This window comes from Zingiber officinale, chromosome 10A (assembly GCF_018446385.1).
Source record: "Zingiber officinale cultivar Zhangliang chromosome 10A, Zo_v1.1, whole genome shotgun sequence".
NCBI classification, from domain to species: domain Eukaryota; kingdom Viridiplantae; phylum Streptophyta; class Magnoliopsida; order Zingiberales; family Zingiberaceae; genus Zingiber; species Zingiber officinale.
The window spans coordinates 32,919,306-33,063,484 of record NC_056004.1 but is presented as its reverse complement, the minus strand read 5'-3'; the positions used below and the strand labels follow the sequence as shown (position 1 = coordinate 33,063,484).

The window sequence follows — 144,179 nt, the reverse complement described above, 5'->3', positions numbered from 1 at the left end:
AAATGATAATCTCAGTTAACCTCATTGACTATCTCTGGAATGACCAGCCCGACCCCATAAAAATTTTCCATCGTCATCAGAGTAAATCAGGAAGCGCACGTAACGACCAGCCCAAATATCCAATATCTTTTAATTATGTCCCTCATTTAGAAAAAAATTATTACAAATATACTATAGATTATGAGTACTTAGTTGATAATCTAAATATTCTACTACGACACCATGGAGACACTTTAAGTGAGTATCATCACCCAAAATGATAAATTTTGATAATGTCAACCAAATAAAAAATCTTCTTACCATCAAATCCACATCACGAAAATTTTTCATAGACAGTAAATCGGAGAAGTATATATAAAAATCTATCCTGCTTGCCACTATTTTTAAATTCATTATTTACATGACATGAGACTGTAAATAATAGAGGATAGGGCATAACCATCAGACTACCGGGGCAAAATCTTCGGTCTCCCATTTATTCGATATTTACATGACACGGCACATGATAGACATTCCCAAATCAAATCAAGCCATGCGGGCTAAGAACTTCAGGAAGAGAACCCTAGAGCCAGACCCCCTCGTCGATGATCCCGATGACGACGAGGAGGAGCGCCGGTAGCCCTTGCAACCAGCGAAAATCTTTGTCTCGGATGCAACTTTCCACCTTTTCTATTCCTGATGTGGATGGGGATCTTCTGTTGCTTTCAGGTTGGCGTTGGAGGAGGTGAAGCTCCTCCAGAAGCAGCGGGAGAAGAAGGCAGGTATGCCAGCTCTGACCACTGCCCCACAGCACTCACCAACCGGCCACGGTGCCGCCTTCCGTAAGGGCTCCGCGAGCAGCAGTGGGGGAAGTGGCGGTGGCAGCGGCGACAAGGGCGATGGAGATGGCGGCAAGGAGGACCTCGTTCTGCAGGATACCTTTGCCCAGGAGACAGCTGTTACCATCGAGGATCCCAACATGTATGTACTGGTTTTTTAACATCCCTTTCTCAATATTTTTACAAGTCGACCCAGTGGCTCTGATGCTTTGTCTTTGAAGGCTTAAGTACGTGGAGCAAGAACTGGCAAAGAGGCGTGGTAAGAAGATCGATTCAGGTGAGAAGGAGGAGAAGGATCCGATGGATGAATTGTATGTTGTGCCCGAACATCTTAAGGTTAGCGCATATTAATTCTACTCTCGAGTTGCATTGGAAAAAAAAATAGAAACAAAATTGAATTTACCCTTTTGATTGCAGGTAAAGAAGAGAAATTCGGAAGAAAGCTCTACACAGTGGACAACCGGGATAGCTGAAATCCAGCTGCCAATAGAGTAACTAACTACCTTTTCTATTTAATTGTTATTTCTTACTAGGCACTTATTTCTAAATCTCTAGGCGGTGAAATTTAGATGATAGATTAGGAAAAAAGACAGCAAGTTCTGTCTATAAATGTGATTGCAGGACTGCACATGGTGTAACACTAATATGGTACTGAAAATGTGTCATTCCAATTGGAGACCAATAGTGAATGACATTTTAAACTTTGCTCAAAACCTAACTTGAACGAATACAAAAAATTTAAATAATTGTAGATGTTCCATGCTAATTAAATGTACATTTTAATACCATAAAATGGCCACACCCTGACCCTTGTGGAGTAAACTTCTTGGGTGTTTATAGGGAGTATTGTCTCAATGAACATACCCAAAGAAACACCATAAATGACTCACTAAACACAGGGTTCTCTTTAGGGGATTATGAGATAGAAGAGGGTGATCTTCTTGAGTTGTTCCGGAGGGATGTGGTAATATATTAATGTTTAAAGGAAGACAAAGTATGTTTCAGGGGTACCTTATACAACTATTTGAATGCTATGTAACATTTTTCTGAAGTTTTTATTTCCAATTGAAATGCATCAGTTGAATAATGACATTATTTGATAATTTCATCGGCCAGACTTTTACCCATGCTAAAAAGGCTCATAGTAGCATGGTAATGTCGGTGCTTATGTTGACATGCAATGATGCAACTCTATTGAAGAACTACTTTCTTTTTCATTCAATATACCATCCACTTGTTCTATGTCGCTTATTGCAAGTTAGTGAAAGAATATCCTCTAATCTAGTAGATAAATACACTGTTCTTAGTTTTTTTATTCTTATTTCTTATATACACACTTTTTATTAGGATTTTTCTCATCCTACAGATACAAGCTACGGAATATTGAAGAAACTGAGGCGGCCAAAAAGCTATTGCAAGAGAAGAGGCTTGTCAGTAAAACTAAATCAGAATTAAATATTCCTTCAAGTTATAGTGCAGATTACTTCCAACGTGGTCGGGATTATGCTGAAAATCTTCGGAGAGGTTTGTTCTGTATATAAAATATTGTGTGTGTTTTTATTCTCTTTGTGAATTTATCTGTTGCTAAATGTACTTTTAGATATAAATACCATTTGTTTGTATAGTGGATGGTGGTCCAAGAGAAGTAAATCTTGTAGGATTAATGGATATTAGGCAGGATTTGTTAATACATTGAGCATCTTTATGGTGGAATTGAGACTGTTCACTTCTTACAGTTGGTGAATTGAATAGTGACAGTCAATATGGATGCATTAAATTCCAACAGCATTAAATGTACATGGCCTTAAACAGAGGCTCCTAATGTAGGAAAATGATGAAAGTAGAAGGGTGACGAGTATTTGATTAAAAAAATAATTAAGATGGAAGTTTAAGTTATTGTATCATATCATTTTAGGTCAATACGGTATATAGGGAGATAAAACTAGTCAATTTGTAAAGTTGTTGAACTTTCTAAAAAATTTCATTGTTTACATTTTGTCATATGACAGTCAACAGTCCATTTGTATGACAACTGACTATTTAATTTGAAGTATAACTATATAGTATATGTAGCTACATAATATGCATTACATGAAGTAATCAATGAGCTCATGAGAGCTCATCTTAAACACATGATTGAAGTTTTTGGTACTGAGCCTTCCTACTGTTATGGTTTCAGCATATAATACATTGATCAATCAAATCAAAGCTTCAAGATCATTTATATATCATATCATATTCTTGTGTTGCACCTCTTCCAAGTTTGTGAGTTCAACTTTCAATTATCAATCAACATAGATTGATACACATGTGGATAAACTAATTCAAATATCAAAGTACTTGGGAGCAATAATTAATCTGGGTATGAGAAATTAGTGTGATCTGACATGGATGTTGCAAGATTTGATGCCATGAGCCAATGCAAGACATTGTAGTAGTAGACTGACAAATCTCATTAGTAGAGATTCACTGATGAGTAAGGCACGATATATGCTACACATCTTTGGGGGTTTTTTTCTATGAAATTATAATTCAGTTAATTATGAAATTGTTATTCTTGTTTTTGGTAGTAAACAAACCAAATATGAGGGGATTCAAATTGTGAGGCCAGTTCAAACCGAATTAACTTTTGTAATTGCATTGAGGATTTGCCTTGGATGAGACTATCAGTTGAAGACTATGTATACCCAATTTCTATTGATGATTAGTTTGTGTTATATTTCACTTTTAGACTAATCAGGTGCCATTAAGGAAAGAGGAACCATGAGGATGATTGTTATCAGAGGATGCTAAATTTTGATAGCATAACTACAGAATGAAAGTTCTAAACAGGAGACCACCACCAACTCTATTATTTCCTCTAATTCTAAAGAAATTGAGGAGCTGGAGATTGGTTCCTTGCTTAGTATCCCCAAATGAACTCTCATAATATAAAAATTTTATCAATTGGTACCTAGTTAATTTTTAGGTTCTATGTAATCTGAGACACTAAAACCCCATGGCTGGCTTAAATTAAGTCGTTGCAATGTTCAAATCATAATTTTATTTTATATTTTACTTGGTTGAGGATATATTTTTCTTTTATTTCTATTTTGACTATTTTTGGTACACCTGATATTATTTTGTCCAAGTTTTTAATGAGACTAGATAGTAGTAAAGTTTACAGGATAATCCCATTTTATTGTTCTAGTCCAATAAATGATACACAACGGTTTTATACTTTTTTATTATCTTGTGAGATCTTTGGTGGAGGTGTGGAACCATGTGATATTACCTACAAAGGCACAAAGTTTTATCTTTTACTGCATCAAGTGAGGATCTCATAGTCGAACCAAGTAATTCTCAACCTTTTGTGTTTTTGATTGCCATCTTCCTGCATCACTGCACAAAAATAAAACATTATGGCATTGGTGAATTCTATATTCTTGACATGTTGATTTATACCCTGTCCAACATACTAATTCCCCTCGACAACCATTTGACAAGGAGAATAGTCTAAAAACCAATTGAAGTGAAAAAGTGGTAACCGCAACGGTAGATTTGCTGGCATCTATTCTATATATAATTGCAGCCTTATCTGATCTTTTTTGTTAGCTATTTTATTGTAGCAGCTTTTATCACAAGAGACCCCCCTCCCTTATAAAAAAAGTTCACTAGGCTTTAATCAAAAAATTATATCTGTAAGTTCATATGGACTTGAGTAGACAGCCTATCAGTAAGCTATTTGTTGAATTGACAGAAGAATCTTCAACAAACTGATTAGTTAATTCACATCAACCCATCAAGAACATCACTGAACTTCAAGATACATCATGACTCATTATAACACATGTATTGTTGATTAAATGTCTATAAGTGCCTAGAGGTTATAGGTTTGAGTCTCGAAAATAGCCTCTTGCAAAGCAAGGTAAAACTACATACAATAGACTCTTCTCTGACATCCGCATTGGCATGAACTTTGTGCACCTGATTGCCATTTTTAAGCTTATTCATCAAAATCATATTAAATAGTAATACAACTAGAACTGATTTAGATGAACAACTAGTGAGATGAAAAATCATATTAAATAGTAATACAACTAGAACTGATTTAGATGAACAACTAGTGAGATGAAAATGCACAAATTTTTAGATAAAAACGGAGTCATAAGAGGATGTTGATACCCATCTAGATGACATATGGAAGTACATGAGCTTATATTTGTGAATGTAGGATATGACTTGCATGGATTAAAATCTTGAGTCGTTTCGCTCAATACAGGCGAAACATTCAGTGGATTGGCACCGACAAAAACACGCCTTGTGTTGGCCTAGCGATGTGTCCAGATTTGGCGCACAAGCCTAGCGACGTGTTCAGACGCGTCGCGCGGATCATGCGTGCTCGTTGTCATGGTGGCGTGGAACATGAGAACATTTTTAAGTTAGATTAATTAAATAACATTAGGTTAATAATTTTAATTAACTCCTATCTATGATTGATATAATTTAAAAGGGCAGTTTGGTGCACGAAGTTCCCGCTATGCGGGGTCCCAGGGAAGGATCCATTGTACGTAGCCTTACCCTACTTTTTACAAGAGGCTGTTTCTAGGATTCGAACCGACATTTTGGTTACAAAGCAACAACTTTACCGTTGCGCCAAAGCTCCCCTTCTATGATCGATATAATTTGAATAAGCTTAATTAAAGCTTAATAAAATTGTCCCATTAATTTAATATATATATTATTTTTAAAAATTATTTTATTTTATTTAAATTTTTATTTTATTTTTAAATATTTAGATTTTTTTTATTTTTAGTTAATATTTTTTATATTTAAAAAATATTGAAACTATAACGGCATGACACGATTCGATATCGAAAATGTATCGTTCTAGTCCGTGATTGAAACCTTGACACGATTTGAGATTTTAAACTATAATGACTTGTGAAACTATCATAGTGGGTCATAGTTTCATTGATGCATATTCCACATGATTCACTTCATCATCCATATAATGATGCTTGTATGAATCAAGCCTTTTATGAGAGAGGTGCCTGGTGCTAAAGATGACAAGATCATTGTGCCAATTAAATGTGATGCTAAAGATGAGAATATGGTGCAATACTCCTCCAATGAATGTTACTTATGTTAATTATTGACCTTGGTTGACAACCGCTTTGTCACACATGACAAGGAAATATACATATGGCCATATTAAAACAGAACTAAATACACAAACAATAAAGCAAGGCACTCACACTCTTCACTCAAACTTAATTCAAGAACAAGGAAATGCAACTTCAAGTAGTAAAGCTAACTTTCATGTATAGGAGATAACAATTGGAGCGCTCTCCTTTGTCACTCTTGCCCTTAGATCAAAGAAGTTTTGAATTATTCCAAGTTAATTTGAGAAGGAAATGAGAGATGTAGGAGTGACACCAATCTTACTATCCCTTGGAGATAATAAACAAAATTTACACTCATGATTTGCTCGAGATAAAAGGTCCAAAACTAATCTATAGAAGGGCAAGTTCCTTAAAAAATATTCAATGTGTACTAATGTTATTCGAGGTTCCCAATTCCTTTATCTAGGATACTTGATAACTTGCCTGTTGTTAATCTTAACTAGGGTTATAGTTGTCAAATCCTTCACAACTACCATTTAGACTCGGAATGTGGAAGATCAGCTGAACTGAATGAAGAAGAAAAGATGTGAGAGTCACGTATGCTAATTTGTAAATTGTCTAATGACAATTACATTAAGCTATCTAGCTCGTTGATTCATTTGCTGTTGTGAAAACTTGTAGTTCTCACTCTTATTTGTCTGACTTTTCTAGACTTAATAATTAGTCAATTCTTAACAGAAACATATTTTGCCAGATTGGGAAGATACATATCATCAATTCCGAATTGTGTCTAGCAAAACTATAATCCATTTTAATTACAGTTAACTATTTTTGAATGTTTGGTGTATGTTTAGTGTTTCAGTTATTGATAGTTGCTCTGTTTATTGACAAACCAGATTTATTGATAAATTTGCTGAATGAGCATATTCCCTGGTATTCAGTAGTTGACCTTTATATTGCAGAGCATCCAGAGTTGTACAAAGGTCGAGGTGCCCAACTAAATGAAATGGATGGAAAATCAACAGAAACTAATAATTCAGATGCCGCAAGACGGAGGCAAACTGCTACTGATGAATTTATGCTTGAGCGATTTCGGAAACGAGAAAGAAATCGTGTTATGCGAAGATGATGTTATGTGCAAGTGTGACTCATGATCTAAAGTTTTTTTGAGGCATTGATGGATTTGAGTGAAACTTGTCTGAATCTTAGCCATTGAAAACACCTAATTATAATTATTACAACGTAGATCATCCACACTGAAGCTACACATCATTTCATACTGTGGTCTGTATAAGTATAGTTGCTATCAAGTTTCAGCTTTGACTTGTATATTATACCAAATTTTCACAAATTTAAATTACATGATACACGTGGCTAATGTAACGCCTTCTCTAATCTCAAGAAGCATCTAATAACTCATTTGTGATAAATTTTAGTAACTAGATATTCTGTTTCCTGTTCTAAGTTACACTGCAAAAGCTATTAGAAGAGAAATCTTTGATTACAGTCTAACTTGGAGTTTTGACGAAATTTTTTGTTAATGTCTTACTCCCCCAAAAGCTAAATTTATGTTCTGAGAGGAAAAATAACTTGCTATGTTCAAATACCTAAATACCTGATTTTGCAACGATAGAGCTGCCTTATTGTAACTTTCATTTTTATTGCTCATTGTTGTTCACTTCCCTTTTGCGAATTGATTTTGGTGAAAGTGTCATAATAGGAAAGGAAGTCTCGAATTTCTATGTTTGTGCTTTGAATGTTGAAATGTTGCAATTTCAATGGAAATGCATGTTCCTTGATTGAAGTGGTACTAATTAAATATGTAACTAATATTTTTTGTGAAGGACCACAGTCCGTGAATATGTTCTATCTATAAGCATCAATTCAGTTGTGGGGTAGCAGCCTAATGCTTGTACTAGAACTGAATTCACCTGATCATTGTGTAGTGGATAACAAACATGATGAAAATGGGAAGTGAAGTTGGAATCTTTTAGCCTCCTTTTGAATATGAATTCATGATTAAAGTTTTGTGAAATGCATTTGGTGTCTTCTGAAAAATATGCTGCTATTTGCTCTTCTATAATTTTGAAGAGTTTACAAAGCATTAATTACTGTAATTCTATAGCTAGAACTGTCAGCTAGATACTTGGTAAAATTTGACATTAATGAAGTAGGTGGCTATTAAGTAGAACTTAAAGAGTATTCATTTGATCCACATAGATTGGGAAGCTCCTCCAACGCTTGTTGATCAGCTAAAACATCGGCTGTACAAGGCACGAATTAGGCTTGGGATAGAATCGAAGATTCCCAAAACTACATCCTTACCGGTGAGTCATATATAAAAAAAATTACCCCAAAGATATGGGTGCCCAATTCTTTCCCTTGTCTTTTCCAACATAGCATATAACTTTCATCATTACCAAAGGAAAACCGAATGACTTAGCAACAAATGTTTAGCAAGTTCAGTTGTTTTCGTTAGAATATATAGAGCAGCACTCTACCGTTCTAAGTCTACAACTCACGCTACTAGCTCTCAAGCTCTTTCCCTGGATCCAATAGGAGAACACAATTTAGAGAATATGATGGAACCCTAATCTCACTCCAGTAATAGACATTTCTAAGCAGTAGATTACAATATTAGACACTTCTAGTCAATAGACCTATAAACCTACTACTACTTCATGCCTGATCTCATCTCCACTACCTATAGTACATCCACTACTCGTAAAAACATCATCCATGACATTTGTTTTACCCACCTATCACATACCTCTCTCCTCTTGACAGGTCCCTCTCTTCTAGGCACCTACCTATCGCATATAACACTCCTCTTTCTAGACCCCTCTCTTATCTCTCTTCTCAAATCACTAGTAAGCATGCCTTCCTCCAGAAACAATCTCCTTTTCTTCCCTCTCAAGCAACCTCCTCTTTCTATAAAAGGCCTTCCAAACCTCTAAGACAAGACATTCTCTGAGAAGCAGAGTGCAAGTTATCGAGACCAGATCTCCTGGTCCACAAAAAAATAGACCAGGGGATGATCCACTCCCAATTAAGACCGGATCGTAATTGCTATCCGACTGTAATTGGTTGCTATTCCTTCATGGGTTCATCGTCCCCACCAGATTATAGTTTGGGTCGGAGCGGGTGGTCGGAGGCTGTCCCCTGCTCAGCGTCCGACAACCTGGACACTTACCCACCTATATATATAAATTTCTATGTGGTTCTTGCTTATTTAGTTTATTTTAGTCCCCTATAAATTTCTATGCTAAATAAAGGAATTTTCTTGGTACGATGAACTAAACTCTCTTACTTGGTCAGGAAGGCTCTATCTTGTTACCCCCATATGTTGAGTTTTAATTCATATTATCCCTTATGCTTTTAGTCCCACATTGTTAAGCCAAGAAGGTTGGGAGGCCTTATATATGGAGTCCTTCCATCCATGCTTAGCAATGTTAAGGGAGCTTACATGCATGCGCAGGCTGAGCCCAAATCAGGTGATTTCGGGAAGTTCGAGCCGGAAATCCATAAACCGAGCGCAACGCACGCGATCATCGCGCGCAGGGGGGGGTGCAAATCCCCAGCTCGTGGGCCTCGCGCTTGCGGGCGGCCTGGTCTGTTTTTGGCAGTTTGGTGACCTGGTTTATTTTTGTTGGTCCGGTTTGGTTCTGTCCCTCGCACCTGGTGGTTCGGTTCTGTCCGCGTGAGGAAGCAAAGCAGCGCGACGGCATCTGTTCGGTTCTGTCCGCGTCGCGTGAGGATGCGAAGCAGCGCACCCACGAAGCAGAAGCAAAGCGTATGTCGCTTCCTCTGCACTGTTTCAAGTGTATAAATACACTTCCTCTGCTCCTTCTCAAATCACTCCGAAAGCAAAACATTCCTCTGCTCTCTGCTTTCTCCTTCTTCTTCTTTTTTCCAAGTTCTGAGGCTTGGTTCTGCGATCTGAGGTTGAGTCTGAGTGCGGCGTTCGTCTTGGAGTGCACCTACGAACGACACGAGCGGTTGTCGGATCTTGGGAGGATTTTGCCGGAGAGCCTCTGCACCGTGGGCGGCAACAAATTCTCTAAAGACAGTCGGCTAGCCCGACGCTTCAACCGGAGATACACAAATTCTTAACCTTACTCTTATTACTATTTATTGCATGCTTATCATTTATTGGTGCAATTATAGATTACTGTGTTAGCGTAATCATATCACTACAATTTTAGAGAATTTGTTGTAGCATCAATAAACATGATGAATGATAGGGTAACGGGGTCTGATGAGGCTAGCGCCCGACCCGAAAGATTTTTCGGGCAAAACTTCAGACGTTGGCAACAACGAATGAAATTTTGGCTTACTACGCTAGGGTTATTCTCCGTTATAGAAACAGATCCTCCTTCACCTGATGAAGAGGAACCTGCCTATAGTGCTGCCTTACAGAGGTTTAAGCAAAGGGATTATCTCTGCCATGGGAGGATCCTGTCTGCCCTCTCAGACGCACTATTTGACGTGTACTGTTCAACCTCTTCACCTAAAGAGCTATGGAAATCTTTGGATAAAAAATACAACTCCGAAGATTCTGGTTTAGAAAAGTACACTGTGGCAAAATTCCTAAACTTCAAAATGGTTGAAGGCAAATCTGTAATTGAGCAGACACATGAATTCCAAGTTCAAATTCATGGTCTTGCCGAAGGAGATATGCCATTACCCGAAAAATTTCAGGTCTTATCAATCATCGAAAAATTGCCTCCGAGTTGGGAAGATTTTGGCATGACTCTTAAACATCGGAGAGGTAAAATCTCTCTAGAAGATTTGATGATTGCCTTAAATATCGAAGAAGAACATCGGAAGCAACATAAAAATGATGATACAAGAATGCCTATGGATTTTATTCCAAAGGCAAATATAGTAGTCTCATCTGACAAGAAGAAATTCAAAAATTAGAAAATGAAGAACAAGATGAAACCCAAATCAAAGGTTCAAAAGAAAAATGTAACCAAGCCGTGCTGGGCATGTGGACAAATTGGACATTATGCCAAATTCTGCCCTAAGCGAAAAGACAAGGAGAAAAACCAAAGCAATACGTCCAACATCAAAGCACAAGCAAATGTCGTGACTGCTAGTGACGACACCAGCAATAGGTTTGTTACCTTCAAACCCGAACTAAACTTGATCTATCAACCTAATGAATGGTTAGTTGATATAGGTGCAAATGTGCACTGTTGTGCTGATCGCTCTGCCTTCCTTACTTATCAGGTAATTGAAGGCACTTCCGTAACCATGGGGAACCATTCTGCAGCCAGGGTGTTTGGGATAGGACAAGTTGACCTAAGGTTCACCTCTGGAAAAGTCCTGTCACTGCATGAGGTGCATCATGTTCCAGCGGTCCGTCGGAATTTGATTAGCGGGTTAAAGTTAGTCCGTGCTGGTTATGAGTTGAACTTTAAATGTAATAAAGTTGTAATATTACATTTAGGAATCTTTATTGGAAAAGGTTACCTTAATGAAGGTTTATTTAAACTCAATGTAGAAAATGTTACATTAAATAAATCTACTGATATTGGTTGTTCATATAACATTGAGTTTTATGATATATGGCATGACAGATTAGGACATGTCAATTTTAATACCGTGAAAAGGATGATGAACCTAGACATGATTCCTAAGCATGCTATAAATGATAAGAAAAAAGTATGAAGTTTGTGTGCAATATAAACAAACCCGAAAACCCTTCAAATCAGTTGAGAGAAATTCTGATATTTTAGAATTGATTCATACTGACTGTTGTGAGTTTAATAGTGTAATAACGAGAGATCATAAAAGGTATTTCATCACCTTCATTGATGATCACTCTCGTTATTGTTATGTTTATTTGCTGAAAACTAAGGATGAAGCTTTAGATAAATTTATGATTTTTAAATCTGAAGCTGAGAATCAAACAAATAAATCTGTTGAGAGGTTAAGGTTCGATAGGGGTGGAGAGTTTACCTCAAACCTGTTTCAAAAATTTTGTCAAGATACATGTATAATTCATGAGGTAACTGCTCCATATAGTCCTCAATCCAACGGTATAGCAAAATGAAAAAATTGAACCCTTGAAGATATGATTAATTCCATGTTAGGCAGTTCTGGGTTACCCAACTTCATGTGGGGGGAAGCTCTATACACTTCATGCCATGTGTTAAATAGAATCCCCATGAGGTCTAGGGATAAAAACCCATATGAGCTTTGGAAAGGCCGGAGGACAAGTTTGAAATACCTTAAAGTGTGGGGGTGCCTTGCAAAGGTACTAGTACCTGAACACAGAAGGAAAAAACTTGGTCCAAAGACCGTAGATGGTATCTTCTTGGGTTATGCTCAAAATAGTATTGCATATAAATTTTTGATTATTAAATCAGAAATTTCTGGAATAGATGCAAATACTATTGTCGAACTTCGCGATGCTACATTTTTTGAGGATATATTTCCTATGAAGACGAGAACACCTCAGTCTATATCTAGTATTCCTACTAGAGATAAGTCTGCTTCCGAAGAGGCCCCATTATCCGTAGAAGGTATACCTTCCTCAAGTCACTCTAGACTAGATGAATCTAGTGAGTGTACAGAACTGAGAAGAAGCAAGAGACAACGTGTGTCTACGGATTTAGGCCAGAACTTTATCACCTATAATATAGAAGGTGACCCTATGACATATAGAGATGTTATGGCTTCTCCTGAAGCTAAGCACTGGAAAGAGACCATTAAAAATGAAATGGACTCTATTATCTCTAATGCCACTTGGGAGTTGGTAGATTTACCTCCTGGGTGTAATACTATAGGATGTAAATGGGTGTTTAAAAGAAAACTAAAACCTGATGGGTCAGTAGATAAATTCAAAGTCCGCCTAGTTGCTAAGGGATTTAAACAGAAAGAAGGGATTGACTATTTTGACACTTATTCTCCTGTTACTAGAATTACTATAATCTGAGTGTTGATAGCATTGACATCCATATATCATCTTGAGGTTCATCAAATGGATGTCAAAACGGCATTCCTTAATGAAGATCTTGAAGAAGAGATATATATGAATCAGCCTGAGGGACATGTAGTTTCTGGAAATGAGAATAAAGTCTGTAGGTTAGTTAAATCTCTTTATGGTTTGAAGCAAGCCCCAAAGCAGTGGCACGAAAAATTTGATAGTGCTATGCTATCGTTTGGCTTTGAAATGAATGACTCTGATAAATGTGTGAATGCTAAAATGAAAGGTGATAGTTGTATTATCTTATGTTTATATGTAGATGATATTCTACTTTTTGGTTCTAACCTTTCTATTATTAATGAGACTAAGGCCCTCTTAAGTGGTAAGTTTGATATGAAGGATATGGGTTATGCTGACATGATTTTAGGGCTGAAGTTGACTCGATCAACTGATGGAATAACAATTCCTCAGTCACTCTATATTGAGAGAGTATTAGAGAAATATAACTATAGCCAAGTTAAATCTGTAGTCACACCGTATGATCCTTCAAAAACTCTCCACAAGAATAAGAGTGGTGTGACAGTGTCTCAATTAAGATACTCACAAATAATAGGTAGTCTAATGTATTTAGTAAATTGTTCTAGACCTGATATTTCTTTTGCTATATCGAAATTGAGCAGGTTTACCAATTGTCCGGACATAACGCATTGGGATGCATTAGACAGAGTACTCAGATACCTAAAAGGCACTATATCCTTGGGCTTATGGTATGGGAGATTCCCTGCAGTCCTGGAGGGATATAGTGATGCTAGTTGGATAGCGGACACTGCTGAGTGTAAAGGCGTTACTGGTTATGTCTTTACACTTGGAGGCGGTGCAGTTGCTTGGAGGTCTGTTAAACAAACGATTATAACCCGTTCTACATCTGAGGCAGAATTGTGTGCTTTGGATACCACAGTAACTGAAGCTGATTGGCTGAAGGGTCTTCTTTCTGAAATTCCCTTGATGATGAAGTCAATGCCTTCTATTTCAGTACACTGTGATAATCAAGCAACAATAGCTCAGATTAGAAGCTCCAAGTATAACCAGAAACAGAAGAGACATGTACGAATACGATTAAAGTATATTCGTGAGTTAGTGTCTCTTGGAGTGGTGTCATTGGACTTTGTAAGTTCAAAAGACAATATTGCTGATCCACTTACTAAAGGACTTGATTCTGAGAAAATCAAGAGATCTAGTAAGGGAATGGGACTGAGGCCTATCCTGGTTTCACCTATAACGGCAACCCAACCTATCTGATTGGAGATCCCAAGAAGTAGGTTCAATATGGTACAAACAAGTTATAAGGGTGAACCGTAAGCATCAAATTGATTGAGATGTAATCTCATAGTCTCTTCCCTGGATAGATGCTTGACTGCTAGTAAGGATGAGCTTAGGAGCTCTTAATGAGTTTAAGGTCTTAATGACAGAATGCTTGCAGTACATCCTTGGAGAACTCACCTATGTAAGTGTAACTGTGGGGCCGCAGTGTGGGGGGTCTAGGCAACTCTCCTTAACACTTATGAAACAAGATTCGGTGGCATGGCCGTAATGCACCAACCCAGAAGGATTCAACCATCGCCAGTGATGAGTTGTTACCAATTGATCTTCACATATAAAAGGTTTAAGATCAAGACTTAGTTCTCTTCAAACCTATGTGAATAAGATTGGTGTACTTAGGTGAAAATTCAAACCGGAAGGTATTTTCACTAAAAGCTCATTGCAACCAAGCCTCAGAACTTATCTTTATTTTCGACTAAAATAATTTAAATTAGTGGGGGATTGTTGAGTTTTAATTCATATTATCCCTTATGCTTTTAGTCCCACATTGCTAAGCCAAGAAGGTTGGGAGGCCTTATATATGGAGTCCTTCCATTCATGCTTAGCAATGTTAAGGGAGCTTACACGCATGCGTGGGCTGAGCCCAAATCAGGTGGTTTCGGGGGGTTCGAGCCGGAAATCCATAAACCGGGCGCGACGCACGCGATCATCGCGCGCAGGGGGGGGTACAAATCCCCAGCTCGTGGGCCTCGCGCTTGCAGGCGGCCTAGTCTATTTTTGGTAGTTTGGTGACCTGGTTTATTTTTGTTGGTCCGGTTTGGTTCTGTCCCTCGCACCTGGTGGTTCGGTTCTATCCGTGCGAGGAAGCGAAGCAGCGAGACAGCATCTGTTCGGTTCTGTCCGCGTTGCGTGAGGGTGCGAAGCAGCGCACCCGCGAAGCAGAAGCAAAGCATGCGTCGCTTCCTCTGCACTGCTTCAAGTGTATAAATACACTTCCTATGCTCCTTCTCAAATCACTCCGAAAGCAAAGCATTCCTCTGCTCTCTGCTTTCTCCTCCTCCTCCTCCTTCTTCTTCTTCTTCTTCTTCTTCTTCTTTCCAAGTTCTGAGGCTTGGTTCTGCGATCTGATGTTGAGTCCGAGTGCGGCGTTCGTCTTGGAGTGCACCTACGAACGGCGCGAGCGGTTGTCGGATCTTGGGAGGATTTTGCCGGAGAGCCTCTGCACCGTGGGCGGCAACAAATTCTTTAAAGACAGTCGGCTAGCCCGACGCTTCAACCGAAGATACACAAATTCTTAACCTTACTCTTATTACTGTTTATTGCATGCTTGTCATTTATTGGTGCAATTATAGATTACTGTGTTAGCGTAATCATATCACTACACCATATACTCCTTTTTCCTCTGTTTCTCGGTCCCTTTTTAACGAGTCAACAGTAATTGTATCAGGAATAGTCGAAATATTGGCTGAATAATTCCTGTCTAGGCTAAGTTTTAGGGGTTTACTATCCGAAGTCTTACAAAATAGTCGAGGCAACGTTTTAACCGTAGGACCCTGTACAAGTGAGGCTCTTTGGAAGACAAATAAAGTAAATTGTAGGAAAGATAAGTAGAATATCCTGTCTCCTGACTTAATCTCTCTCTAAATTAAAATAATCCCTAATCACCCCAAACCAACTATTTAAGCACCTAAACTCATTCCCCAACCTTAAAACATCTAAAACAGACATTGGTTTTACAAAAACCACCTATGATAATAACTTTATAATTTTCTACTCATAACCAACTTCTCCAAATCATTAAAAAAAAAATTATCTTATTACAATTTATTTATTTTTAAATACTTTATTATATTACTTACTTTCGTCACACCCTTAGATTTAAAATTTCGGAGTTAAATATTTATGCTTTATAAGAAGGAAACGGAGTGAAGGATGGTAAAAAAAAATATAGTGCAAGTTGGAAAAAGGTGACTGTGCTCGTTCCCAATGTATTCGTTAATTCGTCCCAGAGTCAATACGGAGGAGGTAAATCATGAATGATTATCATCATTTAGAATATTAACTGATTCGTGAGGGAGGTATAAAATAAAATTGACAAGTGAGCTTTGCTTCTTTTTTTTTTGTCATTTAAAAAGACTGTTTAATCAATTGGGTTGTATATCTTGACTAAAACTAGAGCGGAATTCTAGAATTCTAGAATTTTTTTTTACAAATTTGAGATCTGCGTCACGATCGAGCATGACAGATTCTAGAAATATTATCTTTAAGAAATTATGATCTGCGTCACTATCGGGCAGTATCGAATGTTGCGACTGTTTTATTTTTTAAATTTTAAGTTTTCTTTTTTCTCCTAGAGGTCGATTCTGGAAAGCGAAGTTTGACCGTTTGCTACGGCACAAAACTATTGGCCATCGACAGCAACCGATGAGCAGTTCTCGTGTTCCAATTCAATGCTTAGCTTTGACAATCTATCCCGTCAATCCACAACGACCTAACAAAATAAAAAATAAAAAAATATTTCATCAAGAATATTTTTTATCAAAACTAATCATGAAACTATAAATTGACCCACATTTTCCTCCAAAAGGTCTAGCTTCATCTTTAATCTCTATCTCAGTCCTTGCCCGTTTACTATTCAGTAATCAAGAGCAAATATTTTTATTTGCTTTTCAATTTTTTTAAGAGTTTGTTCACATCATAATTCATAAACCCTAATAGTCTTTAGCGTGGAAAATAAGAATATGAACGCGCCTAACCGTTGAATTCTTTCAAATGACAGATTTTGAATTATTATCGATAAGTTCTTCAACAAGAAAGTATCATAGACCATTATCTCGTGTTTTGTTCGAGTGGGGGTCGTTCATTAAATTGGCAGCAGTTCTGCTCGAGTTTTCATATATCTGCAGATTTGTTAGCGTATGTGGAGTTATTTATCATAGAGAGTGGGAGGCAACAAAGTGCGTGAAGGACAAATATAGGTGTAGATACAAGCTTTATATTCTCGATACGGTTCTGGTAGTAATCAAAAGATCTAAATACAGACCTCTATGGGTACAAGAAAACTATTGTATTGGTCTTGGATTGAGCTTAAATCACACTTCTGTGTCTTTTTCATTAGTGATTTACTTCTCAAAAATCTGATGGACCAATCGAGAAAACCATAAAAATTGATCCTAGAAGTTCTGCCTAGTCACTGAATTTATGCATCATAGAAGTAAATAAATTAAAAATCTAACATTTGAATGCTTTTTCAAAGTAATTTGTTCAATCAGGCATGTAAATGAAATATAAATCAAATAACATATTTTCTACCTCCAGCTCCAAATCTAATACTGGACCAATGTTTCCTAGGAGGAAGTCTATATTGGCACACTTATGTTAGTTTTATCATGATAATAACTTGTCAGTGAAGCTGAAATCTCATCCACTGATATATTAGTGATTATAACTCTGATAATTATCAGAATCTGAAGATTTTTTATGAAAGACATGAACGACATCAGTAAGGAACAAGTCAAATTAAGTATACAAGTTATGGGTAAAAAAGATGAAGATCTTGTAGATTGTAGAAGAAGTGTTATTGGTCTTGCAAGCTCTTCTCGTTGTTGTTGCATAAGATGACAATCGATTCTGTATGTAGGAAAGGATATTTTTTTGACTCACGGAGTATCCTAGTTGGCAAAATTAGCAGGACAAATACAGAACATTTGAATTGGATCGGTAGGACAATTGATGATTTGATTCATTTTCCAAGGGGTTGGCATCTCATAAAATTGAGAAGTAAAGGAAAAATTAGATTCCAAGAAATTATCTAGAAGATAGTTAGATTACTTTGAAATTTAAAGAATTAATAGAAATTTGGTGGAACTGTGAGAAAATAAATGAAATCAAGTTCAAATTTGGCCAACTTGAGGTGGCTTTGAAAATTTTGACTGATCCATTCGTGGTCATAATTTTGTTGTTGTTGTTTGAGGGAGCTGAAGCAAATCACATGGGTCAAAAGAAGAGTTCTATCTTTTCTGCCGAATTTGATTAGTGAGCAGATAATTTCCTTTCACTTTGTTTAGCGCAAGCAGCTGTAGGTGGAGGTAGCAGGAGGAGTGCCTTCCAGTATGTTTGTTTGGAACAGACTTGCAAAGAGACTCTTAGCAATGCGTTCTATCGCCTAGAATCACGTCAATTGAGGAGTGTTGAAAATGCTGGAGAAGGAGAAAGATATGGCTCGCAGATTGATACAGGAGGTGGATGTGGATTAATGAGGAAGACGATGGTGGAAGATTCTCTAGGTTAGCGAATGAAGGAGAATGATGAATGGGGCATACAAGTTATGGGTAAAAAAGATGTAGATCTTGTAGATTGTAGAAGAAGTGTTATTGGTCTTGCAAGCTCTTCTTATGAAATAAATTATTTAAAATAATAATGACGTAAGTTAATTTTGGTTTCTTTTTTCTAAGCATTTCCTTTAAAATTTTAAAAATCACGTTTAAATTCAACAAAAAAAAAAAATACTAGAGTTTCAATCTTATTACATAGATATTGGTAATTATATGCTATTGGACTTGGGTAATTAATATTTTAACTATTAAGTTAATGAACCTAAACTAATCTATGACAACCATATATCCCTGGGGGGGGGGGGGGGGGGGATCATCTCCTAGCCTATGGTTTCTTAACCGCCATCCCTCTTCCAATTCTATCTCAATAATTTTGTGTATAGGTTGAGGAATTTTGAAAGAAAAACTTTTTCGATCGTCTTCCGTTTGTCCACTACTCTTTGCTCGGGTTGTCACACATTAAAACACTAATGTAAGGTCTCCTACTTTATTTTCTACACTATATGGATCATAATATACATTTTAGGTGTTATGAATATGAATCATTGATGATGTTTTTGTTGGTGTAAGGAGCACTAGACGATTGAACCTGTGTTTTGATAATGACAAGAGTTCAAAGTTAAATTATCTTGTTATCTAACAAGTGTGACTGAGCTTACAGGAAAGTTCTAAGTTGTCTTAGGTAAAAGTCCTAATAGATTCTAGGCAAGTGGAAAGTCCTAGCTGCGGTTAGACAACAAAATCCTGATCCGGGGACTAGGCAAAGCCTTGGTGGGTTGAGGAAGTTGGGCGAAATCCTAGTGTTGAAAATACTAGGTGAAAATCCCGGGGGTTGCGGACACTAGGTGGAAGACTGGACGGGTTGGGATTGGACATTCAACATGAAGTCTTAACGTCTCAGACACTGAGTAAAAGTCTAGATGATCTGGAGGACCAATATGACAAAAGGTAATTTCTCCTGAGAGAAGTAGGTGAGGACGTGTTCCCCGTTGAGGGAACAGTAGGCGTCGGTTCGACCTAGGGTTTCTGAAGAATCTGAAAGTTAGAACCAGACAGTCCAAAGACTGTTAAGAAGTTCTATTATTCATATTTTATTGTGACAACTTTTTTTTACAGGGTATGTTTGGTATTTTTGACTAACATATCTTGCAGGGAGTTAACACATTTTAAGCTCGAATGAACAGTATTTAAGGCGCCTCCGGGGCGGTTGGAGGCGCTTCGGGTGGCTTGGCTGAAGGCTCGCGCGGAGAGGCACGAAGGCACCTGAAGGCACATTGGATACCGGATGGAAGGTGTCTTCCATTAGCTTGAAGACGCCTTCGAACGGTTGAAGTTCACAGAAAGCGGAGCTTCTCGGTACCGCGGATTTGGGGATAAAAATCCGAGCTGGAGGCGCCCTCAAGGGTGTTGAAGGTTCAACAATCCATAAAAGGATTGTTGATCAGAGGGCTGGATACAACTGATCTTCACAATCTTTCTCCTACGCACTGCTCCAAAGATAATCCAACGAAGCTGTAACGCGACTCCGACAATCGAAAGTCCCAAATTTTTCATTCGTAGTTGTTGTTGTAATTTTAATTATTGCAGTTAAATTATTGTACTTGTAATTCTCTAATTTATTAGTGAATTGTTCAAAGTAAACACTCAACGAGTGTGAGCCTTGGAGTAGGAGTCGTTATAGGATCCGAACCAAGTAAAATCAACTTGTGTCATTATTTTCTTTACTTGCTCTTATTCCGCTGTGTTTTACTCAATTATTTTTAAATGAAAGTGAAAGCTGTAAGTACTATTCAACCCCCTCTAGCATGTCTCAATCCTATAATCTTTTTTAGTTTTGTGATGTTATGGCGAAGTTAAGCAATCCTTTTCGTTTCTTGTAATTGGAGTTATAAGGTGCTGGATTTTTCCTTCGTGTTTATGGAAATTAGAGTTATGAGGTACTGGATTTTTCCTTTCTTGTAATTGGGATTATGAGGTGCTGGATTTTCCTTTTTGTTTCTTGTAATTGGGATTATGAGGTGCTAGATTTTTTTCCTCCATGTTTCTAGAAGTGGGAGTTATAAGATGCTGTATTTTTCCTTTTTGTTTGACTAACATATCTTGCAGGGAGTTAACACATTTTAAGCTCGAATGAACAGTATTTAAGGCACCTCCGGGGCGGTTGGAGGCGCTTCGGGTGGCTTGGCTGAAGGCTCGCGTGGAGAGGCACGAAGGCACCTGAAGGCACATTGGATACCGGATGGAAGGTGTCTTCCATTAGCTTGAAGACGCCTTCGAACGGTTGAAGTTCACAGAAAGCGGAGCTTCTCGGTACCGCGGATTTGGGGATAAAAATCCGAGCTGGAGGCGCCCTCAAGGGTGTTGAAGGTTCAACAATCCATAAAAGGATTGTTGATCAGAGGGCTGGATACAACTGATCTTCACAATCTTTCTCCTACGCACTGCTCCAAAGATAATCCAACGAAGCTGTAACGCGACTCCGACAATCGAAAGTCCCAAATTTTTCATTCGTAGTTGTTGTTGTAATTTTAATTATTGCAGTTAAATTATTGTACTTGTAATTCTCTAATTTATTAGTGAATTGCTCAAAGTAAACACTCAACGAGTGTGAGCCTTGGAGTAGGAGTCGTTATAGGATCCGAACCAAGTAAAATCAACTTGTGTCATTATTTTCTTTACTTGCTCTTATTCCGCTGTGTTTTACTCAATTATTTTTAAATGAAAGTGAAAGCTGTAAGTACTATTCAACCCCCTCTAGCACGTCTCAATCCTATAATCTTTTTTAGTTTTGTGATGTTATGGCGAAGTTAAGCAATCCTTTTCGTTTCTTGTAATTGGAGTTATAAGGTGCTGGATTTTTCCTCCGTGTTTATGGAAATTAGAGTTATGAGGTACTGGATTTTTCCTTTCTTGTAATTGGGATTATGAGGTGCTGGATTTTCCTTTTTGTTTCTTGTAATTGGGATTATGAGGTGCTAGATTTTTTTTCTCCATGTTTCTAGAAGTGGGAGTTATAAGATGCTGTATTTTTCCTTTTTGTTTATTATAATTGGAATTATGAGGTGATAGATTTTTTCCCTTCGTGTTTTTGGAAATAGGAGTTGTGAGGCGTTGGATTTTTTTTCTTTTCGTTTCTTGTAATTGGAGTTATGAGATGCTAGATTTTCCTTCTTCTTTCTTGTAATTGGGATTATGAGGTGCTAGATTTTTTCCTTTGTGTTTCTTGAAATGGGAGTTATGAGGTTCTGGATTTTTCCTCTTGTTTATGAAATTGGGATTATAAGGTGTTGAATTTTTCCTTTGTATTTGTAGAAATGGGAGTTACGAGGTGCGGGATTTTCCTTTTCGTTTCTTGTAATTGGAGTAATGAGGTGTTTGTATTTTCTTTTTTGTTTCTTGAAATTTGAATTATGAGGTGTAGGATTTTCCTTCGTGTTTCTTGTAATCGGAGTTATGAGGTGCTGGATTTTTCCTTTTTGCTTCTTGTAATTGGAATTATGAGGTGTTGGGTCCTTACACGCACGTCTAGAGGTGAATGGAAGTGATTTGATGACCTTGGGGGAACGAGGTCGATAAGTCAGTGTCTCGAAAACTTTAGACAACTTTTAGTTTTCTTACGAAAAAGGAAATGAAATGATTTGTTTTATGTTTGATGCACAAAAGGTAAAAGTTTTTGATTAGCGAGGTGATTCATATGTGGCAAATTGACGGGTAAGGAGTCAGGCTTAAAGGATATCGGAATCCTTATCAAATTCAAAGGTGAATAGGAATCCAGCTCAGAGGATATTAGAATCCTTATCAACTCAGAGATGAAAAAGAGGGGTCATATTCAATGATATGAATTCACCTAAAAAGATTTAGGAGTGATGTGATGTTGAAGTTTATGTTCACTGGTTTAAGGTTAAATGATTAAGGTAAATTTTTCTTAAAAGTTTTTTGAAATGCATGTGGATGTATATGCATTACTCATTATATTAGTTTGAATTTGTTAGGTTTTTAGACTCACTAGATCTATATGATGGAGCTAACAAAGAGACGGAGGGACTTGATGGATGAGTAGGCTTGTACTCGACAATGCATAACCGAGGCCCCTTTTAGTTTGTCTATTTCAAAATAAAGTTCCAGGAATTAATAAGAGAAAAGAGTTGATTCGAGTTCTTTGTTAGCCATATTTCTTTCTTTAGTTAGTTCAATTAGGCATTTAAGTAAATCTTGATGTTTGAAAAAAAAGTTTTAGATCTTTAATAAAATTCTTATTATGTCATTTTAAATATCTACTTGCTACTTGAATGATCAGGAAATGCTTCATTTCTGAAATGTTTGATGAATATTGTTGTGTTAATAGTAGCTACGTGTACAATACACAAAAAAAAATATCTCTAGCATTTCTTTTAAGGTCAACAGTTTAGTCTGTTTTAGTTGGTATCATAGCATAGTTTTGATTAAGGATTGTGCTTACTGTCGGGTGCGAGAAGCTCAATAAGTCAAGTCTCAAAGTCGATAAGTTTAAAAGTTCAGATAAATTTTTAAGTTTAACTGTTTACATTGAGGAATTTAAGAATTAAATTGATGTTTTTTATTTAAAAAAATATATAAATAAATACATGCAGTTTATGTGCTTATTTTGGACTATGTACAGGGATGCTTTCTAGACAGTACACAAGGAGGAATAGGGGGCATGAAGAGGATATGCATGAGGAGGCACCACCCCCTTCGCCTCCACCACCACCACTATTTGATATTGGGGATCAAGTGTTTCAGACACCTCCGCCTCCACTGCCACTGCCATATGACATTGGTGATCGAGTGCTTCAGGATATGACTCAGTTATTGGAGCAGCACACTGAGACTGCTCATAGAGGGAGGCTCAAGGCAGTGTATGAGCGATTTAGGAAGATGGATCTGAAGAATTTTATGGGAACGACTGATCCACTATCTATAGAGGGGTGAATTCGATCTATAGAAGTGATATTCAAATTTATAGCACTTGGGGATACTAACAAGTAAGATGCGCTACTTATTTGCTAAAGGAGGATGCATTATTATGATGGGAAGGAGCGGAGTTATCTGTTGATATAAATACCCTATTATGGGAGGGGTTTAAGGAGGTGTTTTTGTAGGTGCAATTTTTCCTGGGTTAAGGTTGATCAGGTTGACTAAACTTGAGTCTTGATATTTGAGTTTTGATATTTGACAATGTATGGAAATTACACATGTAATTATCCATATGGGATATTGACGATCAAAGGTTGACTAGAAGAGTCAAGTAGGTCAACGCTGACTGGATACTTGACTGGAAAGTCCTAATTGGAGGTTAGGCAAGGGTAAAACCAACGAAAAGTTTAGAAGAAGAAGAAAATTCAAGTGGTTTACTGTTAACCAGACACTTAGCGTGGAAAGTCTTGGTGAGTGTAGCCAGACAGTTAGAAAGTCCTAATGAGTAAAGCTAGGTAGTAAGAAAAGTTTTGGTGAGTGAAGCTAGGTGAAAAGCCCTAGTGAGTGAAGCTACGTAGTGGGAAAAGTCCTAGTGAGTGAAGTCAAGTGAAAAGTCCTAGTGAGTGAAGTTAGACAGAGGGAAATTCTGGTGAGTGAAGTTAGGTGATGAAAAACCCTATTGAGTGAAGTCAGGCATATGGAAATCTAGGTGGGTCAAGGTTAACTAGACACCTACTATTTGGAAGTTCAAGTCGGTCATGGAGGACTAAACACTTGCCACGAGACGGTAAGTCCAAGTGGATTAAGGTTGACCAAATACTTGACATGAGGATAAAAGTCTAAATAGGTCAAAGGATTAATTAGATACTTGATGACGAAGTCCTAGCAGGTCAAGGTTGACCAGATGTTAAGCATAAGGGAGTCCCAACAAGTCAAGGGTGACTGGATGTTGGAATTGGGAACCCTAGACATGAGTTAAATAAGTTAGGGTTAGTCAATTGATCAGGTAATCGATTGAGCCAGAACCCAATCGATCAGTAGATCGATTGGGAGTGTCATCGCAAAGAGACACAGTTAATCGATCAGTTGATCGATTCATCCGGAATCAAATTGATCATTTAATTGATTGGGAGCATTGTGATTTTGCACAGAGTGCTAATCGATTGGGCTACTCCAATAGATCAAAGTACAGTATGCGCCATGCTGGATCGATTGGGAGGGAGCTGATCGATCCAGCTGATCCAATCGATCGGTGATCAATTGAAATATGACCGTTGCAAACTGCGAAATAAAAAGCGCTCAAAGATTCAAATGGTGACAACTCTTCTTCTCACTGATTCTCACATAATTCTCTCCAACAATCAGCACCAGAGTTCTTAAAGACTTAGAGGGAAGTGTTGTTGCATTTCTAAGTTAATCAAGAGGTGGACAAGTAAGAAAAACCAATCTAGGGTTTCATTGGTGTAAATCTTGTAAGCTTTCATTTGTATAGTTTTTCTTTTCTTCTTGATGTATTGGAGTCTTGTACGAGGTTTCTTCACCTTTAGAATATTTTCAAGGAGTATATTTGATAATGCATGTGTGAGAGAGGGCTGGATCCTTGGATTAGTCACATAGTTAAGGTGGATACAAAGTAAATCCCTTGTGTTAGCATTAGTGGAGCTTCGCTTCATGTTTTCTGCTGCAAATCATCATCAATGAAACGAGACAAGCTATTCACCCCCTCTAGCTTCGGGAGTGTCCCAACAATTTTATGCCAAGTATTAGGGCCGTAAATGAGTCGAGTCGAGCCGAGCTTTGGGGTATTCAAGTTTATTTGGTAAGGTAATCGAGCCGAACTTAAAATGAACCAAACATTTGAAATGATTATTTAAGCTTGACTTGGTTTATTTTTTATTGGCTTGAGCTTGGTTCATTTAGATGTTATCGAGCTCTCAATTTAAGCTTGACTTGAGCTTAGTTCAAACTTAGTTCAAGATTGGTTCGTTTAGATATTATCAATCTCTCAATTCAAAATTGTTTGATTGTTTGAAATTTTTATTTGTTTGATTGGTTATTGAGCTTGATAATTCAAAATTATTTATTATTTTTTATTTAGCATATGGATAAAAGGTTTATTAATAAACATAGTTTGTGAACATTGTTTATGAACTTTGTTTATGAATATTAAGGAGCTGAACACATATGTGTTTAGACTTATTTGTTTAATTTAACGAGCTGTTCAAGCTTGTTTATTTAATTAATTTTGTATGTATTGAACAAACATAAATAAACTCTTACTAAGCTAAACACCAAACTTATTTATGAATGTTTGGTTCATTTACAGTCCTACCAAGTATTTCACCCTAGATATACGATTTTGGATGAAGCAGGAGTTTATGAACTTGAGATAGGGAGACTTATCTGTAGTTAAGTACGTGAGGAAGTTTAATCGGGGATGTCACTTCTGTAGGTGTAGCGGAGGCCGACAAGAGGGGGGGGGGTGAATTGTCTGCAAATAAAAATTATACCCTCCTCGTGCTTTCAACTCAAATAGTGCAATAGTAAATAAACTGATAAAAGCAATAAAGAAATAAGAAGACAGAAATTTAACCTGGTTACAACCAAGAGGGTTGTTAATCCAGGACAGTAAGAAAGGCGCAGTAGAAAAATCTCCTTTGCTGAAGGCGGAGAAGCCTTTTACACACTAACGGCTCAGAACTATTGCTAGGAAATTGTTACAGAGTTGAATGAATAATCGATATTGAATTCCTAGCTCCAGGGGCCTTTAAACAGCCTCTGGAAATCTGATCTCGTGGGTCCAGGGCGCCTCCAACAGGGGTCCAAGACACCTCCATCAAGTGGGTGGATAAAACTTTATCCAAAAGCTCAACGTTCAATTCTGCCGGGTTCGAGGCGCCTTCAACAGGGGTTGAAGGCGCCCTCAAGCTGGAGGCGCCTCCAAGCCTGATGGAGGCGCCCTCAAGCTGGAGGTGCCTCCAAGCCTGATGGAGGCGCCTCCAAGCTGGCTAGCAGCACTTCCAGCTTGGTTGCTTCTTTGCTTCGTCTTCCGAAGTCTCGTTCTTTTGGGTGATTCCGGCCAACCAAAATAGGGCTCACCCGAACTCAATTTCCGGTCTTCTCCTCGAGCAGGCTTCCGTCCGACTTCTCGTCCCTCGAACGCCATGCACGTTCTTCTCGTTCCACCGGAGTACTCTTCCGCAGTTCTCTCATTCTTTGGACGTACCGAGCCCGTCGGCTCCCTTTCCGTCCCGTCCTTCTCGCTAGCTGTGTCTTCCGCTCGACTTCCTACGCTCCTAAGCTCCTGCACACTTAGACACAGGGATCAAACACAAAGCAGGACCTAACCAACTTGGTTGATCACATCAAAACACCCACGGAGACCAACAATCTCCTCCTTTTTGATGTGCATCAACCCAAGTTTAAGTTAGGGTAAAAATAGACACAAAACATTAATTTTAAAGGAAATTACTAAACTAGCATGTTAAGCATTAGTTTGCAATAAATAAAATTACAACTACTAAATTAAGAGTTAACCAAAAAAAATTTAATTTAAATTTTTTTTTAATAAAATTGCAACTACTAAATTGCAAGAGAGAAAAAGGAATTTTTAGAGATTGAAAAGTTAAATTTGAAAAATACTTAACTTGAAAATAGTATCAATTTGTAAATTTTTAACTAAGGTCATTTTCACTTAGAACCATAAAGAGTAAGAAAAGTTAGTTCTCTTTCCAAAAAGTCCTAACGCCCAAGCATGAGTAACTTAATTTCCTTAGCCACATGTCTAACCATTAGCTACTAGCTGTTTACCTAGAGGTCAACCGTTTGCACTTGGTTAGTCAAGTTAAGTTAGCGATCCAGTTAGTTTTGACTAAAACATGATAACTTAGTCTGACATGACAATGAAGTTGAGTGGTACTACTCTTGAAGCTCGATATTAATTAAGTGAGTTGTCAGTAACTCATTTAATTAATGGACATTCGATATCTTAAACATAGGGAGATTAATGCACTCATGATAAGAAGGAGCCCAAAATGTAATATGAGACTGGTGCGGTAGTTCAATAATGACTCTTTAGTGGTATGAGTTATTATTAATGAACTTGAGTTGGGTGTTTAGGTCGAACACAGGAAGCTCAAGTCCATCAAGAGGCCAAAACCAATTTCTCCTCTAGATCTCTATTGTAACCTCTTAATTAAAAGCCTTTTTATCCACCCGAAACCCAACTTCTTACCCAAGCTAGGGGTCGGCCACATCCTTTCTTGGTGCCCAAGCAAAGGGCCGGCCAAGCCCATCTTGGTGTCCAAGATGTGGCCGGCCAAGCCTTGCTTGGTACCCAAGCAAGGGGTCGACCATAACATGATAGAAAAGGAGATTTTATTTAAAATTAAATTTTGGTAAAATCTTTCTTTTTTTGAAGTCATCCACATGATTTTAAAAGAGAGTTTTAAATTTTAAAATCTTTCCTTTTATAGCTATCTACAAAAGGATTAAAAAGAGAGATTTTAATTTTGTTAAAATCTTTCCTTATTTGTAGTGTTTAAAAGAGAGATTTTAATTTTGATAAAATTTTTCTTTTTTGTAACCATGTTTTAAAAGAAAAGTTTAATTTTAATCTTTCCTTTTTGTAGTCCTCTACAATATTTAAAAGAGAGAGATTAATTTTAAAACTTTCCTTTTGTAACCATCACAATAAGAAATTTAAAAGAGAGAGATTTTAATTGTTATTAAAATTTCCTTTTTTGTCATGACCAAGGATTATAAAAGAGAGGTAGATGGTACCTTATGGGTAACACACAACCTAAGTCTCCTCTTCTAGTCCTTGGTGGTCGGCCCTTCTTCTCCCTTTCTCCCTTGAGGTCGGCGGCACCCTCTTTTCTTCCTTGGTGGCCGGTTGTTTGGTGGAGAAGAAAAAGAAGAAGGAGGCCTCTTCACCTTGTTTTCTTCCTTAGGGCCGGTGACACATCAAGAGGCATCTTCTTGTGGCCGGTTGCTTGGAGAGGAAGAAGAAGAGTAGAAAATTTCCTATTTTGGTTTCCCTTGGTGGCCGAATTTCTTGGAGGAGAAGAAGTTATTTGGGTGGATTTCATCCTGGTAGATCGTTACCCACATGACGCCCAAGAGAAGGAGAGGAATACAACAGAAGATCAAGAGGTGTTTAGCTACAGAGAAAGGTATAACTAATTAATTGTTTCCGCTTCAAATTAATTAGTTTATGTTCTTTGTATGAATTCTGAAATACCAACACAAGAGGCTAGCGATTTCATTTTTGTGTTTCGGTTTAGTGTTTTGATCTTGTGCTTCTATTGAGGTCTCTGTAGTTAAACCTAGGGTTACTGTAAGAAGTTTAAATATCCAATTTCTTTGAAAGGCTTTGTCTAGGAAGTGATGGATGATCTCATACCCAAGAAGGCCAAGTGTCTCGCCATGTTTAACCTGAAAGTCAATCCTTGAAATAGATGTTTAATCAACTTCTGTAACATGGGATGAACTTGGATTAATAATGTTAAGTATCATTTGCAATCCAAGTTTTAACTACTGAAGAACACATGAGTTGAACTTGAAGTAAAAATGTTAAGATCCGTTCCAATTCAAGTTTAACTTATGAGGAAAACATAGGTTGTTAGGAAAGTTCTATACTTGTACAAATTTTTGTACAGGGGAAGCAGAACGGAATTCCGAGTAGCGACCTACAGTTGGCCTGTCACCGACGCAGCTGGGTCATTTGACGCTCAGTAGTTGGTCACTGTCTCTTGTTGCTGCTACACCATCTTTGCAGCCCTAACATTTATCGGCATCTCTAAATCTTCTTGGATTAGTGTCACAATGGTAAGTTATCTAGCATCTTCCATCCTTACGTTTCGGATACAAGTGAAGTTCCCATAGACGACGTCAAATATGATCTTGTTCGAAAGCGGAGAAGTTGGTAGGTAGGGAATGTGGCTCTATAGTTGAGTTGATGGAGACTCCTCGCTATCTTGCAAAACCACAAGCGTTAGTGCCGAGTCAGGAAGGGATTTTCGGTGTTGGCCCTCCGACGCTCAAGTCAGTTCTTGGCTCAATGGAGAAGAATAATATGAACAGTAGTTATAGCGTATAGAATAATAAGATATCGTATATCTCCATATGTGGATGAAAACCCCCTTTTATAGTGTCACTATAACATCTATGCACGCATCTCAAAGCGTATGTATGCTTTCCAAAGTGTCTTAGGAAAAGACAAGTCAAAAAGTGTCTCTGACACATTTCGTTAAGCGAGCACGTAAATATCTGATGTGACATACTGGAAGTTTCTAAAGTACGATTTGCCTACTGAACATGTTTTGTTGTTAATGACACAAACTTCCAAATGAGTACGATGAGATATGTAGGTAGGTCCCACTATAGGCTGACCGGAGGCCGCTTAGCAGAGATGTCCTAGCTCGATCGTACTGAACAGAGTTATTTTTCTTCACTCGATTTTCTTATTGGCAGAGGGTTGCTTTTTGTCCAACCGGACATACCGTCCGATCAGCAGGGACGGTGATCCGAGAGATTTATCACTTGTCTCTTAACCCAATCGCAAGTTTTTAGAGGAAGGTCGTCCGGATGATCACGTCCAACCAGCATTGGAGGTTCGTTTGGCCAACTTTGCCTGATATGTGGACCTGAGTTTTTGACTGTTTTGATTTTGACTTCCACGTCAATTGGTCTTTTCCGCTTTGACCTATCTTTGGCAGGGCTTCTTTTCATGGGCGTCGCCGTATCAATATTGATATTAGTATGCAGGATTAAGATAACATTAAACATTATTCCACATGGTTGTTATAGTTTTTTTGACTTGTTGCTGTAATTAATTTAATTGTTATCGGCTCATGTTTGATGGAAAACAAGTTAAGTGCAAGGAAAATAACGGATTAACATTAATTAAACTCATCTTGTGTGTCAAGAGGTGCGACTGTTTGGAGGTATAGCAATATTTTAAGCCTTATCAGTATTGAGGAGAGATCACTCGGTGGTGAAAAAACACATGGTAAAATCGAATTAATTGAACTGAACTGTTGTTTTTTTTTAAAATTTAATTTAATTTTCAGTTAATTCAATTTAATTTCGATATTAAATTTTATAATTCAGTTATTAATTTAATTTTTTATTTAAAAATATAATTAATTAAATAAAATCTTATTTTTTTAAATTAAAGTCGAATAAAATTTTAAAATTTTAATTAATTCAATCAAAAATTAAATTAACTGGTATTTTAATGCTCAGCTGTCTATGTCATCCTTCATTTCCTTCTGAAGCATGGGAATGGCGGAGGAACTTTTACATTCAGCAGTTTAAATATCTCGAAAGTTGAATCGAAGGAGTTTGAGACAACTGAAGCAGGTGCTAATGCACCAAAGTGCTGTTGTGGTCGTTTCTGCAAATAGTACACTCGTGTTGAGCAATGGTAACGTCTGGAAGTGAGTCAATCTCACTGAGGGAAAAGCATGTCGTACGGAAGCACATGCAGCACTAACCCTTAAATTAGTTCTGCAACCGTGGTGGAACAAATATGTATAAAACATGGAAGTACTCCTTGACCTAATCTTCCTCAGTTTCAAAGATTTTCCAAAAATACAACAGAACTACAATAGGGTAAAAAAATCTGAATTAGCTGAAGAAAGTTTTGAATAATTTCAAAACTTGAACATGATCGGAGGGAGACAAAATCCTTGTTCTAGAAAACTGCAATCAAGTTAATTTCCTTTTTCAGTTGTTAGGTAATTTAGATATGGTAAAAATTGCATGCTCTTGTTACGGTTTCATCCATGGGTCGTGGGTAATGCATGTTGCAAGGTTTACCCTACTGAAGCTGGAAGTTACCTGTTTCCAAGCCTATCAATAGCCGGTGGGAAGCATCTTTGGGACCAATGCAAGGAAATGATTATTTCCGCAACTGTAGTAAGTCCACGAATTCCTTTGTAAACGGAAAAAAGGATTATTGCCTAAATTGAATTTCAATGAAGGGGCATATTGATATTCAGCTTGATTACTCCCATATAGGTACAAGTAGTGACGCAACTAAGGGTCGAATCCTAATTGCAACGTACTATAGGAATTTCGTTGAGTGGAATGACAATTTTAAGAATATTGATCGTTTGAATGGGTCTCTATGAGTGCTTTTCAATTTACTCTAGAGGTCAGTCGAGTTAATCATCTCAAGAATTAGTCAATTCGAAAAGTTGAATATATGAAAAAGAGTAGGAAGAAGGAAACAGAGAGTTCAGCATACACATACAAATGCCAAGAATGACAACCAAAGGACATCAAATTTTGTTGTAATTGGTAACAAAATCTAGAAATGTGCATGTTGTGGGTGGTGATTCTTGGTTAATTTGATTGTGGACTAAAATTCCTTTGGCGACCGTGCTGCTTCTGGGAAGCAAATTGTGAAACAGCAATCTTGATTCGTTCTGTTGCTTTAAAGGAGATTTGCGTGTGTCACAGTTGAAGGATCTGAATCTTTCTAAGGGTTATGTATGCTGGGAATAAGCTATCAGAGCCATGAGACATTTGTTTACATAGTGAGATGTAAAATGGGTATAATATCTGATGACTCATTTTCTTTCTTTTATAATTATTCTAATTAAAAATTTAGTCCTGCTTATGTGCTATGTTTGGATCTTATACAATTGCGCGTGTATTCCAATTCTGTTTGACACGTATGGGTTGCCTCACCCTTGTTACCCATGACATTATATTGTTCATTTGCCCCTTTGTCTAAAGCAGAAGAAACATTAACGAACCATCTGTGCTCACTAATCCTTGCTTCATTTCTTGAATAGAGTTTGAAGCTACTTGTAGTCCTTGCCCTTGTTATTGTCAATATGGGCCAGTCAATTGCATAACAGTCCATTCATTGGCACCATCTGTGTGGAATAGGAATGAAAATAATAATAAAATGGAATAAATTGATGATCGGAATGATTCATTATATTTTAGTTCAACCATCAGTTTGAGCATTGTTTTTGATTGGACAATGATTGATATGTTTGTGCATTAAGTTTGTCCAATTTGAGGTCATTCCACCTGTATGGTCTTTCCTGTATAGTTAATTATTTCAATAATAATAATAATAATAAAAAGATGATTGATAACAGTCAATATAATTTGAGGCCACTCCACCTGTATGGTTAATTTTAACAAAAATCGCTTTTCTTTATTTGGAGCAAATAATTTTAGTTTCTTTTGTAATTTTAGACCCATTAAAAAAATTATATCTTCATTAAGACTATTACAATTTACATCCCTAATGGAAACAATTATCTTTGACAATCAAGCCATGAGTTAATAATACAATGCGCTTATTTTTGTGCATCTCAAATTTTGCAACTGCAGATTGAGGGAAGATGGGCAGAGAAATCAGCCAAAATACTTGTAGAACAAGGCTTTCGCAATAACTATCGAATCACCTACAGCTTTAGTAGAGTAACTTTCCCTGGCAGATTGCCAATTGTTAGAGTACGATATCCAATCCTCTCTCCACTGCTCCAAGGGAAATTCACTATTTTCTTGCAAGCTTTTTCGTAGATAACTGAAATAAGTTGAAGCTCTAGGCAGGTAATAGCTATTCAGGAGACCACTCCAGAATTTGTTGGCTGAGCATAATCCAAATAGTTGATTTGTCAAATAAGAACAAGTTTAATCGTAAACACCCACAAATTAATTATTTACCGTAGTCGTGAAGTTTGCTCTGATTAGTCTTTGTGTTGTCGTACCACATTGTCACTTGTGTTCTGGCATTCCATTCATGCTGAGAACCAGTTGAAAATTAAACTACAGAATGCAAAAGATAAAACTGCAGCGTATGCAAATCTAAATCATACTCACCTGTATTTTTTCTTTACTAGTCGTAGCTAGATTTTTTGCACTTTCTAACCATGTCCCAAGCAAGAAATTTTTATCAGAAGCCAGAAGCTTGTCGATGTCCTCGATGAGCTCCAGAAACTTTTGGGTGTGAAAATTCAATTCGTTCACATTTCTTTTTTGATATGCGGTCCTGACATCTAAATAAACCTCATTTGCTAGTTTTGATAGAACTTGTCTTGTCAGATCAACGAGGTCATATCTGTCACAAAAAAGATTAAGATCTATGATACAACAACAATCTACCCATCAAATTAAGTCTTCTGATTTTGTTTTTAACCAGTCCGATACTCATATAACTTGATGGCAGAAAGAGAGAAATAATATGGATGTATGATAGGGCAAGTTAAACAAAAAAATAAATACTTACCTATATGTAGCACTTTTTGTAAGATATTCTCCTGCATCAAGAAATAGCTTAAGAGCACTAATCACTTCTTTAGTTGAATACCACAAATGTGGTTGTGGTAAATTACTTTGTGTCTCCCTAAAGGAAAACCTATATTGTTTATCCACCATAGGGTATCTTCTTGTTGACGGCACTACATCAAAAGACAAGGAGCCATCTAGACTGGGCCCCAAATCTGGGAATTCAACTATGTAGTCTCGGTTATGATCCTGCAGAGGTCAGAAGATGCTTAGAGAAACTTATAGTTGACAGCAAATATAACCAAAATATTATTATTAACAGGAGAGCCAACATGAATACAATTTTGTACTATGCAAGGTTATACAAGTAGTAATAAGAAATAAAGAGCGGATGTGCCCCTCACTCTAATATTTTTATAAGACTGATACGGATCATCATAGTTATTGGGAAAAAAATGTTGGAGTCAATGTGTACAAAAGGTTAATATATCAACAATGAAATACTAAGAAATGTCTATCAGTGAGTTCCTTGAAACAGTGGAATATGATATTATGTATGTCTCCAATAGATGACCAAACGTAAGAAAATCAATTGAGATGGTTTGGCATATTCAAAGGAGACCAAGGAATTTAAGATGCGTATGGGCAGGTACGTTGAGACAATTAAATTAAAAATATATATTATTGGGAATGTAATATTGTGAGTAGCTTCGATAGATGATCAAAAATCAATTGAGATGCTATAGATATATTGAAAGGAGGTCAATAAATTTTATAGTTAATGATTTGAATCAATTAAAGTTGAATGTGTAAGAGATTTAGTTGATTTAAATTTATCAGTGAGATATTATACCATAGAACCTAATGGAGGTATAAAATTAGCTGACTCCACATGAATGGAACAAACACGCCTCCTTAATGATGACCTACAAGTTACAACTAAAAGTTAGCAATTTGACACAATTACTAATGATACAGTCACAGCTTATATTTCTTTTTAAATTTCGAATTGGAACCTCTTGGAACAATGGCATACTGGGCAATTTAAAAGCGCCATTATAAAAGCAATGCGAGTAAATTATTCATGTTGAACAATGAGGTGGACTTAGGTCTGTGGCATGTTCGAAGATCTCAAAGGAGAAAGAATATCAGAAGTTTGTTAAATACTTCAGAGGCCAAACCAAAGATATCTTTTCTCAACAAGTCATTCATTTATTTCTCTCTATCACAATGCCTTTTTTACCAGAAAGGGCAAACAACTAGAGTAGCATATCAAAGCAATTTACTCATATGCCTACTCCAGTTTGGCCAATGGGTTCAGCAAGGATGCTTGGAAAAGGTTGTGATAACCGTTGAGGATGGAAACATCATTATTGCATCTAGAAGGTGCATCACAAGCATGCACAAGGTGGCATCCTTTACCATGAGCTCATAGCTATACTATCTAGTACTAATAAGTGGATAGCATTAAACTATAAGATGAATTTATTCACTGTTAGCGCTTTCAAAATAAAATGGTTTTCCAAAAGGCTTCCAAGACTTGGAGAAGGAAGAAAAAGGAGCTCTTGGAGCTCATGAGAAACTTATATAGAAATTTTATGATCACATCTAGTTTTAAAGAGAGATTGAGACATTCAAATATAGTATGTACCCCATGAAGTTGTCTTTAAAAAAAGGTGAAGGCACAATGTGCTTTGCACATGGAAAACACATGATCGGTCATGTGCAAAGCACAAAAGTGGCGTGGTACATTGGATTACATAGATTGTGTGGTCATGTGCACTGTGTGAGAAGTGCATACGGGTAGATGTGGCAAATGAAATTTATGTGGTGCACATGAAGCAAAATATGATGTTTTATTGATGCATTCACTTTACATCATCACAAGTCTCCAAAGCATATATATAATTTAGTTTATTACTACAGTTGGTTTCGACCAAAGTGGTATGACTTGGTGCCCAGCTGATCTTGGTGAACCAATGCCTCAAACAAGTGCAATCTGGATTGTCTAAGTGATCCAATAACCCAGATCAAATTGCAGCTCGAGAAACATATCTCATTCAAGGGGTGTGGCTAGGTCAATAAAAACCAAGGGTTCAATTGGTTTAAGGCATTTGAATTCAATTGGGAATACAAGAAGTAAACAATCTTTCTCCATCTAGCAACAACAATCTTCTTCCTCCGTGCAAATGAGATTTTGTTTACCAGATTGTGCACTCTAACAAGCAGATACCAGTGATTTTGTTTATGAGTTGGGTGGATTGATGTTCTTCCTTGGCAGTGCAAACTACAAGAGAGTGATCAATCTTAGCATTTACAACAACCAAGCCTTATCCCACTAGGTGGGGTCGGCTGTGTGGATCCTTTTATGCCATTGAACTCTATCCCCTACTATATCATCATTTATGCTTAAATAAATTTTATCATATTTTATTGTTGCTAACCAAGTCTTTTTTTTGGTCGTCCTCTTCCTCGTTTGATATGTGTGTTTGTCATAGCCTCACATTACCTAACTGGAGCATTTATTGGTCAGCTAAGTACATGCCCGTACTAATCTTAGACGTCTCTCGGAATTTTCCCTCAATAGATGTAACTCCGACTTTCTATCTAATGCTCTCATTTCTTATTATGTCCATACTCGTATGTCCACACATCCACCTTAACATTGATCAATCTTAGCATTTATTAAAAAATTTCTTGAAGCCTAGTTAGGGGTGAAATAAGACTTGAGGCATTGACGTCCTTACTTTTCTCAAGTCTGTTATAGTTGTTGGCAGGGTTTGAGATCTCGTGACGAGCCGATCGAAATAGGCGAAACATTTCATTCCGCCCATCGACTGGCACGGACCCGGCACAAGTCCCGCTCCCGCTGTAGCCGCAGAGGCATCGCAATGCCCATGGCCGCGTTGGAGGGTGTTATGATGCCCGTGTCCGCACAAGAGGGGCATCATGGCGCCTACAGCCGAACAAGAGGGGCCGCGCGACCCCCGCAACCGCACTACAGGGGCCGCGCGACTCCCACGGCCGCGCCGGAGGGGCCACGCAACCCCCTCGGTCGCGCCAGAGGGGCTACACGACCCCCGCGACCTCGGCGGAGGGGCCGCATGACCCTCGCAGCCACGCCAGAGGGGCTGCTGACCCTAGCGGCCGTGCCGAAGGGGTCGCGCCTATCCCAGAGGTCGTGATCATTTTTTTAATTAAATATTTTTTTAATTAAAATAATTCCCAGGGTGGATGGATGGGGATAATTCAAAGAGGCTTAATTAAATCATAATAAAAATATTTAATTGAATAAATATTTTATTTATTTTAATTTTAAAAATATATAATAAATATTTTATTTATTAGTTATGTAATTAATTTTTTTAATAATCTAATTATCTCTAATTTAAATAAATAATCAAAAAAATAAAAAACCTAATTAAATTATTCCATTAAAATATATAAAAATTAATTTAAAACTCTAAAAAATTCTAATAAAATATTATATATTTCTAAAATCCTCTGTATATATGGCGCTTGAGGGATCACGATTTTTTAGTCTTTTTGATTTAGTTAATTTTTTATTTTTTAAATATCTAGTTTTTATAAATAAACTATTATAATAATAATTAAAAATCATTTCAAAATTTTTAAATAATTTTAAATTTTAATAAAATAATTTAAAATTTTTGTTATAAAATAATTTAAAATTTTTAAAATAATTTTAAAATTAAACATAAATTTAAAATAATCTAAAAAATAAAAAATATATATAATTCTTAAATACATTAAAATTAAAAATTTACAAATACATTAAAAAATAATTTAAAATTTTCAAATAATTTTATATTTATTTTTATAATTTTAAATTTAGTTTTGAATTTTAAGAATTACTTTTTTTTTAAATATTTTTTATAAAAATTTAATAGACATTATTTTATGTGAAAATATTAAAATATAAATTCAACATCTTTAATAATCAAATATTAATATACATTTATATATTTATATTTAAAAAATACTGAAACTATATCGGTACGGTACAATACGATACCGAAACCATATTGTTTCGATCCGGGATTGAAATCTCGGCACGGGTCAAGATTTTAAACCTTGGCTGTTGGTATATTGAAAAATGCTAAAAATGCTCAGCTAAAGAAGAATATAATGTCTTAAATATCTTGTCTTAAAATTAAGAGTGCTACATAAATGGACGACAATGAATTAATGCATTCTGGCTGATGGCCTATCACACAGAAGCAAACAGAACAATCAGACATAACTAAGAGAATCACCAAGCAGCATACTGAACATTGTTGAGGTAGGCACGAAGCGATCACACACAAAATTAGTAATTGACAATGAGGAATAAAGGTCATGAATGGGATGAAAGAAGTCTGTTGAGCCTTCATATAAAAGTCATGCAGTGTAGTAAAAAGTTTTAATTCTTATTGTAATAACTTTGTTAAATTGAGTACTTCATCGATAGGAAGGTGAAAGCATATTTTACTTGGGCAGCCTGCTAGGGCTTGTCTTTCATGTGGAATGAGGTTTTTGCCACTGACTTGCAGTGTAGTTTTATATTAAACACAGTTTTCCATTTGCCAAAAGAATACTTAAAACCCAAGATATTGAACATCTCAGTAACAGAAGACTTACTGCATACCAACACTAAATAAGACTAAAAACAAAAAGAAAAATTTGTAACATATAATGCAGTAGGACTTGGATTGAACAGCACAATTTGCATTCAAAAAAAAAAAAACTTGGGCAGACTGCTAGAGCTGTCTTCTATTTTGGAGTGAGGTTTTTGTTCCTCATTTTTCAGTGTAGTTAGTAATACAGCTTTCCATTTGCTAAAGAAACTTACAATCAAATATATTGACAAAGAATACTTACAAGCAAATATATTGGACATGTTAGTAATAAAACACCGTATGCATATCAACACTAACTAAGATTGCAAACAAAAAGAGAAATTTGCAACAAAATGAAGTAGAACTTCAGTTGAACTGGACAATTTTCATTCTAAAAAAGACAAGCAGTAATAACTCTAATATATGACATACTTTAATATCCTTGAAGCTAAAAAAACTAATTGAGTAGTGAAGCAAGAAGCATACTGCTATTCCATCTGTGCAATTGTAAATTGTCTGATAAAGAATAGTCCATGCGGCCTCTATCGGGGGGAATGCTTGACCATACCGTCGATAAGAATAGCTCTTCAACCAGTCCTAGTGGATTAAATTATAAATTTTATCAAAAAATAATCTCTACCATCACAAGAGTTGTCACAAATCATCACGAAAATCTTGGACATATGGTTGAGATATTTCAATGCTAAGATACACAAAGATATGCCATCAAAGTTGATGTTACTCTTAGATGTGACCTGATGCTGCTTCTGCAGCCCAATAAAGAGAGATGGTCTCATGCCTCAGCTTGTTCTAGCGGTATAAATTTATTTATAATTATTTCACTTTGTGGGATGTTAAAGCTCATCATACTATAGAACATTTGTCAATTTTGGTTTCCCCCTTTTTAGACTATTAGGCATAATTATATAAAAACTCAAGAGGCTCAATTGAAATTTCCTAGATGGCAAGTTGCTAATTTTTCTTGATTGCAAAGTGACGTTGGTTGCTTTCCAAATCAAATTTATTTGGGTTAAGTCGATCTATGGAGATTTAATTAGACAATGTTATAATTTTGGGAGATTGGCTTATGTTTAATTAGAGCCTCGAGAGAAATTTTCTTCTTGGCACCTGAAATTCCTAAGCACTAGCTGCACCATCTTCTCTACGTAACCTTCTATGGAAGTCTGAAGTACCCTCATGACCTTGTCCCTGCCCAACCCTCACTAAAGTCCACTCTCATGAATCATGATAATCAATCCCTCTTATCTTTATGTACTCCTCATCGAGATCCACTCTTCCACAATCTCTTCAAACCTAGCCTACCCTCTTTGTACACCTATTTAGATCTCAAGCCCTTCATTCGTATCCCACACACAAACCCTACCAGCTCAGCAACACTGTGAAACCCCTGACATCAGAATCCCTCACTGTGTTTTCCTTCCATTAAGCTTCCCTTCCATTGTGATCCTCTGTCTCAGGTTATTATGGAGCCAGGCTGGAGCTTTCTCTTCCATCACTGGCTACCAGAATGCTGCCGTGTCACCCTTGCCCAGAAGCAGCTAAAGGGATTCTGTTGGGTTTCACCCAGGTTTTCCATGTTGGTGAGTTGTCCTTTTTGCATCCTGTTGCGTTGTTTTTGGTCATAGACCTAAGGATTGTGTCATGCAAGATGGTTGTTAATTACTTTCTTTTTTATTCTTATTGAGATCGTCAGATTGAGTGCCAATCTGTATCAACACCCTCGGTTCATATATGGAGTCACAGCTTCATTGTCAAAACCTTTGTGCTACTGTGGTGAGGTCACCCTTTCCCAATTCCCTGTTTGGTTCTAGCTTCACAGCAGCATTCTTACTGTCTAATTAAGCAGCAAAATTTCACAATCTTTCATAGTCAATTGCATTCTGTTTTGAGTAAAAAGAGATCTTTGTGGTAAGAGATTAAGCATAGTACAGTTGTTTATGCCTCTTGATTTAATCTGAGTGTCTGCTTGTGTTCTTGTTTTGGATAATAAGTGTTTTTAAATCCCGTCTTATGAGATCGTGGATGTCATTTTTGTTTAGGGACAACAAGAAGGGAAGTCTATTTTAACTACAGTGTATGGCATAAAGGGTGGATTAAGACCCCCTCTTTGTGAGTCCTAGTTTTCGTATTTTTATCTTATGCTTTGAGTGATTTAGGTTCTTTAAATTTGGTGCATGATCCTGTCTTTTAGATTGCTTTGTGAGAGAGTAACCAATCCTTTGGGTGTAAGGATTTAACTGTATGCATGTTGTAGGGTCCGACTCATTAAAAAAAAAGAAAGAAAATTCAAAGGGGGAATATGAAAATAAACTTTTTAGGGGAGGGCTAAATCGCTATTAACCAACTAATTGACTCATGGGCTCGACCCAATTGATAAGGAGTGGACTCAACCCTAGGGTTTAAAAGAGGTAGAGGCTTCGCCGGAAGAAAAAAAGAAGAGGGAGAAGCTTCGGCGGAAGAAAGAAAAGAAGAGGGGGAGTAATCTCGGCGGCAAGCAAAGAAGAGGAGAGAAGGCTTCGACCTTTGAGGAAGAACGAGGCCTAAGGAACATCCCATCGTCGCTTCTTGTCGTCACCCGCGCCAACACCAAGTCTTCGGGCACAAAGGCACCTCTTAAACCCTTTTCTTTTTACTCTTTTGAATCTGTAAACGCAGCAGGATTTCGACTTTCTTTCCCACGTTTTTGAACCTGAATACGCAGCCGGATTATGAGGGGTGTTGAGGGCTTAAGGTAGCAGGTTTCTGAGAGATTTCAGGGTTGTGCACAGCGGGTTTCTGAGGGAATTTGAAGGCAAAGAGTAGCAGCTTTTTGGAGCGTTGTTCGATGTTGTGTGCAGCAGTTTTCGAGGGGTGCTCACGGGAGGTACGTAGCAGATTTCTGGAGCGTTGTTTGAGGTCGTGTGCAGCAGATTTCGAGGGGTGTTCGAGGGTGGTATGTAGTAGATTATCTTTTTATGATTGCTTGAGATCGTGGACAGCAGATTTCGAGGGATGTTCGAGGGTAGTAAGTAGCAGATTTCGATGGTTGTGGGAGGAGTGTGTGTACACTAGGTTTGATGAAAAATTGGCTACCTTATGGCCGAGTGAGATAGGAACCAGGGCATTGCCATAAGTAATCGCAACACAGTAAAATAAACAAGTACTGTAAGTGATTGTTTTTGCTTCATGTAGTTAAGGGTATAAATGATTATCAAACTTTAAGTAGATTAATGAATTGCATGTTTATTGAGCTTCATGAAGAATTATGTTATACATGTTTGTTTGACTTTTTTTCCTATGTATTGATGATGTGCATGTTTATTGGCGCTGCGCAGTTTAATGATATGTATGTTTATTAGATTTTACATAGACTGATAGGATATGCTAGGGATATGATTCATGATTCCCTTAGTAGAAAGGATATATATATATAAAGATAGTGAGGATTAAAGGAAATTCTGCACAGGTCAAGAGGGACCCCGTTTACAGGACAAGGCTCCAGAGGGACTCTAATATCAGATTTTCACATTTGGCCACGGCCCAATGACGAGAGTTGTTGACGCCCCGCCGCTTGGTACCATGGTTATACAGATTGATCAATCGAATAAAGGATAAAGGATATATGATATACTTCCACCCAAGAATGACACATGATAAATGCTAAGGGATAATGCTATATAATAGGATGATTTGTTTTTAGATACGTGATTTGTTGTATTTAAAGTTGACGCTTCTTAGTAGATGCCTATATTTTCTTTGTTTAATTTACATGTGCTTCGACTAGAACTTTCAAGTAAGGGTAGATCTAACGATGCATGCAATTTTTGTTATCACGGTTTAGAGGTGCTGAGTTAGACTCACAAGGTTTGATTTTGTGGCAAGTGAAGAAACTGATGATGTTGGAGGCTCAGACCCTTGACCAGACTGGGTTGGACAATACACTCCCAAGGACCTTGAAATTCTGCATTAAGAACAAATAAACAGTGATTATGAACAAGAAGGAATAAAGTAGTATTGAATTTAGTCGTTTTTAAGATGGTTATCTAGTTTAGGAACTTTTCTTCTTTCATGGTACTTGTAATGGATTTGAGTGTAGGAGTATGGTTTATTAATTGCAGACAATATTCCTTATTTTCGTTGGAAATGTTATGAAAAAAACAATTGGGTCGTTTCACATGTAGTCAAGCGGTATGATTTAATCTTGTGTGCGTAACAAGTGGTGTTGTTGGGCTATTGTGCTATTGTAATTAGTGTTTTCGTTAGATTGCTCATCTTGTGGTTTAGAGTATGAGATGTGTTTCTTTTGGTGTATCCATATAGATCCACCAGCTAGGGGAGCTTAGAGGCTCTCAAGGCAAGCAAATACAAACCAAGTTCTCATTACAAGTGGGTGTTCTTGTCCTCGACTCTTTTAAAACTTTGTGCACAATTAACATGATATCATGAGACGAATTAAATATGAGTTGTTTTCAAAAGGGGAATATTGAAAGAATTGCTTAATAAAGAAATGGGGGAAAAAGATAAATCTATGGTGGGAGTAAATGAGAAAATAAAATGGTTTTTTGGTTTTACTTCATACAATCTTATCATCCTTGAGAATTCATATATGTAGACAAAACACACTTAAGAAGATGTTAATTACTCTTTGTAATCTGTAATCTCTTTTGTTACTTATCTTTCATTTGTTTTATTCCCTATATCTGTGCTTAATTGCTTAGTTATCTTGAACTTTACATGTGAATAAGTAATCGATTATGAATGTTGTATTGAGAGAAATATAAAAGAGATAAACATCTTGATTGATACTTGTAAGATACAAACAACTTGCATTTAAAACTCCAATGGAAAATTGCGTACCTACTTATATTGAAATAAGTAAAAAAGATAACGACAATACACTTCGTAAATAACCTTAGAAAGAGCATTTAAGAGTTAACATGAGATTCTATCTATAAGCATCTAAGAAAAACTGAAGAGAAACTAATGAATATTAACTAAAGTTGAGAGAGCATGAGATGATGAGAATACTTAAGACGATAAGTCAATAAGTACTTTCTCTTCCTCTATCAGATGTTATTTTGTGCACATAAATTATTACTCCACTTTCCACTTATGTGCTCATGCACTACTTCCTTTGACTTCTATGTTCGCAGAGCAGAGGTAATCACTTGAGGTTGGTCATATTTTAGTTTAAGTCATGCTAAGAGATTACCCAGCGACTACATTAGAGACAGATTTCAGCATGAGTTTAATATTGTTCTGCTCATATTTTTGTTGTTCTTACTATTACATGCATTATCATTTCTATTGTGTATGTTATTTTCATTGCTCAGGTTCATTTACAGTATGTCAGTACGTATTCAGACTATTAAATTCGAGATTTTATTGATTCCTGTTGTTATTGTGTATGTTTATTTTCATTGTATGTTATCCTATGACTGAGATACAATAGTACTAACATGGAGCTCCCCCTTGATCCAGATCATGACTGAACTTTCCAGAACCACACAACTGAACTTTGGCAACAATTCCATGAACATGGAAGTGGATTTCCACGTTTCTCCTAGCGACTACATTAGAGACAGATTTCAGCATAAGTTTTATATTGTTCTGCTCATATTTTTGTTGTTCTTACTATTACATGCATTATCATTTCTATTGTGTACGTTATTTTCATTGCTCGGGTTCATTTACAGTATGTCAGTACGTATTCAGATTATTAAATTCGAGATTTTATTGATTCCTGTTGTTATTGTGTATGTTTATTTTCATTGTATGTTATCCTATGACTGAGCTACAATAGTCTAACATGGAGCTCCTCCTTAATCCAGATCATGACTGAACTTTCCAGAACCATACAACTGAACTTTGGCAACAATTCCATGAACATGGAAGTGGACTTCCACGTTTCTCATGTTAATTAAGTTGACAAAAGATTTAAAAACAATTGGTTAACAAATCAACAGATTTGAAGAGGACAGCCCAATTTAAAAGTCATTTTGTAATATAATTTTGGTTCCTAAATCTTTTATGTGGAAAGATTCCTGAATTCCCATATTCTTGCATTTTTGTTTGAATTCTAATGCTAATAGTCATACAACACATAGGATGTTTAGTCTTGGAAGTTGGCTACACCAATTACACTTCCCTTCAAAATTGTCAATCCTTTTCTTTCTGGGCTTCGATGTAAAACTGGAAAATAGCTAATCTATAATCTCTTCAGAATTTGTAGGTCACATATGGTTCAAGTAAAGGATATTTGTCGCATATGGTATATCTCCTCACTGCAATAGCGAATGGCACCCATTCCTTGTGTCAAGCTCGTGACCCCAGTTCTACTCGTGATGTGTCTGGTTTCCTGCCTGCAGATGAGATGGAGATAGAGGATATTATGGTAATTTTTTCCCACTTCTTTTCTTCTTCCCTTCTATCATCCAAACATAACCAAACAAATTCCTTTTCTTCCTTTCTCTCTTGCTTCTTGTCCTTGCACTCCTTCCCCTTCCCTTCCCTTCCCTCCCCTTCTCCCAGAGTACACACAGCCTAAAGACTAAGTATAGTAGTCCTCCATCTTCAAGGCTCATGTTGCTCATTTATGAGATTTTGTATTATTTTCTCTTCCTACAGCTGATAAAGTTATCATTGATTTCACAAAAACCAAATTATAAAAGGTGTTAACACATGGGTAAAGTGACAAAACAAGAAAATCGTATGCAAACAACTTCGAAATTAAGTTTATGTGACTGTGAGGTGGCTAAAGCATTAAATTGGTTTCATGAATCTCACATGAACAAATAGATACAAAAATTTCATGGGTAGCCAAAATGATTAACCCTACCATTGGTCCTATTTTGGATTTTAGTACAACAGAAATGCAGAAACCAAAAGCTTGTCTCAAGATAATTTCTTATGAAGTTTAATTATTAATTAACATAAAAAACATATATCTTTTCCAAACAGCCGAAGAATCCTCCAAAGCCAGAAATTGGTCTACTGAAACTTGATATAAGTTAAAAAAACATCAACCCGATAGGAGAATGAATGTTGAAGGTAGAACTCAAAGGAATGTATCAATGAAGCTTAGTCTTCATCAACTAGTTTAGAAAATAGATCATGGATATATATTTTGAGGAAAAAGAACATGGATAAATTTTACCTTCACATCAACATTTTGACTCCTAAATGCCATCTCAGACATAAGTTCATACACAACAGGATTATGCTCTATTCCTTCCATGCACATGCCAACCCCAACCTGTGATAATTTAAAGCAGTGTTAAGCTTGTGAAATATCCACTGTCATGAATACTCGATATAAATTTTAATAAGATGTAGCTTATGTGGCAACCAATAGATTGTAACAAATACTATACACAGATGAAAACGAATCAGGAAGACGATATGGAAAACTAAGATGCCCCATTAAATAGCATTAAACTAAGATGCCAAACTTACATATTCCAACTTTATACAAAGATGATACCTTTGTTCTTACTGTTACCATATTTGGAGAATAGAAATGTGCCACTCATATTTTGAAGTATTATGCTGAATGGGCAAGTAGTCACCTAGTGGAAGATGACATGTAAGGACCAAGTACAATTGTTGGCTATCATATTTGTGCAATAAAAATATCAAACAAGAATTCTCTGTCTATTTGTTAATTGTCATGATCAATCAGAAGAATTGTTTACTAAGTTTCATTGAAGTCTTCTAGTTCACTGCTGTAACAAGCAAGGCATTACTAAAGATGAGGATGTAAACTATGTAGTCCAGCTTAAGGATAGTGTTGAGAATTTCAATGTAAAATCAAGGCTTGAAGTCTTGTCTGGAGTCGGGCTTTCATTCTCAGCCAGAACGAGATGTACTGGGCATGTTGGGTGCCCTGGCCGATGGCTGTGTTGGACATTAGAAGAGGAACGAGTGGAGAAGGGGAAAGAGTGGATCGTAGGAGCTTTGTAGATGAGTCGAGGTTTTTGTTCCGCCTCACCTTGCCCCAACTGTCTTCAACGTGAGTTGCAGAAATTATATTGACTCACGTTGCCTCAATCGTGGATCACCGACCATGTCGCGTTGCCTCAATCATCTTTATAGTGAGCCATGGAAGCTTCATTAACTCATGTATAATTGAGTTGGTAAAATCAGTTCAGCAAGCAGAGAAGCAGAAAAGAGTGGATCCTAGAAGCTTCACAGGTGCACCAGGGTTTTATTCCCTCGCCCTACCTCAATCATCCTTGATGTGAGCTGAAGAATCTTTGTCAATGCGTCACCTCGAACACTAATCACATTGCGCAGCTCAATCTTCTGCAAAGTGAATTGTGAAAGCTTCACTGACTTATGTCTCCCTAATCAAGTTGCAAATTCAGTTCAATGCTTCTTGTGATGAATAATTTGGAGCTTTTGGCAGAATACACTGATGAAGGTTATGCAGTTCGGAGGATCGAAGATTCTTGCAATAAAGGCAACCACTAAGTTTTGCTTGTCCACTTGGGTGTTAGAAGTTTAGGAGCTTCTCGCATGCTAGTCGGAAGGCAAAACAAAATATTTCACCCGTGTCAATTGACACATCTCGAGATTAATCATTGGTGTCATGTCACATCCAAGAGTAATTTTCAATTTCACCAAGGTATAACGACCACCTCAACAGGTGGTCAACACTTACTGTAAACAAATGTCTTAGTATGTCTCTTGCTAGTAAATGTATCATACCATTGTGGAGTTTTCGCTGAGTCGAGCATCATTTGGCCCAGATGAAATTGTGTCTAATACACCATACATTTCCAAATTTCCACCAAAGTTATGCAGCATGCACCTGATAAAATGAATTGAATTTCACATAAGAATTGCATTTACACATGCCATGTCTAGTCATACTAGATAAAAAATACATATCCAAGACAACAAAGAGAATATACCAGACATATGGAACCCCATAGAATTGAGAAGATTGTATCCATATCGGTTTGACTTCAGCAAACAAGTCGAGAACTATCATCTTTCCAATAGGAACAGAATGAAGAAGTGCCTAGAAAGCAATAGATAGATTAACTAAAGTTCATAAGCACCATTTGAATTTAAATAAATCTAGAAAATACATAATAACTTCCAACTAGTAGTTATAAGAAGGAAAACAATAATAAACAATTCATGTTTCTGGTAGCAGAAAATTTACCAAAGAACTAGATTGCATAATATTATGACAAGTTCACAATCGAAGTTTAAAAATTGATCAATTGCTAAAAAGGCACCAATGTCAGGTCATTCAAGAAGTTGGTCAGTAGACAAAGGACAGCCTGGTATACGAAACTCCCGCCAATGTGGGATACCATAACAGCAACTTTACCGTTGGTTTGTAAATATACTCCCCATACTCCACTAAAAGATTTTTTTTTCCTTTCATGACAACTACTACTATAACACTAGTTAACCAAAATATTAGTCATCCGTGTGGCACACTAGAGAATTGACCCAGTTACTTTTCATGCATGACTCGATCAAGTACATACCTGTATATTAAACAAGCAAAGAATCCTCCTCAATGCAGGGTGTTCTAACTTGTCATTAAGAAGGAAGATGGTAGTGGATCAAGCAGGAATACTCTTCAGGAGTGTTATGAGTCACACGGCCTCAAGAAGCAAGATATTTTTGTGACCACTAGATCAAAAGTCACATCACCCTAACTAAACTGAGGGCAACAGTAAGCTAAGTAGAAGTCCAACCATACAAGATTACTAAAACAGGGACACTATGGCAATCTCCTACACTAACTTTTTCCTTCAAGAAAAAACTGTGTGCTGAGTTTTGCAATTAGACATTGCTATCATAATTCATAAATCAACTAGGGTTCACAAGAAAGAGAGTTCACAAAACACCACATAGAAAAACTACTATGACAAGTTACCAAAGGAATGTTGGGCTCGAGCAAGATAGTGTCTTAGCTCTCAAAGTCATTAAATAGGCCAAACATAGACTAATCAGTCTGAGAAGATTGAATAACTTCTGATAATTAAGAGTAAACATAGCTTGAGGGTTAGGAGACAAATCAGCAATCATCATTCTCATCTATGTAGAAAAATGAAAATATTACAAAAATAACAAAGGAAGCTGATTGGAGAGAAATTTTTCCACGCCTAATACAGTTTCTAAAACTACGCTCCAATGTTATAGGAAATAAAATTTTGCATATACAACATTTTGATCAACTATAAGTTTTGAAAAATCAAAACATCAATGAATAACAGTAAACATTGAAAACAAGATTTAGACCTTGTGTTTCAACCATAGATTAAAATCTCGAGCTGTTTCGCCCAGACACGTTGTCATGCGAGCCCGGCGACCTCTCCAGATGCGTCACGCGTGCCCACGATCATCACAACAGAACAAAGGTAGGAGGGCTGATTTTTAACTTAGGCTTTAATAAATAACTTGGTTAATAATTTAAATCAACTCCTAGTTATGATTAAGATAATTCAAATATGCTTAATTAAAGCATAATAAAATTATCCCATTAATTATATATACATATATATTGAAAAAATTATTTTTTTTTAGTTTATATATATATATATATATTAAATATTTAGATTAAATTTTTTACTTTTTAGTTAATATATTTTATATTTAAAAAATACTGAAACTATATTGGCATGATACATTACAGAAATTGTATTGTTCCGGTCCGGGATCGAAATCTCCATGGTTTCAACTAAAACAATTATTTAAGAATATCAATGTACCATATCAATAATTTTAAAAAAATTGTTGCTTACTTTCATTTGAGGTGGTTTCCAGAATGCTGCATCTGAGTAGAATAACCAACCCTGAAAATTAACAAAGCTATCACTGATTGGGAAATTTTCAAGTAAATAGAAAAAAAAGGTTTGAGTTCCCAACAAGTAAATTCCATCCAAATGTATGAGATCCACATTGAGAGCAGATAAGTTTGAGTTTCCAATCATGTCTTTTCACTGAAGAAGAATAGGGTATAGATAAATGATGGAAAAGGGGTTCATTTTGAACAGTCACAACCAGCCATACATCAGATAACAAGCAAAATGGATATGGAAGATATTCTTAAGACTGATTTCATACATAGCTTTGACATTCTATTTCACTGTTATAGTTTTCTATGTTATGAATGTTTTAGGTGTCTATGTGAACCACCACTAAAGACTGTTGGTACAATCCATTTGTTGTTCCTATAATTTATTTAATTATCTGAGTATTTTAAATATGGACTTCAGGGCTTAGAGTACATTTTAGGAGTATTTGTGAGAAGTCCAAGGGTGTATTATGAAAATCTAATTTTGTTTGTTGAGCCTAGGCTGAATCCTAGTTAAACCTAAGATCTTATGTTAACTTAGAGATTAATAAGATTAGCCAAAATCACAGCTAGTTTAAGGTTTCTTACAAGAGTGGGTGTTAGTGCCAGGGGGAGAATGATTTCTTTCCCTTCTTAAGTGATCATGACACTCTTGACAGGTCTTCATAGTGCTATGGAACCGCTAGAAGTAAGGATATTACCCAAAGGTAGATCTGAGCCATCTTGTTGATTCCATGGTTGTTGTTGTCTATCTACTGATCTGATTGGTTAAGGATGAGGAGAGGTGAGATTAAAGATATTGGGGTCAGATTTGAGAGTGATATGATTACCATTGTATAGAACCACAGAAATTAAGTAGAAATGGACATTTGGTCGACGAATAGGCAATTCATTTATGATAGATTGACTGACAGCCACTTGATCCAGCATCAACCAGCTAGTCCATTGGTCCTCATAGTGACTTTCAATTGTCTCAAGGATCTTATGAGAAAATAAAAAAGAGTTTAGGGAGACTGAGATTTTCTACAGACGAGTGATGGATTAGTTTAGGGTATTAGTGTGACCTTAAAGGTAATTTTATGTTGGAATGCAAATGAGATATTCAACCCTAATGATGGAAAATTGGGTGGGGAGAGAGAGAGAGAGAGAGAGAGAGTTTTCATCCTAAAGGTTTAGGGTTTATCCTTTTGATTCCTGATGTACGATGATGATCATAAGAATTCTTAGAATTACTGCAAGAGTAGAGTTATATTATATATGTTGAATACAAAGATTTATCCCTTAACCCCTTAAGCAGGAAACTATCCTAGGCCTAGAATTTTTCTTCCTTAATCCCCTAATTGGGAGGTCAAATTCAATGACAGCAGATTCTTCATCCGCCATCACGAGATCTCAATACTATTTCTCTACACTTTTCTGGCCATTCACCACATTTAATCAATTAATCCTTAATTTTCTCCTTTGCCGTTACCTTTAGTTTCTTTTTCCTATAGACTCATGCTCCTTCGCCAGCACTGCAACAGCAACTAGTTTATGAATATTGGCTATGTCATCAACATCAAGCAGACCTACTCCCATTTTTGGATCTGCCATTGCATCTCTTCTCAGTCAGCTTCTCCTAATGCTCACCTAGCCACTGACCATCTGCTGTAGCAATAGGGTCTATTTTCTAATGCTTTGGTAAGAAATCAAAGGGTCTTAGCATACACAACTGGTTATACCTTGGAAGAAGATACAATGGATCTTGTAGAGTTGTAGCCTAATGCTTTTCTCTGTTTTTTTTTTTTTTGTTTTTTAGAGAATTCTCTAGTTCAAGAAAGGCTGTAGCATGAGGATACCATAAGTTAGAGCATGTTAACCACGGGAATCATTACCTGCATTAACCATACAGCATCTTTATCTCCTTTAGACATGGCCTTGTAAACAGCAGCTCCAAGCAATGAGATATAGGTTGGATCATTTGTAGGTGGTGAATTTTCATTAAATGTATCACTATAAAAAATTATAACAAATTAGAATTGTACATGCACCAGCTGTGTATTTGATTTAGGAAGGACTTGCTCCAGAACTAAGAAATACAGTATCAAATCAATAAAGGATCACCAAAATTGATCTATTTGTAATTGCATTTATATGAGTCAAAAGCACTAAAATAGATGAATCAGAAAGACTAGGATGATCGATATTTAGGATATTGTAGATTTAACAGAAAAATCAAACTTTTATTTCAAGCAAAAGGGCTGAGGTCAAAAAATATCATTCCATGCATTGAAATTAGAAATACGAGATGGATAAACAAAAAGGAACAAAAAGATCCACAATTAAAGAACTGCAGCATAGAATAAAATTCTAGAAGTCCCAATGAAGCTTGCAATGATTAAAAACACTCCATGGATTGCTAAGCCAAGATAGGATTGCCTAACGGCATTATATCTATGGAGATAAATGCTTCAATTGAATAATGTTGATGGGATGCGTGAATAACTGTTAGAACAATAGTCCCTCACAACTAGTTTGTTTCTTGTCTCATATTGCTACACTATATATAAGGCATGAAATGATGCTCTATAATTGCATAAGGTTATTCAACACTTGGTATTAGGGCAGGTTTCTTTTATCAAGATGTCATGGCAATGCTTCTCTTCTGCTCTTTGCCATTGCCACCCAACCTCCTCTCTAGTGCTAACAAGCTTGCATGTTTTTTATTGAAACTTGGTGAATGAAGGTAGAATGTTCAGGAACATCTATTTCAGACACAGAATGGTGATCAAGGCTATAAGTCTACTTAATAACGGATAGGTTTGCTGCAAGGAAAAAGTAGTAGATGATGAGAATAACTGACAATAACTATCATATTAGAGGAAGCACCACAATCAAGTAATTACAAAACCCTAGATGCTGGGGAAGGTGATGGGATAGGGAGGGAGGTATTTTGGGGTAAAGACTTTAGGAAAGTGCACCCATTGGATATTTAGCAAACTAGGCATGCCAATTGGGCATTTCCAATGTGTACTTTGGGAAATTCAAAAAGAAATCATCATGATAAAGTGACACTAAAACTTCTGCCAGCATCACATTTCACTAGGTGGTCAGTGAAGAGACAATGAAAACAAGGTGGTTAAGAATTGCATGAATAACCACAACCATGACCATCTTGTCAACTTCGTGCATAAGTAACCCTAGGGAAAAGCAAAAACTCCTATGTTTACCTCTGTGAGAGACTTAGATACTCTAACCCTGGGGAGAGGAAGAACAGAGAGAAAGAAAAGGTAAACAGGATATGGGTGGGGCTATAGCACATGCAGGGTATAGTAACTTGTAGGGAAAAGGGACAATAGGTGGCGATGATATAAGAGAAAAGTGGTGATGGTGAGTGAGAAAATAAGTCTAGCCTTACTGTGACACCATGTAGAGAGAATAAAGGAGTAATTCAATCAGTTTCAATACAATTATACTACATACATATAAAAGGCACAAACACTATATATATATATATATATATATATATATATATATATATATATGAGACTAAAGCTATTATTTAGCATTTGTCAATACCATAAAATTGGTGGAAAACTGGAATGCGATGATGAGAAAAAAAAAACAGAGAAACCATTGTAATTCAAATGTTTTTTTACTTTTTAAAATTATTATCATTCAACTTTCTTTCATTTTTTATATTTTTTGACACAACTGTATAATCCAAGCCTAAGTGTTCTTTAGTAAGCAAGCTATGACAAGATGATGCACATAAGTTCATCTAAAAAATAACTAGCAATGGAATTTCCACTTGGAAAAAGTCAAATCAAGCTAGACTTTGATGCTTAAAGCACTTTCATTTAGTTCCACTAGAAAATTTCTTTAGAAAACATAATCATTCATGAGTCACCGATGTCAGAATTGATGATTTCTATGCATCATATCCTGTACTTGCACAATTAATGACTGCACTATCAATTATCAACTACGCAAATTTCGATTTGAAATTCCAACAATAAGTTTACCAGTTATAGATGTCAGTTATGTCCCCGTATTCTGCAATATTCAAAGGAAAATAATCCAGAGTGAAACAACTATCCACTAAAACCAAAAATATATGTCATTGCAAAACTACCTTATACAACAGTTCAGCATGAATTGCCACATCAAATGGGAAAGCACGAACATGGTGATGCAAATGCAAATCAACATTTGTTAGAAAATTCATCACATCATTAATGATAAAGTTGAATTAACCACTATCAAAATCTCAGGATCTAACAACAATTTACATTATGTTCCTATTTCCTAACACTCTTCCTAGTGAGTGGATTGGTGAATGGATTGTTGCAAGTCCAAGATGTGGAATTGGCCCAAGGGATTCATAACCTAAGTAATCATGCCATTTTGGTTTTTGCTGATAACAAGCTTGTAAACTGCTAGTGAATAAAACAAACTTTGTGAAAGGATTGTTACATGGAGCTCACAATGATAACAGTTGTAGCAAACTGTTATAGCTCACAATGATAACAGGGAATATATATATGAGGTATACGGATTTCCAATATTGTCAATGAACAAATCCAATATAGTGGATTCAAGTTCAGGGATGAAAACTCAAGATTGACTGTAATTTACTAAATTATTGTATAGTGTTTAGATTATTCTCTTCAACCCTAGCCACCTCCCCTAGGCTATGAATCAACCCATAGGCCAAGATTGAATGGCGTTTCAATCATTTAAATTTGGGCCAGCTTCAATCAATTGGATGATGAATATACACTATGATCATACAATTGATCAAACAAGTTCAGTGGTTGACTAGTGAGAGAAACAAGTTATTATATGATATTTTCAGCCTCCTTTAAAAAAGAGATTTCTCACCTCCCTTGTATATAAATAAATGTCCACAAAACAACCTGCATCTTGTGCCCTATGAATTGTAAGAGTGCATTGAGTCAATACTTCAAATCACTACCTAGATCAAAATACTACTAAATTGAGCTATTGTCTATCTCCTTAGTAACTGCGACTCCCCGTGCTTGAAGAGCCGTCACCATTCATACCAAAGCACTTAGGAGCACGCAAATAAGGAAAAGATCTACTGAGAATTATTAAACCCTCTATTTATTTCGCCTGATTGCTATTTTTTTTTTGTTATGCTTCTTGTATCAACTATATATATACAGAGATTCAAGTTGCATATCCACTTAGCCGACCCCACGCTTGATTGTTGTTGTTGTATGCTTCTTGTATATCAACTAAAAGTATTCATTGATGAGTCCAACAATAGGTGTCTAGGCTCCTTTTGGTCAAACTGTGTACCCCAAGAAAGACAAACGATCTGAGAGAAGTAAACAAACCGTTGTTAGGTAGGAAGGATTAGTAATTCAGAGGGAGAATCCTGAGGGTCAAAAGACCAAAGGAGAAACACTTAGGTTAGGTCCCTAATAGTCTATAATTGAGGGAGGTATTTTATAGTTTATTACAGGCTCCTTGAATGAGAAATCTTCACTTAAGTCCTGAGAAATATTATACAATATTGTAAATACTCGACTAGGGATTGTGAGCTTCATAGCTTAAATTAGGTGTCGAGCAAAGTGCTGATCTTCTTAGGAGAAGTAGAGAGACAAAGATGTTTGGTAGAAAGAATGGTAAATATCAAGCAGACAATTGAGAGAACATTTACATATTTACTTGCAGTACAAAGATTAACAAAATTGGATTATGTGAAATACTTAGGAAGAGATACCTAGGTAGAGCTTCAACTTTCTTGGAAGCATCACAAAAAATTAATGCAATATGGCGTAGCTCAAATTCATGATAAAAGGAAAGAAAATAAGATGGTATTGATATGTGTTCAACTACCACCCATAGATTCTATAAGATGGTAGCTCAAATTCTAAGAATGCTGGCTGTCAAGATGAGTCTCCATGTGCACTTACCCAGATAACCGGTGGGAAACTTATGCGGGGTCAGGCCGGTCACCACATATTCGACATTACTTGACATGGTTAATCATTTTTTTTATAATTAGAAATTTTAAATCAGTTAAAATGAAAGATGTAAGGAGTAGAGGAAAACCAAAGAAAACATTAACAAATGTCAGGGATTAACAAATGTTAAAGAGTTATGTGGGAATATGTAGAGAGCATAGCGGTTACTTATAAAATTTCCTATTTGTACATAAGGTAAAGAGCACTACCTAGGGTTCAATGAGAAGCAATTTCCCCTTAATCTCAACACACTATAACAGCCATGCCTATCTCCTTCTTACTGATCATCCTCCGCATGAATATCTATCCATAAGTTGCTTGAATTCGGCATCTCATTCCTCCTTTCACTTCCACAACAAGCTGCTCCTTGCATCTTTGTAGCAACCTTGCGACTCTATGCATTTTCGTTATTACGTCCACATGTATCTTTGTGAGCATAACAACATCTTTTGAGTCCCCCACGAGTCCATCATTGCCTTTCACATGACTCATGAGCTCACAAACGTCTCCAACATGCCCTTTGCCCACCACGAACGTACCCCTTGCTCACCGTGCACATCCACTACACATGTCGCACACATGCCCTTTGCCACTACACGTGTCGTGTTCCTACCTAATTTTGAGCAACCTCCGTGGTTTGTTGCTCAAGAGGAGACTAGTCTAGTATGTATGCTAAAGAAGTTTCTGTATAGACTGAAGTAATCTCCAAAAACTTAGTTTGAAAATTTTAGCTCTACAATATGACATGACTAGGAGATTCCAAACTGTCGATGTACTCTCTCATTTCACAATCTAGGAGACGTATACTTCTTATTGTATATGTGGACAATATTATTATCACGGGTCGAGATTGTAAAATTAAAAGATTATCTCCAACAAAACTTCCAAACTAAAAACAAGGTAAAGATACTCGTATGGATCCTAGTGTCAAATTAGAACGGACCTTGATGCTAGTAGAAAAAGTGAATTATTCTGCAATAACCATTCCTGCCTTCTTATTTGTTGCTAATGTAATTAGTTAATTTCTAGAGAATCAATGTCATGACCACTAAATATAATATAAAATTATTCTATATAATGTCAAAAGTGGTCCAGGAAAAGGTATCTTATTTTGCTATTGAGGTTACCTACAAATTGTGGGGTATTTCAATGCAACTGGGCATACTCTCTGGCAGATAGATGATCAATATTCTGCTATTGTGTTCTCTTATGAGGCAACCTTATTCCCGAGAAGAACAAGAACAAACAATGATAGCAAATGATAGCAAAGTTATGAGGCAACATTATTCCCGAGAAGAACAAGAAGCAAACAATGATAGCAAATGATAGCAAAGTTATGTGTAATGGTAGAATAGATCTATGACCCAAGCAACATGCAAGATTATTTGGCTTAAATACCTAATGACCAAACTAGGATATACTCTTGTAAAGCCAATAAAGCTTTATTGTAACAATCAAGTTGAGATGCATATAGCCTCAAACCTTGTGTTTCACTAAATGACAAACCATATAGAATGATTGTCGGAGAAAGTGCAATCTAATGAGATCATCACTTCATTTGTTGGTTCTAATCAGATTTGCTAATGCCTAAGACAAATATACTTGTAACAAGCTAGATTTCTACAATATATTTGAAGCTCGGAAGAATTTTAGGAAGTTATGCATGAATATACAAGAAGCAAGGATTGCTTAGAATTTTTCCTATTCATCAATAAGACATAAGATAGTGGGTGCTACCTAGGGTATAATGAGAAACAATTTCACTTAAGCTAAACCATCAACATAATAAAAAATAATTTAATTGATTTGACTATAATTAGTGAATAGTTTGCATAGAGCTCAATGGAGGAATAAAATATATGCAATTGTCCCCAAATAATTAGGACAAATGTAGTTTAATAATGAATGATGATGCTAATTATTTTGTGTACAAGGTAATAGTGTTATTATTGAATATTCCATATTAATATGCACATATGAATTTGAGACGTGTTTAGGCAATCATCTAAGTATGTAGAATTGACACAATAACTTAATTGAGCATTTGCATTTGCCATACCATATTCTACTAAGACTGCCACTGATTTAGGTGAGCAACTGCCATTGATTTAGGTGAGTGCATAAATGTCAAGATGTTAAACAAGATTAGTTATTCATTTCTTTAATTAAGTTGGTTTGAATTAAGCAAAAAAAAGACTCAACTTTGTACTTTTTTCCACAAATCCATCTTCTCACTTGCCATATTGATCTCCCAAGACTAAGTTTGATTGGGAATATATTATTGGCGATATAGAAACAGATATAGGACCTCCTATTATGGTATCATGTAAACATTGATTAGTTGATCACTTATCCCAAAGCTCAAAGGCTTAGGAATGGAATCAACTTATACATTCATATTACAACACCAAATACTAGTTTAATGTGACGATTAGGCCACTTGCAAGAGGCTTAATTTGTATATACAAGAATAAGTTGTGTGTCACAACTATTGCGGTCAGAAACATGAATTTTACCACGCGATTGACAATAATATATATACATGTATAATATATAGAGTAGCAACCAATTGTACTAGTAGTGGTATGTTGAGCTTTCATATCCGAGGCTATAGGATTCTATCTCTACTAACTAAGCTAATGGAGATATGGGGTATAACCAAAAGAAAAAAGCCTTCTAAATCAAATCAAAATACCTTTTTGCAGTGAACTAATCTTATCTAGTCTAGAATAATTCAATCCATTTGCAGTAAAGAACCAATAGACTAAAAATAACCTAGGCCTTTGCAAAATACCTTTAATTTGTTGCTTGATAAATGCCTCTCCTACGTCAACAAATAGTGGATCTTTAGGATCAAGTAGATATGTACAACACCATTGAGGATTACCATCAACAGTGTTCCTGAAAAAAGAAATTGCAATTGTAAAACTGCATGTGCGATTTTGACATGACACTAAGCATTCTTCACTTTCAAGAAATTAAAGGGAGCATAAAATGAGAATAAAGATGCATAGCCAACAGTAAAGGCATACCATGGTGAAATTTAGCTGAACCTACCTTCATTTCAGCAATCTTAAATTTAAGGCTATGTTTACCTCAATAGATGGAAAGGGAAAGAAAATGCATTAATGGGGGAAGAAAATTCGTAGCGAAGGGTAAGAGAAAGGAAAGAGAAAAGAAAAGAATACAAGGGAGAGGGGAAAGAATAAAAACACTCCACGGAAAGAAGGGAATGAAGCGAAAGAAGAAAAAATTAAAGAGAATTGCAGGGCCAAAGCATCGCTCCTTATAAAAATCCTTGCACGTCTTCTGTATAATTTGCCAGATGATATTTCTACCTCGTTGGCGGTGTGATTGTTAAGCTGAGCTGATGATCTCGGCGCTGGCGATCGCGAATGATGGGACTCAGGATTGGAGATCTAGTGGCAAGTTCCGAGATGTGGCGGGCGGCTACGATCACGCAAAGGTGGCGAAGATGTACTCGATGAGGTGGGCTAAGGAAGAGGAGCGGGAAGCGTCGACGGGGCGTCAGGTCTCTAGAAATCCAGCAACAACGCCAACTTTCTTCTTCTCCCATTCACTGATAGCAAGCATCAAGAGTAGTAAGTTTGTTTTTCCTCCCCTCACAACAACGATTTCCAACCGTCGCTTGCCATCTCCCTCTCCTTCTCCTTCTCTTCTCAAGAGCAGCACCTTGCTGTTTTTGTTGTCTTTTCCAGCCATGCACAGCAGCTGTCGGAGCTAGCCAAGGCCGTCATTGGATCCCATCGAAGCTCGCCGAGGCCATCGGCGAAAAGGAGAAAGGTTCTCCTTCCTCTTCTTTCAATGTTTCCGCAGCTTCATCATTGGTTTGTCCTGTTCTCTCAGCCAACAGCAGTAAACCCATCACTCCTTTCATCTCCTCTAAGATTCCCAACAGCAACAACATATCTCGCTGCTTTTTTTTCTAGCTACCGACCATCAAGGCGAGAGCTACCCACTCTCTTGTTGCCCAAATTGTAGGACATTTAGGTTTTCCAGCTTTGGAATGTGTGCTGGATTAAGTACAGGAAGAGGAAAAAGGCACTCGAACCTGCATCCCACACTGGCGCAAGTGAGCTGGCTGGTTCCTCATCAGATGTCGGCTCCAATGGCCAAACAAGGAAGGCGCTGAGCCCAGAGGATCTGAAGATGAGACAGACTACAGCAGGAGAGGATGCTGAAGTTGCTGCTCCTGCTGCACGAGAAATAGAGAGGCACCACAAGTAGAGAGACGGGAGGGAGGAGGAGAAGAAGGCAAGCGGTGTAACATGGCGAATAAACTCTCGCAGGGCCACCGGTAGGACGAGGATGTCGTGCTGGGCAACCGATCGCGTAATAGTTGTGCACGTTAAGGGAAGGAATTGCTTTCCGCCGATTTGGGCAGAAGCAAAAATGATCAAAAAATTACCCATCGATGAATTTATAAATTTGTCTGTTCAGTAAATAAGAGAAAGGAATATAATCCATCCTTTTTAATGAGGTAAATAGAGGAAAATTTTCCATGGTGGAAATTTTTCCATGATTTTTGTTTCCTTCGTCCCAAGTAAACAAAGCATAAATGTTTGAGATTTTTCCAAAATTTTTAGTCCTAACCATAATAACAACACCTAAGTCTTCCTTACAAGTTAACCTAGCATCTAGCTTGATCCCAAGTTTTTACACAACTACCCTAATCCTATCCTTTCTTTTTTGGGTAAAATACTCTAACCTTATCTTTGTAATCCAAGGACAAAAGAAACAAAAAGAATAATTATATAGGAACCCACATTTTTCAGTCATTTCTCACTTTATTAGTTATGGAAAATAGCCTTTGAAAGTATGACATGGGACACGACTTGCTGTATGAATCCAAACACACCAAGATGATGCTCTTTGGCCCAACCCACCAACATAAATAAACACATTTCACAACAGCTAAACATTTGTTCAGTTCAAAATTTGTGTTTTATTCCAAATTATCCTTAAACACGATACTTTATCTCATTAACATGCAGCTGGCATAGACAAATCACTGTTAAATATATGCTGATGCAATCTTCTGGATGAGTATATAGATGCTACACTTTTCAGCTAAATTGCATTTCATAAAGTTTTGGAAGCATATTCATAACTTTCCTATAAGTTTGTTTTCCATGAAGTCACTAAGGGTCTGTATACTTTGATGGAAAAGTGGGAAGGAAAAAAAAAAGCTGAGAGATTGATAGTTTTCATTTGTTTCCTTGGAGGCAAAACAAAGGAGAAGAAAAGAGAAAGCAAAGGAGAAAGGGAAAAATTTTGTTGCTAGTTAGATTAGAGGAATTAATTTGTTTAATTTGCTTTAATTTTGGATTAATTGAACTGGAACTTCACTGTTTTGGTTGATTTGAAACTAATTGGGCTGAAATTTTAGGACTGAATATGGTCTGTTTCTTGTTGTGTTGGCTCTGGTTTTTTTGGACTCAAACTGGACTTAACTAGGGTTTAGTTGGGCTGATACTATGTCAAATTTGACTGGGTAACCACTTATCCAACAACTTCCACAGTTAGAAATGATCCAATTATATATTTATGGCATAACTAGTACTAGTCTAAATATATAACTAATTGCTTCTTGATCAACATAGCAGGCATAAAAGATTTCGAGGCACTCTAACTGTTTCTCTGCAGGCAGAGACACATAGATTTTGAACTTGCATAGGAAACAACCGATAGAAAGGCCTAAAGAATTTTCCTATATCAACAGCATGTGATAGGTTATAATGAAGTGGAACCATAAGCTTTATCACCCCTCATCCATGCTTGTCACACTTCTTGGCTTGACTAAAAAAACAGCTTAAATCAAAATGATGGGATCGGGCTGAATGAACATTGTGCACCCGTTGTCAAGTCGGTTGGTCCTTCCTTAACCCAAGCATATTTCGTGCCATTCAACACAGACCACACTAACTGCCTCAGCTTCATCCATAACCTATAGGCACCTTAGCAATCAATCACCACAGGTCAACATCAGCTATAGTGCATCTCTCATGATTCAAGTCACCTTCATCAACAAGCCATCCCTCATTAAAGGCAAGTGCCTCTGCTCTTAAAGTTTGCCAAACAAGCATCCAGCTATGTGATTTACAGTTAGATGCCATCATTGCTTCACAGGTATACATGAACGGTCAATGGTCATTCAAGGCATCTTCTCTTTCAAGACCATTTTCCTCATATGGTATGAGCTTTTGGCCAATCTGTTCCCCTACGCTATTACTCCAATGACCGAGCTCTATGATTCAAAGACACCCTTTTTCCGCATTGATTGATGTTTTCTTCTCAATTACTCATCAACCATCATCGATAAGGTTGACTTTTACATGTTAGTATTAGCCCTAGTACCAATTATGAGATGATTGTAAAGGGCTCCTTTTGTATCATATTTCATTATTAATAAAAGGCAAAGTTGGTTATTATATTCATTTCAATTCAGTGCCGAATGAATAAATATAATAATATCCTAGAGTAGGAAGTTCTAATCTATAACATATCAATTAGTTGAATTGATAGTGAGATATTGTAGATACTCTTAACTATTCCTAGTCAAGCATTAATATGCAAGGACAATATTAATGCGTTGAGACTAGCATGTAGGTCAACGGATGACTTAATCTCACAAGTCATGGATATGAGATATCAGATTGACACATGGGTATATATTAGAAAATATATACTGAATGACCCGCCATGAGAATATTTCATGGATCGTTATATGAGTGTTATAAACATTCTCATGTGATTATTAGTATGAATAGTCCTTAGACCTAAATTCACTACGGTTCCCTACACAAGGAGTTGTGTACTTTGGTATCGGCAAACGTCACATGTAACAAGGTGGACTATAAAGTCGATTACTGGTATGCAATAAGTTATGCGGAGGGATGTGAGTGATGTAGATGAGATCTATCCCTTCCATATAATGGAAGTGATATCTGTGGGCCCCTTGATTAGTAGGACACAATAAAGCATGGTCATGCTCAAATGAGTCAATATGAGATATTGACCTTATTTGATTGAGTGTGTCTACCTAGAGATCAAGAAACACGAAGATTGATAAGAGGATGACACGTTTTATGCTTCATTGATCAATCTAGATATCAAGGATAGAAGGATTAAGTCATACAAGATAATAGACACGGAAAGGTTAGGTCGGATCTCGACATTCTCGTCACTTGAGTAGCAATGATGTATTGCTAGATGTCATTCATTGCTTATGTATCTAAAATGATTTTAGATATATTGCCAACGTTATGAGAGCCTATTGGGTCACACATAATGAATATATTGATTTGGAGATGGATTATGAAGTTAAGTTTAATCCAAATTATACACATTGAGTTAGACTCGAATGAATTCGGATTAGACTTATTGAGTAATGGGTTAGATTCATTGGTTTATTGGGTTAATGGCTTATTGGGTTAATGGTTAATCCAATATTCTAAATCCAACCCATTAAGATTAATGAATATTAATAGAGATTAATATATTATCATTAATCAAAAGGAAGATCAAGAGACAAAAGCGTTTTTGTATTCATTGGATGAATACAAAAGTCATTTGTAAAAGTAACCTTTAGGTGAAGTAACCTTTTTGATAAAGTAACATTTTGGTGAAGTAACCTATTTGGTAAAGTAACCCTTTTGTGAAGTCACCTTATATAGATGAAGTGACCTTTTGGGTGATGTGATCTTCTTGGTTTTTGCTCTTCTTCCTTCTTCCACTCTTGGCCGAAACTTCCACAAGAGGTTGCTAGCACAACCTTTGGTTGTTTCTTTCTCCATTTCATGAGTTCGTGAGACGGACGGAGAACGTGTTCGTGTGGATACCATAGAGGCATAGACGTGTTGATCGTGCTGAGATCTACATCCTAAAGAAACGTTGCTATCGGGATTGCGAAGGGCACGCAGCAAAGGTATATATATCTTTTAACAAAATTTAGTATATGGTTTTCTTTGCATGGATCTTCTTGATAGGAACTTAATTTTCCGCTGCGCTTTTCGACATGTTTAGAGCTATAGTTCCTTATAGTGGTATCAGAGCCACTTGCGAAGGCATATACTAAGTTGTAAGTAGATTTTGATATGCGATATAGAAATGCATGAGATTTTACTATGATTTACATGATTATGAGTAAGATTTAAGCTAATGGTCTCGGCTAAAGTTTTATGGGTTGCGGGGTCTCGGGCATGACAGCAGCTCATACAATGAGTATGCAACTTCGGGGGTGTCACCCCCTCACCCCACAAGGGGGGGCGCTGCTTCCTTAACCCCCGCCCACTAACCGGCTAGCGGGACTGCCGTGGCATTGCGACTCATAGGTCGTTGTTTAAATCATAATAGATTTTATGCCATAAAATATTGTGAATGTTATGTGAAATGGAGCATGGTTATGACCCTTAACCCCGATGTGATTAGATGTGTGTTGTAATTTATAATACGACCTACGTATCGTGTCTCTCCCTTTTCTTTCTTGTTGTAAATTTATACTACGCTCGAATGTAACTCGAGGTTTCTTTAAGTTTTGTAATGTACAAATTAGAGAAGAACAAGTCTACTGGACGACGGTGAAAAGGGATAAGGACAACAACACACGACGACCGTGGAAGCACTTGGAGAAGATGCTCTGACATAGGTTGACCTTATGATCTTCTCACTGGCTTGAGAGGATCATAGAAAATGGGGGCATAACCATGTCACGTTTTATTTGATGCATATATGTGATGTATGTCATGATATGCTATGCGATGCATGTGTAGTTTAATCATGATTAGGTCTCTTTTATATATGCCTACCAAAGTTTGGTACTCACTTCTAGCTCGATCAATTATAGTCAGGTTTTGCCAAAGCAAAGTGACTTGATTTATCTTGCTAGAGTGTGATAGGACAATAGTGATGTCTGACTATTGGACTTTGGGTGTGACTTAACTAACTTACCTCAATTGAACTTAAAGGCATATCTCATACGATGTAATTAAATTATACTAGTCTTGGGCGATTAGCCAAAGCTAACTCAAGATGTGTTATAATGTGGATTTCATAAGATGGGGAAATGAACAAATAGTCTTGTTCATCCAATGATATAAGAGTTACATATGATGTAATTGGTAAACGTTGCCTACTTATGTTATACTTAAGTCTTAGTCGATTAGCCAAAGTTAACTCAAGATGAGGTATAACATAGATCTTGTCCCACATGAATGTCAACGTGATTGGACTTGGAGCTAGTAGTGTGGGTAACACCATATTCATGACTTGCTTCTACCAAAGTTTTACAATTCAGTGGGAGAATCATTTAATTAAAGGCCTAATTAAATGACCTAAATATAATACCTATTTCTGTATTTTATTGTTGTAGATCACCATGTCGTCAAATACGTTGAATACTCTCTCTCTCTACGATCTATCCTCGATAAGGACAAGCTCAATGGAGCTAACTTCCTGGACTGATACAAAAATCTAAGAATAGTTCTTAAGCAAGAAAGAAAATTGTACGTCCTAGAGCAGCCCATTCCTGAAGCACCCCCACGACTACCACTAGAGCTGATAAGGATGCTTATAAGAAGCATTAAGATGATGCATTAGATGTATCATGCCTTATGCTCGCCACTATGAACTTTGAGCTTCAGAAGTAACATGAAAACATGGATGCTTATGATATGGTTGAATATTTTAGACAACTACATCAAGGACAAACAATGCATGAGAGATTTGAGATCTCTAAGGCTCTATTTCAATGCAGAATGCAAGAAAGAAGTCCCGTAGGGCCTTTTGTGCTCAAAATGATCGGGTATGTGGAGAACCTACAACGATTGGGATTTCCACTAGGCCAAGAATTGGCCACTACCTTATTTTGCAATCATTGCCTGAAAGCTACAGTCAATTTGTCATGAATTATAACATGAATGAAATTGACAAATCATTGACTGAGATGTTGAGCATGTTGAGAAATGTTGTACTCAACCTTAAAAAGGCAAAACCTAGTACCATTTTGATGGTGCCAAAGGGTAAAGGCAAGTGGAAGCCTAAAGGTAAGGGTAAGACCCAAGCCAAAGGCAAGGGCAAGACTCATGCATTGAAACCCAAAGGTGGGGTTGCCACTGTGATGAAAACGGACACTAGAAGCGAAACTGCAAATTGTACCTAGAGGAAGTGAAATGATAGAGAAGTGAGACTTCTGCCTCAGGTATAAATGTTATAGAAGTCAATCTATATATTTCTTCTTTATGGGTATTAGATATCGGGTGTGCATCTCACATTTGTACTAATATGCAGGGGCTGAGAAATAGTAGATCTTTGACAAAGGGCGAAGTGGACCTACGAATAGGCAATGGTGCAAGAGTTGCTGGTATAGTTATAGGAATATATTCCTTATCTTTGTCCACTCGGCTTGTTTTAGAACTTGAAGAGTGTTGTTATGTGTCTGCCTTAACTAAGAATATCATCTCTGTTTCTTGTTTGAACAAGAAAGGATTCTCATTTGTAATAAAGGACAAATGTTGTTCCGTTTATTTCAATGAAATATTCTATTATAGTGCACATCTCGTGAATGGACTCTATGTTCTAGACTTTGACAACCCAATCTATAACATAAATACCAAACGGTTCAAGTCTAATGATTTGAACCAAACATATCTCTGGCATTGTCGCTTACGTCACATAAATGAGAGTCGCATATCCCAACTCCATAAGGATGGACTTTTGGACTCATTTGATTTTGAATCATATGAGGTATGTGAATCTTGTCTTCAAGGCAAGATGACAAAAACACCATTTAGTGGGCATAGCGAAAGAGCTAATGACTTGTTAGGACTCATGCATACTGATGCAACCCTTTCAGAATAGCAACTAGAGGAGACTATTATTACTTCACTACTTTCACTGATGATATTAGTAGATATGACTACGTGTATCTGATGAGACACAAGTCAAAATCCTTTGAAAAGTTCAAAGAATTCAGAATGAAGTACAAAACCAACTTGGTAAGCGTATTAAGATGCTTCGATCAGATCGAGGTGGGGAATACCTTAGCTAAGAATTTCATGACCATCTCGTTGAGTGTGGGATCATATCTCAACTTACTCCACCTGGCACACCACAATGGAATGGTGTATCAGAAAGGAGAAATCGTACTTTATTGGATATGGTGTGATCAATGATGAGTCAAACATAACTTCCTACTTCCTTCTAGGGACATGCTCTAGAGACGGCCGCTTTCACACTTAACCACGTTCCATCTAAGGCTGTCATAAAGACACCATATATAATATAGACTAGGAAGAGTCCCAAGATGTCTTTCATGAAAATTTGGGGATGTGAGGCTTACGTTCGACAACAAGTCTTAGATAAACTAGGACACAAATCAGATAAGTGCTACTTTGTAGGATATCCCAAGGAAACAAAGAGATATTACTTCTATAATCCCACACAAGACAAAGTGTTTATTGCTAGAACTGGTGTCTTTCCAGAAAAGGAATTTATTTCTAGAAAAATTAGTAGGAGTCAAGTCGATCTTGAAGAAATTCAAGATACACAAACTGGCACCGGAGCCTTAATGGAAACTGAACAGGTACCACAAGATATTATGGATCATGATTTTGTTACACCACAAGAAATTATAGAGCAACAACATGCTCAAGTAGCACAAGCTCTACACAGATCTGATAAGAGCTGTCGTCAACCTGAGAGATATTCTTTTCTCTTATCTGACAACGGTGATGTAGTGCTAGTTGGTCTCAACGAGCCAACATCTTATCAAGAAGCCATACAAGGCCCAGATTCTGAGAAATGGCTAGAGGCCATGAGATCCGAAATAGAATCCATGTACATTAACCAAGTATGGACTTTGGTTGATCCACCTAAAGGGATCAAACCCATTGGGTGTAAGAGGGTTTTCAAAATAAAGACTGACATGGATGGGCATGTGCATACGTATAAAGGTAGATTGGTGGCTAAAGGATTCAAGAAGTTTATGGTATAAACTATGATGAAACTTTTTCACCAGTTGCGATGCTAAATACCATTCGAATCATGTTTGCTATTACTGCTTACTATGATTATGAGATCTGGCAGATGAATGTCAAAACCGCATTTCTTAATAGAAATATACTCGAGAATATGCACATGACACAACCTGAGGATTTTGTAGATCCAGAGCATGCTGGAAAGGTATGTAAGTTGCACTGATCTATATATGGATAAAAGCAAGCTTATAGAAGCTGGAATCTTCGATTCGATGATGCGATCAAAGCGTTTGGTTTCATTAAAAATGAAGATGAACCTTGTGTCTACAAGAAGATTAGTGGGAGCACAGTCATCTTTCTCATATTGTATGTAGATAACATACTTTTCATTTGAAATTATATCCCTACTCTTCAATCACTGAAGACTTGGCTTGGGAATTATTTCTCAATGAAGGACTTAGGTGAAACAGCCTACATTTTAGGTATCAAGATCTATAGAGATAGATCTAAGAAATTATTTGGTCTAAGTCGGAGTACATATATTGACAAAGTGCTTAAACGTTTTGCCATGCAGAATTCCAAAAAGGGATTTCTGTCGATGTCACATGGTATGAGTCTTTCGAAGACTCAATGCCCTTCTTCTAAGGAAGAAAGGGACCGCATGGATCAGATTCCTTATGCATCTGCTATAGGGTCTATCATGTACGTCATGCTTTGTACTCGCCCAGATGTCTCATATACATTAAGCATGACGAGCAGATACCAGTCAGATCCAGGTGAAGGTCACTGACAGCAGTCAAGAATATTCTTAAATACTTGAGAAGAACTCAAGATTATTTCTTGATCTTTGGAGGCGATGAAGAGCTTGCTGTAAAGGGTTACGCCGATGCTAGCTTCCAAACAGATAAGGATGATTACTGGTCGCAGTCAAGGTATGTATTTTGCTTAAATGGTGGTGTTGTGAGCTAGAAGAGTTCAAAGCAGGACACAGTATTCTACAACAGAGGCCGAGTATATTGCAGCTTTAGCTGCAGCAAAGGAGGCAGTTTGGAATAGGAAGTTTATTGCCGAGCTTAGCATTGTTCCTAGTATAGCGAACCAAATAAACCTCTATTATGATAACAATGGGACTATTACACAGGCTAAGGAACCTCGCTCTCATCAGAGATCCAAACATATACTACGGTGATTCCATCTCATTCGAGAGATTATCAATAGAGAAGATGTGAGGATATGCAGAGTACCGACCGATGCTAACATTACGGATCCTTTGACCAAGGATTTGCAAAGAGGAAGCATGATGGTCATAGGCCATTGGGTATTAGATATTTCAATGATTGGCACTAGTGCTAGTGGGAGATTATCAGTATTAGCCCTAGTACCAATTATGAGATGATTGTAAAGGGTTCCTTTTGTATCATATTTCATTATTAATAAAAGGCAAAGTTATTATATTTATTTCAATTCAGTGTCGAATAAGTATAATAATGTCCTAGAGTAGGAGGTTCTAATCTACAACATATCAATTAATTGAATTGATAGTGAGATATTATAGATATATATAGAACACTACTCTTAACTATTCCTAGTCAAGCATTAATATGCAAGGGCAATATTAATGCGTTGAGACTAACATGCAGGTCAATGGATGACTTAATCTCACAAGTCATGGATATGAGATATCAGGTTGACACATGGGTATATATTAGAGAATACACCATGAGAATGTTTCATGGATCGTTATATGAGTGTCATAAACATTCTCATGTGATTATTAGTATGAATAGTCCTTAGACCTAAATTCACTACGGTTCCCTACAAAAGGAGTTGTGTACTTTGGAATCGGCAAACGTCACTTGTAACAAGGTGGACTATAAAGTCGATTACTGGGTATGCAATAAGTTATGCAGAGGGATGTGAGTGATGTAGATGGGATCTATCCCTTCCATATAACGGAAGTGATATCTGTGGGCCCCTAGATTAGTAGGACACAAGAAAGCATGACCATGCTCAAATGAGTCAATATGAGATATTGAGTTTATTTGATTGAGTGTGTCTATTTAGAGATCAAGAAACACGAAGATTGATAAGAGGATAACACGTTTTATGTCTCATTGATCAATCTAGATATCAAGGATAGAAGGATTGAGTCATACGAGATAATAGACACGGAAAGATTAGGTTGGATCTCGACATTCTCGTACTTGGGTAGTAATGATGCATTGCTAAATGTCACTCATTGCTTATGTATCTAAAATGGTTTTAGATACATTGCCAACGTTACGAAAGCCTATTGGATCACACACAAAGAACATGTTGATTTGGAGATGGATTATGAGGTAAGTTTAATCCGAATTATACACATTGAGTTAGACTCGAATGAATTCGGATTAGACTTAGTGAGTAATGGATTAGACTCATTGGTTTATTGGGTTAATGGCTTATTGGGTTAATGGGTAATCCAATATTCTAAATCCAACTCATTAAGATTAATGAATATTAATAGAGATTAATATATTATCATTAATCAAAAGGAAGATCAAGAGACAAAAACATTTTTGTATTCATTGGATGAATACAAAAGTCATTTGTAAAAGTAACCTCTAGGTGAAGTAACCTTTTTTGAAAAGTAACCTTTTGGTGAAGTAACCTATTTGGTAAAGTAACCCTTTTGTGAAATCACCTTATATAGATGAAGTGACCTTTTGGGTGATGTGATCTTCTTGATTTTTGCTCTTCTTCCTTCTTCCACTCTTGGCCGAAACTTCCACAAGAGGTTGCTAACACAACATTTGGTTGTTTCTTTCTCCATTTCATGAGTTCGTGAGACGGACGGAGAACGTGTTCGTGTGGATACCATAGAGACGTAGACGTGTTGATCGTGCTGAGATCTACATCCTAAAGAAACGTTGCTGTCGGGATTGCGAAGGGCACGCAGCAAAGGTATATATCTTTTAACAAAACTTAGTATATGGTTTTCTTTGCATGGATCTTCTGGATAGGAACTTATTTTTCTACCGCGCTTTTCGACGTGTTTAAAGCTATAGTTCCTTACAAGGCATAGGAACAAAACTCTGCCAGTCCATTCTTGATGTCTCATATTTCACTCTTATAGGATCTTCCATTCGGGTCTTGTGTTGTTCAGGACAGCTTGCTGATTCAGAACTTGATCCAACTCTTCTTAATAGGGCAAGGGATGACGTTGCACCCGTATGAACCCCTGCATCACATTGAGACATCACAACCATTTCTAAGACCACATAAAAGTTCTTGATTTTTAAAAGATCAATGATCTGACAAACTTTGACCCATTCTTGCCTATTTGCAATAGACTTCCATGGCTACTGATGATAACCAACTACCTACAGACCATATCCCCCAAATGCACGTCTACTCAAGTAAGATTGGATCAACCTTTCAGTCAACTGATATCCAACTTGCTCCAAAATTGAATTGACTGATCTTGTAAAAACTAGTCAACTTAAAGGACATTGATGGGAGGATTAATAACAAAAAAATTTGAGCAATATCTCTAAATTAAGGTAAACTTGACAAAAGTCTGCAGCAAGTTCCATGTAAATGTTAAAGGAAAAGCAGTGCAAATTAACACCATGCAGCATACACTAAACAAACAAATCTAACAAAACAAATACCAATCACCCAGTCTGGTAATTCTTGCATAAGGGAATATCTTCCTAAAAACAGCTGGAACATTCCCAGAGAACGATGGTAACACTGAAAATCATGAAAAAGTAGTAAGCAAAAAGAATAACTACCCCTCACAAAATAAAGGAACTATAAACTTATAAAAATTGACAAAAATCTAAAGTTCATCATAAATGTGAATACAAAGAGTTGTTTTAGTAGAAATTGCACAATTCAGCGTTATTCATCCTCAGTTTCTTAAATGAATACTTTCAAAAGAGTGACAAAAATGGAACCAGAATATACTATTTTTAAGGGACAGCACATGAGAAGACACATTTGAATTAGTAAACCATATATGCTATCTTGCTACCTGTAGTGCAAGGAAAAATTTAGTAAAAGAACTAAATTCCATTGTACAAAATGAAAAACATCAAAGTGGGATTAACTCAAATAGAATCAAAGGCTAAGGGTTCACATTTCAAACTTACTTTGGATATTGAAACTTGTTATAGAGTTTGGGTTCAAAGACTAAAAATGACAATTTGGAACCACTGAACGGGTCACTTCAAGTGAATTAATCAGAAAATTAACCACGGTAAAAAAGTTTGTCTTTCTTCTCTTCAAAGAACCTCTTTCTGATGATCAAGCCATATGATAATTAACACTAAATTCTTAAGGTCTCAGCTCTTACCACCTAAGATGGCCAATTCATACCAATCACATCAGCCAATAGCAACCAAGGATGTGTCAGAATGACATGTTATGACCATATTTAGCAGTATGAGGTTCTGTGTCCTTATATCAAGAGGTATATCGACAGTCACTGATTAGTTGCCCTTCACATTAACTTACACCAAATTGCCAATTAGAATTCATGTTTATGGTAAATTGCTAATAAAAAAAATTCATTATCATTGAAAACTCACAGAAAACAGCCCCATGATTATTAGGAGAAGAGAGAGCTTAGACAAATTTGAGTTCAATGGAAGCTCATCTTGCTCCTAAACGAGCTTGCCCATGAATATAATTTAAGGCACTAAATGATGATCATCAGGCAATAAAACACCACCTCACTATCTGTGGTTGTGTTACTGAAACTTATATTACAAGGATGGATCATGATTCTTTGATACTTGCATGATATACAATCACAATTGTCATTCATACTCATGCCCTTTTATATAATGAATGACATTCATTTTGGTGTTAATAAATTGCTAGTAAAGTGACTCTTATTAAAATAGTTAAGGTACATAGTCAATTAATTATAAAATTTATACAACACAAATTTCAATGGTTTAGCTTAATAAATTAACCACAATAACTAAAGCTATGTGAGACCCGTATTAAAAGAGTTAAGGTACATGCCCAATTAGGCAATGTAAGACCATGAGAAATACGCACATCGGGGAAGACCAGAAGACTTGGCTAGTAATAATAAAATAAAATAAAATTCACTTAAATATAGATGAAAATGCAATAGGGTATCGAGCCCAATGGTGTAGGATGATCCATATAGCCGACCTTATTCAGTAGGATAAAGGTTTGGTTGTATATATATTCGGTTATGTTCTGTACATCTTTGTTGTATTTCATAAAAAATAAATCCAGTAGATAGCAATTGAGAGGAATAGAAAATAAAATTTATAAACATAGAAATTGCAATGATTTAGCTTAACAAGTTAACCACAATAAATGAAGCATGCAACAACAGAAACGGTATGTTGCCTCCATGTCTCTTTAAATCACTTTGCACTCTATCTGTTAGAAATACTAGCATGTATGCAATTTCATGAAGCTGAATTTGCAAGTAAATTACATACACATTTTCAGAAAATCATATTCAAAGCCATTTGTCATTTTGTGATGTAACTTTACACCTTGAAGTTCATGGATCAGTGTGGCTTATAGAGCATGATAATCATGAGACATGCTCAGCTTATGCCCTCAATCTCGTCCAAAAATAAATGTTTCTACTCAATAGATTCATTGGGAATGGACACTAGGGAATTGGAGAAATCTAGCACACATGATATATGCTTTATTGAGACATCTTGTTTCATGGATATGATTGCAAGGACACTAGTGCACGCATGGGTGGTCATTAGAAATGAGTTCACAAAATTGGCATGCACACCGTAGAAGGATTCAGCCAAATAAGGTGTGTTTCATACTTTTAGCTGTGCAAATTAGTCCTTCAGTCTGAGGCACGAGGTAGCCTTTTGTTGGATCATCTATATTATATACTTTAAAGAGTGTTCTGATTCTTTCTATAGTTCCACCATGTATGGGATGTATCATCCATGACAAGCGAATTCATCACTATATGGGAAGAAAAAATCTTCCATATTTTTTTGTCCAATTACAATCAAGGAAATCCTAAGTTGGAGCAAGATATGACGGGAAATTTTTTTTTCCTAGGTTAGTCCAAGTGTTTAATGAGTCATGCATGATAGAATGAATATATAGTTATGGCAGATTGAGTTTCGAAAAGCTACCATGCTTTTTGTTTCATTGGGAGATTGTGTGATGAAGTAATTTCACTCCATGGTCATAATAGTTTGGAAACCTTTATAAGAAGTATTGTATCTAGGTTTTGACATTGTGTTGCTAGACACCAAAATGATTTATAGGAATCTAGAATTCAAGATTTATTGATTTTGAAATGGATTAATTTGACAACAATTTGACTGGTCAAAATTAAATCTACAAGGACTTAGTTCCAACCACTTTGTAGTTGAACCTAAGGGGTCATATAAAAATGAAATTCATATCAATATATAACTGATAGAAATCAAATTGATATGTGATTAATTTAGAATAATAATGGATTTGACTTAAATCTGCCAAGAGTTGGCAATTTTTAAAGTGTTAATAGTTCAAAATTGGCAAAACAAAATCATTTAACACACTTTTGGGAGTAAAAGTCAAAAGTTGGCTAAAATTAATCTCTAAGTGATTTTTTAAAAATAAATCAAGAGCTAATTAGTGATATTGTTTAATGATTATTAAAAACTAATGATTCAGGAATTTTCTTGCAGGATTATATAGCAGGAATTCTAAATAATTCTAACTCAGGATTCCCTGAAACATTTCATGAGAATTTGATTGATTCTACAATATTCACAATAACAATCAAACCTTATTCATTAGGTGAGGTCAGCTACATGGATCCTTCTACGCCATTGAACTCTATCCCCTATTATATCATCATTTATATTTAAATAAATCTTATCTTATTTTATTGTTGTTAACTCTTTGAAATCTTGTCATCATTAAAATCAAAGATATACAAATCAGGAAAAATAGGAAAGGATCATTTGTCAATTCTTAGCTTTAATTAGTTTTAATTAGTTTCCTTATTATTTAATTTCCTTTTTATTAGTTTCCTTTCTATTGTAAATTCTCTCTATAAGCAAGAGAGTCGTGTACCTATTCTTTTGTATAAGAAATTATTTCTTCCTCATTTTCTAAGTTGGTATCAGAGCTATGTCAGAAGTCACGTCCGAAACCACTATAATCCCTGCCACTATGATAAAACCTTCTGAGACCCTGCAACACCATTCCAACTCTCATTCAGTCCAGATCACCAGCATCCGCCTAAATGGTGACAACTTCCTCCGGTGGTTGCAATCCATTCGAATGTATTTCCGTGGGCAAAGAAAAATCGGTTATATCACGGGTGACAAGAAAGATCATGCTCTTAATGATCCGCTACATGCCATATGGGATGCTGAAAACTCCATGGTTATGACCTGGCTAGTCAACTTCATAGAGGAGGATATAAGTACCAATTACATATATTATCCTACTGCAAAAGAAGCCGACTCAGGTCCCTTCAACAAAGAGCAGATGGATCAACTCTTGAAGCTGATAAAATACAACTTCTCATCTCATATTCCTAGTGTTTCCTTGGCACAAACAGGTAGCAATCCTAAAGCTCTGCACATATCTAAAGCTTTCTCCTGTTCAAACTCCTCTCCGTGGATTATAGATTCTGGAGCCACAACCACATGTCTAGTTGCTCTCACCTATTTAATACTTATTCCCCTTGTTCTGGAAACGAGAAAATTAGAATTGCCGATGGTAGTTTTTCACCTATTGCAGGAAAAGGGCTTATCAAACTGATCGAACAATTTCATCTCAATTCTGTTCTTCACGTTCCTAAATTAGCCTGAAACCTTTTGTCTGTTAGTAAACTATCTAATAATTCTAATTGTCGTATTATATTTTTTTGAATCACATTGTGAATTTCGGGACCAGAACTCGGGGATGATGATTGGGCGTACTAGGATGATTGAAGGTCTCTACTACTTGGATGAAATACCTGTTAGTAATAAAAAAAACTCAGAGCCTTAACAGTATTAGTTCAAACTCAGTTCGAGAAAAAAATAATGCTATGGCACTATAGATTAGGACATCCTAGCTTTCCTTATCTAAAAATCTTATTTCCAGAATTATTTAAAGGCATTGATGGCTCTTCTTTACATTGTGAAACTTGTCTTTTTGCAAAATTTTATTGTTCAAATTATTTGCCAAAAAATTACCAGGCCTCCAAACCTTTTACTTGATTCATAGTGATATTTGGGGTCATCTAAATTATTACTCTTTCTGAAAAAAAATGGTTTGTAACATTTATTGATGACCATATACGTTTATGTTGGATTTATCTAATGAATAAAAAATCGGAAGTGAGAAATGTGTTCAAAAATTTTTACACTCTGATTGAAAATCAATTTCAAACCAAAATTTGTATTTTACATTCTGACAATGGAACAGAATATTTTAATGAGCACTTGGGTGATTTTTTGAATGAAAAAAGTATTTTTTTTATCAATCCACTTGTCGAGCTACCCCTCAACAAAATGGCATTGCAGAAAAAAAAAAAATAAACATTTACTTGAAGTAGCACATGTCATAATGTTTTATATGAATGTTCGTAAGTATTTATGGGGTGAAGCAATTTTAACAACCTCTTATTTGATAAATAGGATGCCTACTAAGGTGTCAGAATATAAAACACCTCTTGATTGTCTTAAAAAAAAATTTCCTGAAATTAGATTATTTTCTGATTTGTCTGTCAAAGTTTTTGGATGTACTGTCTATGTTCATGTTCCATGTCAATTTCGTTCAAAACTTGAACCACGTGCTATAAAATGTGTATTCTTGGGTTATTCGTCAAACAAAAAGGGGTATAAGTGTTTCGATCATCAAACAAAAAAAAAATTTATGAGCATGAATGTGTTCTTTTTAGAAACAAAACCCTATTTTTCTAAAAATTCTCTTTAGAAGACGACAAGTGAAGAAAAAAATAATTTTTTAGACATTTCTAACCCACTTTCCAATATCATTTTTCCTGACAATCTTAAAAATAATCACCCACCTCTAGTGACTAGTGTTGAAAACTCTCGATTAAGGGGAGAAATACTACAAACTGATCGTCGTGATCTGAATTCTGAGCTTCAAGTTTATACTAGGAAGAGATTTCATCTGAGGAATAAAGACTCGAATGTCAAGCCTGCACAACACCTGACTTCGAAATTTCAGGTAACCCTATCAGAAGTTCAGCTTTGATTCCTCTTATTGTGTCTAATTCTTCACCTACTATTCCCGATCTTGATGTTCCTATTGTAATTAGAAAAGATATTCGAAATTGCACTAATCATCCTACTACAAATTATCCAAAGACTATCAAAAAAACCATAAAGCTTTCACTTCTAGGACTTCACACTTGTTTGTTCCAAGGAATATCCAGGAAGCGTTGGATGATCCGAGTTGGAATTTAGCAGTCATGAAAGAGATGAATGCTTTAAGGAGAAGTGACATTTAGGAGATAGTTGATCTACCCAAAGGCAAGAAACGAGTTGGGTATAAATGGGTGTTTATAATAAAATGTAAAGCTGATGGAAGCATTGAAAGGTACAAGGCTAAACTGGTGGCTAAAGGATTCACTCAAACTTGTAGGATTGACTATCAAGAGACCTTTGCTCCAGTTGCTAAGATAAACTCTATCAGAATTCTATTATCTCTTGCAGCAAATTCAAATTGGCCTCTACATCAACTTGACATTAAAAACGCATTTCTCAATGGTGATCTAGAAAAGGAGGTGTTCATGAGTCTACCGCCAGGATTTGAGAAGGGCCTTGGCAGTGAAAAAGTATGCAAATTAAACAAGGCATTATATGAATTCAAACAGTCACTAAGGGCATGGTTTGAACGCTTTGGAAAGGTTGTTATTAGTTATGATTTTTTTGCAGAGTCAAGCAGATCACACTATATTTTATAAACATTCAAAAAGGGGTAAAGTTGTTGTTTTAATTGTTTACGTTGATGACATTATCTTAACCGGTGATGATGAAACAGAATTAACAGACCTAAAGAGGAGACTCGCAAAAGAGTTTCAAATTAAAGATCTAAGAGCTCTCAAGTATTTCCTCGGAATGGAATTTGCAAGATCCAAGGAAGGTATATTTGTTAATCAAAGAAAATATATTCATGATCTCCTTGGAGAAACAGGTTTGTTGGGGTGTAAATGGTTGAGACTCCAATTGAGCCTAACTTGAAATTAGAAGCTGCTAGGGCTGAAGAAGTAAAGAACAAGGACCTTTATCAAAGACTCGTAGGAAAATTGATTTACTTGTCTCATACGTGACCTGATATCGCTTTCGCAATTAGCATGGTAAGTCAGTTCATGCACTCACCCGGAGCAAAACATTTCGAGGCCGTTTATAGGATATTGAGATATTTGAAAGGACTCCAGAAAGAGGTTTATTATTCAAGAAACATTAGCATCTTCAAGTCGAAGTCTACACAGATACAGACTGGACAGGGAGTGTTATGGATAAGAGATCAACATCAGACTATTGCTCCTTTGTTGGTGGAAACCTAGTTACGTGGCGAAGTAAAAAACAAAATGTAGTAGCCAGAAGTAATGCTGAAGCAAAATTCAGAGTTGTTGCCCATGGAATCTGTGAGGTAATGTGGATCAAAAGAATTCTTGAGAAATTGAAGCTTTCTTACTCAACTCCTATAAAGGTTTATTGTGACAACAAAGCTGCTATTTCCATAACTCATAATCCTGTTCTTCATGATCGCACAAAGCATATAGAGTTGGATAAACATTTCATCAAAGAGAAAATCAACACCGGAATAATATACATGACATATCTTCCAATAAATGAACAATTAGCTGATGTATTAACAAAAGGACTACACAAGAAACAATTTGATAAGCTAACTAGCAAGCTGGCTATGGAAGATATCTACAAACTAGCTTGAGGGGGAGTGTTGGAAATCCTGTCATCATTAAAATCAAAGATATACAAATCAGGAAAAATAGAAAAGGATCATTTGTAAATTATTAGCTTTAATTAGTTTCCTTATTATTTAATTTCCTTTTCATTAGTTTCCTTTCTATTGTAAATTCTCTCTATAAACAAGAGAGTTGTATGCCTATTATTTTGTATAAGAAATTATTTCTTCCTCATTTTCTAAGTCTAACCAAGTTTTTTTTAATCTTCCTCGTTTGATGTGTATATTTGTTAACAATATTCACAAAGGAAACAAAACAAATGAGTTGTTTTAATTACTTTGCACGAAACTAAAATGGTGCAATGGGCCGACCATCAAGATTCAATCATGATCCAACGCTTGTCCGAGAGATGGTGCATGAGTAGATCTTTGTTAATGTTCATTCATCATGACTCAGCATGCAATAAACAATATTAGATAGCGAATGAGTAGGGATGACAATTTCCCCCGAATCCGATGGGGAATCCGATATCTGACCCGAATGAAGGAGGATATGGAGGAAATTTTTAGACCCGATTAAATATTTGGGTATTCGGGTATGAATATTTTCAGGTTCGAGTATGGAGGCAGACGTGATAAAATCCTACCCATATTTATTGAAATAATTTTTTTTTTAAAAAAAAGAGAATTGTAGGTAATAATAGGATGATGGGTAGGGTATGAATACCCGATCCTCCGACGGGTATGAGGATTGGGATGAAAGTTAAATACCCAATAAGCATGGAGATGGGTATGGGGATGAATTTAATAAATAGGGATGGGTGCGGAGGATATGAAATCCGACCCAAATCCTACCCATTGTCATCCCTACGAATGAGTAGATCAACAATAAGTGACTCCCATTGAGAGCCACTACTTTTCACTAAGAAGACTTGGCTGAGGGTTCAGGGGTTGTACTTGTCATCACATCTAAATCTTTACATGCATGATGCAGCATCCTGAATTTGGTGTAGACAGCATTAGCATCTCGAATCCTTGCTTGGCCACCATCTAGGGCAGAGGTTATGCTGTATTTTTTGGAGCCGAAAAATTTTACAAAAAAAATAATAAAAATGCCAAGGTATGAAGCATATCTTGTTTCCATTTCTTGAGGAAGAATTATCTCAATCCTCGAGTGGTGCATAACTTGTGTGCTCAAATTTTGTGACAGTTTCTTGTGAACAGGTGATACGATTGCTGGAAGACCATCAAATAAAAGAGGAGTTTACTTGTTTCCTCCTTATCCCTACCATGTAGGAAAAGATTTTGAATAGCGTAGTTTTTGTACATAGTGAATAGGATTCGGTTGTTTGTGTAGGCTTGCACTGCAACTGAATCACATCCAGGTGATGCAGTGAGTTTTGCCAATTGTCTATACTCTCCTAAATCAGATCATAGTTCTAGACTCATTTTAGATTATAAAAAAATTAATCCTGATCCATTCATGAATAATGAATTAATGATAATGAGATCATTTAAAAGATTTTTTTCCACTATGTGTGTTGTCCTATTCTCGATGATTGGAATTGTACAGCTGTACAAACAAGGTATAAAGTGGCATTCCTAGTTAGGATATGGAATCGATGGAATTCATTAGGAAGAAGAAAAAGAAACAAACCCCGTCATCTTACCTGGAGGATGCCACTAGGAGACTGGTTGGAGGAGGTTGTTACGAGTGGGATTCCATTGATGTTAGATTGTGAGGGTCGGAAGGATATGAAGTAGGGTTAAGTTTAACACCCACCGAATCATAAATAGATAGTTTCTACATGCAATGTGCCAAGCTGGGATATTTCAAGCAGGTGGACCATAATACCTCCTATCTTCTTGCACTTGTAAAGAAGAATAATAGGCGTAATAAAATCACAGTTGTGGAGAAGACTGATGGCAGTCATCTAGAATCTTTTGAGGAGGTAGTACAGCCTTCACAACTCATTTTCGGAGATAGCTCGGCACATCAGTGGACTGGTCAGTTTTCCCCACTCTTGTTTGTAGTTTGGGCCACACATCAAGACTAACCAGCATGATCAGCTTGTCCACCTCCTACAGCAGATGAGATCAAGGCAGCATTGTTTGATATAGGGGATCATCAAGCGCCTGGTTCAGATGAGTATGGGTTGAAATTTTTCAAGCAAGCTTGGGACTAGAGATGAAATGGGTAGGATTTCATATCCTCCGTACCCATCCCCATACCCATCGGATATTTAGGTGGCATTTGGTTTAGAGGTTTGGGAATAAAGGAATGGATTTATTCCCAAACCTTGTGTTTAGTTGATGGGAATGAAATCAAGATTTTGGAATGAAACCCAAAAACTTGGGTATGGATGAAACTCACCCCCTCCCTTGGGTTTTGATGGAATAGAAATAAGAATTAAGTTTTGGACGTAAAAACCCTTAGTATATTTGTTCAATTTTTCTTTCATTTCACTCTCTCTCCTTGTTCTCTCTCATCATACTTTCTCTCTCCTCATTCTATCATCACATTTTCTCTCTCAACATATTTTATCTCTCGTCACACAATCTTTACCATTTTCTCTTTGTATTCTCTCTCATCACACACTTTCTCTCATTATTGTCTCTCTCCTCATTTTTTTCATCATACTTTCTCTCTCCTCAATCTCTCTTACCATACTCTCTCTCCATATTTTATCTCATCACACTTTCTCTCTCTTCATTCTCTTCCATCACACTCTCTCTCCTCATTCTCTCTCAACACACATTTTCTACCATTTTCTCTCTGTATTCTCTTTCATCACACACTCTCTCATTATTCTCTCTCTCATTATTCTCTCTCTCTTCATTCTCTCCTTATTTTTTCATCATACTTTCTCTCTCATCATACTTTCTCTCTCCTCAATCTCTATTACCATACTCTCTCTCCATATTTTCTCTCATCACACTTTCTCTCTCTTCATTTTCTTCCATTACACACTCTCTCCTCATTTTCTCTCATCACACTTTCCCTCTCTTCATTTTTCCCATCACACTTTCTTTCATCACATTTTCTCATCATACTTTCTCTCCTCAATCTCTCATTTTCTCTTGTCACACTTTCTCTCTCTTCATTTTTTTCCCATCACTCTTTCTCTCTCAACACACTTTCTCTCTCATCATACTTTTTCTCTTTTCAATCTCTCCTATCACGCTCTCTCTCCTCTTTCTCTCATCACACTTTCTCTCTCTTCATTTTTCCCATCACACTTTCTCTCTCATCATATGTTTCTCTCACATTCGACTTTCTCTTCCATCTAATTTTTTCTCTTATTTTCCTCTAGGGGTAAAAAAGGAAATTTAGGTTCATTCCGATTGAAAATATTCAACTAAGCAAACATTATTTTTAAGAATGATACCCAAGTTCATACTCATTCCCATTCTACAATCTATGATACTCATTCTCATTCCGATTCCTAGGAGGGAACCAAACGTCACCTTAACTTTCGTACTTATCCCCATATTCGTCGGAGGATCGGATATCCATATTCTACCCATCATCCTAGTACCTACCATTCTCTTTTTTTAAAAAAAAAAATAAATTATTCAAATGTACTTGTCTGCTCTTCCTCATCTCGCGCTCCTTTGATCGGGTGAGCATTTCTCTTGGAAAAGACGATGAGATACATGTTAGTAACCGGATAAAGAGACAGACTAAGTTTTTTCTGAGGCAAAAAGTGGACTAAAGTTTTTTCATTCCCAATAACAAATGGGTATATATATATATATATCGAGTAAGGTATGGGTAGGATTTTACCACATCTGCCTTCATACCCATACCCACAAATACTCATACCCGATTACTATAAAAAAAAGAAAGTCCGGTGCATAAAGCTCCCGCCATGCGGGGTCCCAGGGAAGGATCCCTTATACGCAGCCTTACCCTGCTTTTTGCAAGAGACTATTTTCAGGATTCGAACTCGTGACCTTTTGGTCATATGGCAAAAACTTTACCGTTGCGCCAAGGCTCCCCTTCGAATACCCAATTACTATAATCGGGTCTAAAACTTCCCTCCATATCCTCCTTTATTCGGGTCAGATATTAGATTCCCTGTCAGATTCGGGGGAAATTGTCATCCCTAATTGGGACACGATTGGAAGGGATTTTACTGGAGCTATCCTGAAATTTTTCATTAGTGGTAAATTGATCCGAAGATAGAATCACACTTTGTACATGCAAGCACAATATTATATTACAGACCAATCGCATGTTGTACAGTGATTTACAAGGTTCTTTCTAAGCTTCTGTTGTACAGTGATTTACAAGGTTCTTTCTAAGCTTCTGGCGAGCAAACTGTCAATCACATTAGACCATATCTTACATCAATCACAAGTAGCATTTGTACATGGAGCCTCATCACAGACAATATCCACTGGACCAGGAGCTTTTTCAAAAATAGGAAACGCATCTCACTCACAAGCATTATAAAAATTAACCTTCAAAAGACTTTCGACTCGGTACATTGAGATTTCTTGCATGAGGCACTTATTGGGTTGAACTACTCGAACAGTTTGTTGCATGGATTATGGAGTGTGTGACTACCACCTCATTTTCAGTAGCCATTAATGGAGGATCTTTTGGACTCTTAAGAGGAACTAGAGGCATGAGACAGGGTGGCCCATTGTCACCATATTTGTATAGAGATTTTTGGGAGGCAAATACAACAACGCACAATAAGATTGGGCTTCCGTTTCCACCCTAAGTGTGCTCATCTTAGACTAGCTCATCTAGCCTACGTGGATGATCTACTTCTATTTAGCAGAGGCTATGAAGCTTTAGTTACCACATTGACTACTTACAGGAGTTTGGAGCAACAGCAAGGCTTTAGGTTAATAGACTAAAATCATTTATTTACCTAGCAGGAGTTGATGACATGACTCACAAGTGACTGCTTTCCATCATGGGATTTCAAGAGGGCACTAAGCCCTTCAGATATCTTGGGATTCCACTAGCTACAGAATGTCTTCAGATTTCCGATTACAGCCCACTGCTTGATTCTTTAATCTGACGGATAAATGCTTGGTCGAAGAAGATGCTATCCTATGCAGGCAAGGCGCAACTTATTACTTATGTGCAGGGAGTGGAATGCTTATGACTATCTATCCTACCACTATCGCCACTATCACTAGGCATTATTTGATTGTATTTACAGCATTTGTAAATCATTCATGTGGATATCGAAGCATTCACCAGTGTCATGGGAAAATTTGTGCAAACCCAAAGAGAAAGGTGGCTTGGGATTTCATGATTTACGAGCTTAGAACTTAGCACTTTTGGCAAAAAATACTTTAGGGGATACAAGCTAAGGAGGATGTGCTCCGGATAAAGTGGGTGCATCACACTTACCTGAGGCATGCAGATATATGGACATGAGAGGCAACCCATTCAAATTCCTCTCTGATCAAGCGCCTACTGCAGATATGGAAACTTCTATTATTGGATGTCAGTTCTCCGGAGGTTGTTGGACAAAGACTAATAGAGTAGTTTGCACAAGATGGCGGGATGTCTCGGACATATGACTTATTTATACATCCTAGTCCTAAGAAGACATGGACTCGAACGGTGTGGAAGAGGCAAAGAGGCATCTTCCCACAAGAGACAAACAAGATTAGGATCAACAGTGCACTTATTGTTAATAGGTACTGGAGTCGTAAGAGCACATATTCTTCGGGTACCTCCTATTCTGGAGTTATGGAAGAGGATCCGGGATTGGCTACACATGTGGTAAGAGATGTCTACCTACTAGAGGACATTGAGAATCTTTGGGAAATAGTATTGTGGGAGTTGAATGTTGACAAAGGTCCGACATCTTGCCTTGTCCTCTTTGGTCCGCTTATTAAAGTCCGCTTATTGTACGCTTTGTTAGTGCTATATATAAAATTTTACTTATCCAAAAAAATAACTAGTGGGTTTAGGAATAGGGTTAAATTTAACACCCGCGGTTTACGAATAGTGGGTTTAGGAATGAGGTTGGGCTTCCAATTTTGTCCACCCTAGTGTTTAGCAGCAACTAGGAGGTGGCTTTGCAATACGTTGATGGGAGGTAAATCTTAAACAATCGCCGTCAATCACTAGCAGTAAATGAGTAGACAAAAATGGTTGCATTAGAGGTAGGTCTCGTATATGTCGATACCAATTAAAATTTTATCCACATGCAGAAGAATGCCTTCGCTTATGTCAACCAAACCAAAATGGTGTTTCAATCTATGAATATATCCAACCATGATATGGATCTAGATGCCTCATTTAATGAAAAAAACAAACATAATAATTGGTGGTGTGATATTCCGACCAGAAGTATCATTGCTTAAGTGTCAGATGTTCAACACCTATAAGAAAGGGGTAGATGAAGAGTAGAGTATCAAAGCACTATACTCTTCAATGTTCAAGTCTTGACTAATATTAGCAACACTAAGATTCTAATTTCTACACATTGCTACAAAGTTCAGATAGCCTAAAAAATAGTCTGCATTAAAAGTCTGTTTACTTAGTATAACAACAGTTTGTTATGTCCCCAAAGCTGCACTAAATCTGTATGGATTGGAAAAAATTCACAGGGAAAGGCACTGCAGTACAATAAATGTAAAGCACTGAATAATGTCATGATTAAAAAAAATCAAAACAAATTATTCAATAAAATGAAAATAATAGAAGTTCCAAGAGGATGAAAAGACTAGAAATAGCAAATTTTTCAGTAATATTCACTGATGCAAAAAAAAACATGTTAAAGAAGTACCAGGTGTCATTCCAAGTTCAAGCATGCGAGATAGAATGCACTTCTGCAAGACTAATTGTTGATTTAACCAATTTTCAGATAGTGGCCCACCCCATCTGTGACACAATCGTAAATCAATAATATTTCAGTAGCGGCAACTAACATGTGTCTAGGTTATGCCTCTATCTAATTTATCAAATATGTTGATTTTGTTTGACATCATTAGCAAATCCATAATTTCTTTTGCCATAGAGTAACCTGCTTTGAATCAAAAATAATAATAATTGCAATTGAAGGGACAACAACAACAACCAAGCTTTATCCCACTAGGTGGAGTCAGCAATCGAAGGGACAACACATTTAGAAAAATAATAGGTACTCTAAACATTGTAAATGGGATTAAAAAAATTGAGCATTGTGCCAGAGTAGGACCTTCAATGAGACCTCTGATGGTTTCACATGGTTGTCCTAAGAAAAGAGATTTTATAAAGATTTCTAGTTTTCAATTATTCTAATGCATTTTTGTTCTTGTCATTTCAAAATGTAATACTTCAATATCGTTTTCTATACTCGAGTCCTATTCTAGGTATACACAAAGTAGAACAGTAGTTTACACATTCGATGTCATGTTTAGAGACCACTATGTTGGTGCAACCTTAGGTCAAGGTTGACCTGGTTGACCCGACTCGAGGTGACGTGACTCGAGTTGTATTTTGATGTTTGACTTGGGAAGATTGTTGGTGCAACCTTAGGTCAAGGTTGACCTAGTTGAGTTGTATTTTGATGTTTGACACTCGTGGAAGAGTTGTATTCTTGATATGGGACAAGAATAGATGTTTGGGAGATTATTGGTGCAACCGTAGGTCAAGGTTGACCTGGTTGACCTGAAAAGTCCAAGTATGGAGACTTGGCACTGGAGAAGTCCAAGCAGGAGCTTGGCGCGGGAAAGTCCCAGTATGGAAGCCTGGCATGTTCAGGCAGTTGGAAAGTCCCGGTGAGAGGCGGTGAGAAAGTCCTAACTGGGGGGGTGGAAAGTCCCGTGAGTGAAGTCAAGCAAAAGTCCTAACCGGATGTTAGGAATCGAAAGTCCCGTGAGTAAAGCCGCAGGGAAAATCCATGGATCGTGATCGGACATCCGTGTGGAATAGTCCAAGTAGGTCAAAGGATCGGACACTGGCGAGGAATTCTAGCAGTCAGGGAGTGACCGATGCTAGGGATGATACCAATAGGTCAAGGTTGACCGGATATTGGTTCGAAGGTTTGAGACTTGGTCGCAAAATCAGCTCGGATCGGCTCCGCACCGATCCAGGATACGCTGTTTGTGCTTACCGATCGGTCCGGGGACCGATCAAGAGGTTCCCTGAATTCAGTGGCTGGATCGGTCCGAGGACCGATCAGTTCTGCCAGAGAGTTGGGCAACTCTGTGAGCCGATCGGCGGGACCGACAAGATAGGCCCGACGTCCTCGCGACCGATCGTGAAGTTTCTGATCGATCAGTCAAGCCGTTGCTCAGCTGACGCTAGTTCTCCGCTTCTTCTTCTTCGCAGTATAAAGAGGGCTACAGACTTGTGATTCTCGCTCAAGCTACTTCTTCTTCCTTCGGAAGTTCTCTCAAAGCTTCGCTTCTTCTTCGCCGAGCTTCAGCTCGTGCTAAAGCTTCGCGCGAGCTTCTTCCTGGTTTTCTAGCTAGGCTTGATCCGAGTTGCTCACGGTTCCCGCCGACTTCAAGAAGGCGCGTGTTGTTTACTTCTTGTTTTGTTCTATTTCACTCTATTGCTGCAAAGATTGTGGTGAGGTTTCTCCACCCACAAGGAGTATCTATTAGCTGGTTCGGGGACTCATCCACCAACGGATTGGTAGGGTCCACCTTACGACACGCCGAGGAGTAGGAGTTCATCTCCGAACCTCGTTATACTTTCTTCTCCTGTTTTCTTTCTACGTTGTATTTCCGCTGCACTAACCTAATCGTAGGAAGAAACGCGAAAGATTGGGGTCGGCTATTCACACTCTCTAGCCGTACTAAGAGATCCTAACAAGTGGTATCAGAGAGGTTGCTCTTCATCGGATTAACACCGGGGAGCACGAGAGGATGGATCTACTCGGAGAAGATGTCACCATTCCACCATTCTACGAATGTGGTGACTTCGCGTAAGGTAAGGATGAAGTACTTTCTTATGACTAACATAATGAATTGGTTTTGTGTACAAGAAGGTTTTATTCCTCCGGTAGATAAGGAAGGAAAACCACTTGAGAAGAAGGAGTGGACAAGAGAACAAATTCACAAATCCGAAATCAACGAAGAGGTAACGAGAATAATTGAATTTTCATTGCCTACTAACATCTTGTGTAAGATAGGTTACAACAATGCCAAGGAATTATGGGATAACTTGGCTAAGTTCCATGAGGGAAGCTCAAATTCAAGCCATGAAGAGGAGCTAAGTGAGCCAAGTAGCTCACATCATGGAGGAGAAGATTTAGAAGTTGAGGGTCACTCAACATCCAAGGAAGAAGAGGAGGAGAGTTCCTCTTGCTCAAGTTCGGAGCAAGAAGAAGAAGTTTCCACCTTCGGAAGGGTTGAAGAAGAAAGCTCATCTCCATCCACAACCCTAGGTAACTCAAACACTGTGATTTCAAGCAAATTACACATAATGTGTTTTGAGTGTAGGGAACATGGACATTACAAGAGTAAGTGTCCAAAGAGGGTAAGAAAGACTCCACCGGCGCTAAAGGTCAAGGAAGCCGGAGTCCCGAAACGCAAGGGCAAGGAGCACATCGTTCCAATGCAAGCAAAGGGGACACTATAGAGTCAATGTCCAAGGGGAGGCAACCTCACAAGGACAAGAGGCCAAACACATGTAAAGGGGAGCTAAGGCAAACCCTAAGGTAACCTCTAAGGTTCATTTTGCAATTCTAATAAAATGCATGCTAGGAATTTTATTGCACTTGTCGATAATAAGCATGATAACCCTAGAAATCGATACATGTGCTTAGGAGCCAAGCATGTTAGCCTAGATAAGAACAATTCTAGAAATGCTAACCCTAGAATTAACTCATCTAAGGCTAAGGAGAACCTAGGTAGAAACCCAAGACAACTAGAATATGCTTGGAATACCTCAAAGAAAATGATAAATCAAAACTTGAGGTATTAGAGAAAGAAAATCAAGTCTTGAGGTCAAGACTTGACTCTGTAAGGCTCTTATGGATTTAACTCTAGGGTCTAGGGTCAAAAACCCAAGTCCAAGGACAAGAAAGGTTTGGTCACAAACCTAAGTCCCAAGTGGTCAAGCCCACTTATCATAGTGTTCCATTCGATTATGGAACAAAACCTAGGGCTGGGAAGACCACCACCAAGGTCACAAGGAGAGTCACCCCTAGAGTCAATGACCAAGGCTTCAAAGCCTAAGAGGGTCATTAGGAGGGTCTAGGGAAGTCATCCCTAGTGAATATTTAGTGAACCCAATGAGCTCTAATAGGTATTGGGTTCCTGGGAGTCTTCTACCCCTTAAATGGGTAAGAGAGTGTCAACTCCAAAGAAGGGTAGTTAACCCAACTTTGAGGAAATTGACACTCGAGGAGCATTTTCGAGGTTTGATAACCTTTGAAAATGAAAAAGAATTATTATTTACTCCTTGAAAGAGTGTCATATTTGAAAAATATCGATTTTAATCTTATTTGGCACAATTTAAGAAAACCTAGAAAAATACCATAATTGGGATTTTGGTTTAGGGATATAAGGGTTAGAGGTTAAGTTTTAGCTAAGGCTAAGGATACTTAGATAGGAATTTAGGTATTTTATTTGTGCTAATTGTTTGCCATTATATGCCACGACATCATATTTATTTTATTATCATTCAAAATGTTATGATTGCTTGTATTATATGTCACGCTTTATTTAAGTTTTCAAACTTTATGCCATGTCATGACATTGGCACATGTTTTTACTTATGATATCATTATACGCCATGTCATCATCTCTTGCATTATAATCAATGAAATTGATTTAAGGACAAGCATATAATTTGATATTGAGATCAAATTGGTGTTTAAAAATGCACGAGAACTTAGCTTAAGTTGACCTTAACCCATATCTCACATCAAATCGACTGAATGTGGTTTGATACACCCTAGATGTGTGAGATATTGGATCGAGTTAGGATCAAGGTGCATTGTTTTGCATCTACGACCCTAATTCAAGAAATCGGATCATGGAAAGTCAGTAGTCACGACATTTAAATTTCAAGATTATGGTCCTAAATTCAAATGGTTTTAAAAGCATTTTAAAATTGATTTGAAAAATGAAGCTTTCCTAGTGATAGCATTCATCATCGAACATCATGATACAAAGTTGAGTTAAACTTGAACTATTTCAAAGTTTTTGAACTTTGTATCAAGATTGAAAAATGAAGTTATTTTCATCGAAAATTATTTTCCTCGATAGTGTATGTTATGAGGAATGTATCCTCAAAATTTTACAATTTTGAAATTTTCTGATTTTCTAGAGGTTTCAATTTCGGAGAAGAAATCAATCGATATCAGACTGTGGACCGATCACGAGGTTGCTCGATCGGTCTGATCGGATCGGTCACGCGAATCTGAATCGATCAGTGCCGGTGACCATCGTATGCCAAATGCTGATTTTCATTCGTTTGTCCGAAATTTCAGGGGAGTCATGTTGGATTTAAAGGTTTAAACTCACCACATACTGTTGTGCAATGGTCAAGGGGAGTTAACCTTGGGAGTTTACCTATTAGTCGAGAGTTGACTTTTAGGGAGTTTTACCCTTAAGACTTTTGAGGATTAGTGATATGGGATTATCACTAAGTTGATTGTTGAGTTTAGTATAAAGGGGGAAATTAAGAGTTTCAATGAAAGGTATGGGACTTTCATTAGGAAGTCTTGACCTTGATACCCCTTTTTCTTGAGAAAAGAGTTTTGAATTATTGGAGAACCCAAGTTAGGTTATTGGGTTAACCTAAGCTAGGAAGAATGTCGAGGAATGTTCGAGGAAGAACATCGGAATTCTTTTGATGTGTGTCAAAAGGGGAGAATTATGGAGAACCCAAGTTGGGTTATCGTTAACCTAAGGGAGAATGTCCAAAGATGTTCAAGGAAAAACATCGACATTGGAAGATGGTTGAAAACCTAAGTTAGGTTATCGTTAACCTAATTGATTGGATTTGCACATAATTGATTAACCAATAGATTCAAGGTTCCTCCCATTCCTACGAGAAATCTAGCCGTATTCGATTGACTGATCGACTTGGGAAGATTGCCCCAGGTCAAGGTTGACCGAGTTAATATTTTGATGTTTGACACCGTGAAGAGTTGGATTCTTGATATGGGACAAGAAGTTGAGATTATTGGGCAATGGTAGGTCAAGGTTGACTGGTTGACCGAAAAGTCACGGAGACTTGACATCGAGAAGTCCAAGCAGGAGCTCGCACGGAACGCGAAAGTCCAAGTATGGAGACTTGGCACGGAGAAAAGTCGAGCCAGGCAGCTTGGAAAGTCCCGTGAGTGAAGCGGAAAGTCCTAATGTGTAGGCGGTTGGAAAGTCCCGTGAGTGAAGCCAGCAGAAAGTCTAACCTGGATGTTAGTGTGGAAAGTCCCGTGAGTGAAGCGGCAAGGAGAAAGTCCTAACTGGATGTTAGTGAAAGTCCCGTGAGTGAAGCCGGCAGGAAAATCCACGGATCGGGACGATCGGACATCCGTGTGGAATAGTCAGTAGGTCGAAGGATTGACCGACACTGGCGAGGAATTCCCAGCAGTCGGTGACCGATGCTGGGATGGTACCACAGGTCAAGGTCGACGATATTGCTCGAAGGTTCGAGACTTGGCAAAAGCTGATCGGCTCCGCACCGATCCAGGATACGCTGGTTACCGATCGGGGACCGATCGATGAGCCCGATCGGTCGAGGACCGATCAGACGGATCGGTCCGAGACCGATCGATTCCACGCAGAGTCGGGCAACCGAGCCTTCCGATCGGTCTCGGGACCGATCGACAGGCCCGATCGTCCTCGCGAATCAGTTTAAACCGATCAGTCAAGCCCGATCGTCGAGTTCTAGCTGCTACGCAACGCTAGTTCTCTCTTCTTCTTCGCAGTATAAAAGAGGGCTACAGGACTTCGGTGATTCTCGCTCTAGCTACTTCTTCTTCGGAAGTTCTCTCTGCCGCTTCTTCCTCCGAGCTTATTGAGCTCGTTAAAGCTTCGCGAGCTTCTTCCCGGGTTTTCAGCTAGGCTTGGATCCGGAAGCCGCTTCACGTGGTTCCCGCTAACTGCAAGCGCGTTGTTTACATTGCTTTGTTTTCTTGTTCCTATTTGTACTCCTATTGCTGTTGCAAAGATTGTGGTGAGGTTTCTCCACCCACAAGGAGTATCTATTAGCCGGGTTTCCGGGGACTCATCCACCGACGGATTGGTAGGCTTCGTCCACCTTACGGACACGCCGAGGAGTAGGAGTTCATCTCCGAACCTCGTTATATGGTTTGTCTTTCTTCTCCTGTTTTCTTTCTACGTTGTATTTCCGCTGCACTAACCTAATCGTAGGAAGAAACGCGAAAGATTGGGGTCGGCTATTCACACCCCCCTCTCTAGCCGAGTACGAAGAGATCCTAACACACTAGACAATAAGAAATATATTGAGATTCCAATGATCAAAAATATGTTACATGTGCCCCTCAATCGGCATATGGTAGCACTGAACCCAATGTTTATGTTTCGCCTATTTACTAACAAGATAGATTTGTCAACACACTAGCAAAATTTTAATTCTCTTTCTATGACAGTTTGGTCTCTATGTATTTCAATCAAAGAATACCAAGGGTCATATTCAGCCAACCACGTAAAAAATATCATAATGGAATTAGACATTTGACACTTGCGTTATCTTTTTTCCAAGATTTGTTTAGCACTATTGTCAAATGTATAAACAAGAAAAAATTGCATCAGTCATACCTGAACTTTCAATCTTTAACAAATGGATGCTAGCACAAAATTTTAAGATCAGACCTCCAGATGTTTAAAAAAGTTGATGAAACCTCAATTACGCATCCCAATGAAATATGAGAAACACAAAAATGATGCTCTGTAGGATAGCAGTTGGTCCTAAATGATGCAAAACTCCTACCAAAGCCATGATCTCAGGTAGAGAGTACAGCATTTTCCAATCTTTAAATAGAACATTTATTATTTAAATGTATAAGAGAAAATAGATGTCATGTTATTTTTTTTTATCTAGTAAGGTAATTTGATTTAGGTTGCACATTCTTAAAAAAAAACTTTAAAAAAAATCTGGTAGGTTACTTGTTGGTTTACATACCCATGTAAATTTCCCATTCGAGCCCAAGCAAGGAAGGCTGGTCCACCAAAGAAATCATTCAAATGTTCACCAGTAACATTAAAATCCTGAGACAAACAACAAATAAGCAGCAATTATACATATATTGTTTTGCATAGAGTATTGGAACACTGAAGCTAGAGAACATGGATAGATTTTTCTTTTTTTTGTGGCGCACATATTGGTTTTGAGCTCATATGATGGTTGACAACATGCTAATAAATTTGGAGGATATAAATGCACTTTATGAACTACTAAAAAGAATGGCCCGGTGCATGAAACTCCTGCCAATGCAGAGTCCCGAGAAAGGGCCAGATCACATTAAGTCTATTGTACGCAGCCCTGCCTTGCATTTTGCATGGGGTTGTTTCCACGATTCAAACTCATAACCTCAAAGATCATATGGCAACAACTCTACTCCTCTCCCTTTGTTGCCCTCCATAATGAGCTCTTTCTTCCTCTTCATCGTGATCTACCCCATGCTCTTCCTTCTCTCTTTTCTTTTATTAAGTCCCCCGTGTGTATATCTGCGTGTTTTCTTTCAATCAAAATAGTAGAATCTCATCCCTCTCATCATCACCAAGCTCATCAAAAAGAAGAGTACAAATGATCTCATCTTGAGCAATTAGATCGAGCAGTGGTGGTGGTCGCTATCACTGTGACCTTTGTTAGCAGTGTCATGCTTGTTGCAATTATTCCTACTGTGTAGTGGTTGAGGTTAGTGTAGCAACTAGGGGTGCAAATAAATCAAATTGTTCGTGAACTTTTTGAACTAGCTAGAAAAATATTTGATTCGTATTCCAAATTATCAAATTCGAACCGAACTCGGACGTGTTCAATAATTCTTTCGAGACGAATTTGAAATTAATATTTTGTTCGATTGTTCATGAGTTGCTCGCAAGACGAACTCGAATCGAACTTTGTTTAGTTTTACACAATTTTAGTTTAAATATGCTCAGATTAAGGTTTAGATAACTCGAACCAAACTTGAATTTAAGTCATTTCAAGCTATATTTGATTTTGCTCAAATCAGGTTCAAATAACTTGAGTCGACTCGAGCTGAAATTTCATTTCCAACCGAGCTCAAGCAAAAATAATTTATATTTTCGAGCTTTGAATTGAATTTGAATATCACTTATATTTTTCAAGCTCAAACTCGAATATCAATATTCTCATACTATTCGGCTCAATTCAGTTTGTTTGCACCTCTAGTAGCAACACACTACTAAGAAACCACCAACCGCCAATGCTAGCAAGTAGATATATTTTGATTTTGTTAGCACAAGTTGACTGATCCTATATAGGTCAAAATTAGTGAAATTAGAATACACGCCATATCTATATATTCAATTATAGAAGCAATAAAATATATATAGTCAAGAACAAATGACTCTAAATAAACAACCACAAACAAAACACTTAAAAAATGAACAATACAACATATAATTCTACTCTATAGAGAGAAACATAGTTTATCTGAAATAAGGATGGTACATATAATAAGACAAGCTACTTCTCGCACTATATCAAGGATCGCGGCCACCACCAAAATTATTTCAACATCAGCAATAGGCAAAGCCACGAGGTGGAAGTGGCCTCTATGAGATCGCAAGGTCATCCCAACCTCACAAAGGCCTTGCCTAACCATGGCCCCAGGGCAGCCTCAAGTTTTTTCTTTCCTTTCTTCTTTTATTTTAGGATCTTGAAAGGGTTTAAAGTAATTAAATTTTTTCCCTTTTTCATTTTAAATTTTTTTTTTCAATGGTTAAATACCTTTCCATTTCATAAGGTGAAGATGAATTATTAGGAAAAGCATTTATGCAATCAAATACTAATAAAAAAATCAAATTAATATATTTTATATTCAAAACATACCGAAACCATATTAGCATGACATAGTATGGAAGCAACATTGTATCATTCCAGTCATAAATCAAAACGCTGGTATGGCTTAAAATTTTAAACCTTGCACAATATACAAATACCCTCTTAGTCCTCTCTAGGTCCCTTTTCAAACATGAGAATGAAACCAAGCAAAGCTTCACCAAATGCACTATCCAAGAAAATCTCTCTAAGTAAAAATCCTCGTCATTGCAAGCTCTATGTCTCCATAACATTAGCATGCATCTTAAGACATCATCACAACTCTAGCATGCTCCTCATTTTAATGCACACAATGAAGTCATTTGATCCATGTTGGGATGATCCTAACTCTACCTTGACTTTGCATGTAAAATACTTGACTTTCAAAAGCATTATAAAGGAGTTCCCTTAGATCCCTCCATTCAAAGATGATTAATAGATTTTTCTTTCCAACTGTTACACATGTTACCCACCATATGGCTTGGATTATCTCTAAACAATATAGGTCTTGTCACAACCTCCCAAGAGTCATCCATAGATTCCATTAGCTACTCTATAATCATACCCCCTAATTTGATCATCTCTTGGAAATTAGATTATTACTGACATAAGATGTGTGCTCCTTGAGGCAATCAAAGTTTGATTGTACCGCTAACTTGGACCTCCACATCCTTCCCATCTCCTAGACTCATTGTCTTGACTTTTATAGTGTGAGAATGTTATCCCACAAATTTAATCTGAGTACCAATATATATAAGGTTCATTTTTTTCTCTAAGATGATAAGCAAAATAATAGCCTAAGCCTCTGCCTTTTTCTAATGATACTTCATTCATTGGTAATCATATATCGTATACTTAAAATATTAAGCATTCTCTAATTCTTTGTTTAGATCTACATCTGGTTATGGAGGTCCTTGCCTTAGTTGCTATCCTTTCTTGTCTCAATTTGCATTATACAAATACTGCTATATCACTCGAACATTTATCTGGCTGGTGTTGATGACATAACATGCAAAAGGCTATTTTCCATCGTTGGTTTTCATGAGGATACGATGCCTTTTAGATATTTGGGGATATTGCTAGTTGCTCGACGACTTCAGATTTTTTTACTATAGTCCCCTACTCGATTCTTTGCTATGAAGGATCGGCGTTTGGTCACAGAGGACATTATCCTATGTTGGCAAGGCACGACTCATTACTTTTTTGCTTCTGGTTATCCATCCTGCCACTACCCCTAGCATCATTGGCAGTATCTGTAAGTCTTTCATGTGGGCATTTAGGCATCTCTCGGTGTCATGGACAGATATATGCAGACTAAAAAAGAAGGGGATTTGGGATGTTGAGACTTGCGGGCTTAGAGCCTAGCCCTTGATAAGATTATATGGTGGATATAGACGAAGGAGGACGACCTTTGGATCAAATGGGTCCATCGTACCTGTAAAAGAGGAAAAAATATATCTCAATTACCTTTTCTATCAAATACACTCGTATTTATATACATAAGACTCTCTATAATTATGTCTATCAATTGCTAATTACAATCAATCACAATCCCTATAATTAAGCTACCGTATTCAACACTACTCCTCAAGCTGGAGCATATATGTCAATCATATCCAGCTTGTCACAAAATTTTAGCAAAAACGTCAGCAACTTGATTGGATAATGATGTGAATGGAGTAGCAATTTTCTAGCTCATTATAGACTCGCGAATAAAATGACAATCAACCTGAATATGTTTAGTATTCTCATAAAAAACTAGAAACTGGGTTACTTTAGATGTGAATAGCCGCTTGATTATCACACTACATGCAGTGGTTCATTGTAGGTGAATCTTAATTCTTCAAGCAAATTCTTTAGCCATAACATCTGTGTGAGTCATGCCGCTTCGACAATTGACCTAGCAATAGTAGTTTATTTCTAACTTCGCCATGTTATTAGATTTCCCCCTATATAAGTGCAATATCTAGAAGCGGACCGTCTCTCGATCTTTGATCCAGCATAGTCGACATCAGAATAGGCTTCAATCTTTAGGTGTCCATTTCTTTTAAATGACAACCCTTTCCCTGGAGATTTCTTGATGTACTTAAGAATTGTAATTGTAGTATCCCAGTGAACTTGCTTAGGTTTATCCATAAAACGACTGAGCATTCCTACTGTAAAAGAAATGTCAGGTCTCATTACTATTAAGTAAATGAGTTTCCTACCATCTATATTTTGTCTTATCCTCAAAGAATTTTCAATCATCCCAAACACTTGGATTAACTCCGCCCATGACAAACCAGTCATAGCCGGTCCTAAGCCCAGATAAAGGAGGAAGGTTGCATTAGGTTACCAACCAACGTTAAAATTATGATAAATATTCAATGAATGGATCCATTAAACTATTATGTTAATGCTAGGTTATTCCTCTAAAGGGACGAGTTGCAGGGTCCTAACGTCTAGGCAAGAACCGCTACATCTCCAGAACTCAAGTGTAGTACTAAATATGCAAGAGTTCAAATTGCAGGGTCTGATGTAACGTATCGATAAGGACTGCTACATCTCTATGAGAACTTGGGTGTAGTGTTAAATAGGCAAGAGTTTTCATACCATAGGTTGGATAAGAACAAATATAATAAGAAAACTAATAATATAAAATTTGAAATATGGAGCATAGGAACCCTCATTGGTAAATCAATGGAGGCAGTAGATACGATGATTAGGAAAAAAATTAGTATTTTGTGTGTACAAAAGACAAAATGAGAGTTATAGGAATAGTTAGAAAAGAAGATAAAATTATAGCCCTTAAGATAATAGTGGCGAAAGAAATTATGAGCATAATTAGCATATATGCACCACAAGTAGAATTAGATGAAGCTACCAAATCAAGATTTTGGGACGACTTAAACGAAATATTACAAAACATTCCGCTAAATAAAATGATTTTAATAACAGGTGATCTAAATGGACATATTAGAGTGAAAAATGAGGAATATGCGAGGGTACATGGGGGTTATAGGTTTGGAACGGGAAATGAGGAAGGAAAAAACTATATTAGATTTTGCGATAGCATATAACCTTATATTAGCTAATATGTTTTTTTAAGAAAAGAGAAAAACACAGTCACATTCAAAAGTGGGAATAATAAATCGCAAATTGACTTTCTTATGGTTAGGAAGAAGGATGGAAAGATTTGTAAAAATTGCAAGGTCATCCCTGAATAAAACTTAACTACTAAAAATAGATTAGTAGAATTGGATATACACCTCAAACATAGTATCAATAGAAAGAAAATATATACGACTCTTAAAATTAAGTGGTGGAAGTTAAAAGATGGGAAGCAAAATATATTTAAGGAAAAGGTAGAAGTACAAACATTAGGTGAAATATATGATGATTCTAATACGATATAGGATAAGATGACATCAAAATTGAAAATAGTAGCTAAGAGTGTACTCGGCGAGTCGAAGAGGCATGCACTACTAAGGAAGGAATCTTAGTGGTAGAATGCGAAAGTATAAGAGAAAGTTAAAGAATAATAAATAGCTTATAAGGAATTATATATTTGTAAAAATGAAAAAAACTTAAAAAAATATACAATAGTCAAGCTAAGAGAGTAGTGAATGAAGTAAAGAATGAAACTTTTGAACGATTATATCAAAAATTAGATACAAGAGAAGGGGAAAGAGACATTTATAAAATAGCTAAAATGAGAAAAAGGAAGTCAAGAGATCTTATCCAGATAAAATATATTAAAGATGAATGTAATAGGGTACTAGTAAATAATGGAGAAATAAAAGAGTGGTGGAAGAGGTATTTTCATCAACTTTTTAATGAAGGTTTCGGTGACCAACTTAACTTAGGTAATTTAAGTAGGTCAAATGAGTATAGAAATTTAAATTTTTATTGTAAAATTCAAATAAGTAGAATAAACTTTAAATGGGATGCACATGAAAAAGTCGTTGGACCAGATAATATTCCAATAAAGGTATGGAAGTGCCTAGGAAAAACAAGATATTGAATGACTTACAAAATTATTTAACATGATATTGAAAACGAAAAAAATATCTAATAAGTACTCTAGTTCCCTTATATAAAAACAAGGGAGACATACAAAATTGTGCAAACTATAGGAGTAATAAACTATTGAGTCATACCATGAAACTTTGGGAAAAAATAATAGAAAAAAGATTAAGGAAGGAGACCATTGTAACCGAAAATCAATTTGGGTACATACTTGAAAAGTCGACAATAAAAACTATACATTTTCTTAGACAATTAATTGAAAAATATCAAGAGCAAAAACAAGATCTATACAGGTATTCATTGACTTAGAAAAGGTTTATGATAGAGTTCTAAAAAAAATTATATGAAGAATTCTAGAAAAGAAAGGTGTTAGCGTAACATATATTGAACTAATTAAGGATATGTACGAGGATGTAATAACTAGAGGAAAGACTTCAAGCAGAGTAACTGAAGCATTCTAATAAAGATAGGGTTATATCACGGATCAGCTCTGTGTCCCTATCTTTTTACACTAATTATGGACGAACTCACTGTAGTGCATGTTGTTTGTAGATGATATTGTTTTGATAGATGAAATACATGAAGAAGTAAATGCTAAATTAGAATCTTGACAGGAAATACTAGAAGGGAAAGATTTTAGGCTTAGTAGAATAAAGACAGAATATATGGAATTTAAGTTTAGCAATATTATACATAATGAGATAATTGTTAAGATAGGAGATGACGAGTTCTCCGGAACCGAGAGCTTTAAATATTTAGGATCATTTTTGCAAAATAATAACAGGATTGAGAGAGATGTCTTACATAGAATACAAACAGGATGGTTAAAATGAAGGAAAGTGTCGAGTGTTTTATGTGACCATAAAGTACCTCTAAAACTTAAAGGAAAATTCTACAAAAATACAATTAGACCTGCTATGTTATATAGAATTGAATGTTGGGCTATGACTCGAGCACATGAGCAAAAGATGAGAGTTGCAGAGATGAGGATGTTAAGATGGATGTGTGGACATACAAGAATGGACAGAATAAGAAATGAGAGCATTAGAGAGAAAGTCAGAGTTGCATTTATCGAGGGGAAACTCTAAGAGGCACATTTAAGATGGTATGGGCAACAACTAATAAATGCTCCAGTCAAAGTTTAAAATTTCGGCCCGTGCCGAAGTTTCGATCTTAGACCGGAACGATACAGTTTCGGTACCGTATCGTGTCGTGCCGATATAGTTTCAGTGTTTTCTAAATATAATATATATTAATTAAAAAATAAAATATTTAACATAAATATTTAAAAATAAACTATATAAAAAATAATCTTTAAAAAAAAAGAAAAAATATAAAAATAGATAATAAATAAATAAAAAATTTATTGGGGTTTAATAAAACCTATTTAGATTATCTCCATCATAACTAGGAGTTCATTAAAATAATTAACCTAAGTTTAATTAAAAAAATTCGAAATCCAACACCACTCACGAGCTCGCACTACTTCGGCGGTGCTGCAGGGTTGCGCGACCCCTCAACCATAGCCACAGGGATCGCGTGACTCCTCTGGGACGACCACAGTGGTCGTGCGACCCCTCTGCAGCAGTCATAGGGTCGCACAATGTCTCCATGGCGGCAGAGAAAGGGTTATGTGATCCCTCTGCTGTTGGTGCGAGGTCGACCAACCCCTTCGCTGCGACCATGAGGTTGCGCAATACGTCGCAACTGCCGTGGGTATGGCGTCGGGCATGGGGTCACGCAACACGTCGCAGCTGTCGTGGGTCTGGTGCAGGGGTTGTGCCGGTGTCAGTCGCCGAGCGGAACGAGATGTTTCGCCCGTTTCGACCGTCTCAGCACGACACTTTAAATCATGGCTCTAGTTATGCGATGTGAAACTATGACAAACTTGCATATCAAATAAAGAAAAGGAAGACCAAAAAAGACTTAGTTAGCAACAATAAAACAAGATAAAATTTATTTAAATATAAATGATGATATAGTAAGAGATAGAGCTCAATGGTGTAAAAGGATCCATATAGCCGACCCCATCTAGTAGGATAAGGCTTGGTTGTTGTTGTAGTATCCCAAACACTTGGATTAATATCCATAGGAGTATCAATCGACTTCGTTCCAAGCAATCCAATTTCTTTGAGTAAATCTGTAGCATACTTCCATTGGCATAATGAAACTCTTGACTTAATGTAAGCAATTTCAATTCCTAAGAAATACTTAGAACATCCCATATCTTTAGTAACAAAGTGTTGTTACAAATACTTCTTAGTTTCATCAATCTCATGTATATCATTGCCAGATATTAGAATGTCATTAACATAAACAATAAAAATGATAATCTCATTTATGCTATGTCGTACAAACATAGAATGATCAAATTTACACTCCTGCAGTCAACTTTGACTATATTACTAAATTTATCAAACCAAGCGTTGGGGTTTTGTTTAAGACTATACATAGCCTTTTTAAGTCTGTAAATCATAGAAGTATTCTCCCTTGAGCAACATACCCTGGAGTGGTCTCGTGTAAATCTTGGAATGTATTTTTCACATCTGAAACATTGGCCAAGATTGATTGACAGCCAAGGCGAACAGAACTCTAATAGAATTCAGATGAGCAGTAGGAGAGAACGACTCAAAATAGTCAACACCATAAGTTTGTGTAAATCCTTTGTTACCAGACGAGCTTTGTATCGATCAATAGTACCGTCAACTCTATACTTCAGAGTGAACACCCAACAACATGCAACAATAACAGCGGACGGTGGTGTAGTTACTAGCTCCCAAGTACGATGAGAGATAAGAGCAGACATTTCTTTATCCATTGTAGTCCTCCAAGTAGAGTGTTGATAAGCCTCAGAGTAGGAAGTCAAAACTACTACAGATAAGAGAGAAACAGTAAAAGCGCGGAAAGCAAGACCCAAGTAATCAAACGAGATATGGTTAAACAAAGGATGGGTAGTGAAAGAATGAATACCTTTACAAAGAGCAATGGGCAGATCAATATTGGAGGGGTGAGGAGCACAAGGAGCTGCAAGAGAGGAGGTATTGGGCATGAGACCGATTTTGGCTGAGAATGCCTTGTATACACTTGTAATGGTTTGGGAGATGAGCATATATAATGGGAGACATAGAGGGTGGGATTGTAATGGAGGAGCGGATGTATCCGATGACTGAAAAGTATAGTTGTGACTCAAAAAAATATAATATCAGCACAGGTGTAACTGTGTTTTATAAGTGGATCAAGATAATAATATCCTTTTTGTATATGAGAGTATCCAAGCAAGATGCATTTAATGGAGCGAGAAGACAATTTATCCAAGCCAGGAGTAAAATAGAATAAAACAAACGCAACTAAATATGCTAGGAGGCACGGAGAAAATAGGTTTGTCAGGATGAAAACATGAGAACAGGATATCCCCATTAACACACAGGACGATATCCTATTTATGAGGAAGCAAGCTGTGAGAATAGTATCACCCCACAAATACTTAGGAACATATGTGTGACAGAGAAGTGTACGAGCTACGTCTAAAATATGATGGTGTTTGCATGTAGCAACACCATTTTGTTGTGAAGTATATGAGCAAGACGTTTCATGAATTATACCATGAGAATCACATAATGTAGAAACAATTTTCTTAGTGAACTCAAGTGCATTATCGGAGAGTGCGCAAGTCAACTGAATAATGGGTTTTTATTCCATTATAAAATGATTCTAGCATATTAGGAACCTCACTTGTATTTTTGAATAGATATAACCATGCTATGCGGGAATAATCATCAACAAAAATTATAAAATACTAAAAGCATTCTCTAGACTCAACTCTACTATGTCCCCAAACATCAAATGAACAAATTTAAAAGCAAAAGAATTATGTTTATCAACTCTGGAAGGAAAAGGCGTGCGATGATGTTTGCCGAACTCACAAGACTCGCACTGGAAATCAATAGACTAAATAGGAACTAAATTTTAAGAGAGGAAGGAGAAGGGTAACCTAGACAACAATGTCATTGATAAGGAGAAACAATTACTGAGTGCATGGGAACATGCAGGTGTAACAAAATCTAGATAGTATAGGTCATCACGCTCATGTCTTCCACCAATCATCCTCTTCATTTGCAAATCCTGAAAAATACAATAGGATAGATATAACGATACAGAACAATTGTGAGTTTTTGTGAGTTGGCTTATAAACAAATAGAAAATTTAGGTGCGAAAAGAACATTATCAAGAGTGATATTTGTAGTAGGCATGACAACACCTATTCCCATAATTAGAGAATAGGTGTCATTGGCTAGCCAGACAGGAGATAAAGCTGAGGAAACAAAAGAGAAAGACAGGATAGACTTGTTACCAGTAATATGGATAGAAGTATCGGAATCTAGCATCCAAGACTTATCATGAGATATAGCAAATGCACCTGTAGAGGATGAGACAACAGTGGCTGACAAAATGGTCAATATGAGAAACAGAGACCATATCATCGTTTGGTGATGGTTCGATAGAAGCACTATTAGCCTAATCAGGCTTACCAAACTTGCCCAACACTTCTCAGAGGCATGGTTGGAACGACCACCCCTGGTGGCATCAGATCCGCGCCCCCAACCACAACCATTAGTGCTCATTCTTCTCATTCGAATACATGCCCTGTACACATTAGTGCTCACGGATTCCTCCATGTTATTGAGGAGCCAAGCCATAGCCAATTGAATCAAGAAATTCCAATGCTTACTCCAACTGCGTGAGATCCAGTAGATGAGATGAGGCAAAAAGGAGAGGGCTGGTAGTGGCGTAGCAAGGCAGCAGGAGAAAAAAATAGGTCAAAGAAGCATTAACCTTGCTTTGATACCATGTAAAAGAGGGAAAAATATATCTCAATTATCTTTTCTATCAAATACACTCGTATTTATATACATAAGACTCCTTATAATTATGTCTATCAATTGCTAATTACAATCAATCACAATCAAGCTAATTAATCACAATCCCTATAATTAGGCTACCATATTCAGCAATACTTACTTGAGGTGAACTGATGTATGGTGAGAGCCAGTCCACTTGGATTCCCCTTTGATCAAGTGACTGCTACAGATACGGGATCATATATTATTGGGTACCCTAAGGCTACTAGCCAGAGGTTGGCAGGCTAGTTTGATCAGGATGGAGGGGTAGCATTCGCATGGAACTTTTTTACACATCCTAATCGTAAAAAGCCATGGCCCAAGATAGTGTAGAAGACTTACCTACAGTTGAGTCATGCAATCACCTTCTAGATGTTGGCACAGAGGCATCTCCACACCAGAGACAAAAAGGATTACTTAGAGGATCGACAGTACACATTCTACGGCCAGGTACTAGAGACACAGGAGCACCTACTCTTAGGGTGCCCCCTATTGCAGAATTATGAAGGAGGACTCTATATACGACCGAAGATGTCCACCTACCGACGGATATTGAGAGTCTTCGAAGGCATTACTGTGGGAGTAGAATGTTGACAAAGGTTCGTCATCTTGCCTTGTCATCTATGATTCATTTTGTATAAAGGGATCAAAATAGAAGTTTCTTTGGTGAGGGACAGTTAGACATTAAGAAGATGCTTACTCTGATCTGATGCATAAATTCATATATATCGGTCACTGGGTGTTTACTCTGATCTGATACTTCATCAAACATAGATAACTCCTAAAGATCAGTTTTGTATGGCGGGATTGAAATAGAAGTTTCTTTGGTGAGGAACAGTTAGACATTGAGAGGATGCTTACTCTGATCTATGCTTACTCTGATCTAATGCACAAATTCATATATATCGGTCACTAGGTGTTCACTCTGATATGAGGCTTCGTCAAACATGGGTAATTCCTAAAGATCGGTTTTTGTACTCTTGACTCATGCTATAATATGTTAATTATCCAAAAAAAACTCGAATATGAAATGACAATTTTCTAATTCTTTTGATCAACATAAGCAACAATTTTATTTTTATGCCTCATCCAAAGTCACCTCACACAAACTAGGAAAACCTACACAAATGCATCAAAAGCATCAAACATACAACAAAGTAATTACAATTTACACATCACAATTGGATATCTTTTAACTAACTGTGGTGGATTTATCCAAAAAGTATTATAAAAAATGATCTTTCATCAGGTCTCTGTCATTTATCATGTAAAGGTCCGAGGTTTAAAATTTCGAGTTATGTCGAAGCTTCGACCATTGACTTGAACAATACTATTTCGATATTGTGTCAATGTTTTGATGCATGGTGTTAATCATGGATTAGAGTTGACGAAGGAAAGAGACATTGTGTGTTGAGCATGCTTTTAAATCTTGTACCATGTCGGGCAAAAACAATCAAAACATATTATTCTGATAAATTATGAAAACTCGATACCACTAATGTCTCTTTTCTTTGCTTCATCTCTTTTCTTTAACGTCCAATCTATCACTAGTATATGCATCGGAGCATTGGCACCATATTGAAATAATATCTTTCCGGTTAATGACCGAAACTACGACATGACTCGAGATTTTGAACTTTGGTGGCGAGTGGTATCGAATTTTAGTGATTTATTGGAACGATATGTTTTGACTATTTCGTTTGACACGGTACGAGATTTCAAACCATATAAAGGTCAATAGAGACTCCTCCTAAGATATGATTAACTATAGTGCTAACGATACACTGCCCTTTATACTCTTCCTAACACCTTATGTTAAAGCTAATGGTTATTATATTAACGATATTATCTAGAAAGCATAATAATAGTACTAAATCTACTCCATCTATAAATTGCTCTTGCTCTCATATGAAAGCTTGTGTTTCTCTTCGCCAAGTAGAGCATCCCCACAAATCTTGTTGTGTGATGAAATCCGAAATCTTTAATCACCATATAAAAACAAAATCCAAAATTAGATCTTAATTGAAATCTAAATAAAAACCTTGCAACATTGGTGGGAGATTTTGTCATTCACAAAGAATTACCTTTCGTGCTAACTGCTCCACTCATATCAAAGCATTTCATGAGTAAATTGGTCGAAGATGATTTTGATTGAGCAGTGAATTGGTACAGGACGATTAACCATGAAAGTATTTAATAATGATTAATAAACCTTGAGACACATATTATCATCATCATGTAAGAAGATTTTGCATACATGTAGCTTGTTTTTTGTTGGCGCTCAATCGCATATATTGACCAGTTCAAACTTTATCAAGATTCATTCTCTTTAGTACAATTTTCTAGTCAAACATATTTTAATTAGAGAGAAAATGAGTTGCAAATCAAGTAATACCAGCTCTAAGCAACTATTTTTATTCATAAATTGTTTCATCAAATTTAAACTTAACCAAGGTTGCATATAAAATTTATAATACCATGTGCTTAAGTGATAGTCTACTTTATCTTACCATCTTCCAAAATATTTTCTAGTATTAAATATACTCAAGGAGTCGAATATTTTCTAGCATTAAAGCTGATTAAATTAATTTACACTAAATTAAAATAACTGAATTAAATCTTATTTAATTAAAATTGATTTAAAATTTGATTTTAATTAATTTATTTTGATTTAAGATGTCATATAAATTAATTTAATTTAATAAACATAATTTTAAATAATTAAATTAACATAAATAATTAATTACAGTAAAAGTAATTAAATTTAATTAATTTTAACGAATTAAAGTAGCTAAATTATAATTAAATTTAAATTAAGTAAATTAATAGTATAAACAATATTTGTAGTAACTAATAGCTATTGATAATTATTATTATTATTATTAACTAATATTAATACTTACATTTAATTAAGTATACCTAACTTAATAAAATGGTTGGAATCAGATTGGCCAAAACTGATCCTAATCACAACTCAACTGATCGGTATACCAACCATGAAACTAAGGACTACATTTTATAATCACCACATGATTACTAATATTATGATAGAAGTGGAGCAAAAACTTTTGGTAGTTTGATGCTCCAAAAAAAAAATCAGATTTCTATTAAGTTGTGAAAGAGTTACCATGGGCCCACTAACTTCAGAATTGGTTATTCGCCTAGTCAAGTTTTTAATCAAAACAAAACTAAGAATTACAGTTATAGGAAATAACAAAAAAAGAAATAAACCTGAAAGACCTTCTTCCATATAGCCTCTTGCCCTGTAAATGCTAAAGGTAAGTTGATTCCTTGGAGTGCCATCCAGTCTATCTCCTTTTCCCATCTTTGCCAATCCCACCACACGTAGGAATCTAAGGGTGAAAAAGGAAGTTGAAAATTTTTCCGGTGTGCCACACAAGATAACTAAAGAGAAAACAAGTGGGAAAAGACCAAAATATATATAAGATTGAAGTACCATAAATGGAGGAGCATAAGAAACATAAGTTTACCATGCACAAAAAGGCTTTCAAGGTTCTAAGCATATTTTTAAATATAGAAGATGAGAATTCTAAAATGGATTCTAGAGTTAATAGAAAAAATAATAAAATAATAATAACAAAAAAGCAATTAGGTATAGCTATAATAAATAATAAAATGAGAATAAATAAATTGTGATGATATGGAACATTTAAGAGATGACTAATAGACTTCATAGTTAGAAAAATTGAATTTATTAGAGTCAAACTTAAAGAATAGAGTGAAACCAAAGGTAATCATTTCTTAAATATAAGAATATCACTCGAAATATTGCCTCGGATAAAGATTAATGGAGGGAAAAGATTCTTGTAGGTGTCCTTTATTAGTTGGGAAAACATGATGACGTACTATTTCCAATATAAAAAATATATCCCTCATCTCATTGAACCATGGTTTAAAATCTGGTACCTTGCCAAATGAAACAATCAAAATGTATTTTCAAATAAACTTGATACTATACAGCACATGTAATATCTCCTATGTCGTTATGTCAACCATGTGAATGAGTATCATTTTATGCCCAAGTTCTTTGGCATGCTAGCACACAGGTCAAAATGAAAAGATAAAAACAAAGTTTTAGTATCGTTCAAGGCAAAGATCAAAATTTCGGCACAACTTGAGATTTTGAACCTAAACCGGTTATATAATATAGAGGTCACTTCAAGCATTGTCTATCACACATGTGAACGTGATTAACTATACTGCCAACTTTTAAGTTGATCTAGATCTGACAATAAATTCCTCTCAAGCTTACGTGCATGCTAAATATTGGTGCAGCCATTGAAGAAGCAATAGCAGCTATATGAAATCAAACTAATGTACAACAATTGAATGATCTCTACAAGCCATCATAATTCTCATATATTGCAAAATAAAAGTCACATTTCACAAATCAATACTCTTCAACTAATTACAACTATAGAAGCATATATTTGCAGTAATTCATATATATATGAATTAAAATTTGTATGAGTGTCTAGTGCATGTTAATGAAGTAATTAACAATATTACTAAGACTATGGCACAAGTGTTCGATACTCGTGCGGATTCAAAATTCAAACAAGATTGTTTCTAAAAAATTTTACACATGATCAATACAAATATCAAATTGTCTATTCAAAGTGTCAATGTCTTGACTATCAGTATCAGGTGCAGAGGAATAGATGAAGAGTCAAGTATTGAAAGTATCAGCGCCTATTAATGCAATTATATATATCTTTTTTATAGGTTCACAAAGTTGTAAAAAATAATAATAATAAGTCAAATGCTTTGTTCAAATCATCATAGACAATAGTGTTGATATTGATTTTCCTGGACAGCTTATGTGGATCATTGAATTAATCCTATCGCCAAAGATTTCAACATGCCATGTAACAGGAAATTTAAGATTTCACCAATGAGGCAGCCCCTCATTTGAAATTTTGTGAATATTAAAAAGTTTGATAAACTTAGAAAGGCAAGATACTATTTATTTGATCTTAAACATTTTAGGTCAATGGTTGGATCTCACAAGCTAATGAGTCATTAATATCATCTAAGCGGTTTGTCACAATTGGTATCAAAGCCATTATTAATTAAGCCTCACAAGTCTCCAATTAAGGATCATGTTAGGCTATGAGTTAAAGCATGGATCTTCACAAGGACATCAAGACTTAAAGTGAGAGAGATTATGACACCCCAAGTTTAGGGTTGAACTAATGTAGGATTTTTAAGGTGTTTATATGTCTGGCTTTTACTTATTTTACTCGTGTGTTGACACCTTTTCTCTCATCTCACGACTCTTTTTTCCCCGGATCTCATGCCTACTCCCTTTGATGAGTTTTCTCTCTTTCTTGCTTGATTTCTCAACCATCTAACATTGTTGGAGCCAAAACCTCCGCCCCACTGCCTCCCATGTACACAATCACTATGAGCACTCGAAGCTGTGTAGTAATAGTTGATTTTATTTATATGTTTGTAGATTTAATTTCTTGTGAAGTTTTGAAGTGCGTTAAACATTTACATTTCATGTGAAGCTTTGGAGTTGGGTATTTTTCATGCTTATTTCATTTCATATTGATGGAAAATAGATAATGAAAGTTTAAAGAAAGAGCATGGTTTTCAACTACACTCGTTGCTTTTATATTGGTTGCCCTTTTGATCTTCATATTGCTTATCTTAGCTCTTTCCAATGACACTTTCTGATGATAAGTTAATTGACAAGAGATAACATGTTCATATGAAATATATGAAACTAAAGCATAACTACTTATATTGAGCAAATAAATTAACAAAAAAGTTATTTAAAATATAGAACCTTGGTTTCACACTCAAAAGGGCCCATGGGTCCATTAGTTTGTTTATGGGCTTCAACTCATTATTGTGGGTTGTTACCCTTTATATACATATATAGAATACACTTTGTAATAGGTGGGATTTTGGGTTATTCATCCTTTATACATTCACATATATGGTGCATTTCGTACTAGGTGGACTATGGGTCGTTCACCCCTTATACAATGCATATGTTGATTCCTAAAAAATTAAGATGAAAAATTTAAAACTCATAGGGAGAAACTACAAGAAAATAATGAAATCACCTAAGAAAAATTAAAGAATGGTGCTTGTGGCATCTCTTTAGAGAAATGCATTTAGTTTGGTCTCTTCAGAGGTATGCATTTAATTTGGTTAGCTAGTTATTTATTGTATTGTACTTTATTTGGCATTATTGCAATTCACACGCAGCAAAGAAAACGTGCCTCTCAGCAGACCCAATTCATGCAAGGTGTGACAATTTAAAGCATGTTCACTGGTCCAAAATCATCTCTCCCTGCACCCGCCAGGAATGGACTCCAAGATCTATTGGAGCAAATGCCCATGCAGGTACCAACTCGTGGGGCCAACTATCATGTTTCTAAAACTATGAAATGTTGTCTAAGAAAACCTCCTATCTTCTAACAATGAGAGTGATGAAGATTAATGAGTGTGATGAAGACTCAAGGATCATCATAACTTTGAGACAGTGAAACATTTTTAGAGTTAGTTGTGTCGAAGAGAATAATTTGTTAGTATTAGCCCTAGTACCAATTATGAGATGATTGTAAAGGGCTCATTTTGTATCGTATTTCATTATTAATAAAAGGCAAAGTTGGTTATTATATTTATTTCAGTTCAGTGTCGATTGAATAAATATAATAATGTCCTTGGATAGTAAGTTCTTATCTACAGCATATCAATTGGTTGAATTGATAGTGAGATATTGTAGATATACATAGAACACTACTCTTAACTATTCCTAGTCAAGCATTAATATGCAAGGACAATATTAATGCGTTGAGACTAGCATGTAGGTCAACGGATGACTTAATCTCACAAGTCATGGATATGAAATATCAGGTTGACACATGAGTATATATTAGAGAATATATACTGAATGACCCGCCATGAGAATGTTTCATGGATCGTTATATGTGTGTCATAAACATTCTCATGTGACTATTGGTATGAATAATCCTTAGACCTGAAGTTACTACGATTCCCTACATAAGGAATTGTGTACTTTGGTATCGGCAAACGTCACCTGTAACAAGGTGGACAATAAAATCGATCACTGGGTATGCAATGAATTATGCGGAGGGATGTGAGTGATGTAGATGGCATCTATCCCTTCCATATGACGGAAGCGATATCTATGGGCCCCTGATTAGTAGAACACAAGAAAGCATGGCCATGCGCAATGAGTCAATATGAGATATTGAGCTTATTTGATGAGTGTATTTACTTAGAGATCAAGAAACACAAAGGTTGATAAGAGGATGACACGGTCTATGCCTCATTGATCAATCTAGATACCAAATATAGAAGGGCCAAGTCATACAAGATAAGACAGGTTAGGTCGGATCTCGACTTTCTCATCACTTGGATAGCAATGATGCCTTGCTAGATGTCACTCATTGCTTATGTATCTAAATGTTGATTTGGGTACATTGCCAATGTTACGAGAATATATTGGGTCACACACAAAGAACAAGTAGATATGGAGATGGTTTCATATAATGAATCATTGGATTAAGTCTAATCCAAATTGGACTTATTGAGTAAGACTCAATTGGATCTATATTAGATTAAGTTCAATTCAAACTAGACTAATCAATTCGAATGATTGGAATAGTGATTCATTGAATTCGAAATTGCATGAGAATAAATGAGTTAGACTCATTGGGTGAACTTAAGTTCACCAAGGAAGTTGAATGGTCAAAATTGAACCATTGGATTGAATGATTAATTTTGAGCCATTGGATTGGAAGATGAAAGGGTAAAACTTTGGTATTCATGAGATGGATATATATATCATTTTGGATGATATTTTGAAGAGGCGAAAAAAAACCTTTAGTCTTCTTTTTCTTCCTCCTTCCCTCTCTTGGCTGAAACCTCTTATTGTGGTTGCTAGCACAACCTTAGGTGATTTTCATCTCTATCTTGTGAGTTTGTGAGACAAACGAAGGCAAGGCTTGTTCGTGTGGATACCGTAGAGGCGCGAACGTGTGATCGTGCTGAGATCCAAGCTATCTGGAGTCCGTGAGCACGCATCAAAGGTATAACCACTATCATGCAACTTAGTATAAGTTATTTTTCTTTCTCTTTCGCATGGATCTCTTGGAGGAATTAGAAGTTTTCCGCTTTTCTTTCCCTTTCGCATGGATCTCCTGGAGGAACTAGAAATTTTCCGCTGCGCTTTCGCGTATTTAGCGCCCTAGTTCCTTACATAATTGACACATGACAACGAACATTAGTCATCAGGTTTAAGGAACAAGCACGCATTGCTGAAATTGGCAAAGATATTAACACTCAGGACTATAAAAGATAGTTTGTACTTGTGGTAGTAAGTTGGTTCTGTTATGAAACAATTCATCTAACTATATTGTATTTAAGACCAATTACATATGTATTTACTTAATAAACCAAATAAAGGAAAATCATCAAGAAAGGAACAAAAAAAAAGGATTTACACATGATTTTAAATTTAACATCTTATGATAGAAGTGTATGATAACTTAGTTACTAGCATTAGAATTAATGTAAGAATAATTAATGAATTGTTCTAGGATAGTAAATTTATATCACAGATCCAAGTATAAGTCATTATCTTTCTATATTAGTACTAGATGAAATTGTTAACCTTATTTAATATAAACCTTCTTGATGTATAGATTTGCATTTGATTTTATACTAATCAGAGATTAGTTACAATAAATCAAATTGTGGACACAAGTTACAAAGGTTTTAAGGAAATTATGAATACAATTTCAACATTAGAGAAGAAAATTGAATAATTAACTAAGAACAACTCAAAAAAGATTCCTCCAAATAAGTGCTAGATATCTTGGATTTATTAAGGAGAGCATGATGAGATACAATTTCCTCTGTAAATAGTGATAGAAAAGATGGAAACATGACAGAACACGTACAACTAGAAGTAACGACATTTTGGTAGTAGTTCCAGGGAACAGGCCGTTCAATCTTCACCCCTTCGCCAGCAACACGAGGCAGTGACCCTGGTTGAGGAACTGAACCTAACTGAGCACCGCCGGACTTGTCCCACGAAATATGAGCAGCACACCAATACTTCAGATACCAATGAAGACCTGACGAGATCTCTACTGCTGTGGTACCTCGAATCCTAAATGCAAAAGATGACGTAATAAACATCATCACTACAACCACTAACGTAATAAACACCTTAATCGAAATTAAAGATGTAATCTTTAAGAATCAAATTTCCTGCGGTTCTTACAATATCTCGGCTCGATCAGTGTTCGCGCCATCGACATTACTTATATGGAAGCAACTGTACTGCCCACAAATACCCTGAAAGAGTAGGAGAGTCCATTCTCAGCGCAGAAGAACAATAAGAAACAGAAGGGGCGATAAGGTCAACAAAGAAGATCAAGATGCAACCTCTGGGATGATCTCGAAGAGGAAACTGGAATTGTGGGTGGGGAGCAACCGCAGGAGGAGGGATCGGGCAGCCGCTACCTGCACCTCGGAAGAATGCATCTTGTTCCTCAATCTCTGCAGAAGCGCTCTGATGCCAGCCGGCGCAGCAGAAGGTGAAGAGAACGACAAGGGGAGAGCCGCAAGCAGCAGCAACAGGAAGAGGAAGACAACTGGCGCCCTCATGGTGCCTGATGCAAAGCCTGGAGCTCCCACTTTCTGCTCCGGAGCTTGGACGGAAGGCTCGTGAAGGAATCGAGTCCGTTGCCTGAAGGAACACGTAGCATCTGTCTTTTTATTTGGGTTAATTCGCAAAAATATCCTAAATTACATGCGATTCCAAATCGTTAATAGACATTTTCATTTTTAATATTTACTGATCACTTTCATTTGAATAAAAATTTCGAAAAAATAATAATTACGGATACTTTTAAATAAGAGGTTGTAAGGTCATTTTATAGATTAACTTAAGTTGAAATTGGAATAGTTTAAAAAAAACAATTGGAAGTTTGTGAATGTTCTAATAGATTTTAGAAAATAAATAAATACGAGCGTAACATGTCCAATTAGTTTGGACAAAAGCACGAGTCTGTAAAGTTTCTAATGTTAGTGAATTCTTTATTCAAACTAAATATAAATAAATAATGATTGTAAAATATCACTTATATTTTGGATTTTGGACAAATGAGTTAGTCCATAAGTTTCTATTTAATAAAATGATTTTTAGGTCCACCAGTTGTTTATTAATAATTCCCTTTTTTTATTGTTGACCCTAGTACAGTGACAAAATAACTTCCTAATTTTTTAAACAATTTAATAAATTTAGATTGATAAACTATTTGTTACGATCGTAAAATAAATAAATAATATCTACTAAAAATAATAATAATTTCCTTTTTGTCATTGTTGGCGTCATCCTACTTTTCTCTCCATTATTGTGGAATTAAAATAGTTGTGTTTGTTCGGTTATACCAGCTCTGTCAAAGTAATAAGATTATCATAAACAAATTAAACTTAAATTTTTTATTTGGTTCAATTTATTTCTTTTTTAAAAACAGACTTAGTCCTCAGATGGATTTCTGATTTTGCTCCTTAGCCTGTACTACGTTTCATCATTTTTGCCAACCGTAGTTTTAAGCTTTCCCGAAAACTATTCGCTAGATTGAACTATTCACATTAGATGCTCTGAGTTCAACTTCGATATACTTTAGACATTCATACAGAAGAAGGGAAAACATAAGTCTGAAATCCTCATCTAATTGCCATACCACGCAAACGGGCAATCCAAACAATAGTCTTATACCTATACAAAGACCATAATGATCCATAATATAGAATTCTATGATTCTATGATTGAATAGATTGCTAAGGATAAGGAAAAAATAGTTGTGAGACAGCAAAGGTAGCCTATAGAACCTTTCTGGAAATTCCTACATTTATGATCTTTTAGCATGTTATAAATGATAACAGAAGACTTTGTATGCATTTGTGAACATGTCTTGAATATGAAGAACAAATGAGAAATAGAGTATATGGCAATTGATACAGATGATACAATAATGATGGATTTGTGCCTGAAAGCATCACATGGCATCAGAGTTATCATAAGGAGGTAATCACTACAAGCTCACGCAAATCCCTCAATCCTCGACTCAGATCAATAGCAAGGCCACATATTCCAAAATACTTATATCTATAAGCACAAGAAGTGAATTTAGCTATCCTTCTTCACCACATTAGGTGATATTTGACAATTGCAAATTTAGCTATCATTCATTTCTAAATATTTCTTTTAATTTTCTTTGCAACTTCTAAATTATATTTTGTAAGAAATGACAAAATTTTATAAAACAAACAAGCCTAACATACTCGGCAATTACTTTCTCTAGCAGTATCAAGGAGTAGTCAAGAAAGAGGCTAGATACTTATACGGCAATGCACAAACTCCTACCTTAAAATCTCATCAAACAGGTACCACCAAGCAAGCGTCCAATACATATTTAGACAAGATTTATATTGCTTCAACAACAAGAAGCCAACTGAGCATGGAAACTACCATATAGCCAAGGTAATTGGTTGATCATCTTGCAAACGACGAAAGATTGTCAAAAATTAATTGTGTTGCCATGAAACCACAAAAAAAAAAAACATTAGAAGAAATCTAATTGTTACACCAACAGCTAGGTAAGAACTACGGTGCCAAAAATTCAACAACTCTCTTATTCTTCCAATCCTTTTTTTCACATTTTCCCCTCTATTCTTCTTCCTCCTAGTGTCTTTCTCCCCGTCTAAACATTTTTTTGAACACACAGATATCCTACTAATCCTCCAACTCTCTCCAACTGGACCACCGTTTACTCGCCCACTTCCAAACTTTATTTTTCTACACCACTTCCTAACTTATTGCTTCTGAAAGAGCTTCTATCTCCCTTCTCTCTTCTTCTAACTTATTACTTCACTTCCTAACTTATTGCTTCTGAAAGAGCTAGGTAAGAACTACGATGCTTCGCCATAGGCTTCCGGCAACACTAGAAACATCACAGGATGCATCCAACGTGCCACAACCCTTGCGTTGGACACGTCCCATGACACTTCTGGAGCAGCCGAAAGCCGCCGGCGAAGTGTCCGGTGCTGCCAAAAGCATTCAGCGAAGCGTCTGGCAGCACCGGAACCATATGGCGACAGGTCCAGCGCCGCTGCGCCACTAGGATCACGATGTTTTTTTTAATTTATTTATTATGTATTTAATTCAAACAACTCCTCACTTAAATGGAGTAATTCGAATAGGCTTTTATAAATCCTAATTAAATTATCCCAATAAACTATATAAAAAATATATTTAAAATTAAAATCTTTTTATAAATTTTATTAATTTATTTACATTCTAATAATATTATATTTGAAATTTTAAAATTCTAATAAATATTATAAATTAATTTATACTCTAATATTTTATATTTAAAATTAAAAAATTCTAATAAATCTTATTAATTCATATAAATCATATTTATATTCATAATCTTATATTTAAAATTTTAAAAAAATCTAATAAAGTTTATTAATTCATATAAATCACATTTATATTCTAATAATGTTTTTTTTACAGATTTATATTAATATTTGTTTACTGATTTATATTTTTTTATTTATTGATTTCAATGGTCTTAAGTCTTAATCATGTCAAATATAATAATTCCATCAACTCAAAAGGATATTGCTTTTATATATAATTTTTTTTCTTAGACTTGTTAATGATTCTAAAGTTCCTAAATTTATTCTTAAATCACTTTTCAGATTATCACAATTACAATGACAAGTAATCCATCTTCGATGACATCTGTCACTTCACGAGGAAGTTCTAGAGTGAGAGAACTTCACGAGAATGATTTTGCATGTGAAGAAGAAGAGGAAGATCACAATGATGATATTGAGTTTGTGTTTGATAAAGAACAAATTGTTGAAAATTATAAAGAAGAAGTAGAATAAAAATGTGATATTTTATTGGTTGTGTAATTTTGAACTCATTTTAAATTTGATGATGTTATTGTGTTGGAGTTATAGTATGTGATTTATTAAGTAATCTATATTGATATCGAGGAATTCGACTAGCAGCGCCTAGTCCCCACCTAGGCGGCCTAAGTACTGGTCTGTCGTCCGACAAGCACCTAGTGAATTTTAGAACCTTGGTTCTATCCAAGGCTTCATGTATAATTGATCAGGCACGCTAACAGCATAAAAAATTTCTTCACCCACTCTTCTCCTCTCCCCTACTTTTTCTATGGGTGTTGTGCATCACATGTTTTTGGAAGTCATTTTACCTATCTTTTCATCATCCCTTAGTTGCAGAACATCATTGAAAGATCTGCACATATTCTTTAAAAAAAATTTAACGTGTCTTGCCATGTGAGCACATTTTATAGCATTTCTATTCCGATTTCTCAATTTTAGAACACTACATGATAAACCATAAGCTCATTGTTCTTTTACTCTAACAATCAGGCAGCCATGATTCTCTTGAATGCTATCGTCAATGTCATCTAAACAACTTTTAGCAATAACCTACAAACATATCTTGAAACTGAACATTTTAGCATGGCAATATGGAGCTTCCTTAAATTGAAACATCTTATTTCTGAATAAAACATGAAAACAAAACTATTAAAGTATGAATCTAACAACAGAAAATTCAATAAAAGAAATGGATAAACACTGATTCAGATTTTAAATTTAAAGCACCTAATGTTGAGCTTTCAGCTATTACAGTTTGCACAGTGTATCTATGCGATTTACAAACTCCTTATGTCTTGTCCCGTTAAAAAGGGTTAGTTCGTCCTAAGTTTACCTCTTCGACCCTGAGATGTTGGATTTGTTTGCTTCCTTTCCTGTTGCTTCCCTGTTATCCTTTGCCTGAATATAGAGCTATGTCATCCTCAAAAGAATCCAAATATGATAACACACAGCAAAAATGAAACATAGAGAAGCTTACTTAAGAATATTAAGTTTGTAGGTTAAATCATCAATCTCTAGACCAGACAGATTTAGCGAGGCCAATGTTCCAGGTACTTCTTCGGAAACCACCTTCGACAATTTATCTGCAGATACTGATAACCTCCTAAAATCCTGTAGAAAGAACAATTAGCGAGACAAGCCAAATGAAAGTAGAAAATGCACAGAACTTTTCGCACATTCAACGCTGGGAGAGAAATGATGGCCAGAGAGAAAAACGAACTAGCAGCCTGCAAAGAAAGAGCAAATATTGAAAGATTTTAAGAAAGGTGGCACCTTTAATTGAAGAACCGAATAATCAATCAATCAAACAATGCCTTGCGCCAGATACGATCAAACGGATATATAAGAAAATTACCAGCGACAAGACGAAGACGATAGAGAAAACTCCTAATACGGGATCACGACGAAGCCCTAGATCTACCGTGAGGGGCGGAGGAGAAGACTCGGAGACGAGCACGGAATCCGTGCCACGGGAGGCGAGAGTACGATTGGGCTCGGAGCACTCGAATGAAAGCCTGATAGGGAGCGGTTCTCTCCCGCGATGTATGGACGGCAAAATCCGAAAACGTCGAGCGGACGCTGCCGGCACCGGAAGCGGTCGCAGCGATGGAGTGCGGATGAGAAACATCGAAGTCGTGGTCAAAGATACAGGATTGAAACGGGGTTGCTCCCTACTACATTAATAATTTTTTATTTTAATAATTTTTTATTCATAATTTTTTTTTATTGAATATGAATATTATTTATAAATTATTCATAATTTTTAGTCGTAATTAAAATTAATAATTAAAAAAATCTATAAAATAATTTAATTTTATAAATTAATAAAAGTGAGCGACGCTAATATCTTTTTATTAAAAATTGCCATAGTTATTCTTTTAAAAAAATTAATATTAAAATATTAAAAATAATAGTCTTCAATAAATTTCGAGCCCTATGAATTTTAATGATCTATGTCTTAAACCGTCCTAATTCCATACATATTATATCAATTATGAGATAAAAAAATATGTTTAAATTTTTACTATTGCTGTTAAACTATCAACTTTAAATTTCATATTTACCATGTAAGATTTTTTATTTAACTTTTTTTAATTTTATAAATCTTCTCATAAATCTTGCATACAGATGTTTTCGTAAAAATTTGATATTTAACTTACTAATAATAATAATAATAATAATAATAATAATAATAATAATATTTAGTTAGATAAATATTTATATATTCTCTATAATTTAATATATTATATATATTTTTTAAAAAAATATATGCAATCTTAAATAATCATTAATACTTTTATGTATTACTTTGTTTAGTGAGTACAATTCTTTAAAAAAAAACTTTTATATGTCTATTTAAAAATATTATAAAATTTAAAGGGAAATAATATTCAAAAGTTGGTACCAATTTAGATGTTTAAATTTTTAGTGCTTGTAGTTATTTTAAAGAATAAAATTATTAAATTTAAAAATAGTGAGAGGAGTTATTATGCAAAGAAGTCACTAATAAAAATATGAAATCACAACATTAACAACTCGTTAGAACAAATAAGTCACTAATAGGAAATACAATAAGGGTGCGTTTGGTTTAAGTTATCATATATAATCTTGGTTATGTGATTACCTTGGTTATGTGATTACTAGGTAATTACATAACCAAGGTTATGGGGAATAAAATATAACCAAATATTGTTTGGTTCAACTTAGGTAATGCAACAAAAACTTGTTTGTTTGAAGGTTTTAATGAATACCTTAGTTTAATATTTTACCGTATTACCCTCCGTTACAAAATCAACTAAACATATTATTATTATTATTTATTATTATTTTATATTTTTTTACTTTTCTTTTTCTTGTATATTTTTTACGTTTTTATGTGTTTTTTATTTTTTTAATGTTTTTATATTTTTTATATTATTTATATTTATATTTTTTATATTTTTACATTTTTTAAAATTTAATTTTTATTTATTTATTTTATTTTTAAATTTTTAAAAATTTTTAAATAAATTTTTTATAAAAAAATTATTTTTTTAAAATTTTTTAAATTTTTTACTATTTTTTATTTTTAAAAATTTTAAAATTTTTTTAAAAAATTTTTTATTTTTTTTACATTTTTTAATATTTTTTTTACATTTTTTCTCTTTTTTCCATATTTTTTCTTATCGGAGGGTATTTTTGGTAAAAAAAATTCGTTAACCCCGGAATCAAGAAAAACCTTAGGGGGCGTTTGGTAGGCGTGTTTTCTGTTTTCATTTTCTGGAAAACGTGCGTTTTCTGGAAAACGGTGTTTGGTTTACGTTTTTCGCGCGCATTTTCTAAAAAATTGGCTATAGTTTTCTAGAAAAACAGAGAATGACAAAAAGTCGTTTTCTAGAAAACGCGCGTTTTTCAGAAAATGAAAATGAAAACGGTGCAAACCAAACGCATTCTTAGTTTTCTGAGGTTTTTCGATTCCGGGTTGCATGACCCTTTTGCTGATGTGTCGGGCATGGAACATTACTCGGGAATCATCGAATACCTAAACCAAACAAGGTTTTTGTTGATAACCTTAGATGGATAATCAAGGTTATCAAGAATAATCCCGAACCAAACGCACCCTAAGAGTGATCCGAAAACATGGGTGGAACTTATATAGGGACTGGGCCTCGGTAAAATAAAGTTAACATCTTTTACTTTGGTATTTTTATTATTTTTCTTACCATCTAATTGAATATTCAACGGTAAAAAGAGTTAACATTTCTTTTGATGGTAAAAAGATGAATATGTTCGTCCTTAGTGCCTCTGTCAATCTGTCTCAGGATCAACACGGAGGAGATAATTAATATCTCTCTTGCATGCATTTGTTGTGTTATATGTGTATTTTTTTATCACGATCAAACGATAGATGTTATATCCTCCCAAGGCAGTTGACTGTTGAAGAGTTGTTGGTGTTGCTATTTCAATTTTTCTATCGCAATCTTCATTTTTTGTTACATTTTAGATTCATTTGCTTAAATTTATTTTCTTGTTCAAATGATACAGACAGAACCAAGTTGACGGTAGTAGGCATAGAAAAAAAAATTAAAACCCCTTCCTTTACGTAGTCAATATGTAAATGAGCTACTATAACAATCTCACTTAAAATTATTATTGATAAAATATTCCCTATAATGTAAGTATATATCTAAGTTAAGATAATATAATTTTGATGGAGTAAATAATATGCATGATAAATCTAAAAACACTTATTTAAAAAGGGTACTTAACTCATGTGCATTTTATTTTGCCCATCAACTTCGGCCAATTAAAAAAATCTTCTTAAAGATAATTAAACTATGATAAATATAAGATTTATATTTTTTTTATTTTATTAATTATATTATCTATACTTAATTAAGATTCTAGGTCCGCCCTTCCTGATGAAAAAATTTCCTTGAACACACTAGCTATCGTTAAAATAAAATTTTAAAGAAGATGATACTAAGTTGATAGAATTCTATCAAAATAACCTGTTCGAATATTCTCTCATATTACTATTCTTCTACGCACAAAAAGAGGGGAAATACATTATTACGTCCCTATTATTTCTGAGTTTTCCCACTTATGTCCCTGAAATGTTTTTGTTCCCATTTATATCCCTCATAAATCGTTTTCGTTCTCATTTATGTCCCTGTTGTTAATTGATCCGTGAATATGAGACGGAATCAGCACGTGATCTACACGTGCTCGTAAAAATCCCAAAAAAATCCTGATTCCTCGTTCATCCGACGCAAACCTCATTCATTCGAGCATAGATGCCTTGTCGCGAACGTGTCCCTCGAGAATATATGCAGCAAACTCATCAAATCGATGAATTTATGCTCTCAATCGATCAGAAAAAAAACTGGAGCAATGATTTTAAATAGGACGAGAAGAGAGAGCGAGAGAGGGAGGTGCAGATCGAGAGATCGAGATGGATTTGCAAAAGGAGCACGAGCTCCACTTGGCCCAAAGGCACAGAGAAAGAGAGCTGATGAGAGTCGAGGGCCTGGTGATCACCATCGCCCTGCTGCTGCTGGTGGCCTATATACTGAACCTGTACCGGTGCTGCAGTAGCTTCCTCAAGTACGCCCTCCACGCCTTCGACGCCATCTCCGGCTCCCTGGTCCCGTACACCATCGGCTCGATGCAGCAAATTACCTTCGCGCAAACGGACTTCAATTGGCTCTGGGTGACGCTCCTCCTCGTCCTCACTGACATCGTTTGCCATGCCGATTTCGAGAAGAACAAGGTGAGCAGGTTGAAGTACGAGCTCGTCAAGATCATGGACTCTGTCTACACCGGCATTCTCTACACCACCAGCGACCGCAAGATTCTGCCGGCCATCTAGACGATACTGATGTTGCACGTGGTGAAGCTCCTGTTCAGGATCTGGGTGTTTCAGCTGGCCGATCAGTCTTACCGGCACGGTCAGAACTCGCGGCTGGTCGCTGACTACATGAGCTACGAGCACGAATTGAGCAGCTCTGAGAAGCCAGATCCGATCACCACGAGAGGCTACAAGTACTTGGTCTACGGCGAAGCCAAACCGGAGAACAAGTTGCAGCCTGCGCCATCGGATTACCGGATCGAGTTGCGGGTAGCTAATGAGAAGAGACTGATCACCCTGGAGAAGGTCTGGCAGTGCCAAGGAAGCCTGCTCACGACCGGCGATCTAGACAGCAGGCTCAAAGATCTGTGTCTCTCCTTTGTGCTCCACAAGTTGATCCGGCGAAAATTCGACGACCTGCAACCGCTGCCGGAGCCCGATCATGAAAAGGCCCATCAGTTGATTTTTAGGAGATTTTTACAATTGCACGTGCAGATCACATGCCAATTCCGTCTCATATTCACGGACCAGTTAACGGCAGGGACATAAGTGGGAACGAAAACGATTTATGAGGGACATAAATGGGAACGAAAATATTTCAAGGACATAAGTGAGAAAATTCAGAAACAATAGGGACGTAATAATGTATTTCCCCCACAAAAAGATAATTTATTATGTTTTTATAATGGGTAGATGATTTTTTTTTAAATTTACACACTCAAAAGTCGAGCGTCCAGAGTATTCGGCTTTATTAAAATTTTATTTTATTTTAATTATATCTTTAAATATTTTATTATTGTATATTTAATGAAGTAAATAAAAAATTATTATACTATCGCTTATCTCAAGCAATCTAATATCACTGGCCCTATAATAAAATATAAGTAGATAAATCACGAGAGATATTTTATTTTATCATAATAACCCTTTACATGAGGGAGATCAGACATCCAACAAGACATTTTACACTCACTAAAAATTATTGGTGCAATCGTGCTCGGGTCAAACCGTCAAGGTTAACTAATTTGACTAGACTCGGATTGGTCAGATCTTGAGTTTCGATATTTGACAATATATGAGAGAGAAATCAAGTAGAGTAAGAGAGGATTGGATACTTGACTAGGTAAGTTATAACTAAAAGTTAGGCAATGGAAAATTCTAACTGAAGTTAGGGACGGGAAAGTCCTAACTACATGTTAGACAATGAAAAGTCCTAATTGAAAGTTAATGAAAATTCCTAACTAGAAATTAGGCAGGTGAAAAGTCTACCGAGTGACTAGTCCTAACTGAGATTAGGCAACGAGAAGTCCTAACTAGAGGTTAGGCAGGTGAGAAGTCTACCGAGTGACTAGTCCTAACTGGAGATTAGATAAAGGGCAGTCCTAGCAGGGCTAAGCAAGAGAAAGTTCAAGTAGGTCAAAGGTTAACCGAATACTTGGTGAAAAAGTCCTAGCAAGTCAAGATTGATCGGATGTCATGCAACAGGAAGTCCCAAGAAGTCACGGATGTTAGGAGATTATTGATGCAATCGTCCTCAGGTTAAGGTTGACCAAGTTAACTAAGATTGAGGGGATTCAAACTTGAGTTTTAATGTTTGGACAATATGTGAGAAGAGATCATATAGGTCAAGGTTGACCAGATACTTGACAATATGTGAAAGAGAAGTCAAGTAGGTCATGGAGGATCAAATGCTTGATTGGGAAAGTCTTAACTGCGGTTAGGCAAATAAAAGTCCAAGTAGGTCAAGGTGGATCGCACGTTGACAAAGAAAAGTTCTAACTATAGTTAGGCAAAGGAAAGTCCAAGTGGGTCAAGGAAAATCACACGTTGGCAAAGGGAAGTCTTAAATACGGTTAGGCAAAGAAAAGTCCAAGTGGGTCAAGGAGTATTGCATATTGGCAAACGGAAAGCCCTAACTAAGGTTAAGCAAGAAGAAAATTCAAGTGGGTCAAGAAAGACTGCACTTGGTGATCAGAAGTCCAATGGAAAGTTGGCAAAGAGAAAGTCCAAATGGATCAAAGGTTGACCGGACACTTGGCAGTTGTAAATCCAACGAGGAATTGGTATGAAACGAGAAAGTTTCGACATAGCAAACTTTCAAAGGTCATAAGTTTTAACTCGGATATCGGAACAAGGTGATCTCAGATATGAAACGAAGTTGATTTAGAGCTCTACACTTTTTACTACTTACCAATCAATTAGGTTATCGATTGGAGGGGTCAATCAATCAGGTAATTGATTAGTTCACGAAGCACAATACAGAAGGTCTGTTAATCGATTGGATAATCGATTAAGGTCAACTCAATCAATTGGTTGATTGATTGGGAAGTTCCTTGTGACAAATATTGGCTTCTGAATCAATCAGATGATTGATTAATGTCACTCAATCGATTGGGAGGAAGTTCGCGACAAATAGTTGACCAATTGGGAGAAGTTCATGAGCAAACAATGGGGTTCTAAATCGATCAAATGATCAATTGAAGCCTCATAATCGATTAGACAATCGATTGGGAGAAGCAAAAAAAGGTGTTGTGAGGTTTGAACGGTTAGATTTGTTCGAATTTGACGTAGCATTCGAGTGGGAGTAAGGTCAATCGATTGAGAGCCATAATCCACGGATATAAAGGTGTTCACAAGGATTCAAATGAAGTTCTTCTTCTATGCTACCCTCAGCCAGTTCTTAAAGCATTTTGGAGACAAGTGTTACTATACTTTCCAAGCATCAAAATTCCTTCATTGTTGTATTTATTTTCTTGCTCTTGTTGCATTTCTTATTGTATTTCTCGTATTTACTTGTTTGAGGCTTTTTCGCCTCCTAGAAGGAGATTTTCATAGTGTACTATGATTAAGGAGAGTGAACCCTTGAATTAGTTATCTCAAGGAGGTGGATACTAAGTAAAATCAAGGGTGTTAGCATTGCTTCAATTTTTCACTATAAATCATCATCAACGAAGCGATTGGAGCTAATCATCCCCCCTCTAGCTCCCAGAGTGTCCTAACAATTGATGGTCGGATGTTGGGCAAAGGAACCTTAAACTCAGATTTTAGGTATTAGGGTTAAGTAATCGATTGACCCAAAGTAATTGATTAGGGTAATCGATTGAAAGCTTTTCACTGAGCTCAATAGGCTTTGGAATTGATTAGGCGTCAATTGATTAAGGCAATCGATTAGCAAAGGTTTTTGCAAGAGCAAAGGAAGTACTAGAATTGATTGGAGCAATTGATTCAGGCTTCACCAATCGATTAGTCGATTGGAGTCATTTTCACATGAGAACAAAAAGCTTTGGAATTGATTAGGGCAATCGATTGAGGCTATGCCGATTAAGTAGTATTTTCATGAGAACAAAAAGCTTTTAAATCGATTGGGGCAATCGATTAAAAGCTTTTGAATTAATTTATATGACTCGCCAATTAATTAGTTAGGTGAAAAAGAGTCATTCTATAGGTTTTGAATGATCGACCTAACATGTCAATCGATTAGGAATAAAGTCAATCAATTAGGAGGCGTCGAAAGAACCCTTGAAAAAGGGTTTCATGGAGTTTCTTCCACGCCAGTTCTTGAGACATTTGAAGCGAAGTGCTGTTGCATTTCCAACCAATCAAGAGATATTTTTAAGCAACGAGATTACAAACCAACCAAGATTTCATTATTGTAAAATCATTTTCGATTTCCATTGTATTTTCTTTTGCTCTTCTTATTGTATACTCATGCTCAAGTTTGTATGAGGCTTTTCCACCTCTAGGAATGAGGTTTTTATAGTGAAGTTGTGTGTAAGGAGTGGACCCTTAGATTAGTTATCTCAAAGAGGTGGATACCAAGTAAAATTAAATGCGTTAGCAATTGAGAGATTTGTTTCGAGTTTTTCACTTCCATTCAAGTTCAAAAAAATGAAGCGAGTTATTCACTCCTCCTCTAGCTCATATATGTCCTAACAAGTAGTATCAGAGCGAGGTTACTCTTCTTTGGACTAATCGCTGAAGAGACCAAAAAGATAGAGGATGAAGAAGTTGAAAGTGAAACCCTAAATATCAACAAGTCAAAGGACTTATCATTGAGGGACTTCAACTTCAAAATGGATCAACGAGATGAATTTGGATATGAAGTTCGAGCACCTCCTTCCTTCATAGGTGGAAGCTTCAATTTATGGAAATCAAGAATAGAAAACTACTTCATGATGGGCATAGAGTAATGGTTTGCACTAATAGATGGATTTAAAGCCCCAATGAATAGCAAAGGGAAGCTCCTCAAGAAGAGCAAATGAATAGTGAAGCAAGTAAAGAGATCCTAGGCAAATGATAAGGTAACCAAAATTTTAGTTAATTTATTGCCTAATAATATTTTGTGCAAAATAGATACCTATGAGAATGTAAGTGAGTTATGGAGAAAATTAGTCAAGCTCCATGAAGATCCATCTTCAATACAAAGTGAAGAAAAATTCAAAGAGAGGAACTCTTTGATTCAAGAACATGAGGATTCGAAGGTTGAAAGGTGTTCAACATCTGAGGAGAAAATTTAAGAAGAATCTACCATAAGGATTGAGGTGGAGAGATCATTAAAACTGAAATGAGAAGAAGTTTCAACGTCCGGAACTAATGAAGAAGGATTGGGCACCCCTACAAGTAAAGATATACCAATTTTAATTGCTAATAATAAAGATTACATTATTTATTTCCAGTGTAGAGATAAATAACATATAAGAGCAAGTATCCAAAATTAACTAAGAAAAGGTTTTAAATGGAACCCAAGGTCAAAGAAAAATCAATGAATGCCAGAACCTTGATATAAAAGGGTAAGGAGCATATAGTGTGATTCTTGTGTAATCAAAAGGGGTGTTAGGATCCTTGACGACTGGCTAGAAGAGAGTGAATAGCCCTACAAAACAAAGTGAACCTTTCTCAAACTTTTACGGCTTAATAAGAATCAACACTTGTATAAAATAATTAAAAGACTAAATAAAGAAATGAAGAGGCGCAACAGATTTACTTGGTTATAACCGGGGAAGTTGTTAATCCAAGGAAGTTGAAGCTCATTGTCAAATTCTCCTTCAGGCGGAGAAGCAGCTTACAATTTTGATGACTCACAATAATAAGGTTGGAATCAAGTAGAATCAATTACAAGTGTTCTATATAGGCTTCTGAGACCAAGGTTGTATTTATACCCCTCGTCGGGGCACCTGGAAGGGTTCCAGGTGCCTAGAGGGGGATAAAATTTTATCCTCATCGTAACATATCATGTTTGACGCGATCCAGATAAACATCATGGTCCGAGCGCCCGACCAAGAAAGTCAACATCCTGTTGACTTTCGGTTCCAGTCTTCTGCTCCGATTCCGCTCGCATTTGGTGATCTCGGTTATCCGGAATAGGGCTCATCCGAACCCAACTTCCGGCCTTCGAGCAATCTTCCACTCCAGCTTCTAGTCCCTCAGAAATACCACACGCCTCCTTCTTGTCCGCTCGCGTACTCTTTCGCAGCACCTCATCCCTCGGACGCACCAAGCCCGTCGACTCTCTCCCATGTCATTCTTCTCGCTAGCTGCATTTTTTTGCTCAACTTCCTGTGCTCTTAAGTTCCTGTACACTTAGACACAAGGTTAAAAACCAATAGGACCTAACCTGACTTAGTTGATCACATCAAAACTACCTTAGGGTATTAACAATCTTCCCCTTTTTGATATGATCAAACCCAAGTTAAGTTAGGGTAAACCATAAACAAATAGCAATTATAATTTTTACAAAAATTTGAAAGTACAAAAAATAAAATAAAATAAAAGTATATTACCCTCCCATAGACTTAATCTTACTCCTCCTCCTTTTGATTAAATTTAAAAGTGGGGTGCATTAAACATAGTACTTGGAAGGTCTAAAAAGTCTAAGGAACAATAAAAAATATGAAAAGTTAAGTTTCAAAAAATAAAAAAAATAGCAATGGTTAACAAAAATTTCATAGAAAGTTCATAAAAACTTTAAAGGTAAAAAAATTTTCAAAAGATTGTTTAGATTAACCCTTTTATAAAAAACTTAAATAAAATTTAATGATTAGACCTTTAAATAAATTTTAAAGCATTAGTTGAATGTTTTACAATAAGTCAATTAAACATTCAATTCAATAATTGATTTTCAGACTGTAACGAGGCACTAGGCCTTCTTGGTTATTGGAGTATCAACAACTTTCTAGACAAAGTCTCTTAAAGAAATTAAATATTTAATTTTCTCTTTGAAAGCCCTGATTTTAAAATTTAATCCAAATATGATTTTGGCACCTAATATAGGTTCCTTCTTACTGAGTTAATTAAAAATTTCTTAGGTATATTTCTTTGATAATTTTATAATTTGGCCCTTGTGATATCTAAAGTGTTAATTTAAACTATTATATCTTGTAATTTATAAGCATCCATGATTTTTTAAAATTTCTATTTCTATTTTAAATTTATCATTTTCCAACTTCATTTTATCAAAATCTTCTAATCGACAAGATTTAGCTAAGTTACAACAACTTTTGATAATATTTTTATTAATTTAAAGATTTTATCTGGAGGTAGAGATCATCCTTAACTTACCTTGTCGATCTCGTCATCTGAAGTTCCCTTTGAAGTACTGCTTTCTTCTTATGTCGCTCCCCCTTCATTGATGCTCTTGATGCTCATTTCAGACAAGCTTGCTTTGTTTTCATCTTCTTGGTGACTTTCCACTAGCATAAGTTTGACAAGGGCTTCGATCTTTGATTTGGATGACATTTTGTCCCACATTGCCTTTAGATTATACTTGGGCTAAGGTGGCTTCTTATTCTTTTCCTTGTTCTTGTCTTTACTCTTTAATTTAGGGCAGTTATCTTTCACGTGCCCTCCTTCATCGCAGTGGTAGTTCCTTATTTTTCTTCTTCTTCTTTTATCCCGCACATGATTAAATCTATTAGATTTAAATAATTTTTTAAATTTTCTTACCACGAGCACTGTTTCGTCATCGTTGAGAGAAGATTCAGTGTCTCGTTTATCCGTTTTTGCCTTTAAGGCAATGTTGTGGTTTGACTCCTTTAGATCCGCACATCTCATTTCATGGACTTCAAAAGTTGAAAATAATTATTCTAAAGTAGTTAATTTTAAATCCTTAGATATATAATAAGCATATACTAATGATGCTCATTCAGTATTTCTAAGGAATACGTTAAGCGTGTACCTTAGCAAATCTCGATTGCTTACCTTTTCTCCGAGATTCGTGAGACCGGTGATGAGCTCCTTGATTTTTGAGTGAAAGTGTGAAACAGTTTCGCCTTCTTCTAGTTTGATGTTGCTGATCTGGTTTCTGAGAAAATCCCGTCTCGTAAGTTTTGCCTCCGAGCTTTTTTCATGTAGTTCTAGGAATTTCTCCCAGAGCTCCTTGGCAGACTCGTAGGCTTCGATCAGATTGACTTCTTGCGGTGGTAAAATGCTCAGCAGATGAAACTTTGCTTTACCGTTTGCCACGAAGTCGCCCTGCTCCTTCTTCATCCATTGGTATTCTTCTTTTCCATCAGGTGCTACAAAATCGAATTTCATTATTAAAAGTAAATCGAAATCAGTTTTAAAAAATACCTCCATCTTTTTCTTCCAACTCGCGAACTCCCCCTCGAATTTCGGTGGATAGATGCTTGATCTGGTCATCTCGTGTGCTTTGTTCGACAGTTAGTCCTCCTAAAGCGAACTTGACTCTGATATCACTTGTTAGGACCTTGGTGGTCGGCTAGAGGGGGGGTGAATAACCCTGTAAAACAAAGCAAACCTTTCTCAAACTTTTATGGCTTAATAAGAATCAACACTTGCATAAAATAATTAAAAGACTAAATAAAGAAAGGAAGAGGCACAATGTTGCGCGCCTCTTTCTCGTCCACCCACGTACTTTTCCGTAGCACCTCATCCCTCAAATACACCAAACTCGTCAGCTCTCTATCGTACTATCCTCCTCGCTAGCTGCGTCTTTTGCTTGCCTTTCTGTGCTCCTAAGTTCTTTCACACTTAGACACAGGGTTAAAAACCAACATGACCTAACTTGACTTGGTTGATCACATCAAAACTATCTTGGGGTGCTAACAAGGGGCATTATCAAAATCAATGCCCAAGGAAGAGACATCGAAGAAGAAACAATCGAGAAAGCTCAAATCAAGAGAGAGCTTCTAAGAATAAATCTAAGGTACTACTAGTTAATAGTACTTCTCTATTTCAAGATAATAAGCATCCTAGACTTAAATTTTATGATTTTAGTGCTTGTTATCATGAAAATAGGAAGCATGATATTTCTAAGGAGAATTATAAATTGTATCATGCTAGAACTATTGTACCTAAGGATAGGTAGGTAAAAAATAATCTAGGAAAAAATCATAAAGAAGTTAGACTCATGCCTAGAAAAAGAAATGTCCAAAAGAAAAAATGAAAAATCAATGCTTGAGGACTTAAGGTTTGAAAATCAAGTCTTGAGGTTAAGATTTAAAAATTTGGAAAAGACTCTAGAGAAATTGACAAATAATGTCAATGAGTCTATGAAGCAAAGTTTAGGGTTAGGATGACAAGAGTCATTTATGGACAAGAAGGGTTTAGGATACAAACCTAAGTCTAAGGAAAATATGTTCTCATATCATAGAGTTCCATATAACTATGAAATTAACCCTAGGTCTGGGAGTCAAGCTAAAGTTACAAGGGAAGTTATCCCTAGAGTTGATCTTGAGAAGACTAGTATGACTAAAGCTTCCAAGAAGCCTAGGAAAGTTATTAGGAAGGTATATAGGGAAGTTATCCCTAGTGAGTTCCTAGTATAACCAAGGAGCACCAATAAGTTTTGTGTTCCTAAGAGTGTGTTCTGTTCACACTAAATGAGTTTAGAGCATGTCAACTCTATTTGATAGGGTAGTTAATCCAACCATGATTAAGTTGGCATTTTAGGATATTTTCAAGGTCTTGTGATATCTTGAAAATGAGAAGTTGGCTTTTACTCTTGAAGAGTTTGAAATCTGACAATAAAAACTTGAGGATTTGAGATTAATCAAATTGGCACAAATAGGATGAAATTTACAAATGTGTCAAGTTGAGATTTTGACACTCTCTAGGGAGATAGGGGCGTCTATATCAAATTATAACTTGGCATAGTAAATTAGTTAAATGATCACACTTAGAAAATCAAGGTATTTTCTTTATGTTATAATTATCATATTTTGTGTGCTCTATCACATGTCATGACATCATATTTTACATACATATTATTATGAAAATGCTACATATTATGTCATACATGTATCATTAAGTTATGATAGTTTTTCTTTTAAAAAACACTCATTTGTTGTATGTCATAATCATTATCATGCATTATTTTTAATTCCATATAATTAAGAATAATGTGATTAATTGACATCCTAGGTAGGATGATCAAAATCAAAATGCCTATATAGAGATGCATAATCCCTTAGTTTTGGGAAAAACCTATTTTACATCTCACAAAGATTATAAAGTGACTTTCATGTGTATTAAGATACATTAAATACAAATAAGATATTAGAAGGATGAGCAAAACTCAAGATGTTGATTTAGTGCATCTATTTGAGTTTTAGTTTCATCTAAAGCATATGGATTTTGTGAAATCAAATATGTTGGATCAATGAGTTCGCTAGAGGGGGGGGGGAATAGCGATTAAAAATTTTGTAGAGTAAGCGCACAACAGAAAAAGAATAAACGAAAAGAAAGAGTGACATAAGTAGTTTTTTACTTGGTTCGGAGCCTTTGTCGACTCCTACTCTAAGGGCCGCACGCAAGGGTGCTTTCGATGGCTAATCCACTAGCAATTCGCAATAATACAGATGAAGTTATAATTGCTTTTAAAGGAAAATAATATCGACAAAAACTAAGGAATGACAAGAAAAGCACGTTGTCGGAGGAGCGTAGCACGACAGGGCAAGCAGTGGAAGATCTTCTCATTGTTATGTTGACTCCAGCCTTTACCCTCCTTATATAGGAGGTTCGGGGCGCCTAGAACCTCCAAGGCACCTTGAATATGATGTAGCCGAGCCAACTAGGACGCTCCACGTGGCGAAATGACATTGCCGATATATTTTTCATTCCGGGCGCCCGGGTCCCTCCCAGGCGCCAGAACCTTCGAACGTCCAGATCCCTTCCGGGCGCCCGGACCACTCTTTTCCAGAAATCCCTTCTCCTACACAAAAGAGTTAGTCCGAGGCAAAATGCAAATAATATAATCCTGCAAAACAAAGTGTTAGCACAGTTCAACATTAACAAGCAGAGTATTAGCTAGATTCCGTCTCCTCGAGACCGGAATCTAGTCACGATCTCGACTTAGAGATCCGAAATGGGTCTAAGTCGGATCGACGCCTAATATTCCCTTCCCGAGAACACGTCCTCACAGTCACTCTCCTCCAGTAACTTACCTTCACTTACCTGCCAGACGTCCGATCAGCCCTTTGACCCGTCTGGACTTCGTGTCAACTACCTGGTCAACCCATCGACCTAGCTGAACTTCCCTGCAACACTGAGTTAGCACAGTATTAACAGAATTCAAGTATAACATAGGGTTACCTCCTAGGGTTGCCTACCTTCACTCACTAGGACTTTCATTGTCTGGCTTCACTCACCAAGACTTCCTCCACCTAGTTTCACTCACTAGAGCCTGGCTTCACTCACCAGGACTTCCTCCACCTAGCTTCACTCACTAGGGCCCGACTTCACTCACCGGGACTTCCACCACCTAGCTTCCCTCACTAGGGCCCGACTTCACTCACCGAGACTTCCACTTTGCCTAACCTTTAGTTAGGACTTACCTTTGCTAGTTATCTAGTCTTGACTAGACTTCTCTCTCCCAAACATCAGGTCCTGTTTGGGTCAACCCTTAGTCATATTGTCAAACATCGAAACCCTAGAGGTCGATTGCACCAACACAATCATGGGGAAAACTAATGTGCTAGTCATGCGTATTTAGCCCATAAATCATAGTTAAAAATTATCTTTGAAAATCATTTTAGAAAACCTTGGTGAAGTTTATTTGTTAATAAGAATCACCATTGATTACTTAGATACAAAGTTAGAGTGAAACATTGAAATTTTCAATGGTTTCCAATTATATATCATTTTTTAAAATGGGATATATTTTCATAGAAAACTATTTTTCCCAAATAGTATATGATATAAATAATGTGTTCCTAAAATTTCATGATTTTTGAAAAATCATAGAATTATTTATGGATTTCTGAATTTCTATCTAAAATTGAAATCAGAAATGTCAGCTACAACAATCGATTGGGTTAATCGATTGCTACACACTAATCGATTGGTGGTGAATTTCTGTGAGTATAAAAACTCATAGAATCAATTGGTATTTGACACCAATTATTAAGACACTTCGGGAGCTAGAGGAGGGTGATTAGCTCTAATTGCTTCATTGAGTTGATTTATTATAGCGAAAACTTGAAGCAATGTTAACACCCTTGATTTTACTTGGTATCTACCTCCTTGAGGTGATTAATCTAAGGATTCACTCTCCTTACTCATAGTACACTATGAAAACCTTCTTATAGGAGGTGGAGAAGCCTTGTGCAAGTAAATACACAAGCAAATAAGAGAAATACAACTAGAACAAATAAATGAATACAACAATGAATGATCTTTGCTCTTGATCTCTTGTTGTTATGGATTGCCTCTTGATACTTGGAAAGTGTAACAACACTTGTCTCCAAAAAGCTTCAAGAACAAGTGGAGAGTGTGGAGAAGAAGATGTTTGATTTGAACTCGACGAAACCCTTTATACCTCATGATCTAGGGTTTCCAATTGATTGGTCTTACCCCCAATCGATTGTTTTGTCATATTCGAGCAAATCCTACCGTCCAAACCTCGCAATAGCTCCTTTTTGCTTCTCCTAATCGATCATATGATTGATTAAGCTCTTCTTGATTGATCAAGAAGGCCTTTGTGCTCTCGCGATAAGCCTTGTAATCGATTGGGTGCTTTCCCAATCGATTCATTGCTTTTGCAAGGAGTTTAAGAAAAAATTGCATCAATCAATTACCAAATCGATTGAGGATGCTTTGGATTGATTAGCTAATCTATCCAGAAGACCAATCTTCTCACGAAATTCACCTCAATCGATTGGCTTCCGGCTGAATCGATTACCCGATCGATTTATTGTGCCTCTTTGCAACAACACTCCCAATCAATCCACTGATCAATTAAACTTGGGTCATTCGATTATCCAATCGATTGCTCCAACCTTAACTTACTTAACCCAAGTCGAGGGTTCCCTTGTCTAACCTCCGGTCAACCGTGACCTGTTGGGACTTCCCCACTAAGTGTTTAGTCAACCTTTGACCCACTTGGACTTTGTCAACTTTTCATTGGACTTTCAATAACCAAGTGTTATCCTCCTTAACCCACTTGATTTTCATGTGCCTAACCGCAGTTAGGACTTTCCTCTTGCCAACATGCGGTCCTTCTTGACCCACTTGGATTTCCCTTTGCCTAACCATAATTAGGACTTTTCTTTGCCAACGTGTGGTCTTCCTTGACCCACTTCGACTTCCCTTTATCTAACCGTAATTAGGACTTTCCTTTACTAACGTACGATCCTCCTTAACCCACTTAGACTTTCCTTTACCTAACCATAGTTAGGACTTTCTTTTACCAACGTACGGTCCTTCTTAACCCACTTGGATTTTCCTTTACCTAACCACAATTAGAACTTTTCTTTTTCAATGTGCAATCATCTTTGATCCACTTGAATTTTTCTTTGCCTAACCGCAGTTAGGACTGAAGGTCCTGGTGAGGCCAACAAGAGGGGGATGAATTGTCTTGCAAATAAAATCAACACTTTCTTTTGTTTTCCGAATTTAGCAAAGAAAACACACGTTGGATAATTAAAAATAATGATATAAAAATACGAAAAGAGGAAACTCTGAGTTTACTTAGTTACAACTAGAAGGTTGTTGATCCAAGGCATTGAAAGGACTAACAAACTCTTTCATTGAAGACGATCAAGGCGTTGAAAGCACTAACAAACTCTTTCATTGAAGGCGATCAAGGTGTTGAAAGCACTAACAAACTCTTTCGTTGAAGATGGAGAAACCTCTTACAACGATTAAGTATAGACAGAAGAGAATTCAAGAATCTAAAGATTATGAACGAGTGTTGTACTAAACTTCTAGGACTAGGGCTATATTTGTAGCCTATTTGGTCGAATTCATCCATTGGCTAACATGCCAGCTCTGGACTCCCCAGCGTTGCACCTTATATGCTTCACAATGGCTCTTCAACGACTCAATGATAACTTTTTAACCTTGCCCGGACACCTTGATCGATCCGGGTACCTAGAGTATTGCTAATGTAGACTCAGACAATTATCCACATCAATGTCTCAAAGAAGAGGATCATGTTGGATACCAAACTGGTTCGGGCGCTGGGACCTAGTCTGGGCACCTAGAGTCTGGGTGCCTAGACTTGGTCCAAGTGCCTGGATAAGTCCACACAAAGTTGACTTATTCGGCTGCCGCTCTGGTCATTTGGGTGATTCTCCGACCATCCAGAGTTGAGCTCACCCGAACCCAACTCCAGCATTCTCTTCGAGCAGACTTCCACTTCGGCTTCTCGTCTCTCAAAAGTGTCAGGCGCGCCCTTCTTGTTCACTGGTGCACTCTTCTGTAACACCTCGTCCCTTGTATGCATTGAGTCCATCGACTCACTTCTCATGTCAACCTTCTCGCTAGCTACGTTTTCCGCTCGACTTCTTATGTTCCTAAGTTTTGCACACTTAAACACAAGGATTAAATACAACATGATATAACTTAATTCGATTGATCACATCAAAACTTATCCGAGGTATTTACAATCTTCCCCTTTTAGATGTGTATCAACCCGGATTAAGTTAGGGAAATCAAAACAAACAATAAAATAAGTAAATATTGATTTTGTAATTTACTACAATATGTTTGCAATTAAAGTAAGTAAAGCATTTTAAAATTTATACCTCACCATGAGCTTATTCTCTAATTCTTCCCCTTAAATCACATAAAAAAATAGGGAAAATAGGAAAAGCAGTAAAAAATATATTGAGAATATTTCTAGAGGTACAAAACATATTTTCCAAAGATATGTTTTTTTATTGAAATTTATTTTCAAAGAAATTTATCAATTAATTCTCTGTTTGATCAAAATAATTTTAAAATAATTTTTAAGTTTAGAATTTTTTTGAATATTTTTTTTCCATATTAATCATAATTAATTTACGTATGATAAAAAAAAATTATACACAGAATCTTTTTATTTTAACCGTAGAAAATATTTTAAATATATATTTTCAAAAATTAAAAATTTAAAAATAGAAATTATTATCTAAATATCTTACTAATTTTTCTCACCATCCAAAATACAATGTTAACTTCCAAAAAAAATAAGAGGACAAATGAAATTAGATAGAAATAATTTGTATGCTTTAAAGAAGGACATATAGATGATAAACGAAAAAAAGAAGCACAAGTTGATAGTATAAAGGAAAGAGCATGTGGCGAAGTAAGGACTGGATGTAGGTCAAAACTTTTACTTGTTAAAGAATAGATCGGCCCAAATTGGATTGTCACAAAATTCATGGAAAGTCATAATCATCCACTCTCCACTCCTTCAAAGATGTATTTTCTTAGCTCACATCATCATGTTTCTGAAGCCAAGAAAGTATTAACGCAGCAGTTTTTAGAGGCTAATGTGCCAACTTGTCAACAAATTCGAATATTGGAGATTGATTCTTGAGGGTTTGAGCATCTAGGTTGCACAGAAAGGGATATTAAAAACTTTGAGAAAGAGATAAGGGATGAACAAAAGGGTATTGATGTCGAAACACTGATTGAATTATTTGCAACTGAGAAAGAAAAGAATTCAACCCTTTTCTATGATTATGAGACTGATTCAACTGAATGATGCACTAGATATTTTTGGGTGGATCATGTATCAAGGAGGGCATACAACGTCTTTGGTAATGTAGTTGTATTTGATATCACATATAACACCAACAAATATGAGTTGATTTTTACACTCTTCGTAGGAGTTAATCGTCATCTTTAGAGCATTGTATTTGGTTGTGCCTTTCTAAGTGATGAGAAAACTGAGTCTTTTATTTAGTTGCTTAAGAAGTTTATAGAAGCGATGCCTAAAGGTCCACTAACTGTGATCATCACTGATCATGATCTAGCCTTGACGAAGGCCATTGCCCAAGTTTTTCCTCAAACATTGCATCGATATTGTTTGTGGCACATACTCAATAAATTTTCAGATAAATTACCCCCCTTTGACTTTTCACAACTACTATCAAACCATAAAGGATGTCATTGTGAACTTCTTAACCCTTGATAAATTTGAGAAGTCATGGGAAGAAGTTATCAGGTTTTCTAGCTTGGAGAAAAATGATTGGTTATCATTGATGTATGAATTATGATAAAGGTGAGTCTCATTATATTTTACCTATATTTTTTCTACTAGAATGTCAAGTAGGCAGTGATCTGAAAGCTCACATTCATTTTTCAAGAAGTTTGTATCACATAAGAACTCATTGATGGATTTTATCACGCGTTTCAATAAGGCATTGCGACACCAAAGACACAATGAGTTAATTGCTGATCATATTGATATGGTCGAGCAACCAAAGATTAAAACAAACTGGCCCATGGAATATCAAATTATTAAGGTGTACACAAAAAAGAAATGGTTAAATTTTTAATATGAAATGAGTCTGAGCCATGGTTATTATGTGTAACAATTGTGGCAAAAGGCGAAACGCTCGCCCCCAGCGCCCCAGCCGTACCCGACCCAAAGCCATCACGAGGGAGGTAAATCGCAGCATCCGAGCGAGCATGTGACGGACAAAATGATAATCCCAGTTAGCCTCATTGACTATCTCTGGGGGTGACCGACAAAAAATTGTATGGGTAAACTTTTTATAGTGATCAACACCACTGCCAAAACGACCCCTTATCAGAAACCCCCGAAGGGATTTTTGGGTGAACAGTACCACTTAATTGATAAGAGCCTGCGCAGGGGGTGCTCGAACCTGGCACCTCAGTCAAAGGGTACAACGTCATAACCAGAGCACCCCTGGTTCGGTTGTGGTTATTATGTGTAACAAGTATCTATAGGTGGTGATTTAGTGGGTTACTATGTCATGAATTTTTAAAGTGGTTCATCCACAAAACCAAGGGTCCTCACGCATGACAAACATACAGAGTACATATCCTATAGTTGTAGTAAATTTGAGTTCGAGGGCATTCTATGTAAGCATATGTTAGTTTTTTTCCATATCAACCAAGTATTTCTACTACCTGATAAGTACATATTCAATAGATGGACAAGAAATGCCAAGGTTAGGGAAATCTATGCTTTTGGTGAGCAGACTTTCATCAACAGTCCAGATGTGAATTTGATGTCAAGACACTCAGGGTGCGTTTGGTTCAAGTTATTATGTATAACCTTGGTTATGTGATTACCGGGTAATCACATAACCAAGGTTATGGGGAATAAAACATAACCAAATGTTGTTTGGTTCAATCTAGATAATGCAATAAAAACTTGTTTGTTTGAAGGTTTTAATGAATAACCTAATTTATATTTTACTATATTACCCTCAGTTACAAAATCAACTATACATAATAATAATAATATTATTATTATTTAAACTCTACTATATTTTACTATATTTTCACATCTTTCTTTATTTTTATATATTTTTTATTTTTTTGTTATTTTGTTTTTTTTGAGGTTTTTTATTTTTTTCATTTTTTTATTTTTTTAAGTTTTTTTATTTTTTTATTATTTTTATTTTAAATTTTTTTACGTTTTTTTTAATGTTTTTAACATTTTTTATTATTTTTTACTTTTTAAAATTTTTTTACGTTGTTTCTATTTTTTTATTTTTATGTTTTTTTCTCATTTTTATTTTTATTTTTTAATTATTTTTATTTTTTAAAAGTTTTTTTACAATTTTTTATTATTTTTATGGTTTTTTATTTTTTTACATATTTTTTTAATTTTTTAATTTAATTTTTTATATTTTTCATTTTTTTCTTTACATTTCCCTTTTTTTTGGTCAAATTTATCTTATCTGAGGGTATTTTGGGTAAAAAAATTTCGTTAACTCCGGAATCAAGAAAAATCTCAGTTTTCCGAGGTTTTTCGATTCCTGGTTGCATGTCTCTTTTGCTGACATGTCAGGCATGAGACATTACTCGGGAATCATCTATTACCTAAACCAAACAGGATTTTTATTGATAACCTTGGATGGATAACCAAGGTTATCAAGAATAACCCTCAACCAAACGCACCCTCAAGGTTATCCTATAAAGCTTCAGTAGTGATCGATGATGCATCTTTTGTTGGTCCCTTTGAAGCCGACAAGAGGGGAGGGGTGAATTATCCTGTACAAACAAACTCAACCTTTTCTCGACTTATAACTTAATTAAGAACACTTGTAATAAAAGTTAAGAGACTAACTAAACAGACAAAGACACAAGAAGAATTACTTGGTTTGCAATTAGAAGATTGCTAATCCAAGGAAAATGAAGCGCACTTTATGAAGATCTCCTTCAAGCGGAGTAGCCTCTTACAACGTTAACATCTCATAATTAATAGTAGAATAGAAAGAAAGGAATTACAAATTATTATTTGAACTACTAAAATCAAGGCTATATTTATAACTCTATTTCGGGCGCCTAGAAGGGTTCCGAGGGTCTGGAAGGGTTCCGGGCGCCTGGAGTGGGATAGAATTCTATCTTCGACACATCGATCAACGTACACGTCGATCTTGAAAAAAGTTGAGTTCCGGACGCTCGGACCACCAAAGTCAACATGGTTGACTTTTTTTGGTCCAGACCCTTTGCTTCGGTTCTGCTCACCTCGGTCCGGGTCTTCTGCTTTGGCTCCGCTCGCTTGGGTGATTTCGACCACCGATATAGGGCTCACCTGAACCCAATTTTTGGCCTTCTCCTCGAGCAAGCTTCCGCTTCGGCTTCTTGTCTCTCGAACGTTGAGTATGTTCTTCTCGTCCACCAATGTACTCTTCCGCGACACCTCATCCCTCGGACGCACTGAGCCCATCGGCTCTCTCCCGTGTCGTCCTTCTCGCTAGCCGTATCTTCTGCTCGACTTATTGTGCTCCTAAGCTCCTGCACACTTAGACACAGGGATCAAATCAAAACATGACATATCCTAACTTAGTTGATCACACCAAAAATAACCTTGGGGTTTCAACAATCTCCCCCTTTTTTTATGTGAGCAACCCAAGTTAAGTTAGGGTAAAACAATCATAAAGTAAAGATAATAAAATTGCGATGCCAAGTAAAGTTGCAATTATGCAATAATAAATTTTTTTCATAATTTAAATTTGAACTACTTCCCCCCTAGACTTAATCTTCCTTTCCATTCTCCTCCTTTGATCACAAAAAAAATTAGGGTACTCAATAAAATCTAAGGGTAAACAAAATAAGTTTTAAACGAAACTTACAATTAAAAAAAAATCCAAGTGAAATTTGCAGGTCAAGTAAATATATTTTAATAAATGTTAAACCATTGACAAAAATTGAAAACATTTAAATATTTCATGATTATCAGTTTGTTAATTAAATATTTAATTCAGAAATTGGCTTCCAGGCTTTGGCGAGGCACTAGGCATTCTTAGTTATTGGGTCATCAACCACTTCTAGACAAAGCCTTTTAATGAATTCAAATATTTAATCTTTTATCTAAAAGCCCTAAGTCTAATTTCACTTTTAATTTATACAAATGTTTGGAACCCAATATAGGTTCCTTCCTACAGGGTTAATCAGGTATTTTCTAGGGATATAAGATTTTGCTACTTTTCTGATATGACCTTTGTGAAATCTATAGTACCAATTTAATCCTTTATAGTTTCTAACATTTGAACATGCAGATTTTTTTAAGTTTTCTATTTGTTCCTTTAATTTAGCATTTTCAAGTCTTACTTTTTCTAAATCTTCTATTAGACATAATTTTGCCAAAATTCTTTTTATTTCTAAGTTTTCATTTTTTAATTTATCATTTTTATTTTTTAACTTAAACATTGATTTTGCCATAGATTTAATACCAAAATAGAGTTGATCGGGAGATAAGAGGCACACCTCACTTACCATATCAGACTTGAAGCCTGATTCTCCCCCTGCTTCACTGCATTCATCTGAAGTCGCTCTCCCTTCATCGATGCTGGCTTCTGAGGTGCTTTTCTCTTCATGGTTTGCCATCAGTGCTAGTCCAGCATATTCTTTTATTTCTGACTCAGATGATGAGCTGTCGTCTCAAGTAGCATTTAGTGTCTTGTACTTGTTTTGCTTGGGCATCTTGTCTTTTTTCCTTGAGTTCTAAGCAATCCTCTTTTATGTGTCATTCCTTCTGACACTGGTAGCATCAAATCCTTCTTCTATTTCTTGGATTTTTCTTATTCTGTATTTCTTTAAATTTGTTAAATCTAAAGAATTTTTTGAATTTCCTTACCATGTAAGCTTCTTGATATTCTTCTGAGTCTGACACAGGTTCATCCTTCTTGGTTGCATTTAGTGCCAGAGTCTAGCTTGACTCTTTTGCTGTACCTGCACATCTGGTTTCATGTAATTCTAAAGTAGAAAAAGTTCCAGTGTGTGAATTCTCCCTCAAATTTTGGTGGAACGATGCTTGGTCCGGCCATTGGTTTCTTTGCTTCGGTTGGCGGTTAGTCCTTCTGAAGCATCCTGGCTTCGATACCACTTGTTGGTCCCTTGGAGGCCGGCAAGAGAGGAGGGGTGAATTGTCCTGTATAAACAAACTCAACCCTTTCTCGACTTATAACTTAATTAAGAACACTTGTAATAAAAGTTAAAAGACTAATTAAATACACAAAGATACAAGGAGAATTACTTGGTTTGCAATCAGAAGATTGCTAATCCAAGGAAAATGAAGTGCACTTTATGAAGATATCCTTCGGACGGAGTAGCCTCTTACAACATTAACAACTCACAATTAATAGTAGAACAGAAAGAAAGGAATTATAAGTTATTATCTGAACTACTGAAATCAGGGCTATATTTATAGTTCTGTTCCGGACGCCTGAAGTGGGATAGAATTCTATCCTCGATGCGTCGGTCAATGTATACGTCGATTTTGATCAAAGTTGAGTTTCGGGCGTCCGAAATGGATCCAGGTGCCCAGACCACCAAAGTCAAAATGGTTAACTTTTTTAGGTCCAGACCCTCTGCTCCGGTTCTGCTCGCCTTGTTCCGGGTCTTTCACTCCGACTCCGCTCACTTGGGTGATTTCGGCCACTGAAATAGGGCTTACCTAAACCCAATTTCTGGCCTTCTCCTTGAGCAGACTTCCACTTTGACTTCTCATCCCTCGAATGTCGCATACATTCTTCTCATCCACCGGTGTACTCTTTCACGACACCTCGTCCCTTGGACGCACCGAGCCCGTCGGCTCTCTCCCGTGCCATCCTTCTCGCTAGCCGCGTCTTCCGCTCGACTTCTTATGCTCCTAAGCTCCTGCACGCTTAGACACAGGGATCAAACCAAAACAAGACCTATCCTAACTTGGTTGATCACACAAAAAATAACCTTTCGGTTCCAACATCTTTGACTGATGAGAGGACAAACTTCTTGGATGAACAATTTGATTGTATCTACAATAAAATTCAAGAGATGAACATTAGCAGAAAATGTGAAAATCAAAGTCAAAGGAAGAATGTCATCGATGGGGCCCCCCTCTATTGTTGATCCTTCTTTAGTAAGGGTAAAGGGTTGTGGGAAAATATTGAAATCTTCAAAAGAGACGTCAACCTCAAAGTCCATGCTATGTCGTGGATGCGGTCATCGAGGTATGTCACACGACAAGTGCAACTGTCCAATATTGCAGCAAGGGTATGCGTCTATTATTTATACATTTGTAGTACAATTTTATTCCCGAATCAATAATTTTTTTCCATTAATAGTAAATTTGATGACGAGTCGATTGCCAGATCAACTGCTACAGAGAAAGATAATACCAACGATGACGAATCATATGAAGAAGATTTGGCATTTATAGCTGGTACATTCTAGTTTTTATTTAACTATATTACTGAATCTTGATAAATTTTAGCTTATAATTATCTGTGTTGTTGTAGGTTCTAACAACTTACCATTTGCGTTATGAGGCTAGGTTTACCAAACTCTCGGTGAGCGGTTATTACTTATTATAGATTATTTTCCTTCTACTCTAAATCTTACGCTGTTACTCTATTAATAATCTGAGATGTATTACATAAACCTAACTTTTTGTTATAACAAATTCATTTTTCCATTGAACTTGCTTTCATCACCATTCCTCTTTCTGCCATTAATTAATTGACGGGTCTGAGTGTCGCTATAAATTAAATAATTTAAAATTATATAAGTGATCATTGAATTATTAATAGAAATTAAGGCTTGTTAGCTGCATCGACAGTAGCTGCTACACTTTGTAGAAGATCACATCTCTGAAGTAGCTACTATAATATATATCAGCTAATCCGCACTAACTACTACAGAGTGTAGCGGCTAATATTCAGAAGCTGCTACACATTGTAATAGTTACTCTTGAGAAGCTACTATAATTTGTAGCAGCTAATCCCACTAACTGCTACAGATTGTAGCAGCTACTCTTGAGAAGCTGCTATAATTTGTAGCAGATCACTTTATTATTGGATCTTGATAAATTTCGGCTTATAATAATTATCTTTGTTGTTGCAGGTTCTAACAACACGACCTTTGAGTTATGAAGCTAGGTTTACCAAAATCCCAGTGAGCGATTAATGGTTAATATAGATGAATTTGACAATCTTGTTGGGTATTATAGATCAATTGACAAACTTCTGTGATATTGTCGATAATAGCCAAAAAGTGACATTTAGTATGTAGAGCGGCGTATGTATGCTTCCTTGGCTATAATGAGAGATTCACTATTATAATAGAGAAATCACAAACTTTTTCGTTCCTTTTCTATTCTTAAGGCTTCCTCTTTTTATCTTTTACACAAGGTAAGATTTATTCAAACCGTCACCTTTTTCCTAAAATAACTAGGATTGGTAGAATTTCTCATTCTACTATGATTTCTACACTATTATTCTATTAATAATATGAAATGTCTTATATAATACCTCCCTCTGTGTTGTAGCAGCTACGGATAGATAGCTGCTACAACATGAAGTCATATGTTGTAGCAGTTACTGACCCGTAACTGCTACAACATCAATTAAATTAAATTTTACCGACCCCTCCCGTTGCATTTAATGCATTATCTAGAAATGATGTTTGAGTTGCTATAAGGGTGTAGCAGCTACCACACACTAGTTGCTACAACGTGGACCTTATATTCATTGTTCGTGAGTTGGATCATAACTCATGAGTCCACTTTAATTTACCGCATCATGATATCATAACATACTTAAGAAACAAATGGCAGCTATGAGTGGTCATTCTATGGAGGTCATGGATCAATGGACCAGATGTGGTAGGCCACCATTAATTAATTGACGTGTCTCCATAAATTTATTAATTTTAAATTATATAATTGACCATTAAATTATTAATAGAGATTAGGACTTATTAGTTGCATCACCAGTAGCTGCTACACCTTGTAGCAGTTACGTCTCTAGAGTAGCTGCTACAATGTGTAGCAGCTAATTTGCATTAACTACTGCACGTGTGGTAGCTCACGTCTCTGGAGTAGCTGCTATAATGTGTAACAGCTAATCTATAGTAATTGCTACACAGTGTAGCAGCTACTCTTAAGAAGTTGCTACACGTTATAGCAGCTTCTGACGACTAGCTGCTTCAATGTGCTGCAGTAGCTGCTACAACGTGTAACAACTTCTATTTATACATTAACTAATACAATGTGTTGAAGCTCATTTATTTTATCTAAATAAAAAACTAACATTGATATGATTTATTATTGCTTGAAAATGTAGAGTAAC

At 36.3% G+C, this 144,179-nt stretch overlaps 2 protein-coding genes across 2 annotated transcripts; one reads left to right on the top strand and one right to left on the bottom strand.

Moving 5' to 3' along the window:
• Nucleotides 1-456: 456 nt before the first annotated feature.
• LOC122027758 (protein COP1 SUPPRESSOR 2-like) lies at nt 457-7,168 on the top strand. Its single transcript, XM_042586764.1, has 6 exons — nt 457-615; nt 709-960; nt 1,040-1,154; nt 1,236-1,309; nt 2,185-2,342; nt 6,886-7,168. Exons 1-6 carry the CDS (start codon nt 491-493, stop codon nt 7,050-7,052), a joined length of 891 nt encoding a protein of 296 aa, XP_042442698.1. The 5' UTR covers nt 457-490; the 3' UTR covers nt 7,053-7,168.
• A 25,508-nt stretch (nt 7,169-32,676) lies between these two features.
• On the bottom strand, nt 32,677-112,558 carry LOC122027414 (alpha-N-acetylglucosaminidase). Its single transcript, XM_042586364.1, has 19 exons — nt 112,329-112,558; nt 112,165-112,238; nt 111,839-112,050; nt 106,104-106,225; nt 92,086-92,171; nt 84,785-84,879; nt 70,772-70,853; nt 57,917-58,023; nt 53,152-53,182; nt 51,022-51,139; nt 49,095-49,145; nt 47,241-47,350; nt 47,035-47,137; nt 45,482-45,580; nt 38,812-38,922; nt 33,708-33,955; nt 33,302-33,539; nt 33,146-33,224; nt 32,677-33,069 (listed from the first exon to the last, which is right to left on the bottom strand). The coding sequence occupies exons 1-19, from the start codon at nt 112,548-112,550 to the stop codon at nt 32,834-32,836; spliced, it is 2,424 nt and encodes an 807-aa protein (XP_042442298.1). The 5' UTR covers nt 112,551-112,558; the 3' UTR covers nt 32,677-32,833.
• Nucleotides 112,559-144,179: the final 31,621 nt, after the last annotated feature.

Bases quoted from the DNA above. Each gene is read 5' to 3' on its own strand.
- LOC122027758 (XM_042586764.1), top strand. From the start codon at position 491: ATGACACGGCACATGATAGACATTCCCAAATCAAATCAAGCCATGCGG. The intron at 616-708 runs GTAGCCCTTGCA...TGTTGCTTTCAG, and splicing joins GACGACGAGGAGGAGCGCCG to GTTGGCGTTGGAGGAGGTGA. The intron at 961-1,039 runs GTATGTACTGGT...TTGTCTTTGAAG, and splicing joins ACCATCGAGGATCCCAACAT to GCTTAAGTACGTGGAGCAAG.
- LOC122027414 (XM_042586364.1), bottom strand. From the start codon at position 112,550: ATGAGGGCGCCAGTTGTCTTCCTCTTCCTGTTGCTGCTGCTTGCGGCT. The intron at 49,146-51,021 runs GTAATGATTCCC...GTTAATTTTCAG, and splicing joins ATGCTGTATGGTTAATGCAG to GGTTGGTTATTCTACTCAGA. The intron at 33,070-33,145 runs GTAAATAATTAA...GATTATGCTCAG, and splicing joins GAGCAAACTTCACGACTACG to CCAACAAATTCTGGAGTGGT.